Source organism: Pseudophryne corroboree, chromosome 3, assembly GCF_028390025.1.
Source record: "Pseudophryne corroboree isolate aPseCor3 chromosome 3, aPseCor3.hap2, whole genome shotgun sequence".
Taxonomy (NCBI): domain Eukaryota; kingdom Metazoa; phylum Chordata; class Amphibia; order Anura; family Myobatrachidae; genus Pseudophryne; species Pseudophryne corroboree.
The window spans coordinates 625,763,559-625,907,737 of NC_086446.1; the positions used below are offsets into that span (position 1 = coordinate 625,763,559).

General features: G+C 47.1%; 1 protein-coding gene across 1 annotated transcript; it reads right to left on the reverse strand.

Moving 5' to 3' along the window:
- Positions 1–30,284: 30,284 nt before the first annotated feature.
- Positions 30,285–86,222, reverse strand: LOC135056468 (interferon-induced protein with tetratricopeptide repeats 5-like). The gene is made up of 2 exons (XM_063961690.1): positions 86,122–86,222; positions 30,285–36,652 (listed from the first exon to the last, which is right to left on the reverse strand). The coding sequence occupies exons 1-2, from the start codon at positions 86,124–86,126 to the stop codon at positions 35,194–35,196; spliced, it is 1,464 nt and encodes a 487-aa protein (XP_063817760.1). The 5' UTR covers positions 86,127–86,222; the 3' UTR covers positions 30,285–35,193.
- Between the last annotated feature and the right edge of the window lie 57,957 nt (positions 86,223–144,179).

Here is a 144,179-nt window from a genome sequence, read left to right on the forward strand (position 1 = left end):
TTACAGCCTATTCAATTTTCCGGGAAAATTTATCGGTGATCATTTTTTCACTAATTTCACTTCACCTACTCTGAAGCAGGTGAAAAGTTGGAAAAAAATCACTATTTTAAACTTAACTGGCATGGTCAAATTTCATGAAAGTGCGCCGTTCCACCCTGTCCCTCCGTTTTTGATGAGGAGATCCATTCTGCAGATGTGCATAATATAATGTTTAAATATTTAAAAAAATACATTTTCAACTTTATTAAATAAATTGCATTTTAAAAACAATGTTGTTAATGCTTTTGAATGAAAAAATCGTCAGTTAAGTGCTTGGTAAAAATGTTTGGATATGGTCCAGAACTCCTGGGACACCCCCCTTAGTGACTAATTAGGCACGTTGAAGTTTTTAATAATTTTTAATTGGCCAACAATGACATCTGATTTTTGGGGTGAAAAAGTACAAAGTGATGGAAATTGGGGTTCAAGGTATGGGACAGGTATATTGGGGTGCTTTATGAGTGGGACAGATGTTTTTAGGCTTGCAGATGGGAGTAATCGGTCTGTTTCCACTTTTTTTTTAAAGCACCCTAAAATGACCCAAATATATACTTATACCCATTTTCATGTACCCCAAATTTAATGAGATCATTTATTTTGGTCAAGAAAACTTGCTTTCTATCATTTTTTTGCATTTTTAAAAAAAATGCATATAACAGCCATTTCACACAATTTAAGTCCCCAAAAACTCTCTAATATGATATCTAATACACTTCTGTTTTCCTATGTTAGTTTACCATTTTTTTGGGGTACAGGCTGATTTCCCCATTTTCACCTGCACTTTTCACTGCAAGAATTTTCACGTGAAACCCGTTTGGAATTAAATAGGTCGAAAAATGGAGCGTTTTCGCGTCAATTTTCGCCCAATTGGCGTGAAAAATTTTCGGGCTAAAAAGTGCTGCGAATTTGCGGATAATTGAATACCCTAGTATATCTTTTATGAGGATTACCACGTGAACATTGTTATAATTAAGGAGATTTCTATTGTATACTATTTTATATGTGATACTAATCAGATACATTTAAGGGCTCAACTGCACAGATACTTACTTGATGATATTGAAATAGAATGACGTATACTGTTAAAACTAGAGATTTGCGGTGGGGCACTTTTCTTGTTTTGTGTTTCGGTTTTGGATCTGGATCCCCGCTTGTGTTTTGGATCTGGATTGGTTTTGCCAAAACCAACCTTTCTGGTTTTGGTTTTGGATCTGGATGATTTTTTGGGGGAAAACAAAACATAAAAACAGCTAAAATCACAGAATTTGGGAGTAATTTTGATCCTACGGTATTATTAACCACCAATAACATGGTGGGAACTTTGCGGTCAGCGGTGAGGTTACTTTCGGTCAATCGCTGACCGTAAAGTTCCCACCATTGGCTACAATGGAGCGCATAGGTGCTACATTGTATCACAGCCGTGTGCTGCCTGACAGACACTACAGGAGCACACAGCCAATCAGGAGGGTGCCACGACATGGCGCTCCCTGATTGGCTGAAGGGACCCTCTTTGACAGGAGACAGGGGGGGTCCTGGCAGTCGGGGAAAGGGGTCCCATGTGTAAACATGGGACCCCTTTCAGTGCGTGGTCGGGTTTGCGTTTTATTTTTTTGCCAAGTACGTGGATTTTTTAAAGGTCGGATTCTTTACTGGATTATCTGAGTATAATTTTTTTCACAGTCACCCCTAGGATTCTACATGGAGAAGAGGACCGAGCCTCGTGGGAACATAGGTAAGTATGTGTGTATGTTGGTGTGCATGTATGTAATAAAGTTGTACTGTCACCGTGTGTGTGTCCTGTTTTTATTGGGGTATTTTTTTAGTAGTAGTACTACAGGTACCAGCGGGCCCGATTTTCCACCGCATGCTGGTACTTGTGGTTCTCCAAGTACCAGCATGCGGGGGAGGCTTGCTGGGACTTGTAGTACTGCTACTAAAAACAATATTCAAATTTTTTCAAAAGGCTATCAGCCCCCCATTCACCGCCCTTGGATGGGGGGGAGGGGAAGCCTCGGGCTTCAACCCTGGCCCTTGGGTGGCTGGAGGGGGGGACCCCTTGATTGAAGGGGTCCCCACTCCTCCAGGGTACCCCGGCCAGGGGTGACTAGTTGGGGTTTTAATGGCATGGCCGCAGGGACCGATATAAAAGTGTCCCCCGGCTGTGGCATTATCTCCCCAGATAGTGGAGCCCGGTGCAGGTTTCAGAAATACGGGGACCCCTACGCTTTTTGTCCCCCGTATTTTTGGAACCAGGACCAGGCGCAGAGCCCGGTGCTGGTTGATTAAATATGGGGGAACCCCTGTCATTTTTTTGCCCATATTTTTTCAACCAGGACCGGCTCAAAGAGCCCGAGGCTGGTTATGAATAGGAGGGGGGACCCCACACAATTTTTTTCAGAATTTTAAAGACTTTAATGAACTTTTTAAGGTACACAATGAAGCCCTGCATGGATCTCACAGATCCGGCCGGGTTTCCTTGTGTTTTTTCAGGCAGTGTTTTACTCATCACTCCCATAAAACACTGCCTGATATTACAAATCACATCGACATCGGAAAAAATGATTGTGCAAAACTCGGCAGCTTAGTGAATGACCGTATCAGGATTCAAAAAGTTGCAGTAAAATGCACCCGATACCATTCGAGTTCAAACACCCTTCAAATCGGACAAAACACGAATATTAGTAAATAAACCCCATGGACTTTGGTAGAATCTTTTGTGTGCATTCACCTTTCATGACACCTATTACTGCTTGCTACCAATATTGGCTGACTAACTGTATTTCCATTCGAGGAACACATGAGTGGTATTTTTTATGATTCATCGTTTTTTTGTGTGGTATCCATAATTCACTATCCTACCTGCATGGACTTATCCTGTTGTGTTTTTCACTACTACAACATGAGGTGCATATTGTTACCTCTTACATTTGATTTATGATTTATCGCTCATTTGTGAAAACACTTTGCTTTCTCCAAAGTGCCTTTTTTGCTCACAATGGCACAGTGACATGGGCCCTCATTCCGAGTTGTTCGCTCGCTAGCCACTTTTTGCAGCAGTGCACACGCTAAGCCGCCGCCCTCTGGGAGTGAATCTTAGCTTAGCAGAATTGTGAACGAAAGATTTGCAAAATTGCGAATAGAAATTTCTTAGCAGTTTCTGAGTAGCTCGACACTTACTCTGCCACTGCGATCAGTTCAGTCAGTTTCGTTCCTGGTTTGACGTCATAAACACACCCAGCGTTCGCCCATGCACTACCCCGTTTCTCCAGCCACTCCCGCGTTTTTCCCAGAAACGGCAGCGTTTTTCCGCACACTCCCATAAAACGTCCAGTTTCCGCCCAGAAATACCCACTTCCTGTCAATAACACTACGATCACCAGAACGAAGAAAAAACCTCGTAACGCCGTGAGTAAAATACCAAACTTCTTAGCAAATTTACTTGGCGCAGCCGCAGTGCGAACATAGCGCATGCGCAGTTAGCGGAAAATCGCACCGATGCGAAGGAAAATAACGAGCGAACAACTCGGAATGAGGGCCATTGTCTGCTCCCTATTGTTATATTCAGTACTATGACGTGTCATCATTGTTTATCTGTGAATACACGCTGTTCCCTATAAGGGGCTCACTGTCTATCCAAACACAGTGATAAGAGGGGCAAGCGCAGCATTTGTGGACATACCCCACTGGAGATACCCAATCTCATCTGATCTTGGAATACAAGCAGTGGAGCTACCGCACGCAGCACTAGGATTGCCAGAGCTGCAGCTGCGCGGGGCAAGGAAAGGCGGGAGCAATCTTACCACATCAGGGAGTGAGTTCATTAGGCAGAATATAGTGGCACAGGCAGACGTCATCGCAGCCCACAGAGGCCATGTTTCCATGCTTTGGGAGCACGGGGCAATGGAATCATGAAGCAATGGCTTTCGTTAGCACAAACACGACACCACAAAGGAGCTACCCCAGTCGTGAGCAGCAGTACAGTACGCCACGGAAAGATCATTGCGCGAGATGGTCGAGCAGCTGGGATCAGAGACAAGGATGTGAGAGCACAGGCTACGCTTTGTTCGGCAATGCGCCACCACTTCCACTGGTCTGCGCGGAACACAGCCAGGCCTTGGGGTCATCTCCTTGTGCAAGGGTCGGCGCAGGACTCGCAGTACCCAGAGGGATAGTCACCGAGGGCGGCACGAGCATAGAAGGGACGGCACATGGGATCAGTAAGAACAATGTTGACGGTAATGATTTGCATAATATTTGTATTACCCCCAAAAGTTGTCAGAATGTGCAGAATAGATGCAGCGAGGTGTGTAATGCGGCAGGGGTGCTGAGTAATAATAGTTTACATAAAATGTGTGTTATGCCAATAAGCGTGCAGGACGTACAGAGTGGTAGTATTGCTGTCGATAAAACTACAGCGGGAACAAAGCGTTGGTGACGAGGGTCAGCTAGGCTTGGAATTGGGGTTATCTCCAGCGGAGTCCGATGAGGACGACGCATGAGGAGTGTTGAAGGAGCAGTGGCTGGCAGCAGTTGCAAAATGGAAAAGTAAGAAATGTGCAATCCCAGGGGCTGATGCAGCCAGGGAGAAAATGGGTTTGGTACAGCAAGATAAGGCAGCAGCCTTTGAACAGGGAGCCGATGGACTAGTATGTGCGTTCGGATCAGTAGCAGCCCATTTGCCTGCACTGACTAGAAAGGAAATTGAGAAAGGGGCCTTCATAGATATATGTTCACTGATGGAGGCAGGACTGAGGGACAAGGAGAAAGCGAAGCCAAAGGGAGAAAGGCAGTCAGAAATCTATAAGACAATTGAGCATTGGCTGAGCGGTATGTTTGCCTATACTGCTTGTTATACTGAGGCGTACCCTGAGGTAGCCACGGGTATGCTGAAGTAAACAAACTTCATTTACTCTGTGTATAAGGAGCACAGGGGGAACAGTATGGAGAAACTATGATGAGGGTTGTAGGACGAAGGCTGTGGCGGACTTCGGTATTAGGGATGTTCATGAATGGCTCAAAGCGCAGGCTGCAAGGCTATTGGAAAAGGTCTCAGCACTGCAGAAGTCTGGTGCAAGGAGGCCTAGCACACAAAAGCCAGATCATGCATTGCACCCGCGCTCAGTGCAGGTTTAAGCACGTATGCTCAGTCTGCAGCGCAAATCACGCTGCAAGGAGTGCAGCAGACAGAGGGGGACTAACCAGAAAAAGGTGCCTGCAGCACCAGGGCCTAACAAAAGCAATTAGTCCAGTGAACACGAGCAGGATCCTGGTGTGGCTAGCCAGGTATCCCAAGAGGCAGGAAGCCAATTTGCTACCAACAGTGTTCAGGGACGGTTTTAGAATAAGTTACGCCCTCCGGCAGCTCTAGAAATTTAAAGTCTATCAGGGAGCAGCCGGTAGTGGTGCTGGAAAAAATCATCAAGGAGCCAGCTTTAAGAAGAATGTCGAGGCCATTCGTAGCCCCTCCCCCCAGTGGCAGTACTGGTTATATTACCGTTAGGGCTGGTCCCCAAGAAAGCATCTGAAAAATTCAGGCTCAGCACGTGTCCTGTCCAGAAGGGGCATCAGTAAACGACGCTTTGGACAAGGACGAATGCTCAGTGCAGTACTAGTCATTTGACTCGGCTGTCAGGATGATCCAGGCACAGGGAAAGGGGGCTCTGATGGCAAAGTTAGACATCGAGTCTGCCTTCAGGCTGCTACCCCTGCATCCTGAGAGTTTCAGTCTTATGGGGATAAGCTTTGACGGTTTCTTCTTCATAGACAAATGTTTACCAATGGGTTGCGCTATTTCGTGTGCATTTTTTGAGGCTTTCAGCTCTTTCCTGCAATGTAGCTGGGAAGAGCGCACTGGGTCAACAACAATAGCACACTACCTGGACGATTTCTTGGTGGCAGGGACACCAGATTCGCCGCGGTGCGCTTACCTTGTGAGCGAGCTACAGGTCATGCTGGAAGAATTCAGAGCACTTATCACGCTGGAAAAAACTGAAGGGCCCGAGACAGTCCTATCTTACTAGGGAATAGAGATTGACACAGACAGACAATGAGTGCAGGCTCCCTGAGGAGAAAGTTCAGAAGCTAGTAAAGGAAATCGGGTAGTGCGTAAGGGCAAAAAAGGTTACATTGGGGTAGCTTCAATCACTATTGGGAAGACTCGATTATAAAATGCAGGGTGATCCCTACAGGCAGAATATTTAAACGGCGGCTCGAGCAAGCCACCGCAGGTGTCACAAAGAAACACCACTTTGTATGCATCAACAAGGAGTTAAGGGAGGACCTGCGAGTGTGGAAGGAATTCCTCCTTCATTTCTATGGAGGGCGTATGTGGCCCGAGGAAGTACGGTCCAATCACGCAATGCATTTATTTCCGGACAGGCTTTGGGACATACAGGCAGGGCTCACCAGGAACCTGGCAGCCTTGGATTTATTCCCAATAGTCGTAGCAGTGACAGTCTGGGGCGAGAGACTCGCCAACAGGCAGATTCAATTCTGGTGTGACAACATGGGGGTAGTGCAAGCAGTAAATAATCAGTGGGCGTCATCGCCGCAAGTTGTCAGGTTGATCAGGAGATTGGTTCTGGCATGTTTGCAGCATTTTATTATATTTAGGGCTAAACACGTGCCGGGGGGAAAAAATGGGATAGCAGATGCATTGTCCCAGCAGAATTGGGGAGCTTTCAGGGCAGCAGCGCTACTTGCAAGCCTGACTGGCCTAACATGTCCCTCATGTCTCTGTCAGATAGTTATGCCGAATTAGGCAGGCTGGTGGAGCGGTTGCTGGTGCCGAGGACTTGGAAGGCATACAAGGCTGCCATGGGATGTTGGCGAGAGCTTCAGACTATGGTGAGCGCTGAGGGGAAAAACGTACAGCAGCAGCTGCTTGCTTTCTTAGCCAAGTTCAGGCAGAAGTGGGCGTCCAAGGCCAGGGTGAGCACCATGTTAGCAGGCATCGCATTTTTTGATAAGTTGGCAGGGAGAAATGACGAGACATGTAATTTACAGTACGTACAATAAGGAGGGCTGGGCCAGGATTGAGGTGAAGAGGCCAGACGCAAGAGAACCTATCACAATAGATAGATTGGGGTCGCTGCCCTGTTCGGGGCCACATTTGAGATGGCTTTTAGCGGAGCTTTCAGGATCAGCGAGCTGGTAGTAAGATCTAAGCTTGCAAATGGCGATGGTCTACAGTAAAAGAATGTGGCAGTAACCAAGCAGGCTGTGCTATGCAAAATACAAAGGTCAAAGACGGATCAGGAGGGGAAGGGAAAATGGGTTCAGCTGCTCAGGCACGCAGACGTCGCATCATGCCCGTTGGCGCCGGTCAATGCCTTCTTGGGCATCAGGCCGCCAGGTGGGGATAATTTCCTCGTCCACAAGGATGGGTCGCCGCTAAGTAAATATCAGTTTGCGGCAATCCTGAAAAGATGCATAACAGACAGAGATTTAACACTCATTGTATTTGTAACGCCGTTTCGTCTGACAAGTAATTTGGTCCGGAATCCCCAGCGATAGAGAATATCAGCTGTCCTTAGTCCCGTGGTCACCGGATAGAATGAGAGTCGCATAGCTAGAGGTCTCCATATACTTGCAGATTTCCCAAGGCTGAGGCCGGCAGATCCGGTCGCATAGCCACCCATAGGATATGTTCCTTGACATGGAAATAATGCATCCTCATCAAAGTGTCCCTTGGAGCGTCCTTTGGGGCGGTTTTAGCCTTCGGGAGGCGGTGGATGCGATCAATGAGAAAATCATCAATGGAGTTGGTAGGAAGGAGATTCATGAAGAGATCCGTTGCAAGTTGTTTGAGGTCCGAGTTAGGGACCATTTCTGGAATGCCGCAGAGTTTTATGTTGTTACGGCGTGACCTGTCCTCAAGGTCACAGGTCTTCCGACGCAGGTCCGCGACCTCAGCCTGTAACTCTTTTAGTTGGGTGATCACTTCATTGTGGGACCTCACTACCTCCTCACACTTATTCTCGAGGTGATCTGTGAGTTGGCCTATGGCATCGACCGTTTGCTGGCAGCACTGTAGCACCGTCTGGACTTCCATCATTATATCATCCTTGAAAGTAGCCAGAAGTTGCCGCATAGAGCCGAGTGTGAGGGGTGCATCGTCATCCAGTTGTGCGAGTTTTGTTTGACTTACACGGGGGGTCGCTGACATGTTGTCATGCTCTGAGGAGTGCCTGGGGTGGGGATCCGTTATAGCAGATCCTTTCAGGCCCTGGGATGTGGGAGATTGTTTGAAGAAAGCAACCAGGTGGCCCGGGGTCTGGTCTTTCTGGCGTTTAGGTGGCATAATACCCGAAGGTAAACCCACTGCGGTAGTCGTGAACGATATAAATTGGAAACTGGAGGATAAACAAACTTATGCCGGCTAGACAATTGCTAGGCGCGGTATCACAGCATCAGGAGTGAAGGAGAGATCAGAACATCACGCGGGTGATTACATCATCTCGGCCCGGGAAGGGGAGGGTCTCCCTGCGTCCCCCAACTATCGAGTGCAATGAAGAAAAAATAAATAAACAGATATAGATGAAGGGTGAAGACAAGCTCCTAGGGTTTTCAGATAATGATGCCTGACTTCCCCTTTAAAACGGCACAACTGCTACTGAGGTGTGGAGGTATAGAGGATTTGCCTCAAATGCAGAGAGTAACCAGTAGGAGAACAGGGCCGGATTATATAGATTGAGCCTGTAAAGCAGGGCAATTGCACTCCAGCAAGCAGCAGCTCCTTATAGAAGCAGTTTGCCAGTTCACAAAATGGCGCCGCCAGACTCCAGCCCTAGGCCTCAGCAGCACTGGTACCTGTGTTCCCTTCTATATCGTTGGTGGCAGTGGTGGTCTTCCCGGCAGCTACGGGCCCCTCCCCCCGCACCGCGCGGCAGCGGAGAACGGAGGATGGATGTAGCGCCCGCCGCGGCCAGCGCAGAGGGCGCAGCCGCGCACGCACCCGCTGCACGGATCTTCACACCAGGCACTGCGGCTGGTAGTAGGGTTGCCGCACAGGCCGGGCAGACTCTGAGCAGTTGAGGGTCTTCAGAGGGGGCAGAAGGAGGCCCGCCGCCGCCCGCAGTCGCTATCGATGCCCCGCCGCGTCACTTCCGGGTCGGGGCAGGATCCAGCGCGAGTCCCCGGCTCCCACCAGACAGGTAGGCCACAACCCGCACGGGCACAGGGGGTACCCGCCGGCTCTGCAAACCCACCTACCCAGTGCAGGGGAGCCTTGGTGATTGAAGGATGGGTTCCAAGGAGCAGGTAAAAGGCCAGGGGAGGGTTAAATAGCAGGTCTTGTGCAGGAGCCTGGGCCCAGCACTCCTATCTCCTCTCACAGCTAAGCCACACCCCCCATAAAAGTTATATTTTAATGAATTAATGGTCAGCTACCTATCAATATGATGACTTAAAGTAATTTAAGGTGTATTAGTCTGTGTGTGCCCTAGTAAAGGAATACTTTTTTCTTTTTGGTTAATACTATGTGGGTTATATTGTTTCTCTGCAGGGTAAATACTGTCTGCTTTTGCATGTAGCCCACAAATGTTAGACAGCTTTATTTTTACACTCAATTTAGATTTCAGTTTGAACACACAAATGCCGTTGCACCTGCCATCCCATACACAGCAGTTGTGCAAAATGGTGCAAAATATTTCTACAAAGATGCCACTCATTGGTTGATCCTTGACTTATGGTTGCAGAAACAGGACAATCACACACAGAATATAAGGACTAATTCAGACACAATCGTAGAATCATTTTTTTTTTCTAATGGGCAAAACCATGTGCACTGCAGGTGGGGCACATAGAACATATGCAGAGAGAGTTAGATTTGGGTGGGGTGTGTTCAAACTGAAATCTAAATTGCAGTGTAAAAATATATCAGCCAGTATTTACCCTGCACAGAAACAATATAATCCATCCAAATGTAATTCTCTCTGCACAGGTTATATCTGCCCCACCTGCAGTGCATAGTTTTGCCCATTATAGAAAGATTTGGAGAGAGAATTGACTGCATAGGAAAGGAAAGAGTTAAACATCTTGGGAGGGGTGGACCTAGCTGTTAGGAAAGTACAGCCTTTTAGGGGGAGGGTTGGATATATATAGGGAAGGTGAGGCCATCTTAGTTCTCTTGGTGGATTTGCTTTTAGGTGAGTGCTGCAGTGCAAGCAAAATTTTGTTTCTCAATCCACTGTAAATATTACACAGTGTAACACCCCCACCCCCCATCCCCTGCTTTATTGTTAATACTCCTCCTCTCCACCTTATCATTATATTCGCTGCCATGGCTGCCCGCCCCCAGCGCGTTTTACGGGCCCCGGCTCGGTACCGTGGGTCAGACGGTCGAGCGGGGCCTGATGATGTAGTGGGTGGCATGGGGGACGGGGCTCCGTCCCTCGGGGCCTCCGCAAGTGAGGGCGCGGACATCGGGAGCCGGGCCCGGTTGGGCTCGCCGCCGGAAACTGAGCCGGTCACACCGGCCGGGCGAGGGCGGCGTGGGGGACCAGGGGTCCTTGCAGGCCGCCCTAGGAGCGACGGACGGCGGCTGTCCCCTCCGGGAGCCGCTGAGTCCGTGATCGGGTCGGGCTCCCGCGGGCGCGCGAGTGCGCGCCGCGGGGGGCGCCCGGCGGTTGCGAGCCCTCCTCCCTTGCCGCGGCCGAATGCTAGTGCCGGGCGGGGGGAGAGGAAGGGAAGGGGAGCTGGCGGTCGCCGCGCGGGGCATGTGCAGGAGCCTCGCGCGGCGGCCGAGGAGGAGACGCCGGCCGGAAGATCGACGGCGGGTAGAGGTGGGCCGCGCGCACGGGGTGCGTGCGCGCCCACGCTCGCTCCGGGCGGCGCCGGCCGCGCGCGTGTGCGCGCAGCGGCGCCGCTGATGCACCGGCCATCCATTTTAACTCCCCGGATGCCGGAATCCGGCAGGGGGAGAGGACACAGCAGGGGGGTGCAGCGTTTGCCTCTGGTAGGCAACGCTGAGCCGAGAGGGTTGGCGCCACGTGATGGGGCCACAGCAGAGAGTACAAGGGGGGGCTGCGCGCAGCATGCGCGTGCGCACACCGGGAGTCGTGTGGCACGCGGGGGAACGCGCGCGGATACGCAGTGGGTCTCTGTGACTCCTCATACCACTCCTGCAGAAGCAGGGCGCAGCGGGTCCCGCGGCACGGACCGTTGCACACGACAGCGGGTCCTCCCCGGGACCGGGGGATTCTTCTGCTTCTATGGGAAGGGGGGAGGCATGCTCAGAAGTGGAGAGCGAATGGTCTGGTCAGGGGGCTCTCGCTTTCCCGTCGGATCAGGAGGGACCGGGTGCCCGGGTCACGTCGGCCGGTAGGCGGGCGCGGGCTCGCGCCCAGGCAAGGTCCGGAGGTCCTTCGGGGGCCGTTGACGGGGGTCGCGGCACGCGGGATCCTCCCGGGGCCATAGCGTCGGATCTGGCCACGGTGGTAGAGGCTTTGGGGCCGTTAGCTGCAGTGGCCTCCCCTAGGGCGATGACGGATTTCGGCCAGTCTGCAGGAGGCAGGGGGTCTGGCAAGCGGAGGGCCTCAGCAGCGCAGCGGGTGGCACGAGCCTGCCGAGAGCTGGGGGCTGCCGCTGCGGAGCTGGAGCTAGGGACGGACCGGGAACAGCAGGGGCGCGTGCTCACTGCGCATTCCACACGGGGGGCCCGGCGTGCGCCGCAAGCATGGGCCGGGCCCTCTTCTGCTTTGTCTTCCACAGAGGGCCGAGAAGAAGGGGATTTGGCAGATTTCGTGGAGGACGATGATTGGGCTGAGGAAGATGAGGATTCCAGGTCGGAGAGGTCGATGGCATCCGGTGAGTTGGTACAGTCTATATCAATTTCCACCTCGAGCTCGAGTTCGCATAGCTCTTCGTCTTCCTCCTCTTCCTCTTCTTTGGCGTCGCAAGCGTCCGACGTAGACAGTACTTCTAGGGCAAGGAAGAAGGCGGAGAAATTTGCCAAGCGGGCAGCAAAACAGCAGAAGAGGCGTAAGCAGCGCAAGCGAGTTAGTGAGGAGGAGCGTAGGGCAAAAAAGCGGCGCGATCTGCCGGGGCAGTGCGCTGCGAGTACACCGCAGTTATACGGGGGCTGCGAGACAGCTGCCGCAAGAAGATATGTAGGGGTGACTTCGTGGACTTATTCGTTTTGACTAAGGCCATGAAGAAGGATTACAAAGCGGCGGCCGCTAAGAAGGGCATGGGGACAGAGGTTTTCCGGTCTTTTGATAATTGGCTGGCCGGTTTCTGGGTGTTTGCGGCATGCTATTTGGAGGATAGGCCGGAAGAGCACATGAATATTATCCGGTACCTGCATCTCGTGCACGACATGCAGCGCACATCCTCGGGCTCGGAATGGCGCCGGTATGACCAAGAGTTTCGGGAGAAACAGGACGGGCTACGGGTCATGGATTTTGGGTTCAAGGACGTGGAGGTCTGGCTCAAAGTGACCCGGGCATCACAGCAGGAGGAGGAACCCCAGAAACAGGGAGCAGGTGGGCGTCGCGCAGGGTCATCAGCCCAGGGGACGGGCGCAGACGGGGGATTTGCCAGGACAGGCGGATTGGCCATTCGCGTGGGCGGGCGGTCTGCCCCTCGAGGGAAATGCTTCGCTTTTAACAGCGGAGCATGTTCCTTTGGCAAGCAGTGTCGTTTTCGTCACTCCTGCCAGCAGTGTGGAGGAGCCCACCCAGCCTCCTCTTGTTTCAAAGGTGGTCGACAGGGAAATCGGGGAAAACAAGCATACCCTAAGCAGGCCGCGAGCGGGACCGCTCAGCAGAGCCCCAACGCCAGTTAAGCTGGAAACGATGGGCAAGTGGTTGGATCTGTATCCAATAAAAAACAATAATAAACAATAACACTTGTTTATCAGGCGCAAGTTTCCCTTAAGTCTAATTGAACACTTGTAAATAAATAATTGTAGTTGCTGCTCCCAACAGGTGATTTGGATTATCACCTAATTAAAGACAATATTTGGAAATAAATGAGAGCGCAATTGCAATTAAAATTATAGTAAATACTTTAATACATGCACAACATATATTAGACAAAATTAAAAACAAAGTTATTCTAAACGGTTATTCTAAAAAGTCAAATAAATGATTGGTGCTTGACACACCCCCAGAGGGTTCCACAACCTGTATCTGATCCGGTAATTGTCTGTTAATCAATCACTGTCTCAAATGTTGGTAGCTTTTTCTACTATGTTTGAATAGAGTTCCACAGAATGATAGTTTTTTAGAAGTAAATCTGATGCTCACCGCTGCTGGAGTTCAATAGCAATAAACTTCCCATTATCTGGTGCAGCGGAGGGAGAAGGAGCATACACCTCTCTGAATCCAAATGCCGTATGAAGAGAGGAAAGAGTGGCTGTCAGCAGCGCCGCTCACAGTGTCCCTGTCAGCCCGTGCTCCGTACTCCACAATTAGGGGCGAGCTTGATGAGATGTTTCTCAGGGTACACGTGGAAAAGAGCGCGGCTGTAGACTGGCAGTGGAACAGTGGAGACAGAGCCCGGCAGTGTTGTGGTCCTCACGGGGGTAGCCTTTACGCGTTTCTCCGCTGTCAACGTATAGCGGTTTCCTCAGAAGGTATAATTAGGTGTCAAGCTGATCCGATATTTATTGTGCAGTTGGCCAATCCACAGAGGCCATTTAGCAGCAAACAGGTGTACTTAATAGTCTAAAACAAGTGTTCAATATTAGTAGAGTTAATCTCTAACTCCACTTTTTTTTAAAAACAATAATATCATAAGACATCAGCAATATTTATTAATATATACACAGGCTTTCAATATTTTTATATATATAAAACGTTTTTTTTACAAAAACAATTGATGTTTTGTTTGATATAAGAAGGCATCACCGCAATTCATGTTCCAAGGAATAGATTTCAACTAATAGAAAACAACCAATATAAATACCAAAAAGGTCAGTGGCACAGCAGACTAATGCAGGAGTCACGTATGCCACTAGACCTGTGTTCGATTCCCATCCAAACCCAAATCGTATCACCAATATATATTTTTTATTATTATTTATTTATTATTAGTATTATTATTGTTATTTGTTTTTCTCTCCTCTCCTCTATCTCCTTCTTTATTCAGCTTTTTATTAATCAAATTATATATTCTCTCTCTAACGATCTTATATATTATTTTCAAAAATACCTATGTATTGTTAATATATAATCAGATCAGTTGTCTCTAATCATATTTCTCTAAAGAGCGTAATCATATAAACTTATAGATGAGAAGGAGAGAGGAGAAAAACAAAAGCAAAATTTCAATCATCACAAAAGGGTACATATAGTCATAAGAATGGGGAAGGGAATTGGAAGAGGGGAGGGGGGAAGAGAAGTTCCATTTATCAAAGCTTAACTTATTAATATCTTCAAGCTGATTTGATCATGCTTTTTAGAACCAGCCCTCCGATTTACCAATTTCTTATATATATTTCACCAATAATTATAGTTCTGTTTTCTTCACAAGTACATACTTCACAAGTACATACATAGTATATACACATATACTAGTAATCGATTTGTAGCTATAGATAAATCCAAATAACAAAAAATGAGAAATTATATATATATATAGAGAGAGAGCAAGTATTTTTCTGAAGTCAGTGTAACTAATATAACTCCCTAGGGTAGTTATAAGCACACTAAGAGATAGGCAGACAAACCATAATTCACGTTCTCCAGTAGATTACCTTATGCAAAGAGGACCTTAAAGATTATTTAGTTCAACTGACTCATTTAATCCTGCGGGGAACAAAGACCCTAGAGAGAAGATCCAATAAGCCTCTCTTTTACATAGGAGGTTAAAGCGATCTCCACCTCTGGTTGTGTTCCCAATATGTTCGATTCCTTGTACCTGTAATACATTAATATTCCCCTTATGTTTAGTCTGTACATGGCGGGATAGGCTATGTATACATAGCCCTTTCAGGACATTCCGCCTATGTTCCAGGAATCTTGTATTTAAGGAACGAGTTGTTCTTCCTACATATTGTGCTCCACATTGGCATGTTATCAGATATACAACATATGTGGAGTTACAATTAATGTGATGGTTAATATTAAAGATGGTTCCTAGTGCAGTAGAATTAAATGTGGTACTTTTATTAATTATAAAATTACAGGTAATGCAACCTATCCTGCCACATTTATAACATCCCTTAATATTTGATATCTTGCCTAACCAAGTTATAGCAGTATTATCCAATTTCTTCTCAATTTTAAAATGACTAGGGGCTAAGAGACTCTGCAGACTTCGATTTTTTCTATAGACTATTCTAGGTTCTTCCTTCAAGCATGTGGATAGGACTCTATCTGTTTTTAAGAGTCCATAGTTCTTCTTAATAATTCTCTTAATATCTTTCGAACAAGAATTATACTTGGACACAAAGATCAATTCATGATCAAGTCCTTCCATCATAGATTCTTGTGTATCTATACTTGTTTTTCCCAGTAACAATGTTTCTCTCTCTTTAGAGCTCGCTTCTTCGAGTGCAGAGCTAAGTAGATTTACAGGATATCCTTGTTCTAATAGAGCATTAGTAAGATCTTTAGCTTGTGATTCGAATTTCTCATATTCTGAACAGTTTCTCCTTAGTCTAAAGTATTGACTTTTTGGTATGTTATCCAACCATGGCCTATAGTGACAACTAGAATAATTCAAATATTTATTAGAGTCCACTTCTTTCTTATATGTGGAGGTGACAATTCTATCTTTATCTACTTCTAGGGCAATATCCAGGAAGGTGATGTGACTACCGTTAATAGTGCTAGTAAATTTTAACCCAAAAGTGTTATGATTAAGATAAGTGACGAACTGTGAAGCTGAGAGGTGATCCCCATCCCAAATAAAAAATAAATCATCTATGTACCGCCCGTAGAGCACTAGGTTCGCCCCAAATGGGCCGCCCCAAATATATTTTTCTTCGAAGCGGCCCATATATAGATTGGCAAAACTTGGGGCGAACCGAGTGCCCATGGCGGTACCCATAATCTGTAAATAAAAAGCACCATTAAACGTGAAGTAATTATGTGATAAAATAAATTGGACCGCATCTAATATAAATTTCCATCTTACATCAGTTAGACTCGAATTTTGTTCTAAATAGAACTGGAGTGCCAATCCACCTTCCTTGTGTGGGATATTTGTGTATAATGACTCTGCATCACATGTCATAAATATATAGTTTGGGTCCCAAGAGACTCCTTTTATAAGATTAAAAAATTGTGTCGAGTCTTTGATGTAAGATCTAAGTGATGTGACATGTGTTTGCAAAAGGTGATCAACAAAAGCCGACAAATTAGTGGTAAGGGAACCTATACCCGAAATAATAGGACGCCCAGGAGGTGACTGAAGTGTTTTGTGTATTTTCGGTAAGTGGTAGTAAGTGGGGATAACGGGGTAAGGGTTAAATAAATATAAATATTCATTCCTGGATATTGCCCCTTCCTCCAAACCCTTTTCCAAAAACATTTTAAATTTACCCAAATACCTAGTGGTTGGGTCATTTGGTAAGATTGTATAGAATCTCTTATTCTCTAGTTGTCGATAGGCCTCGGAAAGATAATCGTTCTTATCCTGAATCACAGTACCGCCGCCTTTATCGGCGGCTTTAATAATAATTGTATCATCCTTCTTTAGATTAATTAATGCTCTACGTTCATTTGGGTGTAGATTATCACGTCTCTTATTATTTGCAGCTGGTCTATTGCATAGCTCCCTGAAATCTTCTAAAGTAGTTGAATAAAATGCCTCTATACACCCTTTTTTATGTTGTGTTGGGTAAAATTCGGATTTTTTCTTTAATCTAGTGATTTGATTAGTATTAACATCATAAATCTGCTGAGGGATATCATGAGATGTATTCTCTGATTCTAATGCCTCCAAAGTGCCAAGAGCCTCCATGTCATTTTTATCTAGAAGAATCGGTAAGGCCTCTATATCTAGATTTCTAAGTCGCTTAGTAGTGAAATATCGTTGTCTACATAGATCTCTGGTATATCTATTTAGTTCTACATACAACTCAAAGGGATCTGGACCAGTAGACGGTGCAAATTTTAAGCCTTTGGAAATGATGGCTTTTTCATTTTCAGTTAATATTTTTGAAGAAAGATTAAATAGGCCCTGATTCCTTAATCTCTTTTTGCACTTTTTGATTGATTCCTTACGTCCGCCTCTGGATCCTCTATATCGCCTGCTTTTCTTTTGGGTGAATCCTGTCTTAGTGGGCTGTATTTGTCCGATTCTTCCAGATCGGATACAGATCCCTTTCTAAAAAATCATGTGATGGCCGTGAATCATTTTTGGTAGTTTGATTATTTTTTGGTCTAGCTCCCCTCTGGACATAATCAGAGGAGATGTCCTTATCAGTATTCGATCTTTCTGGTTTACGGGGGCTAGCTTTAGTTCTATTTGTGTAGTCTGAACCTAAATCCTTATTGTAGATTTTTCTATTAGAACCTGCTGACTTCTTCCTCTCTCTGTATACTTGATTGAATCGGGGATTTCCCTGAGGTTTCCAAGATGCCTCGGTGTAATCCCTAAATTTTCTGTTATAGGTTCTTACTTGATTAGTATTGTAGTCCTGGTTATCTCTAGATAATTTCTTATTTTTGGATACAATTATTGATTGCTCATATTCCTCTATCTTCTGATTTAATCTATAGTCAAAATCTCTAAAGTCAACTCTAACCTCATAAGGTTTAAGCAGCTCTTGTATTTTTTCAATCTCTAGATTAATCATGGAGACCTTCTGCTCTCTATAGGTTATCAATAATTCAATCAGCGAAAGTGAACATTTATCAAGGGTATCATTCCATTTCTTAATTAGTTCATCATCCTCCTTAAAGGAGCATGTTTTAAATATCCTTAGCCCTCTAGGTATGATCTTATTTTTCAGATAATTGGTCAAGAGCATTTTATCCAGCCAATGTCTGGTTTCAGCCTTTAACAGGACTTCAAGTCTATTAAAAAGTTGATGCATATCTAGAGGGTTAATTTCAGCTGTTTCTGTTTCACCACTGATTGAATCTGCAAACAATACATTACGCCTGGAATTTCTATCATCAATTTTTTGCCGTGATGCCATACTTATATCAACACTTGCAGCCCAAATATTATCCAATAGCTAATAAAAAACAATAATAAACAATAACACTTGTTTATCAGGCGCAAGTTTCCCTTAAGTCTAATTGAACACTTGTAAATAAATAATTGTAGTTGCTGCTCCCAACAGGTGATTTGGATTATCACCTAATTAAAGACAATATTTGGAAATAAATGAGAGCGCAATTGCAATTAAAATTATAGTAAATACTTTAATACATGCACAACATATATTAGACAAAATTAAAAACAAAGTTATTCTAAACGGTTATTCTAAAAAGTCAAATAAATGATTGGTGCTTGACACACCCCCAGAGGGTTCCACAACCTGTATCTGATCCGGTAATTGTCTGTTAATCAATCACTGTCTCAAATGTTGGTAGCTTTTTCTACTATGTTTGAATAGAGTTCCACAGAATGATAGTTTTTTAGAAGTAAATCTGATGCTCACCGCTGCTGGAGTTCAATAGCAATAAACTTCCCATTATCTGGTGCAGCGGAGGGAGAAGGAGCATACACCTCTCTGAATCCAAATGCCGTATGAAGAGAGGAAAGAGTGGCTGTCAGCAGCGCCGCTCACAGTGTCCCTGTCAGCCCGTGCTGTTAGGCGCCGGGGTCCGATCAGCGGTGCGGCCCGGCGCCTAGCAACCAGGGACGCCGGGCGCGTGCAGCCGCCGGCTCCCTGGCAACGCTGACGCCGGGCGCACGCAGCCGCCCGGACCTTAGCAACGGGGACGCCACGTTCGGGCCGCGTTCCCCGTTGCTGGGTCTTCTATAATAAGATCATCATGTGCTGGCCGTGCAGCATGCAAGCTGCACGGCATTACTATTAATTACCCAGTCTGGCTCCTGATTGGGGAGCCCACAGTTATAGGCTCCCTTTGGACTTCCCACAGACGCCGGTGATAGCTTCCTGTTTGCCTGAGCCTGCTGCAGAGAGTTCCCAGTCCCGGTCTATTCGGTTGTTCCTGTCCTCAGAGATCCTGTACTCGGAAGTTACCATCTGTTCCTGGAGTCTGACCGAGCACCTTTAACATCTGGTGGTGTTCGTGAGTCGCGGCGCAGCCGTGTGTTGCGGCTTGTCCGCTACAGTTTATTATTTGGTTTATATTGTGTTCTGGAGCTTTGCGGAGGATTCCGCTTCCACAAGATCCACTCTGGTGTCCAGCGGTGCCGGATAGGAGTGTCGGATCAGTGGATCTTTGGTTGTCCTTTTCCCTGGCGGCTAGTCCGCACATACCTTTTGATTTAGTTAAGTTAGCTTGTAACCCCTGGCTTGGTTGCTTAGTCAGAGGGCCCCTTGTTATCACCCTGTCTCGGACTTCCCCTTGTCTCCCATTAAGACCTGCGGGGGCATCGGGGTTGGGCAGACATAATCCGCCCTTCGAACGCGGCTGCCATGGGCTCAAGCAACCATAGTCTCGCAGGGGATTTCTGATAACACGGGCGAGACAACGGAGTTAGGGCGCCAGGGGTTACTAGGCTCTCCAGCTCCCACTACCAGCATATTGTTCCTGTACTCAGATCCCTGCCATAAGATCTTCTCCGGTCTGGAGTACAGGAATCATAACATTATCACCGGCCAGACAAAAGAAAAGATTTAACTTGCAGTAAAAAAATTTCACTTTTTAGTTGGGAGAATTTGTCGGCCTTATGAATCCCGCCGGTGTTGGGCCAAATCCTGGCCAGCTTCTAGTTAGTCAGATTCAAGAACTTACTCAGATGGTTCAGGATCTGTCCCTCCGGGTGAGGTCACAGGAAGATCTGTTACGGACTTCCCCGAGGGTCATCCCTGAACCAAAAATGCACCTGCCTGACCGTTTTTCTGGGGATAGAAAACAGTTCTTTAATTTTAAAGAATCTTGCAAACGGTATTTTCGTTTAAGGCCAGTCTCCTCAGGTACGGAGGCTCAGCGGGTTGGGATTATAATTTCTCTGCTTCAAGGGGATCCTCAGACCTGGGCTTTTGGTTTAAAGACAGACGATCCGGCCTTATCGTCTGTAGACGCCTTTTTAAAATCTTTAGGGCTATTGTATGACGACCCTGATAGAGAGGCGTCCGCAGAAAGTCACTTGCGTGCTCTTAGACAGGGTAGGAATCCCGCAGAGAATTATTGTACGGAGTTTCGCCGTTGGTCGAACGACTGTGGCTGGAATGACCCAGCCCTGCGCAGTCAGTTTCGCCTCGGCTTATCTGAAGCTATAAAAGACAGTCTCCTCCAGTATCCCGCTCCTGAGACTCTCGATAACCTCATGGAGCTCTCTATTAAAATAGATCGTCGGCTCAGAGAGCGGAGGGTTGAAAAAGGGGCATCTGTCGGGTCTTCTCCATGTGTTCCTTCCATCCCGGTAGACATGGAGGAGCCTATGCAGCTTGGTTTCTCCAAATTGTCTCCGGAAGAAAGAACCAGGAGGCAAGATTCTGGTCTGTGTTTATACTGCGGGGGTAAGGGACATTTTGCCCGTAGTTGTCCAAACAAGTCGGGAAACTTCCTGACCAAGTGAGTTGTGAGGGGGTTCACTTTGGTCTACAGCTCATCTCCTCAAATAATTCACTGTTGGTTCCTGCTAAAGTTTCCTATGGCAGCCTCTGTTCCTCAGTCTCTGCTTTTGTGGACAGTGGAGCTGCAGGAAACTTTATGGATTTAGCATGGGCCAAGGCCTTAGGTATTCCTCAGCTAACCTTGGGTAGGTGTGTCACCATGCATGGTTTAGATGGGAGTCCCTTATCCAATGGGGTTATTTCTCTATGTACACCTCCTGTTTTGCTCTCGGTGGGAGCTCTGCATTCTGAAAAGATTGAGTTTTTCCTTACCCATTGTCCAGCAGTTCCTGTGGTTCTGGGTCACCCTTGGCTGGCCTTTCATAATCCCATCATAGATTGGCAGTCTGGGGAGATCCTACAATGGGGTACCATCTGTGATAAAGAATGTATTACACTTCCTATCCGAGTAGCTGCCGCCAGTTCCGCACATATTCCTGGGGAATACCAGGATTTTGTTGATGTGTTCTCCAAGGGCAATGCGGATATTTTGCCTCCCCATAGGCCTTATGATTGTACCATTGAGTTAATTCCTGGTGCCACGTTGCCGAAAGGAAGGTTATATGCATTGTCTGGTCCTGAAACTGTAGCCATGAATGAGTATGTGAAAGAAAGCCTTGAGAAAGGATTTATCAGGCCATCTAAATCCCCTTTAAGTGCAGGCTTCTTCTTCGTAGAGAAGAAGGATGGTTCACTCAGACCCTGCATTGACTTTAGAGCTTTGAATAAAATCTCAGTAAAGAATACTTACCCTCTGCCGCTGATCTCTGTCCTCTTTGATCAGCTACGTTCGGCTGTTATTTTTTCTAAGATTGACCTGAGAGGAGCATATAACCTCATCAGAATCAGGTCAGGGGATGAGTGGAAAACGGCATTCAGTACTCAGTCAGGCCACGATGAGTATCTGGTCATGCCATTCGGCCTATCTAACGCTCCGGCAGTTTTCCAGGATCTCATTAATGATGTGCTCCGTGAGTTTCTGGGAAGATTCGTTGTGGTCTATTTAGACGATATTTTGATATATTCTGACTCTGTAGAACAACATGTTACCCAGGTGCGTCAGGTGCTAAAGAAATTACGTGAAAATCACTTATATGCCAAGCTGGAAAAGTGTGAGTTTCATGTCACGGAGGTATCCTTTTTAGGGTACATTATTTCCCCTCGGGGATTCCGAATGGAACCAAAAAAGCTCCAAGCCATCCTTAGTTGGGCGCAACCCACCAACTTAAAAGCAATTCAGCGCTTTTTAGGGTTTGCGAACTACTATAGAAGATTTATTCACTCTTTCTCTGACCTAGTTGCTCCCATTGTGGCCCTTACTAAGAAGGGAGCAGATCCTACCAATTGGTCATGTGAAGCTGAGTTATCTTTTCAGGCCTTAAAACAAGCTTTTGTCTCAGCCCCTGTCCTTAGACATCCCAACCCAGAATTACCTTTCATTGTTGAGGTTGATGCCTCGGAGGTCGGAGTAGGGGCTATCCTTTCTCAGAAGGATCCTGATTCTTGTGAGCTACATCCTTGTGCCTTTATGTCCAGGAAATTCTCATCTGCAGAATCCAACTACGATGTTGGTAACCGGGAATTGCTGGCTATTAAATGGGCTTTCGAGGAGTGGAGACATTGGCTTGAAGGAGCGACCCATACCATTTCAGTTTTGACTGATCACAAAAATCTTCAATACATTGAATCGGCTAAACGGCTGAATGCCCGACAGGCTCGTTGGGCTTTATTTTTTACTCGTTTCAAATTCACTATCACCTTCAGACCAGGTTCCAAAAATACCAAGGCAGATGCCCTGTCACGCAGTTTTCTTCCTATGCAAGACAACAGTCCTGTTACTCCCATACTTCCGCCTTCAGTCATTCAGGCAGGTCTCACACAGGATGTATTTTCTCAATTGAAGCTGCTTCAACATCAAGCTCCGGGAAATACTCCTGCTGGTCGTCTTTTTGTCCCTGAGTTTTTGAGAGCAACTGTTTTGGCGGAGTTTCATGATAGCAAAGTTGCCGGGCATCTGGGAATCGCTAAGACTTTGGAATTAGTATCCCGCTCAGTATGGTGGCCTGGTCTTTCCAAAGACATTAAAGAGTTTGTTTTTTCGTGTCAGGTCTGTGCACAGCATAAAGTTCCCCGTTCTTTGCCTATTGGTCAACTTATGCCCTTGAATGTTCCTCTTAGGCCATGGTCGCATATCTCCATGGATTTTGTGGTGGATCTCCCTCTGTCAGCCGGATGCCGAGTCATATGGGTGGTAGTAGACCGTTTTAGCAAGATGGCCCATTTTATCGCTCTTCCCCGATTGCCATCTGCCCAGGGATTGGCAGTCTTGTTCCTCCGTCATGTTTTCAGACTCCATGGGTTACCCACTGATATTGTTTCTGACAGGGGTCCACAATTCATTGCACAATTTTGGAAGTCTTTTTGTGCTTCATTAAAGATGAAATTATCATTAACCTCCGGCTATCATCCACAATCCAATGGACAGACTGAGCGAGTTAACCAATCTCTTAAACAATATTTGCGTTTGTACTCGGCCAAACTCCAAAATGACTGGTCTGAGTTTCTTCCATTGGCGGAGTTTGCTTATAATAATGCCTGTCATTCCTCCACCAATGTGTCTCCATTTTTTGCAGTTTTTGGTTTTCACCCCAGAGCTAATTCATTTTTTCAACATTCCTCTGTCTCCTCTCTGGCCCTGACCTCTCATCTTAAACTTATTTGGAAAAAAGTGCACCTGGCTCTCAGAAAAGCAGCTTTCCGGGAAAAAAAAATTTTCTGACAGGCTCCGGCGGCCGTGCACTTTTAAAGTAGGAGACAGGGTGTGGTTGTCGACTCGCAACATTAAACTTCGACAAACCTCTGCCAGATTGGGTCCTAGATTTATTGGACCATTTCTCATTATCAAAAAAGTCAATCCAGTTGCTTTCCGGTTACGTTTACCAAAAACTTTACGGATCGGAAATACCTTCCATTGCTCATTGCTTAAACCATATGTTTCGTCCAGCAGATTTCCTCGTGGAGGGTCTCAGGGGAGATCACCAGTTAATGTACAGGGTCAGCAGGAGTTCTTGGTGGAGAAGGTTCTCGATTCCAAGTTGTCCCGGGGTCGGCTTTATTTTTTGGTGCATTGGAAAGGTTATGGTCCAGAAGAAAGGTCTTGGGTCCTGGATAAAGATCTCCATGCCCCGAGGCTCAAGAGGGCATTTTTTCGAGAATTTCCTCGGAAACCTGGCTTTAGGGGTTCCTTGACCCCTCCTCAAGGGGGGGGTACTGTTAGGCGCCGGGGTCCGATCAGCGGTGCGGCCCGGCGCCTAGCAACCAGGGACGCCGGGCGCGTGCAGCCGCCGGCTCCCTGGCAACGCTGACGCCGGGCGCACGCAGCCGCCCGGACCTTAGCAACGGGGACGCCACGTTCGGGCCGCGTTCCCCGTTGCTGGGTCTTCTATAATAAGATCATCATGTGCTGGCCGTGCAGCATGCAAGCTGCACGGCATTACTATTAATTACCCAGTCTGGCTCCTGATTGGGGAGCCCACAGTTATAGGCTCCCTTTGGACTTCCCACAGACGCCGGTGATAGCTTCCTGTTTGCCTGAGCCTGCTGCAGAGAGTTCCCAGTCCCGGTCTATTCGGTTGTTCCTGTCCTCAGAGATCCTGTACTCGGAAGTTACCATCTGTTCCTGGAGTCTGACCGAGCACCTTTAACATCTGGTGGTGTTCGTGAGTCGCGGCGCAGCCGTGTGTTGCGGCTTGTCCGCTACAGTTTATTATTTGGTTTATATTGTGTTCTGGAGCTTTGCGGAGGATTCCGCTTCCACAAGATCCACTCTGGTGTCCAGCGGTGCCGGATAGGAGTGTCGGATCAGTGGATCTTTGGTTGTCCTTTTCCCTGGCGGCTAGTCCGCACATACCTTTTGATTTAGTTAAGTTAGCTTGTAACCCCTGGCTTGGTTGCTTAGTCAGAGGGCCCCTTGTTATCACCCTGTCTCGGACTTCCCCTTGTCTCCCATTAAGACCTGCGGGGGCATCGGGGTTGGGCAGACATAATCCGCCCTTCGAACGCGGCTGCCATGGGCTCAAGCAACCATAGTCTCGCAGGGGATTTCTGATAACACGGGCGAGACAACGGAGTTAGGGCGCCAGGGGTTACTAGGCTCTCCAGCTCCCACTACCAGCATATTGTTCCTGTACTCAGATCCCTGCCATAAGATCTTCTCCGGTCTGGAGTACAGGAATCATAACACGTGCTCCGTACTCCACAATTAGGGGCGAGCTTGATGAGATGTTTCTCAGGGTACACGTGGAAAAGAGCGCGGCTGTAGACTGGCAGTGGAACAGTGGAGACAGAGCCCGGCAGTGTTGTGGTCCTCACGGGGGTAGCCTTTACGCGTTTCTCCGCTGTCAACGTATAGCGGTTTCCTCAGAAGGTATAATTAGGTGTCAAGCTGATCCGATATCAAGCACCAATCATTTATTTGACTTTTTAGAATAACCGTTTAGAATAACTTTGTTTTTAATTTTGTCTAATATATGTTGTGCATGTATTAAAGTATTTACTATAATTTTAATTGCAATTGCGCTCTCATTTATTTCCAAATAGGATCTGTATCCAAATAAAAGGGATGCAAAATTTTTGTTAGACGGTTTTAAGTTTGGTTTTCGCTTGCCTGTTGCAAGCGAAGTGTCCGTGTGCGCGCAGAGGAACCTCCAGTCTGCCCGAGCTTTGCCGACTGTGCTGCGGGAGAAAGTGGATAAGGAGGTCAGGTTGGGCAGGATGGAGGGGCCGTTTAGGTCACCCCCGGTGCATGACTTGGTCATCTCCCCGGTCGGGGTGGTACCGAAGAAGACTCCAGGCGCTTTTCGGCTCATCCAGCATCTTTCTTACCCGCCGGGGGCATCGGTCAACGACGCAATACCACCGGCTCATTGCTCGGTGGTGTATCAGTCATTTGACGAGGCGCTAGAGATGGTCCGCAGCTACGGGAGCGGGGCCCTCATGGCTAAGATTGATGTTGAGTCAGCCTTTAGATTACTGCCATTGCATCCGGACTCATTCCGTTTTATGGGTTTCCGGATTGGGACGGAGTATTTAATCGACAAATGTCTGCCGATGGGATGTTCCTTTTCATGCTCATTTTTCGAGCGCTTTAGCACGTTTCTTCATTGGTGCATGGAGTCTGCGTCAGGCGGTCACGGGGTTGCCCATTACCTCGATGATTTCCTGTGTGCGGGTCCGGCTAATGACGCAAGGTGCGGCGACTTGCTGTTTAGCACCCGGGCACTTTTTTACCACTTCGGTGTTCCTGTAGCCAGGGACAAAACGGAGGGTCCGGACTCCTGCCTATCGTTTTTGGGGATTGAAATTGACACGGTGGCGGGAGAGTGTCGCCTGCCCCGGGACAAAGTGTCGAAGCTCCGCGAAACCATTTGCCGGTTCAACGGCTCGCGTAAAGTTACGCTGCGGCAGGCGGAGTCCTTGCTGGGCATGCTGAACTTTGCTTGTCGGGTAATACCGATGGGCAGGGTTTTCTGCCGGAAACTCAAAAGGGCGACGGCGGGGTGTGCCAGGCCTCATCATTTCGTGCGATTGTCCTCTGAATTGGAAAGAGATTTGGCCGTCTGGGTTTCGTTCCTGGAGGATTTCAACGGAGTGAGCATATGGCAAGCGCCAGCCGTAGACAGCGAGCGGTTGCAGCTGTTTACTGATGCTGCAGGTGCCTTTGGATTCGGTTGTTTTTTGGAGGGATCGTGGTGTGCGGCATCCTGGCCGACAAACTGGCATAGCGAGGGTCTTACAAAAGACCTGGTGCTGCTGGAGCTTTTTCCCATTATGGTAGCGTTGGAGGTCTGGGGCGATCGGTTGGCTAACCGCAGCATATTGTTTAGATGCGATAATCTGGGCGTGGTGCATGCGATTAATAACCAGAGGGCGAAATCACTGGTGGTTCTGCGGGTGCTCGGGCAATTGCTTTTGACGTGCTTGCGTAGGAACCTATGGTTCCGGGCACGACACGTGCCCGGTTCGGAGAACGGAATTGCAGACGCTTTGTCGCGTGGGCAGTGGGAGAGATTTTTGGTTTTGGCACCCGAGGCCGAGGAGCAAGGTTTTCACTGTCCCGGTTATGTTTGCCAGGTGATCGGGCCGGACTGGAGGGTCTAGCGTTGCGGTCAGTCGCACCAGCCACGCTCAAGGCTTACGGACAAGCTTGGAGCGAGTGGGAGGAGTTTGTCCAAGGTCGTCGGCATCAAGGTAAGAGCAAGCATCGGCTGATGCTTTCTTTTATTTGGCAACTTTACATTTCCGGTAGGTCCCAAGCGGTGGTATCACGGTACTTGGCTGGCGTCTCATTTTTCTGCAAGCTGCGAGGCGTCCCTGATGTAACAAAAAGCGAGGTTCTGCGGAAGGCAATGAAAGGGTGGGCGCGAGTTGCGCCGACGCCACCAGATAGGAGGCGGCCCATCGATGCAGCCTTGTTGCCGGCCGTCATCGCGCCGGTGGGGCGAGTTGCGTCGTCCAGGTTTGAGACGCTTTTGTTCAGTTTGGCGTTCTCAATGGCTTACCACGGGGCCTTTCGGGTCTCGGAGTTGGTAGCGTCTTCCAAGAGAGCAGATTCGCGCATGCTGGTCGGAGACGTCGTAGTGGGTGAGGGTCCTTGCTGTGCAGATTGCGGAGCTCTAAGACGGACCAAGTGGGGAGAGGGCGCTGGGGCACTATGGTTCCAGCGCTAGATGAGAGCGTTTGCCCAGTGGGTCTGGCTATGCAATATGTGGTGGTGCGACCCGGTAAGGAGGGGTCATGGCTATTGCATTATGACGGGCTGCCAGTCACGAAATACCAGTTCCGTTGGATGCTGGGCCGTTGTTTGGCGGGCTTGGGCCTTCCACCCGCTGCTTTCGGTACCCATTCCTTTCGAATAGGCGCGGCGACGTCGGCTGCTGCGGCGGGTTTTTCCAAAACTGAGATCCAGGCGGTGGGGCGATGGAAGTCGTCAAGTTATAGACGATACATTCGCCCCGTCGCGTGAGAAGTCGGTTGCACCTAGTGCTATGTTTTAGTCGCAAAGTATTATGTTGTTCCAGTTCTGTGATTTTATGGTGTTGTGCGTTTGTTGGTGTTTCCCCCTTTTTTATCCTACTCAGGGATTAGCTACTCGCCGTTGCTGACATGAGTCGGCAGCGGGGGTCTGGAGTTATTTTGCGATTTTTTGCCTGACTTGACGGACTGAATTCTAATCTACAATTCGGCTAATCTGGTCTAATCAGAGTCCCTCAGCAGGTCTTTACGCTTTCACCTCCAGCTGAGTTATTACATGTGTTTCCCATTTTATACCCCCCCCCCCCCCCTGTTTTATTTCGTTTGTTTTATTTGACCTTTCCCCTTTGTGTCTTTAATTGCGCTTTAAATTGGCAACGAAGCATGGTGCAGTTCGGCTAGGCCGTGACTGCTGCAATAGCGAGATCTAAAGTTTTTCTTTTTGGCAGATCCTTCAGTGTAAACAATTAAGAAGCCTCATAGTAATCAATTTTACACCTCTTTTCCCCTTCAGGATGGTTTGACGACAATTTGGCTATTTGGGTGGTTGGCCACTCTTACATTTACTGGGCGGCCAGGTTTGTGGCCTCGGAAGGGGCTCAGGCATTGCTTGGAGCACAGGGTGTCAGATGGCTTGGCTGGCGAGGAATGATGTGGGATGAGCTGAGGAGTAGGTTAGTGAGTCAGGCCAGCAAGCATGGAGTCCCCAGGGTCCTGGTTGTCCATCTAGGTGGCAACGACCTGGGGAAGAGGACATCCTTGGATCTGCGGTGGGCCATGATACATGATCTGGCAAGTGTGGCCGCAACATGGACCAATTGTGTGTTGGTTTTTTCAATGATGGTGCCAAGATTGTGTTGGAGGGGTGTGGCGGATGGGCGCCAGATTGACGAGGCCCGGAAAAAGGTGAACGGGGCGGTGGCAAAGTGGGTGCTGTCCCACGGAGGGAGGGTGGTTCGCCACCCGAGGATTCGGTTCAGAGACAGCCACCTTTTCCGGCATGATGGAGTACATCTATCCAATTAGGGGATGATGTTTTTTCTGGAGGATCTAGGTTTCGCTTTGCAGGAGTTAGGATAGGTTTTATGGTGGCGGTGCGAAAGACTTTGGGGATGAGTCTTTCGCTGTTGGCGGAAAAGAACGGCAGTTTTGTATTGTAGGGAAAACTGTAGTGTTTTACAGTTTGTTGTGGTTTAGGTGCACTCACCTCCATCGACTTATGGCCGCTTGACCACCCGTCCGGGAAGGCAGCGGCAGGGCACCCAGGAGCGGTGGGTAGTCACTGTGGGGGTTGAGTTGTCACCTATTACCGGTTTATGATAAGTTTTAGTAAATTTATAGGGTTAGTTAATTAAGGTTAATTTAGGTTAATTGAGCCGTTCTTTTGGGCCGCCACCATATGCCGGCTGGAGCGGCATATTAAATTAATTTCTTTATTGCAGGTTTCCTAATGGATAGGGACAAATAAATAGCTAGCAATTTTCTGCCAAAATTCAAGTCTCCGTGTCGTTATTTCTGGTTCTAGGTTACGAATGCTTTACTTTCAAAGAAAGGGGTCCACCAAATATCACTAGGATGTTTAGGAGAGAGAATTGACTGCATAGGAAAGGAAAGAGTTAAACATCTTGGGAGGGGTGGACCTAGCTGTTAGGAAAGTACAGCCTTTTAGGGGGAGGGTTGGATATATATAGGGAAGGTGAGGCCATCTTAGTTCTCTTGGTGGATTTGCTTTCCCGCCCTCCCGCCCTGGTACTAAGAGATTCTGGCACGTGGTGCGTTGGCGTTAAGTTGTTGGCTGGTTTATCGTTGGCTATTTATTGGCGGAAAAGAACGGCAGTTTTGTATTGTAGGGAAAACTGTAGTGTTTTACAGTTTGTTGTGGTTTAGGTGCACTCACCTCCATCGACTTATGGCCGCTTGACCACCCGTCCGGGAAGGCAGCGGCAGGGCACCCAGGAGCGGTGGGTAGTCACTGTGGGGGTTGAGTTGTCACCTATTGCCGGTTTATGATAAGTTTTAGTAAATTTATAGGGTTAGTTAATTAAGGTTAATTTAGGTTAATTGAGCCGTTCTTTTGGGCCGCCACCATATGCCGGCTGGAGCGGCATATTAAATTAATTTCTTTATTGCAGGTTTCCTAATGGATAGGGACAAATAAATAGCTAGCAATTTTCTGCCAAAATTCAAGTCTCCGTGTCGTTATTTCTGGTTCTAGGTTACGAATGCTTTACTTTCAAAGAAAGGGGTCCACCAAATATCACTAGGATGTTTATGCTTTTGCGATCTGGTCTGAATTAGGCCCATAGTCATGCTTCATATCATTTTAATAAGCAGAGACTGCTTGTACGTCTTATTTGCATAGCGATGTGAATAACACACATTTTCTCCAAAATAAGACGCCCGATGCTAATGGAGTTGCACAGGACCTGTCGGCTCACACACACCAGGCATCTCCTGCTGCGCGGGGTATTAAGGGTAGATGTATGAGGATGCATCCGTAGTTTGGGAATTGAGAAAAATGTGATATCAGAGACAAAATGTAATCATATTGAATACTTTATTGATTTATAGTAACATAACACATATTAGATAATTATATCAATAGCGCATTATTATTAAAATCTATGCAAATAATTATTTATAAATATGTATTATTGATACAATGGAATTTTGCCAAACTTAACAAGAGAGTAACATAAACATAGGAGGTAATTCCGAGTTGATCGCAGCAGGATCTTTGTTAGCAGTTGGGCAAAACCATGTGCACTGCAGGGGAGGCAGATATAACATGTGCAGAGAGAGTTAGATTTGGGTGTGGTGTGTAAATTGCAGTTTAAAAATAAAGCAGCCAGTATTTACCCTGCACAGAAACAAAATAACTCACCCAAATCTAACTCTCTCTACACATGTTATATCTGCCTCCCCTGCAGTGAACAGGGTTTTGCCCAACTGCTAACAAAGTTCCTGCTGCGATCAACTCGGAATTACCCCCATAGAGAGGATGATTCCGAGTTGCACGTAAGTCAGCAGCAATTACACCTGAATTGTGTGCAGCAACTAAATGCAGATATGTCCATGTGCATCTATGCGACCGCATTGCCTCTATCTGTACCTGATGTCATTATCAGCACATCCTACATCAGATATATCTCTGGTGCAAGAGATGCACCTGAATTAGAGGCTGTCTGCTTACACACACCTCTGCATGGCAAGAGCTGATTAACAGTAGAAGGTCTGCGTGCAGGGCTATGTGCAGACCCTTTCCTCTCTGGCAGCAGCCACAGTGCTGTACACTCTGGCTTTATGCCAGAGTCTACTGTGCATATGAAAATCACCAGGAAAATGGCCACCGCGCCATTTTCCCTCTGATTTATGTCTGCAGCGTAGGCCACTGTGGGACTCCAGAGGTGTAAGTGTAATTATACGGGTGCATGCTGTCGAACCCCCTGGACTCTGGGGCCCATGTGCATTGCACACCCTGCATCCATTATAGATACATCAAAGTTACACAACCTGCAATTCCAACAACACTTTGGGGGGTATTCAATAGATTGAAATGTCAGTTGGGTGTCTGTATTTTCCTATTTAATAGAGAGGGGAAAAAAGACACCCAACCGACTTTTCAAACAATTGAATTTTTGTTAAAATTATTTTTGGATGTTAACACCAAGTTACATTATGAGGGTTGTCCAAAAAGTAATGCCTAAATGCTCATAACTCTGAAATAATATGCAACAATTATTTTAAACTTTGTCAGTTTGTAGTTTAATATGTCTGCTAGCTATTTATATACATTTTTGTTTAAGTAGTTCAAGAAATACCATGGAATCCAAGATGAAACATAGAGCCGTCATTGAATTTCTGGAAAAAGAAGGCTGCAGTGCTATAGAAATCCACAGAAGACTGAAAAAGGTGTATGGTCAGCGTACAATAGACTAAAGCAGTGTCAGAAGGTGGATGAAGCGGTTATAATCGGGAGAATCTTCCTTGTGCGACAAAACCTCGTGGTAGCAGACCACAACTGCAGTGACAGCAGAGTACCGACACAAAGTCGATGCCATGATTCAGAAAGACCATCGTGTAACCATCAGAGATATCAGTGGTGAACTTGAATGTAGTCATGGCACTGTAGAAACACTAATCAATGATTTGGGATATCGTAATGTATGTGCTAAATAAGTTCCAAGGCAATTAACCAGGGATCATAAGGCCCATAGGGTAGAAGTGTGCAATGACTTTTTGACCAACTTTGAAGCCAACCCAGAGATGTTTTTGGAAAATGCCATTACAGGAGATTTCAAATTGTAAAGCGCAACGGAATTTGCTGCGCTACATAAGAAACAGTTAATAAATAATAAATAAATAAATAAATAAATTAGACCTGGGTATTCCTTTACGACCCAGAAACAAAGGCCCAATCAAAGCAATGGAAACACCCAAGTTCACCAAAAAGGTTTAAATCACACCGATCTGTGAACAAAATCATGGCCACATTCTTCTGGGATTGCCGAGGTGTTATTCTCATCGATTACTTGGAACCAAACCAATCAACAGTGATCAATACATTATTACACTTAAGAAGCTGAAAGAAGCCATCCGCAAAAAAGGGTCAACAATTCCACTGTCAAATGTCATCTTACACCACAACAATGCCAGACCTCACACTTTGATGGCATCATCTGCGGCCATTGCCAAAATGGGGTGGGCAATAATGCCACATCCACCATTCAGTCCTGAATTGACTCCTTCTGACTTTCATCTGTTTGGCCCTCTCAAAAACTGTTTCTGTGGTCTACATTTTGATGACATAGAGGTTGTTAAAAATGCCTTACGTTCCTGGGTCAAACACCAACCCCTGGGTTCACAGCTTGGGTTGAGAGGTAGAGAAAATGTTTGAGGGCAGATGGTGTTTTTTTTTTTAGTTGAGTCATTCTGTTACTAAGACTTCAAAGTATTTCACTGCAAATTTTCAAATCTTTATCTATAATAAATTTTGAGTTATGAGCATTTAGGCATTACTTTTTGGATAACCCTCGTACATACATTCAGCTACAAATAGAGATGCATCTGCAATATGTACAACTCGAAATTAACCATAGGTGTGTTTACACAGCTATGTATAATGTAGAAAACAAAATTATGCCAGATCTATCAGCAAAATGGGCTTAAGGGCCCCATATATCAGACATCCATTTTTTTCAGATTTTCCGATCTGACCAGTATCACGAATTGGAAGCCATTGATGATCGGTAATTTGTGAATCGAGGAAATTCTTCATGTTAAAAATCCCGATTTAGTCGATCTCGACCATTTCGTGCCAGGATTGGGGAATCGAGATTTTTCAACACGTTGAAAATCCCTCATTCCCCCGAACCGGCATCAGATTATTGGAGAATTGCGTCACTTAGTCACAGATGTATGGGGGCATTTACATGCAATTCTGATACAGCACCAGATTGTCTGGACCTTGTTCTGAACTGTGTTCTACATTTATTTCTTCCAGCTACAGGTTTTCATACTAAAATGCAAGCGTGCAATGCAGAAATGTCAATAAACAGAAATGTGCAAGTGAGATTCAAAGGGGGGTATCCAATTGGCCGCTGTAAATTACACCATCTACTTGGTTCACCTCAGGCACGTAAAGCATAATCTGCGATAAGTGTCCCCTTGAGCTGCAATAAGTGCCACAAAAATACATAGGTCCGCGGCTTTTCACTTTACTTATGTATAGCCAAGGAACCGAATTGGATAGGGGGATTAAATAAATAAAAGCACTAATTTTTCCCGCCCGCGGCACTATTGCGGGTAATTGGATACCCCCCAAAATATTACTGTAGCTGCATTTTAATTTATTATTTATAAATCCTTTATATATTATATTGCAGTATGTTGGCTCAGTGGACTGTATCTCTGTGAGGGTAATTTATTTTTTACCAAGAATGTCCTTCAGTGGGGTGTAGTATGGTATGCCGGCGGTTGGGCTCCCGGCGACCAGCATACTGGCGCCGGGAGCCTGACCGCCGGCATATCGACAGTGTGGCAAGCACAAATGAGCCCCTTGCAGGTACGGTGGCGCGCTATGCATGCCACGCTATTTTATTCTCCATCCAGGGGGGGCGTGGACCCCCAGGAGGGAGAATAAGTGTCGGTATGCTGGCTGTCGGGATTCCGGCGCCGGTATACAGTGCGCCGGGATCCCAAGAGCTGGCATACTTAAGATCACCCCTTCAGTGACTGTATAAACAAAGTTAGGTAATACTGTTACAAGGTAAGAGCATATTTACATATATAGAAGCTGGTTTACAGTCAGGAGCTGATCTGAGTGCTGCACACAGAAAACTATTCCAAGTTGCAAAGTGAGAAATGTAAACTACATTACCAGACTTATAAACTACAGACCAGACTGAATGAACATTGCCCATCTGAGTAACCCTTAGGACATTCAGGATAGCCAGTGCTTTCACGCTGCTGGGTCAGTACAAGGACGCAGCCACTGGCCTCAGCACTCTTATAAAAAGGGCCCTGCTTTCTGAAATGCTGGCCAACCCAACCCACTTCCCCGCCTAAAATGGCTGCAGCATGTCAATCATGCTGAGGCAATGTGACACTGTCGCTGAAACAGATCTTCATATACAGATCACCTAACATCAGACATGTACAGTATGTAAACCATCAGGTTTGTGCACATTTCTGAATTAGACCCTTAGAATTATGAGAGGGAAAGTGGCCTATCCTGCTTTAAAATGCAGTACAAAAATATAGCATGCAAAGGATGCAGTATTTGCTCCATCCTGTCTACTCTCTCAGAATATCAAAAGGGATTCTGAATTTTGCACAGTAGGTCACTCACCCACATCTTACTTACTTCCTAATGAAATGAGTGTAACTGAGGGGTGTGTTGGGGCAATTCTCATAGAATCTCACACAAAACATCCATCCTCGGTCCCCACAATGATCACATGTATATACCCACCAAGATACTGTTTTTCCCGAATGGAAATTTATAACGTTGGTAAGTATGAATTGTCCTGTACCCAAATGTATGCATTTCCACCCCTTGCAGTTCAACATGGTATGCTGAATTGCTAATTATGTGTAAAATTTGCACCCAACATGAAATCAGCCCCAAATGTAATTTATACTTCTAGAAACTCATTTCAAGTCAGCAATACTTTGAATTGGATGTGCAATTTTTTACTGTGTCAAAACTATGTTGGAAAGCATCAGGATGGCTAACATTAAATATGCAGAAAGACACATGGTTGGGTGGTGGTTGTATTCTAACTCAGCTCTAAATTGTAGGGTACATTAAAGTTGCCCAGTAACTTTGTTTTTTCCATGCAAGCAAAAATATTGCCTGTTCATCTCTTGAATTGGTACACATGTCAATTTGGACCTTGTATCTGACCATGCTCCTAACTCTCAACGACTCCTATAATATTCTTATTATTATCTATCAATTTTTTTTATAACATCAACTTCAGGTCACAGAGATCACTCAGATATTCCTCATTGTAAGGATCATATTTTAAGGCTTTTTCATAACACTCAATTGCCTCTGAGGTTCTCCCATTATTCTTATGGACAAATCCAAGCAAACCAAACCCCAGAGGATCTCTGTGGTCACTCTGAGTCTTCCTTTCCGCTAGTCTTTTTAAAGCTCTCTCACAGCTTTCTCTGTCACGGCTTGGATCAGTTATCTGGAGGCCTATTTTATAATGTTTTATTGCTTCACTTTCAGATTTCTTGAAATATTCCTCAAAACGTCCATAGTTTAAGTGGATCTGCTGTTTCTCTTCATTTATAAGATTAGGGAATGATAAAACCTTTTTAAATATTGTTTCTGCTTTACTGTATTCCTTTGCCTTACTGTACATATTAGCTAGTTGTGTGTGTGCACATACAATTGTATTCTTGTGTTCCAGCGTTTTTTCAAAGTGAAATATGGCTTTTTGGACGAGTTCATCAATTTCTCCTGTGTGAATTTGTCTACTTTGGATGTTCATCTTTCCAAACATCCTTGTTTTATCAATTACCTTGCTTTTATAACATAGTCCTGTTTGGTGATGTAGAAATCCAGAGGAAGGTATAAGATCTAGTGCACTATTTAGGACACGTAGAGCTTCATCCACCAGTCCAGCTCTTCTGTAAAACTTTGCCACATAGCGAAGTACATATGGAAGGTTTGGAGCTTGTTTTAGAGCTTCCTCAACATTTTTTTTCCCCTCACAATCTCTACTTAGGTCTTGTAGCTTCAATGCTAGCAGTACTTTCAGCACAGCATCCTCAGGATTTAGTGATATAGCGCGTTTCAACAGTGGTAGCGATTTGCATTCGGAAGCGCAACTTATTCTGCCATTGAATCCTTCCAATCGATAAACCGCTGTTGCGTAGCCAGAGTTCCACTCAGGATCTTCTGGCTCTAGCTCAAGAGCCTTCTCAAAACATTCTTTAGCTTTTTCATAATATTGCCCACAACATTTTAGCAATGACCAACCTTGTTCCCCATAAATCTCAGCTATGTCTTTACTGTCATTTGGGGAAAGTTTTAATTCTTTATTAATTTGGTCTATCTTGTCTATGTAGTTCCGAGAATCTTCATATCGTTTTAAGTAGTAGTACACCCAGGCGTAGTCCCCAAATGTCACCAGATACATTCTGTCTGTCCCATCTGGATTGTTCTCTTTAATCTTTTCTTCCGCTTCCTTTAGATTGGCAATGGCTTTTGTGTAGTCGCCTTTAAGGTGCATTATGTAGGCCAGCAGATTGTACACCATGTATTTGTTTTTAGTAACCAAAAATGTCAACTGGTTGTGCAATGTCTCTTCTGTCTCAGCAATATCAATGTCTTTTTCCAGAAGCCTCCAAGTAAAATGACATTTTAGCTGTAGTAGGCGCGATTTCAGGGTGATCTCTGGAAGGTTGCTACAGTAAGAAAACAAGAGAAGTGGTTAGTATTAGTAGATTGGTAAACACACACATGCTAGCAAATTTCAATCCTGCACACAAAATTGCTGATTATTTACTCCAATTTCCAAAGCATTCTCCATGCATCAATTTAAAACAATTGGTTTAACTGCTTCAGCTCTCCACACACTGTATATTGCTGATGTAGTTGCCATTTGCACCATCTCTCCAAAGCTATAGTAGTGCAACTGCAAGTGCCTAATGAGTTTACCAAATGAAAATATTTTTTAACTCTAAACATGCAAATTAAATTGATGGAGACAAGGCTCTGAGCTATGTAAGAGGTTTAAATCACTTTTATGTTTAGCTACAAAGGCTCTGCATTAAACCTTTCAGTGGCAAGTTTTCAATTTATAAACACACCCAGGGGGGAGTGTTTTTAAATTGAAGCGGGCACCGGAGAAAAGGTGCAGGCGGGGGGTGGCTGATTGGTTAGGGCGAGGTAACCGTCTGACGATCGCCCCGCGGGAATCGCCAGCCCCAGCGCTGATTCCAACCTGCCTTGCGGTGCATGGGAATCAGCATAAGCCATTTTACTGCTAAGCCCGCCTCTGGCCAATAGGAGGCCGGGGGAGGGCTAAACTCCATTATGGAGTATACTGATTCCCGGGCGCCATGAACGCTGCACGGCTGTCCCTGGGGAATCAGTCAGAAGTATTCCCGGAACTCTTCCGGGGTTGCCAGTGTTGACAGCAAAGATTTCCGGTCAAACCACTGGAGGGGTTAAAGGAGACTATAACCATATAGATGTGCTTAAGAGGAGGGTGGAGAACTTGATGCATGTAAATGGTCCCCTGTGACTACACAAGTAAAGGCCAACACTGAACACTGGAATTTTTGTAAAAATAGTATTGCTTTATGGAATCATATTTATGAATATTAATATTTAATATAACATATATGGTTATTAATATATGGATATATTTAAATTAATATGCGTTATCATATATATCTGCAAATATATTATGTCAGGCTTACAAACTAATTGGCTGATACATATATGCAGTCCTTATACATATGACTTATGAAGTTATTAAGTTAAGATTCCTTAAAGAGAGTTCAAGCTTGAATATTACCGCTCTTTTTATATGATTCTTTATTTACAGGCAGATCAAATCGTACAGAATAAGATATACACAGTAGTGATATATATACTAATTATAATTATATATGCTTCCTTCGTTACATAACATAAAACAACATGACATAAGTTTCACAAACAGTTTCAATTGCTAACATAAAATGTATACTTGCAAGTTAAAGATTGCCATCCCAAGAATCATTCCTTCTGCATGTTCTCCATGACTTCTCCTCCTGACTGACTTCCTTCCTTCTCCTTCTTCTTCTCCCTCTCCCTCTTCCTTCTAACTCCTAACTACAAGTCTGGTCCTTTTATCTCATATTTTACCAATTCAAACTATCATATTCTCATAGTTTCCAATGGAATAGGTAATTATAGGTTTGTCAGATTCCAAGGTGTAATAAAACAAACATTGAACTGGGCTGTCGTGTCCTGTTCACGGAGGCATGGTGTCATAAAAGTGTGGTGTCCACACTGCCTTAAGCAAGTATAGTATTGTAAAATCTGGAATGTCTTTTCATCCAAAGTTCTGTTGTATTGACAAGTTTTCCTGGGGTCGGTTACACAATGTTTTATCAATGGATGTGATCTCTTTTCATAGTAGTTAATTTATACTCCCTAGCTTTTAACCTTCACTGGACAATAGACAAACCAGTAGATTCTGATCTACTGTAAGCACACCTGTGAATTCCAATGACCAACAGAGCTCTGTCACATACCTATTATCATTTATGGCCTAATACCTTTTCTCTACAATGACTCTTGATCTTACTGTAACCTCTCTGGCCTTATTTATGACTAGAGCAGAATAAACCTGTTTCCTACACTATTTTTTACCATCTTGCTGTAAAACACAAATATACAGTTAAATATATAAACACATACACAAACCTAATCTCTTAAATCAGCTAAACATTACCTCATACATTCAAACTTATTTCATATCTATTCCTTACTATATATATCCTCTATACTGTCCACTATGGTAACATCGCCTATTTATAATGAATTATATTTTGATTCAGACAACATCTATTGCCCTAATATTATACTAAGTGCAGACAATTACCTATAAGGCAACAGTCGCCCCCTTGTGGCCATGAGAAATTCTTTTGATTGGCCACACATTAAACTAGCGTAATTGCTTCCAAATACATTTCAAAATATTCCTTCAAACATAACTTTCGTTGTAACCATAATATATACCATAAGTGTAATAATAATAACCATTATGATTTTAAAAATCTCTAAAAATTCTTAGCTTACCTAACCTTATTCTACTTTTTAACTAAAGCAGACAAAACTGAGGTTTTTATTCAGTATTCATGAGGAAAACTAATTTCTACAGACATTTGGAATACCATAGCCCAATTGTAGACCTTTTTTCTGTATCTGGATCAGTACGTTTGGACATTTTTGCTGTTCTTGTATGTAGCAATTTACTGGGATAAGACTGTCATCTGCGTGGTTTGCTTGCAATTGGAGATGCCTTGCGTTTGCATTATGGCCTTGCGTTTGCAACATTTGCACCATTACTAGAAGTAGAATTCTTCGTAGCAGCTGCTCCTTTGCTTGCCATTTCGCTGTTTGAGGCAGAGGGCTGTGTACGTCGAGTGCTGTGTCTTGAACATTCAGTACTTGTGACGACCCTCAGTAATAGTAATAGTCTTTATACAGTCTTTAGCAGTTCTGTTTCCTTTGCGTTTATCCAATGCCGCAGTTGTGACCAGTGTCCATATTGCTTTTGCACAAACAGGTTGTGATTTTGAATAGAACAGGCATATATGAAACAGTCTTTTTTTTTTTTTTTTTTTTTTCTTTCCTTGCTTGTTAATAGTAGGTCTTAATTGTCTTCGGGCAATAGTACCACAAATGGCTGTGAGTAGTACACCTACTCTGTTCTGTATTTCCTCACTGAATAAATTACCATGCAGTCTTAAATCTCCTTATTCTACCTTGTACCTATTTATACATCTCAATCTTACATAAACTTATACCAGTTTAACCCATATAAAGGCGTTTTCTATCCTACCTATATTTTGACTAATAATTATTTAAAATGCTTTTGATGTGTATATAGTAACATCCTATCAATACAATAAATGAATATAATTTTGCTTCAAACAGATATTAAATATCATTTAGGAATGGCTTTAAATATATCTAATTCCATCCAATATTATTTTATATGCAGCCATGTGCATATACAGTGACCCTGTTATGCTACAAATAATTATCTTAGACTTGTGACAGTCTTTATTAAGAGAATTATTCATCCCACTTAATAATCTCGGCCCAATTTGTTATAACGTGGTATACCATCCTGTATTAGATATTTAATTACTTTTGAAGCTTTTACGAAGGAAGCATAGGTAGTATCTATTGTGTAATATATAAAAAAAACATAAAATATTTACAAGGTATATATGCAATGATATAAAATATATCTCAGACAAATGTTTACATATATGTGATTAAGGTATATGAAGGGATGAGACAGTTCTGTATAATCACAGTGATGAGATGTGCTGTACACTGTTGTGGGAGTGTACATGTAGTTTGAAAGACAAGTAATGATTACTTGTGATGAAAGGGTTAATGAAAACCTTCCCCTTTCTTGTGAAACTGGAAAACTCCTTGAGGATTTGTCCATATATCAGTCTTTAGGGATGCTATGTAGATTTTGCTGGATAGCAGCGATGAAAGGGTTAATGAAGACCTTTTCCCTTGTAAATTGGAGTCTTTTTGGAGTCTTGCACCATTCTGTATACAGGTTGCCAGGATTACTATGAATCAAACAAAAATACATACAATGACTATCACAGATATTTATACAGTGATTTAACATAGCTTGCTATGCATTCTGTCCTATCTGCTGCATGTTATCAGGTACAGAATTTACAAATGTGTCTTTTAACGATTGAATAACAAACAAACAATTGTTTCTGGCCTGTGCCAATCTTTCCTGTCACATTGTGTGTCAATGACAGCACAATTGTCGCTGCAGATATGATGCAGGTTTAATTTGGAAACTGTGGCTGTTTGAACATCAAAGCAAACAATGGCTTCATTGGATCTAACAAGTAAAGGAATGATACTACCGTATTCACTTGTGACCATACTCCCTTGTGATGCAGCCTGGTCCCAGACTGTCTTTAACCATAGCGTTTGCTGCTTGGTGTGGCTCCTTAGTTTGGAAGAATCTTGGAGCTTCTGAAAAAACCTACTTTTGTGGGGAGAGAAACTTGTTAAACTTTGCCAAATATGTATTGCAGGTCCCAGGGCTTTCTGTCTTTCCACACCTGTAATAAAATGGTTATGGCACCAGGGCATAAAAACATTTTCATCCTGGTGATCCTTTTTGTCATTGTTAATTGGTGTGTGGTTTGCAGAATGACACTCTGCATGTGGTCTCTCTGAGAGCATGCAAACATTTGCACCATCACTAGAAGTCTCTGAGTGCTCTGTGGGGGTTACATAAGTTTGGGAACTTTGTTTGTAAACATGCATTCCTGAATTAATTTCATGGATTTTCCCTTTAAACATGTTTCCAGGTGAATACATTTCAAGGTTTGCAACTCTGGTTGCCATGGGAGTTTTCACCATGGGGAACTTCCCCACCCCTGTGTGCACTGTACTGCTGCTATCAGTGTTTAAATCTGCTGACAATTCACCTTTGCCTAAGGGCATAACAAATTCTTCATTTACATTGGGAACTCTGAGAGTGTATTCAGCAGAATACTCATAATCTGAGTTACAATGATCTTCCCCCTTACTAGACACAGTATAGGGGACATCTCCTATTGCTGCTACCTCCTTTACATTAATGTGCTGTCTGATGATAGACACATCCGGCACATTGCTACTTTCTTCCTTTACCACAGAGGCTGTTCTGCTGGTGGTCTGTGTGACCATAGCAGACTCCATGCGCTGCACATTGATGCAGTCCTGCAACATGTAACTTTCCTTAATTTTAGGATCTTGACTGATTAAGTCATTTCTGACTCCTGTAGACTCTGTGTACAGAGTTTCACATACCTCAACACTATTCCTGTTTGGTGTTTCTATCTCAGCTTGCTTGCTGGATGTTATCTCTTCATCAGAGATCTTGACAATTTGATTACAAACTGTCAGGCTTTTCGCTTCTGCCCCAAACTTTTTCTGTTTATTTTTCTGTTTAAGGGACTTAAATAACGAATGCATTTTTGCATTAATGGTCAGGCACGCCTTACGAAGACGTGAACCTGATTCTTCTTTACATTTCTGTTTGGCTTCTAGAGCCGCAGTTCTGCGCATTTTTCTAAATGCTACAGAAAACTTTTGCATTTTTAACATTTCAATGCTAAATTTATATATTCTTTGTTTTTAGTACTGAAGGTATCCTCTCCTTAAGATTGACCGGTGTCTTAAGGTTAAACTCTAATACCTGGTACATTTATACATTTATTTGGAAATACTCTTTTCCACTGTGCACATTTTCTATTCTAGGCCTTTAAATTCTTTATTCTCATTTGTAACCTATTCCACTGTGATCTTGTATTTTGCCAGCAGGCTTATAGCCTTTGGTGCTGCTTCCTAATAGATATTATGTTAGTTAAAATAACGTATATTGCACTAACACATTTATCCTAGGTTATACAGAATACAAAATTGACATTACACAATGGTAATAAATTTTCATAGATACATCCCCACCGTGATTCTGCAGATTTGGTAGCCAGCTTATAGCATCTGCTACTCCTCATAAATATTATAGATCAGATAATCAGATTCAGTAATAACAAGTCCAATTCGTGGTCGCCAATATTGCTTTATGGAATCATATTTATGAATATTAATATTTAATATAACATATATGGTTATTAATATATGGATATATTTAAATTAATATGCGTTATCATATATATCTGCAAATATATTATGTCAGGCTTACAAACTAATTGGCTGATACATATATGCAGTCCTTATACATATGACTTATGAAGTTATTAAGTTAAGATTCCTTAAAGAGAGTTCAAGCTTGAATATTACCGCTCTTTTTATATGATTCTTTATTTACAGGCAGATCAAATCGTACAGAATAAGATATACACAGTAGTGATATATATACTAATTATAATTATATATGCTTCCTTCGTTACATAACATAAAACAACATGACATAAGTTTCACAAACAGTTTCAATTGCTAACATAAAATGTATACTTGCAAGTTAAAGATTGCCATCCCAAGAATCATTCCTTCTGCATGTTCTCCATGACTTCTCCTCCTGACTGACTTCCTTCCTTCTCCTTCTTCTTCTCCCTCTCCCTCTTCCTTCTAACTCCTAACTACAAGTCTGGTCCTTTTATCTCATATTTTACCAATTCAAACTATCATATTCTCATAGTTTCCAATGGAATAGGTAATTATAGGTTTGTCAGATTCCAAGGTGTAATAAAACAAACATTGAACTGGGCTGTCGTGTCCTGTTCACGGAGGCATGGTGTCATAAAAGTGTGGTGTCCACACTGCCTTAAGCAAGTATAGTATTGTAAAATCTGGAATGTCTTTTCATCCAAAGTTCTGTTGTATTGACAAGTTTTCCTGGGGTCGGTTACACAATGTTTTATCAATGGATGTGATCTCTTTTCATAGTAGTTAATTTATACTCCCTAGCTTTTAACCTTCACTGGACAATAGACAAACCAGTAGATTCTGATCTACTGTAAGCACACCTGTGAATTCCAATGACCAACAGAGCTCTGTCACATACCTATTATCATTTATGGCCTAATACCTTTTCTCTACAATGACTCTTGATCTTACTGTAACCTCTCTGGCCTTATTTATGACTAGAGCAGAATAAACCTGTTTCCTACACTATTTTTTACCATCTTGCTGTAAAACACAAATATACAGTTAAATATATAAACACATACACAAACCTAATCTCTTAAATCAGCTAAACATTACCTCATACATTCAAACTTATTTCATATCTATTCCTTACTATATATATCCTCTATACTGTCCACTATGGTAACATCGCCTATTTATAATGAATTATATTTTGATTCAGACAACATCTATTGCCCTAATATTATACTAAGTGCAGACAATTACCTATAAGGCAACAATAGGTATTGTGGAAACTCAACAGCTTTTGTACAATAAAATCAGCCAGTGTCCACTAAGCTTCTCGTTACTAGTTGGCAGTACTAGGCCTAAAAATCATTTGTTCACAAAATGTAATGAGATAAATTGTCCTGCATGTTGACTTCAATTTACCGTACCATGGTGGTCATTCCAAGTTTCTTCGCATCGCAGAGATTTTCCGCTAACTGCGCAAGTAAATTTGCTATGAAGTTTGGTATTTTACTCACGGCATTACAAGGTTGTTTCTTCGTTCTGGTGATCGTAATGTGATTGACAGGAAGTGGGTGTGTCTGGGCGGAAACAGGCCGTTTATGGGTGTGTTTGAAAAAACGCTACCGTTTCTGGGAAAAACGCGGGAGTGGCTGGAGAAACGGAGGAGTGTCTGGGCGAACGCTGGGTGTGTATGTGACGTCAAACCAGGAACGACAAGCACTAAACTGATCGCACTGGAAGGGTAAGTCTCGAGCTACTCAGAAACTGCACAGAGAAGTCTTTTCGCAATATTGAGAATCTTTTGTTCGCAATTTTGCTAAGCTAAGATTCACTCCCAGTAGGCGGCGGCTTAGCGTGTGCAAAGCTGCTAAAAGCAGCTTGTGAGCGAACAACTCGGAATGAGGGCCCATGAGGCTAATTCAGACCTGATCGGTGCTGTGCGTGTTCACACAGCAGCGATCATATCTGAACTGCTCATGCGTTGGTGCCAACGGCTGTCTTAGCCTTGCGAGGCGGTGGAGGGGCGAGCTGGCAGCATTTGGCCGCCATTTAGGATCTGCGCTGGCTGGGAGCTACTCCTACAGTACAAAAGCATCGCTGCTGTACTTGTGCGACGGGGCAGGGCCTGACATGCGGGGCGGACTAGCCCTGTGCTGGGCGTCCCCAGCATGTCAGGGAAGCTGATTGTAGATGTGCTAAATTTTTGAATCGCCCCCCATGTATGCTAAGCATAACAGAACAACAATGGGGCACATTTACTAAGATGTGATTCTATTTAAGATGGGATGTTGCCCATAGCAACCAATCAGATTCCAGGTATTATCTTCTAGGAGGTGCTAGATAAGGTTGCTATGGGCAACATCCCATCTTAACTAGAACTCCCATCTTAGTAAATTCATCCCAATATGTCTATTCGTGTCTTTAGTATATTGCATTAGAAGAAGTGGATGTTATCCCTCAGATAGAAGACATTGTAATTTGTGACCATGGAAAAGTTCTTCAAGATTTCTAAGAAGATGGCAAAACCAAGCCTTTTGTGTTGAGAAGATGCTGAGTGAAAAACATCTGGCCTAAATCATACTGATCACCAGAGGATGAGATTCATGAAGATGAATACAAATAATAACAGTAACTTGTTAATGCAAAAGTGTATGAGATCCTATCAAAGCTGGACAAGGGCCTGATTGAGAGGAGGATGCAGACGTGGACGTGACTTTATACAAATATTGCAACAAACCCATTTCCTGGTGTACATCTCTGCACAGGGCCGTAACTAGGTGTGTGCCATTGGTGCCTTGCCCACAGCGTATATGCACTGTGAGCGCACCATCTGGCAGCTCCACCCGCACGGCCGCTCCCTCACTCTGATGTGTTGTACTTTAGGATTGCCGTGTATAGGAGCCAGGCGGAGGCTATTGCGCGCTGCTAATGCAGACACAGTCTGTAAGGTACAGCTGTCAGGGGGTACACAGAAGATCTTGTCTTCTCCGTCTATGCCAACCCATTCTTTACTACTGTAGCACTAGAGGAAGTGGAAGAGCACTGGGGTTGGGGCGGAGACTGATGACTCCTCGGATCTCTCAGCCAGTAATCCGAGGAGTCTGCTTTAAATTTACCTGTCAGTTACTTCAGGCTTCTCAGATTATCAGTGGCTCAGAGATATGAAGGTGTCATCAGGAAGCCCCACCCCCACCCAGTGCTCGGCGTCTGGCTTCAGTCCAGTCGAGCCCAGCAGTAGCCAGCAGGGGATCATCTGTAGCAGTAGCAGCAGCCCGGGGGTGGGGGGCTGGTGGGTACCTTTCTGGCTGGTGGGGTTAGTCAAGAGTACCTGGGGGAGGGGCTTTCCCTGATGATAAGTTAGGAGGAAGAGCAGTGTGGGAAAGTTTGCTGGGGAAAAAGAGACATGTGGAATGGGGAAGTGAGGCATAGAGTGAGACATGTGCAATTGGGAAGTGAGGCACAGAGTGAGGCATGTGCAATGGGGAAGTGAAGCATAGAGTGAGGCATGTGCAATGGGAAAGTGAGGCACAGAGTGAGGCATGTGGAATGGGGAAGTGAGGCACTGAGTGAGTCATGTGAAATGGGGAAGTGAGGCACAGAGTGAGGCATGTGGTATGAGAAGAGGAGCACAGAGTGAGGCATGTGGATAGGGAAACGGGAGCACAATGGGTAAAGGAGAGCACAGTGTAGGATGTGGATGCGCGGAAGGGGAGAACAATGATGAATATACGTGTGTGTGTGTGTGTGTGTGTGTGTTAATATTAGACATTATAGTAATACTATACACACTGCACTGCCACTTGCTAGATTATTTAAGGTGAGAAGAGCTCTGATGCCAAAAATGTGGAATATATAGGGGCCTGAGAGACTGATGCTATAAATTCCAAAAAATGTTTTTTACTTCAAATCTGCCAAATAAAATGCTGGTAAAGTCGTCCCAGCAATTACTGAGAAGTCATGTGATCACATTGCGATCACATTACATCCTTCTTTGTTCCCTCAGCTGTGCTACTGCGCAAGTGCCAGCAGACTTTGGCACATGCACAAGCTGGGGAGGGGGGCAACACTGTCTATTTTGCCTCAGGTGGTGATACACACACTCTCTCATCTCTCGCTGTCATCTCTCTCTTATCTCTTCATTGACACTAGACCTGTGGGAGGAGAGGAATAGGGAGGAATGGGGTGTAGGGGCTCTACCTAGCATCATGTGTATAAGGTGCTCTATTATGGCATAATTGGTATTGAAAAAAGGAGTCTTCTGTGCAACGTAATATGAATTGGTATTCTTTTGTGGCCACGTCCCATCCCCATGAAGCCACGCCCCTTAATTTTTGATGTGTGCACTGGCACTGTTTTGTATATGGGGAGGAGGGCGCTGGTGCTGTTTTTTGCACCTAGCGCTGAAATGTCTAGTTACGGCACTGTCCCTGCATATGACTGTGGATACTGTCGGGATTCCTGCGATGGCATTCTGACCACTGGGATCCTGTACGTTGGGAGGCTCATACATTTCAGTATGTGCTGTAACCATAAACAGGGTGATAACTTCAGTGTAGCTCCTCAGATGTCCCACCATCACTTACTATGCAGCAGTGTCGTGTGTTGTGTATGTATGTATATGTCTATGTAGTAATAGTACCCCCTCCGAATAATTCCGTTTTTATACATTCTTAGTGCTTTACTAATTGTATTGAGTCCATTTTATCTGTATGACATGGGGCGCCATGGGTGAAAAAAAACATTTATCAGCCCTAGACATACAGTGGTATGCATACTGAATGATCTATAAGTAGATTCATGAATAAGTAGTTTTAATGCATTTTGGGAACATGATGACCATCTGGAGGAAGAGAAGCACTCTGGTCATATGGGTAAATGTATGAAGCAGCGATAAGAGAGAAGTGAGCCAGTGGAGAAATTGCCCATGGCAACCAATCAGTTGCTCTGTATAATTTTATAGTAAGCAAATTATAAATGTTATGCCAATTCTGATTGGTTGCCATGGGCAACTTCTCCACTGGCTCACTTCTCCACTCTTATCACTGCTTCATACATTTACACCATAGTGTGATGTAAACCAGACAAATTAGTTCCTCGTATTATGCAGACCAACACACTCCTTTGAATGGGACCCCTTTGAATGTAGCATAAGAATCATGCAGAAGTCCATTTCATTGAGATAGAATTGGAAATATGGGGATGTTGCCTGATGGTTAGCATTCACTGATCTGCTTGTTAGTGTTGGCTGTGACCAATAGAAGATACATGGGTTATACTACAAGCTTTATATGTGACATTCACTGTGCTTACAGTGTAACACAACTCATGCCTGAAGTCTAGGAAAGGTCTTTCAAAAAGACGCAACTCAGAATCAGGCCCTGTGAGAAGGGATCCCTTAGCAAACCCCACTCTCTCAACAGACCCCGCCTCAATTAGGGCTGGTTCGAGACATTTCCTGAGCTGGTTTTCCATCCCAATCCGCCCCTGGGTGAAACCATTGATGGTTCCCATGCAGATGGTTTAACACCATCTATGATACTCCTCAATGGTAAAATTGATGGTGACCATCAATGGGTAACCCACCGATGGCCATCCCGACACTCTGCCATGGACGACAGAGAGAGATAAAGTGGATGGAGATGAAGTACCAACAAACCAGCTACTAATCTTTCAAACACAGCCTGTAACATGGCACAGCTGATTGGCTGTTACTTTATCTCTGTCCACCTTATATCTCTCAATGGCTTAGTACTATAGACCCCTAATTAGTTCTTAAGTTGTCTTTATCAAAACTTTAATCAGCAAGTATTTTTCATATTAAAATATTGGAAACATTCTTAAAATTGAATTTAGTGAGATATTTATTTGGAAATACCCAAATTTGGTAAAGGACTCAGGACCCTATTCAGTAAAGATTGTAAATTCTGCTTTTTAGCAGAATTTGCAATCCTCTTGCTCACATGCTGGGGGCTGCCCATCACAGGGCAAGGCCACCCAGCATGCTGTCCGCCGTACCCCCTCTGAGGCGCACCACAATTTCAACGTGATCGCAGAAAGTAGGTAAGCCTGCTACCGGCGTAGCCTGGCTGCGCTGGCAGGATGGCACCCGCCATCTTTTTGATTGTAGCGGCTGCATGTGACATCACACAGCTGCCCCCATCATGCCCACACAACACCCCCCGGTCAATTGCCGCTGCCCTTGTTTCTCTGACAACGCCCCCACAACGCTCCATCTCTGCCTAGGAAACGGAGCGTTACTGCCCCGCTCCCGCCCGCTAACGCCTCTTCCTGATTGACACGCAGAGGGTTCGCATTTACTGCGGGACTCCCGCAGTAAATGCAGGCACATGCGCCGGACGGGCCCTGCGCATGAGCCCACATCATCAATGTATTTTTTGCAGCTGAATAGGGTCCTCTGTTCATGCAACACAGCTTCTTACAACATGATCGTAACTAGGGGGGGGCTAGTGGGGCATACGCCTTGAGCGCCGTATTTGTATGGGCTCGAGACCCCCATTTAGATCCAGACAGGTGCAGTAAGTCCCCGCTGTGTGAAATCTCTGCTTTCGTCTTTGCCGGCATCAAAGATTTACGGATCCATTATGCTGTCTGCTACAGTCTAGATCTATCGACTGCAGAGCAGCGTATGGCAGCCTGCCAGATCCAGGGGCAGCAGAAGCTATGACAGCCTGCAGGATGTCTATTGAAAGCTCTCTGTAGCAGCACAGCCCACATCCCAGCAGTCTCCTATCCTACAGACATAAACCATGCGGTATATTTACTAAGGTCCCAATTTTGACCGAGATGCTGTTTTTTCTTCAAAGTGTCATCTCGGGAATTTACTAAACTCAAATCACGGCAGTGATGAGGCCATTCGTATTTTTTTGGAAGTCCTGCAAAAAAATACGAATGAATACACCATCGGTCAAATACGCCTGCAAATTGGTAAAACTCGGTAATTTACTAAAAAGTGCAAATCACAAAATAACCAAACACTGCCGTGAAAAATTACAAATCGTAATAAAGTGCTAAAAAAAAACAGACATGCTTTTTTTAACCGTGATTGGATAGGCATGCACGGATCCATGAGATCCGTGCATGTATATCAGTGGGAAGGGGTGGGAAAGTGTTAATTTTAGTAAAAAAAATTGTGTGGGGTCCCCCCTCCTAAGCCTAACCAGCCTCGGGCTCTTTGAGCCGGTCCTGGTTGCAAAAATATGGGGAAAAAAATTACATGGGTTCCCCAATATTTAAATAACCAGCACCGGGCTCTGCGCCTGGTCCTGGTTCCAAAAATATGGGGGACAAAAAGCGTAGGGGTCCCCCGTATTTTTGAAACCAGCACCGGGCTCCACTAGCTGGACAGATAATGCCACAGCCGGGGGTCACTTTTATACAGTGCCCTGCGGCCGTGGCATTAAATACCCAACTAGTCACCCCTGGCCGGGGTACCCTGGGGGAGTGGGGACCCCTTCAATCAAGGGGTCGCCCCCCCCCAGCCACCCAAGGGCCAGGGGTGAAGCCCGCGGCTGCCCCCCCCCCCATCCAAGGGCTGCGGATGGGGGGCTGATAGCCTTTGGTAAAAGTGATTGATATTGTTTTTAGTAGCAGTACTACAAGGCCCAGCAAGCCTCCCCCGCAAGCTGGTACTTGGAGAACCACAAGTACCAGCATGCGGCGGAAAAACAGGCCCACTGGTACCTGTAGTACTACTACTAAAAAAATACCCCAATAAAGACATTACACACACACCTTGAAAGTATAACTTTAATACATACATGCACACCACCATATACACATACTTACCTATGTACCCACGCAGGTCGGTCCTCCTCTCCAGTAGAATTCATGGTGTACCTGTTGAAAAAATTATACTCACAAAATCCAGGGTAGAAGGCTCTTCTGCTTGTAATCCATTTGTAATCCACGTACTTGTTAAAATAAAAAAAGGATACCTGACCACGAACTGAAAAGGGCCCCATGTTTTCACACGGGACCCCTTTCCCCGAATGCCAGAAACCCCCTCTGACTTATGTCTAAGAGGGTTCCATCAGCCAATCAGGGAGCGCCACGTTGTGGCACCCTCCTGATTGGCTGTGTGCTCCTGTACTGTATGACAGGCAGCACCCGGCAGTGTTACAATGTAGCGCCTATGCACTCCATTGTAACCAATGGTGGGAACTTTGTGGTCAGCGGTGAGGTTACTTTCGGTCAACCGCTGACCACAAAGTTCCCACCATTGGGCGCGCGCACTCCTGACAAGGGGGCGTGGCCACGCAAAAGGGGGCATGCCCTTCAGTGTAGTTTACCACACCATATACCCCTTATACACATTATGCACCACAATAGTAGGACCCCTTTCTCATTATAGCTCACAGTATGAGCCGAAATTCACATTTATACCACACAGTATGAGCCACATTCATATTACACCACACAGTATGAGCCAAATTCACATTACACCACACTGTATGAGCCAAATTCACATTACACCACACGTTATGAGCCGAAATTCACATTACACCACACAGTATGAGCCGAAATTCACATTACACCACACAGTATGAGACGAAATTCACATTATAGCACACGGTATGAGCCGAAATTCACATTATAGCACACGGAATGAGCCAAAATTCACATTATAGCACAGAGAATGAGCCGAAATTCACATTATAGAGTGACAGAGTGACAGGGAGAGTGACAGCAGGGACATGGAAAGTGACAGCAGGGACATGGAAAGTGACAGCAGGGGAATACAGTAGGGACTAGGGAGAGATAAAGGCAGCAGGTTAGATTACCTGTTTAGCGGCGGCGGTGGTCTGCGGTGCTGTGGATGAGTAGGCTGTGGTAGGCGTGACGTGGAGGAGGCTGTGGGCCTCGGAGATAGTGCGGAGGAGGAGGCTGTGGGTGCGCAGAGGTCCGAGGGCGGGGCGGCATAAGAGGCTGAGGGCGGCTGCAGTGGATCTAGAACCACGCTGGCTTTATTATCCCTGCCGCCGCATCGAGCTCCTGTGACCACGGCGCTAATATTTCAAAACTGCTGCGGACCGGCAGCCAATCAGCGACAGATTTGAACTAGTAGCGCCGTGGTCACAGGAGCTCGATTCAGCGGCAGGGATAATAAAGCCGGCCTGGTCCCAGATCCGCTGCAGCTGGGAGTCTGGAACCTGGGCTTCCAGTGCGGCGGTGATGGTAGGGGCGGAGCGACGGAGGGCGGACCGGGAACGCAGCTTCTTTGTCGGCCCATATAGTAATGCCCCCAGCAGTAGCACCCCTTATACAATGCCCACAGTAGTAGTGCCCTTTATGCAATGCCCCCAACAGTAGTGCCCCTTATGAAGTGCCCCCTTTACAATGCCCTCATTAGCTGTGCACCCCATCAGTAATGCCCTTAATGGTAATGCCCCTGTGTAGTATTGCCCCTAGCCGTTTAGCCCCTGTAGTTTAGCCCCAGTAGTCATGCCCATACTGGTAATGCCCCTGCAGTTATGACCCCAGCAATTTACTCCCCCCCCCTTTAGTTTAGCCTCTGAGTGGTAATGCCCCCAGTAGTTTTGCCCTCATGTAGTTTGCCCCATGTAGTTTAGCCCCCAGTGGTAATGCCCCCTGCAGTTGTGCCCCCAGTTGTTTAGCCCCTGTAGTTTAGCCCCCATGTAGTTTGCCAAAGTTAGTAATGTTCCCAGTAGTTTGCCCCCTTGTAGTTATACCCCCAGTAGTTTAGCTCCTGTAATTATGCCCCCTTGTAGTTTAGCCCCCAGTAGTAATGCTGCCAGTAGTTTGCCCCCTTGTAGTAATGCCCCCAATAGTTTGCCCCTTGTAGTTTGCCCCAGCAGTAAAGTCCCCCAGTAGTTTGCCCCCAGTACTAGAGCCCCCCAGTAGTTTGCCCCTCTGTAGTTTTCCCCAGTAGTAAAGGCCCCCAGTAGTTTGCCCCCAGTACTAGAGCCCCCCAGTAGTTTGACCGTCTGTAGTTTGCCCCAGTAGTAAAGGCCCCCAGTAGTTTGCCCCCAGTACTAGAGCCCCCCAGTACTTTGCCCCTTGTAGTTTGCCCCAGCTGTAAAGCCCCCAGTAGTTTGCCCCCAGTACTAGAGCTCCCCAGAAGTTTGCCCCTCTGTAGTTTGCCCCAGTAGTAAAGGCCCCAGTAGAAACGCCTGTGGTACACATATAGGAGGGAGGGAGGGGGGGGGGAAGCACTATACTTACCAAGCCCCGCTCCCGCCGCAGCCCTCTCTCGCCGCCCGCTCCTCTGCACTATGAGAGAGACGTCATGACGTCTCTCCCATAGCGCGCACTGACAGAGCCGGAAGCCGGAGCTCAGTACTGAGCTCCTGCCTCCGGCTGCCGCTGCGGAGAGGGAGACGGGCGCCCGCTGGTAACGCGATTTCAGTGGGCGCCCGGCATCTCCCTGCAGCGCCGCCCGGGACATCGGGTTAGGTGAGCCGGGGGAGGCGGAACTGCGTTCCGTCTCCTGGTGTAACTGACGGAACGCAGTTCCGTCCCGTTCCGGCTCACTTTAACTCCTGCTTTTACCAAAGGCTATCAGCCCCCCATCCGCAGCCCTTGGATGGGGGGGACAGCCTCGGGCTTCACCCCGGCCCTTGGGTGGCTGGGAGGGGACCCCTTGATTGATGGGGTCCCCACTCCCCCAGGGTACCCCGGCCAGGGGTGACTAGTTGGGTATTTAATGCCACGGCCGCAAGGCACTGTATAAAAGTGACCCCCGGCTGTGGCATTATCTGTCCAGCTAGTGGAGCCCGGTGCTGGTTTCAAAAATACGGGGGACCCCTATGCTTTTTGTCCCCCGTATTTTTGGAACCAGGACCAGGCGCAGAGCCCGGTGCTGGTTGTTTAAATATGGGGGAACCTATGTCTTTTTTCCCCCTATATTTTTGCAACCAGGACCGGCTCAAAGAGCCCGAGGCTGGTTAGGCTTAGGAGGGGGAACCCCACGCAATTTGTTTTACCATTTTAAACTATTTTATAAAATAAAAAAAGGTGCACAATGAACCCCAGCACGGATCTCACAGATCTGGCCGTGATTCATTGTGTTAAAGTTGACAGTGTTTTGCGGATCACTACCGTAAAACACTGAAAAAAAATACGAATGACATCGACATCGGAAAACACGAAAATGCAGAATACGGCAGCTTAGTAAATTAGTCGTAAAAAATTCAAAAAGTTGCAGTTTTACACTTTCGATGTCATTCGTGATTAATCTCCCACCAAATCGGGAGAATTACGAACTTTAGTAAATATACCCCCATGTATGTATTGTAAAGTGCTATTATATGGGCCCTCTATCTGCATACCTGTATATACAGTACCTGTAGCTGCAAATGTCTCTAGTGCTTATTAGTGTCATTAGATAGCTCAATGAAGTGGGAATTTTTTTAATTCACTAATTTTCATTCTTTCTCTTACGTCATAGAGGATGCTGGGGTAACACATTAGTACCATGGGGTATAGACGGGTCCACCAGGAGCCATTAGCACTTTAAGAGTTTGAGAGTGTGGGCTGGCTCCTCCCTCTATGCCCCTCCTACCAGACTCAGTTTAGAAAATGTGCCCGGAGGAGCCGGTCACAGCTAGGGGAGCTCTCCAGAGTTTTTCTAGTGAAAAGTTTGTTAGAGTTTTTTATTTTACATGGAGGCTGCTGGCAACAGCCTCCCTGCAGCAAGGGACTACGGGGATGTAGGAGTGTCCATCCTACGGGGTCTAAGCCACTGTCTCCGCTGACTGGACACTGAGCACCAGAGGTGTCGGATCGCTCCCCACTACGGGATCGATCGCCCCAGCAGCATGCCGCCACCTCCTTACAGAGTTGAAGAAGTGGCAAGTAAGACACCGAGCCTCCTAGCAAGCGGGAAGCCGGTGTGAAGATGGCGGCAGTGGGGAGGGAGCGCAGTATTAACTGCGCTCCTGTGAAGGCTCAGCGGTACATGGTGCGGCGCTGTGAGGGGCGCCCTGGGCCAGTGCTTAACCCCTACACTGGTCCAGAAGCCTGTCGGGGTCCTCGGATCTCAGCCAGCACTAATTCCTCAGGAAAGTATAATCCATGAAGAGCGAGAAGACCGCGCCATTAAGGGGGCAGAGCTTCTCAGAGCGGACCCAGCAGCGTTTCAGCACCATTTTCCTGCCTGCACAGCACTGAGAAGGAGAATCAGGTCCCTCCACAGCAACTTCAGCTATCTGTAAACAGTACCAGGGGGTTGTAGAAGGGGGGGTGGGGGGGAGGCTGTAATATGACTGTGTGTCCTATTAAGGTGCACAGTCAGCGCTGATAAGGTAAAAGTTGTCTTCCCAGGATGATCCCATTCCATGTAATCAGGATAGCACTGGTTTAGCCCAGATACCAGCAAGGGAGCCTGAGTGGTTTTCCTCTATCAAATCGTGGATTTCTCAGATTTCTGACGGGGTTTCAAGTAATGAATCTGCAACCCAGGTATTACAGAACTCTATGGCAGTGTGGCTGGTTTCGGGTACCTCAGGACGCTCCGCTATATACCCCCATAAGCGTGCGCTTGTGCATGTCACACAAGACGACACGGATACCGACACTGACACCACAGACGGTGATGGGGATGTGTCGCGGGGTTCAGCATCTCTTGCAAAAGGGGTGCAAAAGGGGTGCAATTGATGATAGAGGCTATCAGGGATGTGTTGAATATTAATGATACCACACCTGACAAGGTTGAGGAGGCCTTTTTCACTGAAAATAAAAACACCTTCCCTGTGTCAAAGGAATTGAATGCTATATTTGAGAAAGCATGGGAAAACCCTGAGAAAAAATTCCAGATCCCTAAACGGGTACAGATGGCATTTCCTTTCCCTGAGGAGGATAGAAAAAAATGGGAAAACCCGACGATTGTTGACGCATCTGTGTCCAGACTCTTAAAGAAGGTGGTTTTACCTGTTCCAGGATCTACCGCCTTAAAGAAGCCGGCTGATCAGAAAATTGATAACACACTTAAATCAATGTACACTGCTTCAGGGGCCATATTACGTCCCACTATTGCTAATGCATGGATTGCAAAGGCTATAGTAAAGTGGTCGGCTACCTTACTTGAGGATTTGGATACGATGGATAAGGATGATGTTGCATTATTTTTATGCAACATACATGATTCAGCAGGTTTTATGGTAGAATCCATGAAAGACCTGGGTTCCATGGCTGCGGGAATATCTTCCATGTCTGTTATAGCTCGTCGGGGACTGTGGCTGCACCAGTGGTCGGTCGACGCGAAATCCAGAAAAAAAGTGTGGAGTTCCTACCCTATATAGGTCAGGCTCTCTTTGGGGAAGCTCTAGACGCGTGGATGTCCACGGCTACAGTGGGTAAATCTCCGTCTCTTCCCTCAGCAGCACCTGCTCCGAAGAAATCCTTCTCTTCATCTGCAACACAGTACTTTCGGCCTAACAGGCCTAGAAAGTCCCGACCGTCCAATACCTTCTTTAGGGGAGGTCGAGTTAAGTACAAGAAACCTGCCGCTGCAGGTTCCCAGGAACAAAAGCCTGCTTCAGGTACACCAAAGTCCTCCGCATGACGGTGGACCACACGGCCTGGAGGAGGGGCCAGTGGAAGTGAGACTCAGACAATTCAGTCACGTCTGGGTATCGTCCGGCCTGGATCCCTGGGTGATAGTTATTGTATCTCAGGGATACAGGCTGGAATTTCAAAGTGTCCCTCCTCCTCGTTTTTTCAAATCAGGCTTACCAGCACTGTTGGTAGACAGCACTGTATTACAATTAGCTGTCTGAAAGCTGGTGGAGGCACAGGTCATTGTGCCAGTTCCTCCTCCTGCGCAGGCCACAGGTTACTATTCAAACCTTTTCGTGGTACCGAAACTGGATGGTTCGGTCAGGCCCATTCTGATCCTAAAATCATTGAACCCCTTTCTAAAGGAGTTCAAGTTCAAGATGGAGTCTCTCAGGGCGGTGATATCAGGTCTGGAAGAAGGGGAATTCCTGGTATCCCTCCACATTCCAATATGGCTGCCGTATCAGGCTTATCTCCGTTTCGCATCGCTGGACAGTCATTTCCAGTTCCAGGCCCTGCCATTTGGCCTCTCCACAGCACCGATGGTGTTTACCAAGGTGATGGCAGAGATGATGGTTCTCCTTCGTAAACAAGGGGTGAACATCATTCCATATCTGGACGATCTTCTGATAAAGGCATCGTCCAAGGAGAAGCTGCTGCATTCCATAGTTTTCACAACATGCCTCCTCAAGAGTCTTGTTTGAATTCTGAACCTTCCAAAGTCACATTTGGAACCAACCCAGAGGTTGTCCTTTCTGGGAATGATCCTGGACATGGAAGTGCAGAAGGTGTTTCTTCTGCAGGAAAAGGCATTGATAATACAGACTATGGTCCGGGATGTCCTGAAGCCAGCCCGGGTGTTGGTTCATCAATGCATTTGCCTGTTTGGGAAGATGGTGGCCTCTTACGAGGCTCTCCAGTACGGGAGGTTCCATGCTTGGACCTTCCAACTGGATCTTCTGGACAAGTGGTCGGGATCTCATCTCCACATGCACTAAAGAATTCGTCTGACACCGAACCCGAACGCCAGGATTTTGCTCCTCTGGTAGTTACAATTACCTCACCTTCTGGAGGGCCACAGGTTCGGTATTCAGGATTGGGTCCTTCTAACCACGGATGCAAGCCTTCGGGGCTGGGGAGCAGTCACTCAAGGAGTAACTTTCCAAGGACAGTGATCAAGCCTGGAAGCTGGCCTGCCCATCAACATCCTGAAACTAAGAGCCGTCTACAACGGCCTTCTTCAGGCGGGCCCTTTTCTAAGAAATCGGGGCATTCAAGTGCAGTCGAACAACTTAACAACAGTTGCTTACATAAACCGACAGAGCGGAACAAAGAGCAGAGCAGCAATGTCAGAGGTGACACGAATACTCCTCTGGACAGAAAGACACGCGTTGGCACTGTCAGCCATCTTCATTCCGGGAGTAGACAACTGGGAAGCAGACTTCCTCAGCAGACACGATCTCCATCCAGGGCAGTGGGGTCTCCATCCGGAGGTATTCAAGGAAATAACAGACCTTTGGGGATTACCCCAAATAGACATGATGGCCTCTTGTCTCAACAAGAAGCTTCGGCATTATTGTTCCAGATCGAGGGACCCACAAGCAGTGGCAGTGGACGCCCTGGTGTCTCCGTGGGTGTTGCAGTCAGTGTACGTGTTTCAAACACACAATATAGTGACCACACCCGGCGCTACTAAGAAGATTGGTTCTTTTGGGTGAAATTAGTAGCGCCGGGTGTGGTCACTATATTGTGTGTTTGGTTCTTGTTTGGGGTCTTGGTGAAGGCTCATTTGTACCACATAGGCTGCCACTATATAATTGTAGCGCAGATCAAACTACACCATTCTTTTTAGTGTACGTGTTTCCACCAATCTCACTCATCCCAAGAATCCTAAAGCTCATAAAGAGAACAAGGGTTCGAGCGATCCTCATTGCTCCAAACTGGCCAAGAAGGGCTTGGTATGTGAACCTTCTGAATCTACTGCAAGAAGATACGAGGCCTCTTCCTCTTTGGGAGGACCTGCAGCAGCAGCAGGGGCCATTCGCCCATCAAGATTTACCGCGGCTACGTTTGATGGCATGGAAATTGAGCGCCTCATTCTTGCTCGGAAGGGCATTCCGAAGAAGGTCATACCTACCCTGATACAGGCTAGTAAAGGGGTAACGTCTAAAACTCTGACGTTTTCTCCTCTTCCTGCAGGCAGCTGTGGATATGGGCCTGAGATTGGGATCTGTGAAGGTCCAGATTTCGGCCCTCTCAATCTTTTTCCAGAAACAATTGGCTGCCCTCCCTGAGGTTCAGACTTTTTTGAAGGGAGTTCTGCACATCCAACCTCCCTTTGTACCGCCTACAGCGCCATGGAACCTTAATGTGGTACTGAAGTTCCTCCAGTCGGATTGGTTTGAGCCTCTACAGGAGGTTGAGGTCAAATTTCTTACATGGCAGGCGGTCACGTTGTTGGCCTTAGCTTCTGCTAGACGTGTTTCGGAGTTGGGGGCTTTGTCCTGTAAAAGCCCATACTTGATCTTCTACGAAGATAGAGCTGAGCTCCGGACATGTCAGCAGTTTATTACGAAAGTTGTGTCGGCTTTTCATATCAACCAACCTACTGTGGTGCCAGTGGCTACTGACTCCTCAATAACATCAAAGTCCTTGGATGTTGTAAGGGCTCTGAAGATATATGTGAAGAGAACTTCTCGTCACAGAAAGTCGGACTCTCTGTTTGTCCTCTATGATCCCAAGAATTTTGGGTTTCCTGCTTCTAAGCAGACAATCTCTCGCTGGATTCGGTTCAGTATCCAATATGCTTATTCTACGGCAGGACTGCCGTGTACAAGATCTGTTAAGGCCCACTCTACTCGTAAGGTGGGGCCGTCCTGGGTGGCTTCCCGGGGTGTCTCGGCAGTGCAACTTTGCCGAGCTGCAACTTGGTCTGGGTCGAACACGTTTGCAAAGCTTTACAAGTTCAATACTTTGGCCTCTGATGATCTGAAATTCAGTCAATCAGTTCTGCAGGAGCCTCTGCGCTCTCCCTCCCGTTCTGGGAGCTTTGGTACATCCCCATGGTACTAATGTGGACCCCAGCATCCTCTAAGACGTAATAGAAAATAGGATTTTGGTAACCTACCGGTAAATCCTTTTCTCGTAGTCCGTAGAGGATGCTGGGCGCCTGCCCAGCGCTTTGTTTTCCTGCAACCGTTATCTGTTTCTGGTTCAGTACAACTTTGTTTAGTTATGTACTGCATTGTTACTTGGTAAGTACTGTTACAGCAGTTGCTAAGTTTTTCTCGCCACTATCTGTGTTAAATCCTTCTCTCAAAGAAGTCCGTCTCCTCGGGCACAGTTTCTAGACTGAGTCTGGTAGGAGGGGCATAGAGGGAGGAGCCAGCCCACACTCTCAAACTCTTAAAGTGCCAATGGCTCCTGGTGGTCCCATCTTTACCCCATGGTACTAATGTGGACCCCAGCATCCTCTACGGACTACGAGAAAATAAGATTTTACTTACCGGTAAATATATTTCTCGTAGTCCGTAGTGGATGCTGGGGACTCCCTAAGGACCATGGGGAATAGACGGGCTCCGCAGGAGACATGGGCACTTAAGAAAGAATTTAGATTCTGGTGTGTTCTGGCTCCTCCCTCTATGTCCCTCCTCCAGACCTCGGTTAGAGAAACTGTGCCCGGAAGAGCTGACAGTACAAGGAAAGGATTTTGAAAATCCAGGGCAAGACTCATACCAGCCACACCAATCACTCCGTATAACTTGTGATAAACTTACCCAGTCAACAGTATGAACAACAACAGAGCATCAGTTCAATTCTGATGCAACAATAACATAGCCCTCATTGCAGCAATAACTATATACAAGCATTGCAGAAGAAGTCCGCACTTGAGACGGGCGCCCAGCATCCACTACGGACTACGAGAAATAGATTTACCAGTAAGTAAAATCTTATTTTCTCTAGTGTCCTAGTGGATGCTGGGGACTCCGTAAGGACCATGGGGATAGACGGGCTCCGCAGGAGACATGGACACTTTAAGAAAGAATTTAGATTCTGGTGTGTTCTGGCTCCTCCCTCTATGTCCCTCCTCCTGACCTCAGTTTGAATCTGTGCCCGTACGAGCTGGATGCTGTTTGGTGAGCTCTCCTGAGCTTGCTATAAGAAGGTATTTTGTTAGGTTTTTTTATTTTCAGGGAGCTCGGCTGGCAACAGACTCCCTGCATCGTGGGACTGAGGGGAGAGAAGCAGCCATACTCTCTGCAGATAGGTCCTGCTTCTTAGGCTACTGGACACCATTAGCTCCAGAGGGATCGTACACAGGATCCGACCCTCGACGTCCGATCCCGGAGCCGCGCCGCCGTCCCCCTCGCAGAGCCGGAAGACAGAAGCCGGGTGAAAGAAACAAGAAGACTTCGAAATCGGCGGCAGAAGACTCCAGTCTTCACTGAGGTAGCGCACAGCACTGCAGCTGTGCGCCATTGCTCCCACACTACACTCACATACTCCGGTCACTGTAAGGGTGCAGGGCGCAGGGGTAGGGGGGGGGGAGGGCGCCCCGGGCAGCAATTAGAGACCTCTTTGACAAAAGTTTGCATATATACAGTTGGGCACTGTATATATGTATGAGCCCCCGCCAAAAAATTGTACATGAAAGCGGGACAGAAGCCCGCCGTTGAGGGGGCGGGGCTTCTTCCTCAGCACTCACCAGCGCCATGTTTTTTCCCCACAGCACCGCTGAGAGGAAGCTCCACAGCCTCTCCACTCCAGTTACACGGTAGAAGAGGGTAAAAAGAGAGGGGGGGGGGGGGGCACATAATTAGGCGCAAAAATCAATATAAACAGCAGCTACTGGGTTAACATTAAGTTATTGTGTTATTCCTGGTTTAATAGCGCTGGGGTGTGTGCTGGCATACTCTCTCTCTGTCTCTCCAAAGGGCCTTATGGAGGAATTGTCTTCAGATGAGCCTTCCCTGAGTGTGTGGAGTGTCGGTACGTGTGTGTCGACATGTCTGAGGTAAAAGGCTCCCCTAAGGAGGAGATGGAGCAAATATGTGCGTGAGAGGGTGTCTCCGTCGACAACGCCGACACCTGTTTTGATATGTGTAATTAAGTGCTAAGATGAATTTATTGCACAAAAGATTAGAGAACAGACGGGGAATCTACCCATGTCTGTCCCTATGTCGCAGAGACCTTCTGAGTCTCTCAATGATCACTATCCAAAATAATAGACACTGATATCGACACGGAGTCTGACTCCAGTGTCGACTACGATAATGCAAAGTTACAGCCAAAATGGCAGAAAAGTATTCAATATATGATTATTGTACTAAAACATGATTTGCATATCACTGATGACTCATCTGTCCCTGACATAAGGGTACGCATGTTTAAGGGGAAGAAAGCTGAGGTAAATTTCCCTCCTCTCATGAGGAAAAAGAGCGGGAATCTCCAGACAAGAGACTGCAGTTTCCCACAAAGATTTCTCAGATAGCCCTGACATAACAGCTATTCTCAGGGATCCTGCAGATAGCGTGCATATTCTGGTGCACTACTTAGACCAGCGATTGTGTCGGTATGGGTTTATAGCGCTGTGGCAGCGTGGACAGGTACCTTATCAGCAGAGATTGAGACCCTAGTATGTATATATATATATATATATATATAGATATACATATATAGATATATATATAGATATATATATATATATATATATATTAAAGATGCTGTCTTAAGAGATATATATATATATATATATATAAAACATGCCCAAAGAGACATGAGTCTACTGGGTCCTAGAGACAAAGCTATGTCGATTTCTGCTTGACGTGTCCTGTAGAATATGCAGTGGACAGATGATGCCGATTTAAGAGGCATATGGAAGGCTGAGGATTGTGTGGAGAAGGGTTCTCGGACCTGGTCTCCACAGCTATAGCTGGTAATTCTGATATTTTGCCTTATATTCCTGCACAGCCTAGGAAAGCACGACATTATCAAATGCAGCCTTTCGAACAAAGAAACAAGAAAGTCTGAGGTGCATCCTTTCTTGCCAGAGGCGGGGGCAGAGGAAAGAAGCTGCACAACACAGCTAGTTCCCAGGAACAGAAGTCCTCCCCGGCCTCTACAAAATCCACCGCATGTCGCTGGGGCTCCACAGGCGGAGCTAGGCCCAGTGGGGGCACGCCTTCGTAAGTTCAGTGACAAGTGGGCTCACTCACTGTTAGATCCCTGGGCAATAGATATTGTCAGGGCCGTCTTTCCGTATGGGCTCAATGGGCTCTTGCCCAAGGGCCCCAGGAGTATAAGGGCCCTAGACTGATAGCTGAGGGTCCCCTCTTTCCAGGGGTACCAGATTTTTGAAAATTGGGCCAGGGGAACCAGAGATATCCGACTTCAAAGCAATGGTCCCCATCCAAGCCTGTTAATTGCTCTACCCAGCCAGATATCTCAGATTCTGTTTGACTTACAGTTTTTCTGATGGTATACTCCAAAATCTGGGACTCTCCCCTTTTGGTGAACACTGGCAGCTTGTCTCTACTATGCCCGGAACCAGAGATATCAGCCTTCCAGCAGCTGGTCCCTGCTCCAGCTCCACATGCCTTGTATACAGTTTTATATTTTCGTTGGTGGATTGCTCTGTCTCCTGAACTCTGATCCCCAAGTCCTCATACCTCCTGAAAGGTGGGACTCTCTAGTGTTTTTATCCCATTGAAAGCTAAGAAATCTATTTCCAGGTACTGGAGATATCTGCAGTCAAGCAAGCTGTCCTCCCACCGGAAAATGATAAATATTAAGCCAACTCCACTATCCACTCCTCCCCTGCACATTAAAAACCCCCTACCATCCTGGAAGTTATGTACCAGGGCCCCTTCATTCAGCCCAATACACCCTTCTACAGTTTAGTGTTCTCACTTCCGCCCCATCTGTGCAGTAAAGGATTAATTAACAGAAATCACTGCTCCAGGTCCTACAGTACATGCTGAGCGACAGATAGAACACCCCCTGCCGCCCACGAGACATCAAAGCTGCCACTGATAGCACCCCCAACCCCTACCGCTGGAGGATACGTAGGGGCCCAGTGCATTGTTGAGCCCAGGGGCCCACACTGCTGTTAAAACAGCTCTGAATATTGTGTCTCAGGAATACAAGCTGGACTTTGAGGAGCTGCCCCCTCACGACGGCCCTGCCGGCTTCCCCCCACGAGAGGGAAACAGTGTTAACTGCAATTCACAAATTGTATCTTCAACAGGTGGTGGTCAAGGTTCCTCTCCTTCAACAAGGAGGGGGTTATTATTCGACCATGTTGTAGTCCCGAAACCAGACGCTTCGGTCAGAGCCATATTGAATTTAAAATCCCTGAACATATACCTGAAAAGGTTCAAGATGGAATCGCTAAAAGCGGACATTGCAAGCCTGAAAGGGGAAGATTTTATGGTGACTCTGGACATAAAGGATGCATACCTTCATGTCCCCATTTATCCACCTCATCAGGCGTACCTCAGAATTGCGGTACGGAATTGTCATTACCAATTGCAGACGTTGCCGTTTGGTCTCTCCACGGCCCCGAGAATATTCACCAAGGTAATGGCGGAAATGATTGTGCTCCTGCGGAAGCAAGGTGTCACTATTATCACGTACTTGAACGATCTCATAAAAGCGAGATCAAGAGAGCAGTTGCTGAACAGCGTATCTGTTACGCACACCAGTGCTAACAGGAGTATACCGGTGTATAAACAGAGAGGGATGCGAAGCAAACGAACTTACAGACAGTAAAACATAACATACACAGGAGGTGATGGAATAACTAATAAACACAAAGTGAACGGAGAAGCCCAAAGGCTCAGGAACTGGGTGTCTCCCTAGTGTCAGGTATGCTCAGATGGAATAGAGCGGACAATGAAGCGAGATGTAGTGATTTAACATGTGGAGCACCCGAAATGATGTTGCTAGGAGCAACAGAAAAAAACCCAAAGGGTTACCAACGGGTGTGGGAATGAACTCCTTGGTCAGAGATAGTAATATAGACACAAAGAGAGTATCCACAATCCTAACCCCCACTTGCAGGGCACAGGTTCAGCTTACTGCCACTAAACTGGCACCTGGACGCCCTGCACAGTGAGGGAGGATTAAGCAAGCAGGTCTGAGAGTACAGCCGCAAACCTACTGGGTTCACAGAATAGCAAAAGAACCCCAGCAGGTTAAACAACTGACTCCAGTCTTACTGCTAGGTCCGGATTGACAGAATGAAGTACCGAATCCAAAGGCCTATTTGCAGTAAGCAACAAATAAATACAAAAGTCACACAGTACTAGCTAACTCTCTGGAACTGACTAACAAACAAAGATTCAGCAGCATTTGCCTAGCCTGAGAGGATGGTTTATATAGCAGGTGCTGGCCACGCCCCACTCAGACCTCACAGACTGTGAGCACAAAACCAGCGCCGGATTCCCTGCCGTGCACAGAGCCTGTAACCACTGCACAGTAAAAACCCGGACCGGAGTACAAGCTGCGCTCAGGTTACTTCGCTAACACTTGCCTCCCGGTTGCCATGGCGATGTGGCAGCACAGAGCAGGAGATCCTAACAGTACCCCCCCTCTGACGAGGGGTCAAAGAACCCCTACCACCGGGTTTATCGGGGAACTGCGAGAAGAAAGAGCGTATCAGTCTGGGGGCATGAAGATCACAACTCCCTCTGATCCTGTGTCAGAAGAGGAGAAGGTCTTCCACTGGAAGAAGGATTACTAACCGCCAGTTTTAAAAGGGAACAATGAAATGTTTTATTGATACCCAATGAACGGGGCAGATCTAACTGAAATGCCACCGGATTGATAACCCTGGTGATCTTATAAGGGCCGATGAACCGGTTGCCTAACTTATGAGATGGCTGTCTCAACTTCAAATTCTTGGTGGACAACCAGACGAAGTCTCCTAATTTGAAGCTGCAGGGTCTTCTCCGCTTATCAAAAACCCTTTTGGTCACTAATGACACAGACACAAGGGCTTTCTTCACTTTCCTCCAAATACCCCTAAGGGCCGAAACCAAAGAGGAACCACCAGGCGTGGAATCCAGGGGGTCAAAAGAATTGGCCTTAGGATGATGCCCATACACACAAAGGAAGGGAGAGATCCCTGTAGCAGAGTGAGCCGTGTTGTTATAGGCAAACTCCGCCATGGACAGATGAGTAACCCAGTCAGTATGACACTTGGAGACATAACACCTGAGGAACTGCTCCAAGGACTGGTTCACCCTCTCAGTCTGCCCATTAGACTGTGGATGGTAGCCTGACGACAAGCTCACAGAAATCTGGAGATCAGAACAAAATGCCCTCCAGAATTTGGCCACAAACTGGGATCCACGGTCAGAGACCACATCAAGTGGCAACCCGTGGAGGTGCACAACATGCTGCATAAATAACTCAGACAGGCATCTGGCCGATGGCAACCCAACCAGTGGAACGAAATGCGCCATCTTCGACAACCTGTCAACGACAACCCAAATGGCTGTCATCCCCGAGGATTTGGGCAAGTCCACCACAAAATCCATGGAAATGTGGGTCCATGGCTTAGATGGAATAAAGAGTGGATGTAATGGGCCGACAGGAACCCCTCTAGGAGTTTTATTTCGGGCACAAACGTCACATGCCCGAACCCACTGATCCACATCCCTAGCCACCGAGGGCCACCACACCGCCCTAGACAGCAACTCCCGAGTTCTGGCAATACCCGGATGCCCTGCCGACCTCTTGGCATGGAATTCCAGGAACACTCGCTGTCTTAACCTAGGAGGCACAAACAAGAGACCCACCGGAAGGTCTGGAGGAGCCTGCTCCTGTGCTCTAAGGACTAATGACAAGAGGTCCTGGGTAATACCCACTTTAATACATGATGGGGACACAATGGGCAATGGCTCCTCGGTAGTCTCTTGGACTGGAGCAAAACTCCGTGAGAGCGCATCAGCCTGGATGTTTTTTGACCCAGGGCGATATGTTATCAAAAAGTTAAAGCGAGCAAAAAACAAAGCCCATCGTGCCTGCCTGGCATTGAGCCGCTTTGCTGACTCTAAATATGCCAGATTCTTATGGTCGGTGAGAATTGAGACCACAAACTTAGCCCCCTCAAGCCAGTGTCTCCACTCCCCAAGTGCATCCTTTATAGCCAACAATTCCCGGTTACCCACATCATAATTCATCTCGGCAGACGAAAATTTACGGGAAAAGTAAGCACAGGGATGAAGGCGATTATCAGACACCCCCATCTGAGAGAGCACTGCCCCAATACCTATCTCAGAGGCATCCACTTCTACCACAAAAGGACGCTCTGGATCTGGGTGTCGCAGCACCTTGGCCGAGACAAATGCCCTTTTGAGACGGGCAAAGGCCGCTTTGGCCTCACAAGACCAGTGAGCAACATCCGCCCCTTTCTTAGTGAGTGCCACCAAGGGGGCCACTATAGACGAAAATCCAGCGATAAATCGTCTATAAAAATTTGCAAAGCCCAGAAAACGCTGAAGCGCCTTCAAACTAGTGGGCTGCACCCAATCCAGGACTGCCTGTACCTTAGAACCCTCCATTTGGAAACCTTCTGAGGAGATAATATACCCTAGAAATGCGATTTGCTGGACTTCAAATTCGCACTTCTCCAGCTTTGCCCCAAGCTGGTGGTCTCTGAGTTTCTGGAGGACTAAGCGTACATGCTTCCGATGTTCCTCCAGGGAATGGGAGAAGATTAGGATGTCATCTAGATAAACAACTAAGAATCTATCCAAATATTCCCTGAGCACATCGTTCATGAATTCCTGGAAGACTGCCGGGGCATTAGGGAGCCCAAAAGGCATCACCAAATATTCATAATGCCCTGAGTGGGTATTAAAAGCAGTCTTCCATTCATCCCCCTCTCTTATTCGGATTAGATTATAAGCACCGCGTAGGTCAATCTTAGAAAAAATGGTGGCAGTACGAAGCTGGTCAAACAAAACCGAAATGAGAGGCAGTGGGTACGAGTTTTTAATCGTGATACGGTTCAATTCCCTGACTGACTAACAAACAAAGATTCAGCAGCATTTGCCTAGCCTGAGAGGATGGTTTATATAGCAGGTGCTGTCCACGCCCCACTCAGACCTCACAGACTGTGAGCACAAAACCAGCGCCGGAATCCCTGCCGTGCACAGAGCCTGTAACCACTGCACAGTAAAAACCCGGACCGGAGTACAAGCTGCGCTCAGGTTACTTCGCTAACACTTGCCTCCCGGTTGCCATGGCGACGTGGCAGCACAGAGCAGGAGATCCTAACAGTATCACTTTATCTGGAAGTGTAATGGCAACACGGCTGGATTCTATATATTCCAAAGTCGCAGTTGGTTCCTACAGCTCATCTGCTTCTCCTAGGCATGATCCTAGACACAGACCAGAAAAGGGTTTATCTCCCGATAGAGAGAGCTCAGGAGCTCATGACACTGGTCAGGAATCTATTAAAACCAAAACAGGTGTCAGTGCATCACTGCACTCGAGTCCTGGGAAGGATGGTGGCATCATACAAGGCCATTCCCTTCGGCAGGTTCCATGCGAGGACCTTCTAATGGGACTTACTGGACAAGTGGTCCGGATTACATCTTCAGATGCATCAGTTAATCACCCTATCCCCCAGGGCCAGGGTGTCTCTCCTGTGGTGGCTGCAGAGTGCTCACCTCCTCGAAGGTCGCATTCGGCATTCAGGACTGGGTCCTGGTGACCACGGATGCAAGCCTCCAAGGGTGGGGGGCAGTCACACAGGGAAGAAATTTCCAAGGGCTGTGGTCAAGTCAGGAGACTTGCCTTCACATCAACATCCTGGAACTAAAGGCCATATACAACGCCCTACATCAAGCGGAGTCCCTGCTTCGCGACCAACCGGTTCTGATTCAGTCAGACAACATCACCTCAGTGGCTCATGTAAACCGCCAAGGCGGCACAAGGAGCAGCTGGGCCGGAGAATCACGTAAGCACACTGTCAGCAGTGTTCATTCCGGGAGTGGACAACTGGGAAGCAGACTTCCTCAGCAGGCACGACCTCCACCCCGGAGAGTGGGGACTTCATCAAGAAGTCTTCACGCAGATTGCAAGTCGGTGGGAACTGCCACAGGTGGACATGATGGGATCCCGCCTCAACAATAAGCTGCAGAGATATTGCACCAGGTCAAGAGATCCTCAGGCGATAGCTGTGGACGCACTGGTGACACCGTGGGTGTTCCAGTCGGTCTATGTATTTCCTCCTCTTCCTCTCATACCCAAGGTGCCGAGAATCTTAAGGAAAACTCATTGTTCCGGATTGGCCACGAAGGACTTGGTATCCAGATCTGCAAGAAATGCTCACAGAGGACCCGTGGCCTCTGCCTCTAGGACAGGACTTGTGCAACAGGGGCCCTGTCTGTTCCAAGACTTACTGCGGCTGCATTTGACGGCATGGCGGTTGAACGCCGCATCCTAGCAGAAAAAGGCATTCCGGAGGAGGTCATTCCTACGCTGATAGAGGCTAGGAAGGAGGTGACGGCTCAACATTATCACCGTATATGGCGAAAATATGTGGCTTGGTGTGAGGCCAGGAATGCCCCTACGGAGGAATTCCAGCTGGGCGGTTTCCTTCACTTCTTACAGTCGGGAGTGACTTTGGGCCTTAAATTGGGTTCCATTAAGGTTCAGATTTCGGCCTTATCCATTTTCTTTCAAAAAAGACTGGCTTCTCTGCCTGAAGTTCAGACGTTTGTAAAGGGAGTGCTGCATATTCATCCCCCTTTTGTGCCTCCAGTGGCACCTTGGGATTTTAACGTGGTGTTGGGTATCCTGAAATCACACTGGTTTGAACCACTCAAAACGGTGGAAGTAAAATCTCTCACGTGGAAGGTGGTCATGCTATTAGCCTTGGCTGCGGCTAGGCGTGTGTCAGAATTGGCAGCTTTGTCACATAAAAAGCCCTTATCTGGTTTTCCATGCGGATAGAGCAGAAGTGCGGACCCGCCCACAATTTCTGCCAAAAGTAGTTTCATCCTTTCATATAAATCAACCTGTGGCTACTACTGACTTGGAGGATTCCGAGTCACTGGATGTGGTCAGGGTTTTGAAGGTTTATGTAGCCAGAACGGCTAAAGTCAGAAAAACAGAATCTTGGTTTATCTTGTATGCTTCCAACAAACTTGGGGCACCTGCTTCAAAGCAAACTATTGCTCGCTGGATCTGTAACACGATTCAGCAGGCTCATTCTGCGGCTGGGTTGCCGCTGCCTAAATCAGTTAAGGCCCATTCCACAAGGAAGGTGGGCTCTTCTTGGGCGGCTGCCCGAGGGGTCTCGGCATTAGAGCTTTGCCGAGAGGCTACTTGGTCAGGTTCAAACACCTTTGCAAAGTTCTGCATGTTTGATACCCTGGCTGAGGAGGACCTTGTGTTTGCTCATTCGGTGCTGCAGAGTCATCCGCACTCTCCCGCCCGTTTGGGAGCTTTGGTATAATCCCCATGGTCCTTATGGAGTCCCCAGCATCCACTAGGACGTTAGAGAAAATAAGATTTTACTTACCGGTAAATCTATTTCTCGTAGTCCGTAGTGGATGCTGGGTGCCCGTCCCAAGTGCGGACTTCTTCTGCAATGCTTGTATATAATTATTGCTTAAATAAGAGTTATGTTATAGTTGCATCAGGGTTTATCTGATGCTCTGTGATTGTTCATACTGTTAACTGGGTAAAGTTATCATGAGTTATACGTTGTGATTGGTGCGTACTTGCCTACCCTCCCGGAATGGCCGGGAGGCTCCCGAAAAACGGGTGACCCTCCCGGCCCCCCAGAAAAGAGCAGGCAAGTCTCCCGATTTACGGGGTCACCCACTGCCCGCCGCCCACTTAACGAGTAAAGTGGGCGGTCTGGGCAGGCGATAATGCGATTCTTGTTGAATCGCATCATCGTAACCACGCCCCCTGCTGTATAATGCTGGTAATCGCGGCATTACACAGCGGGGGGCGTGGCTTAAATGATGCGTTCCAGAAGCCATGCCCCATTCCGCCTCTGGCACGCCCCCCTTGCGCGTCACCTGACTGCCAGCCCCCCCTGCTGAGCCAACGGGCTGCTCTCTCCCGGAGAGAGCAGCCCAGAAGTCGGCAAGTATGGATTGGTGTGGCTGGTATGAGTCTTACCCTGGATTCCCAAAATCCTTTCCTTGTACTGTCAGCTCTTCCGGGCAGTTTCTCTAACTGAGGTCCGGAGGAGGGACATAGAGGGAGGAGCCAGAGCACACCAGAATCTAAATTCTTTCTTAAAGTGCCCATGTCTCCTGCGGAGCCCGTCTATCCCCATGGTCCTTATGGAGTCCCCAGCATCCACTATGGACTACGAAAAATAGACTTACCGGTAAGTAAAATCTTATTTTCTCTAACGTCCATCTTGAACTTGAACCTTTTTAGGTATATGTTTAGGGATTTTAATTCAATATGGGTCTGACTGAACCGTCCGGTTTCGGAAATAAGGAGGGGAACCTTGACCACCACCTGTTGAAGATACAATTTGTGAATTGCAGTTAACACTATTTCCCTCTCATGGGGGGAAGCGGGGAAGCCGGCAGGGCCGTCGGTGAGGGGGCATCTCCTCAAAGTCCAGCTTGTATCCCTGAGACACAATATCAATTGCCCAGGGATCCAACAGGGAGTGAACCCACTTGTGGCTGAAATTACGAAGACGTGCCCCCCTCCCCCCTTCCCGAGCCTAGCTCCGCCTGTGGAGCTCCAGCGACATGCAGTGGATTTTGTAGAGGCAGGGGAGGACTTCTGTTCCTGGGAGCTAACTGTGTTGTGCAGCTTTCCTCTGCTCCTGCCTCTAGCAAGAAAGGACGCACCTCTGACTTTCTTGTTTCTTTGTGATCGAAAGGCTGCATTTGATAATGTCGTGCTTTCCTAGGCTGTGCAGGAATATAAGGCAAAATATCAGAATTACCAGCTATAGCTGTGGAGACCAGGTCCGAGATCCCTTCTCCACACAATCCTCAGCCTTCCATATGCCTCTTAAATCGGCATCACCTCTCTATTGCATATTCAACAGGACACATCAAGCAGAAATCGACATAGCGTTGACTCTAGAAACCAGTAGACTAATGTCTCTTAGGGCATGTTTTATATATATCTTAAGACAGCATCTTTAATATATATATATATCTATATATATATATATATATATATATATTAGTGATGAGCGGGTTCAGTTCCTCGGAATCCGAACCCGCCCGAACTTCACCTTTTTTTTTACACGGGTCCGAGTGACTCGGATCCTCCCGCCTTGCTCGGTTATCCCGAGCGCGCCCGAACTTCATCATCCCGCTGTCGGATTCTCGCGAGACTCGGATTCTATATAAGGAGCCGCGCGTCGCCGCCATTTTCACACATGCATTGAGATTGATAGGGAGAGGACGTGGCTGGCGTCCTCTCCGTTGTATTAGAAAAAAAGAAAAACGGAGTGACTTGTGGGGAGGATTGGGGAAGGGGAGCAGCTGTTAGGGAGTACAGTGCAGGGTTTTGAGTTTAATCCGTTGTTTCTCTGCCTGAAAAAAAACGCTCCACCATATCTGTGCTCACTCAGTGTGCTGCACTGCTGCATGATATATCTGAGCTGAGTGCACTGCTCTGCTCACAGTGCCTAATTGTGGGGACTGGGGAGCAGTTATAGCAGGAGTACAGTGCATAGTTTTGCTGACAGTGACCACCAGTCCAGTATACGTTTGTCTGCCTGAAAAACACTGTGGTGTTTTTTTTTTCTTTCTTCATGCTAGTTTGTTCAGCAGTCTGCTGACAGTGTCCACCAGGTCCGTTATACAGTATATTATATATATAATTAAGCACTAAGCAGCAGTACGGTAGGCCACGGCTGTACCTACCTCTGTGTCGTCAGTGCATTCGTCGTCCATAAGTATAAGTAATACTATACTATCCATCCATCTACATTGTATACCTGTGGTGTTTTTTTTTTCTTTCTTTATACTAGTTTGTTTAGCAGTCTGCTGAGTGCTGACACTGTCCACCAGGTCCGTTATACAGTATATTATATTTATATATAAGCACTAAGCAGCAGTACGGTAGGCCACGGCTGTACCTACCTCTGTGTCGTCAGTGCACTCGTCGTCTATAAGTATAAGTAATACTATACTATCCATCCATCTACATTGTATACCTGTGGTGTTTTTTTTTTTCTTTCTTCATACTAGTTTGTTTAGCAGTCTGCTGACACTGTCCACCAGGTCCGTTATAAAGTATATTATATTTATATATAAGCACTAAGCAGCAGTACGGTAGGCCACGGCTGTACCTATACTATACTATCCATCCATCTACATTGTATACCTGTGGTGTTTTTTTTTTCTTTCTTCATACTAGTTTGTTTAGCAGTCTGCTGACACTGTCCACCAGGTCCGTTATACAGTATATTATATATATAAGCACTAAGCAGCAGTACGGTAGGCCACGGCTGTACCTACCTCTGTGTCGTCAGTGCACTCGTCGTCCATAAGTATAACTAATTCTATACTATCCATCCATCTACATTGTATACCTGTGGTGTTTTTTTTTCTTTCTTCATACTAGTTTGTTTAGCAGTCTGCTGACACTGTCCACGAGGTCCGTTATACAGTATATTATATTTATATATAAGCACTAAGCAGCAGTACGGTAGGCCATGGCTGTACCTACCTCTGTGTCGTCAGTGCACTCGTCGTCCATAAGTATAAGTAATACTATACTATCCATCCATCTACATTGTATACCTGTGGTGTTTTTTTTTCTTTCTTCATACTAGTTTAGCAGTCTGCTGACACTGTCCACCAGGTCCGTTATACAGTATATTATATATATAAGCACTAAGCAGCAGTACAGTAGGCCACGGCTGTACCTACCTCTGTGTCGTCAGTGCACTCGTCGTCCATAAGTATAAGTAATACTATACTATCCATCCATCTACATTGTATACCTGTGGTGTTTTTTTTTCTTTCTTCATACTAGTTTAGCAGTCTGCTGACAGTGTCCACCAGGTCCGTTATACAGTATATTCAGGGCCGGCTCCAGGCACGTTCGAATTGAGCGGCTGCGTGGGGCGCCACCCCTAATGGGCGCCGCACGCTGGCGCCGCCATTTTCGTTCCTGGAGCTGGCCCTGTGCTGCGCTGCCCGGCCTATTGTGTCCTTGTGCGGCGCCGGCATCTGACGTCAGACGCCAGCGCAGCGCACATAGCGCACACCACCCGCACCGCCGCCACACCGCCCGCGGCCCTGCTCCCTCAGACAGCAGCACTCCTCCCCCTCCCAGAGCAGCAGGTATTGGGGGCATTATGGATGGCATTATGTGGGGGCTGCACTGTGGGGTCATATCTGCACTGTTGGGGCATTCATTTATCAGGCACTGTGCGGGCATTTATTTATCAGGCACTGTGGGCCTGGGGTCATATCTGCACTGTGGGGGCATTCATTTATCAGGCACTGTGCAGGCATTTATTTATCAGGCACTGTGGGGTCATATCTGCACTGTGGGGGCATTCATTTATCAGGCACTGTGCGGGCATTTATTTATCAGGCACTGTGGGGTCATATCTGCACTGTGGGGGCATTCATTTATCAGGCACTGTGGGGGCATTTATTTATCAGGCGCTGTGGGGGCATTTATTTATCTGGCACTGTAGGAGCATATCTGGCACTGGGGGCATTTATTTATCTGGCACTGGGGGCGTTTATGTATCTGGCACTGTGGGGGCATTTATGTATCTGGCACTGTGGGGGCATATCTGCACTGTGGGGGATTTAATGTATCTGGCACTGTGAGGGCATATCTGGCACTGGGGGCATTAATGTATCTGGCACTGTGGGGGAGTATCTGGCACTGGGGGCATTAATGTATCTATCACTGTGGGGGCATATCTGGCACTGGGGGCATTAATGTATCTGGCTCTGTGGGGGCATATCTGGCACTGGGGGCATTAATGTATCTGGCACTGTGGGGGCATATCTGGCACTGGGGGCATTAATGTATCTGGCACTGTGGGGGCATATCTGGCACTGGGGGCATTAATGTATCTGGCACTATGGGGGCATATCTGGCACTGGGAGCATTAATGTTTCTGGCACTGTGGGGGGCATTAGTGTATCTGACACTGGGGGGCAATAATGTATCTGGCACTGTGTGGGCACTTATGCATCTGGCACTGGGGGCATTTATGCATCTGGCACTGGGGGCATTTATGTATCTGGAACTGGGGGCATTTATGTATCTGGCCCTGTGAGGGCATATCTGGCACTGTGTGGGCACTTATGTATCTGGCACTGTGGGGGCATTTATGTATCTGGCACTGTGGGGGCATTTATGTATCTGGCACTGTGGGGGGCATATCTGCACTGTGGGGGCATTTATGTATCTGGCACTTTGGGGGCATTTTTGTATCTGAACTGTGGGTGCATATCTGGCACTGTGTGGCCATTTATGTAGCTGGCACTGCTGGGGGGGCATGTCACGTGTAGCTGGCACTGCTGGGGGGCATGTCACGTGTAGCTGGCACTGCTGGGGGGCATGTCACGTGTAGCTGGCACTGCTGGGGGGCATGTCATGTAGTGTTCCCGCTAGGCGTCTGTGGCTAGGCAATGTGTCTCAGTGCTCTCCCTGGTGCAATGTGTCTCAGTGCTGTAACTGGCGCAAAGTGTATAGGAGGTTCTACCTGGTGCAGTGTGTATTAGCTGCACTACTGTGTGGTGTAATGCAAATTGCCACTATTATGTGGCCACGTACCTTCCCACGAAGTAACTCCCCTTAATTTTAGCTGCGCGCCTTCGGCGCGCACTGTCCATGCTTTGGCGTATAGGTATGGGAACAACAAGCAGTATGTACATCATTTTGCCCCCCTAACTTAAAAATGTGCCCTCCTTGTGATCAGCACCATGCCCTAAAAGTGAACACTATCATGTGTAGCTGGCACTGCTGCGGGGCATGTCATGTGTAGCTGGCACTGATGCGGGGCATGTCATGTCTAGCTGGCACTACTGCGGGGCATGTCATGTGTAGCTGGCACTGCTGGGGGGCATGTCATGTCTATCTGGCACTGCACATTATGTGTATCTGGCACTATACTGGAGACATTGTGTGTAAGGAACACTACTGTGGCTATGTGTAAGGCTGCTAATTGTGTGAAAATATATTTATAGTTTGATATGAAGGTACGAGACCACGCCCACTTTTCCAGAGGCCCGCCCACTTTTACGGGAGCGCGCGCGCCGAAGGCGCGCGCATGGGGGGGGGGGGGGGCGCTTTTAAATTTTCTCGCTCAGGGTGCTAGTAGGCCTGGAGCCGGCCCTGAGTATATTATATATATAAGCACTAAGCAGCAGTACGGTAGGCCACGGCTGTACCTACCTCTGTGTCGTCAGTGCACTCGTCGTCCATAAGTATAACTAATACTATACTATCCATCCATCTACATTGTATACCTGTGGTGGCTTTTAGTTGTGCGTAAAATATGGAGAACAAAAATGTGGAGGTTAAAAAAATAGGGAAAGATCAAGATCCAATTCCACCTCGTGCTGAAGTTGCTGCACTAGTCATGGCCGAGATGATGAAATGCCATCAACGTCATCTGCCAAGGCCGATGCCCAATGTCATAGTACAGAGCATGTAAAATCCAAAACACAAAAGATCAGTTAAAAAATGACCCAAAAATCAAAATTAAAAGCGTCTGAGGAGAAGTGTAAACTTGCCAATATGCCATTTACGACACGGAGTGGCAATGAACGGCTGAGGCCCTGGCCTATGTTCATGGCTAGTGGTTCAGCTTCACATGAGGATGGAAGCACTCATCCTCTCGCTAGAAAAAAGAAAAGACTTGCGGCAAAAGCACAGCAAAGAACTGTGCGTTCTTCGAAATCACAAATCCCAAAGGAGAGTCCAATTGTGTCGGTTGCGATGCCTGACCTTCCCAACACTGGTAGGGAAGAGCTTGCGCCTTCCACCATTTGCACGCCCCCTGCAAGTGTTGAAAGGAGCAACCGCAGTCCAGTTCCTGATAGTGAAATTGAAGATGTCAGTGTTGAAGTACACCAGGATGAGGATATGGGTGTTGCTTGGGCTGGGGAGGAAATTGACAAGGAGGATTCTGATGGTGAGGTGGTTTGTTTAAGTCAGGCACCCGGGGAGACACCTGTTGTCCGTGGGAGGAATATGGCCATTGACATGCCTGGTGAAAATACAAAAAAAATCAGCTCTTCAGTGTGGAAGTATTTCAACAGAAATGCAGACAACAGGTGTCAAGCCGTGTGTTGCCTTTGTCAAGCTGTAATAAGTAGGGGTAAGGACGTTAACCACCTCGGAACATCCTCCCTTATACGTCACCTGCAGCGCATTCACAATAAGTCAGTGACAAGTTCAAAAACTTTGGGCGACAGCGGAAGCAGTCTACTGAACAGTAAATCCCTTCCTCTTGTAACCAAGCTCGCGCAAACCACACCACCAACTCCCTCAGTGTCAATTTCCTCCTTACCCAGGAAAGCCAATAGTCCTGCAGGCCATGTCACTGGCAAGTCTGACGAGTCCTCTCCTGCCTGGGATTCCTCCGATGCATCCTTGAGTGTAATGCCTACTGCTGCTGGCGCTGCTGTTGTTGCTGCTGGGAGTCGATCGTCATCCCAGAGGAGAAGTCGGAAGACCACTTGTACTACTTCCAGTAAGCAATTGACTGTCCAACAGTCCTTTGCGAGGAAGATGAAATATCACAGCAGTCATCCTGCTGCAAAGCGGATAACTGAGGCCTTGACAACTATGTTGGTGTTAGACGTGCGTCCGGTATCCGCCGTTAGTTCACAGGGAACTAGACAATTTATTGAGGTAGTGTGCCCCCGTTACCAAATACCATCTAGGTTCCACTTCTCTAGGCAGGCGATACCAAGAATGTACACGGACGTCAGAAAAAGACTCACCAGTGTCCTAAAAAATGCAGTTGTACCCAATGTCCACTTAGCCATGGACATGTGGACAAGTGGAGCAGGGCAGACTCAGGATACATGACTGTGACAGCCCACTGGGTAGATGTATTGCCTCCCGCTGCAAGAACAGCAGCGGCGGCACCAGTAGCAGGATCTCGCAAACGCCAACTCGTTCCTAGGCAGGTTACGCTTTGTATCACCGCTTTCCAGAATACGCACACAGCTGTAAACCTCTTACGGCAACTGAAGAAGATCATCGCAGAATGGTTTACCCCAATTGGACTCTCCTGGGGATTTGTGACATCGGACAACGCCAGTAATATTGTGCGCGCATTACATCTGGGCAAATTCCAGCACGTCCCATGTTTTGCACATACCTTGAATTTGGTGGTGCAGAATTATTTAAAAAACGACAGGGGCGTGCAAGAGATGCTGTCGGTGGCCAGAAGAATTGCGGGCCACTTTCGGCGTGCAGCACCGCGTACAAAAGACTGGAGCACCACCAAAAAAACCTGAACCTGCCCTGCCATCATCTGAAGCAAGAGGTGGTAACGAGGTGGATTTCAACCCTCTATATGCTTCAGAGGATGGAGGAGCAGCAAAAGGCCATTCAAGCCTATACATCTGCCCACGATATAGGCAAAGGAGGTGGAATGCACCTGTCTCAAGCGCAGTGGAGAATGATTTCAACGTTGTGCAAGGTTCTGCTGCCCTTTGAACTTGCCACACGTGAAGTCAGTTCAGACACTGCCAGCCTGAGTCAGGTCATTCCCCTCATCAGGCTTTTGCAGAAGAAGCTGGAGGCATTGAATGAGTAGCTAAAACAGAGCGATTCCGCTAGGCATGTGGGACTTGTGGATGGAGCCCTTCATTCGCTTAACCAGGATTCACGTGTAGTCAATCTGGTGAAATCAGAGCACTACATTTTGCTCGATCCTAGATTTAAAACCTACGTTGGATCTCTCTTTCCGGCAGACACAAGTCTGCAGGGGTTCAAAGAACTGCTGGTGAGAAAATTGTCAAGTCAAGCGGAACGCGACCTGTCAACATCTCCTCCTTCACATTCTCCCGCAACTGGGGGTGCGAGGAAAAGGCTACGAATTCCGAGCCCACCCGCTGGCGGTGATGCAGGGCAGTCTGGAGCGACTGCTGATGCTGACATCTGGTCCGGACTGAAGGACCTGCCAACGATTACTGACATGTCATCTACTGTCACTGCATATGATTCTCTCACCATTGAAAGAATGGTGGAGGATTATATGAGTGACCGCATCCAAGTAGGCATGTCACACAGTCCGTACGTATACTGGCAGGGAAAAGAGGCAATTTGGAGGCCCTTGCACAAACTGGCTTCATTCTACCTAAGTTGCCCTCCCTCCAGTGTGTACTCCGAAAGAGTGTTTAGTGCCGCCGCTCACCTTGTCAGCAATCGGCGTACGAGGTTACTTCCAGAAAATGTGGAGAAGATGATGTTCATTAAAATGAATTATAATCAATTACTCCATGGAGACATTCACCAGCAGCAATTGCCTCCAGAAAGTACACGGGGATCTGAGATGGTGGATTCCAGTGGGGACGAATTAATAATCTGTGAGGAGGGGGATGTACACAGTGAAAGGGGTGATGAATCGGACGATGATGATGAGGTGGACATCTTGCCTCTGTAGAGCCAGTTTGTGCAAGGAGAGATTGATTGCTTCTTTCTTGGTGGGGGCCCAAACCAACCAGTCATTTCAGTCACAGTCGTGTGGCAGACCCTGTCGCTGAAATGATGGGTTGGTTAAAGTGTGCATGTCCTGTTTATACAACATAAGGGTGGGTGGGAGGGCCCAAGGACAATTCCATCTTGCACCTCTTTTTTCTTTCATTTTTCTTTGCGTCATGTGCTGTTTGGGGAGTATTTTTTGGAAGGGCCATCCTACGTGATACTGCAGTGCCACTCCTAGATGGGCCAGGTGTTTGTGTCGGCCACTTGGGTCGCTTATCTTACTCACACAGCTACCTCATTGCGCCTCTTTTTTTTCTTCTTTGCGTCATGTGCTGTTTGGGGAGTAGTTTTTGGAAGGGCCATCCTGCCTGACACTGCAGTGCCACTCCTAGATGGGCCAGGTGTTTGTGTCGGCCACTAGGGTCGCTTAGCTTACTCACACAGCTACCTCATTGCGCCTCTTTTTTTTCTTATTTGCGTCATGTGCTGTTTGGGGAGTATTTTTTGGAAGCACCATCCTGCGTGACACTGCAGTGCCACTCCTAGATGGGCCAGGTGTTTTTGTCGGCCACTTGGGTCGCTTATCTTACTCACACAGCTACCTCATTGCGCCTCTTTTTTTTCTTCTTTGCGTCATGTGCTGTTTGGGGAGTAGTTTTTGGAAGGGCCATCCTGCCTGACACTGCAGTGCCACTCCTAGATGGGCCAGGTGTTTGTATCGGCCACTAGGGTCGCTTAGCTTACTCACACAGCTACCTCATTGCGCCTCTTTTTTTTCTTCTTTGCGTCATGTGCTGTTTGGGGAGTAGTTTTTGGAAGGGCCATCCTGCCTGACACTGCAGTGCCACTCCTAGATGGGCCAGGTGTTTTTGTCGGCCACTAGGGTCGCTTAGCTTAGCCATCCAGCGACCTCGGTGCAAATTTTAGGACTAAAAATAATATTGTGAGGTGTGAGGTGTTCAGAATAGACTGTAAATGAGTGTAAATTATGGTTATTGAGGTTAATAATACTATGGGATCAAAATGACCCCCAAATTCAATGATTTAAGCTGTTTTTTAGGTTTTTTTTGAAAAAAACACCCGAATCCAAAACACACCCGAATCCGACAAAAAAAATTCAGTGAGGTTTTTCCAAAACGCGTTCGAACCCAAAACACGGCCGCGGAACCGAACCCAAAATTAAAACACAAAACCCGAAACATTTCCGGTACACATCACTAATATATATACATACTAGGGTCTCAATCTCTGCTGATAAGGTACCTGTCCATGCTGCTACAGCGCTATAAACCCATGCCGACACAATCGCCGCTCTGAGTAGTGTACCAGAATGTGCACGTTATCTGCAGGATCCCTGAGGATAGCTGTTAAGTCATGGCTACCTTTTGGGCAAACGTGACACCCTAGGGGAAGATTCCCATCGTATCCTGGCCCTAGTTGGGAAAGGATACTCCCTGAGAAATCTTTGTGGGAAACTGCAGTCTCTTGTCTGGAGATTGACGCTCTTTTTCATCATGAGAGGAGGGAAAATTACCTCAGCTTTCTTCCCCTTAAACATGTGTACCCTTGTGTCAGGGACAGATGAGTCATCACAGTGATATGTAAATCATCTTTTATTACAATAATCATATACTGAATACTTTCCTGCCATTTTGGCTGTAACTTTGCATTATCGTAGTCGACACTGGAGTCAGACTCCGTGTCGATATCAGTGTCTATTATTTTGGATAGTGATCATTGAGAGACTCTGAAGGTCTTTGCGACATAGGGACAGACATGGGTAGATTCTCTGTCTGTTCTCTAATCTTTTGTGCAATAAATTCACCTTAGCACTTAATTACACATATCCAAATAGGTGTCTGCGTTGTCGACGGAGACACCCTTCACACACACATTTGCTCCATCTCCTCCTTAGCGGAACCTTTTACCTCAGACATGTCGGCACACACGTACCGACACACCACACACTCAGGGAATGCTCATCTGAAGACAATTGCCCCACAAGGCCCTTTGGAGAGACAGAGATAGAGTATGCCAGCACACACCACAGCGCCATTAACCCAGGAATAACACAGTAACTTAGTGTTAACCCAGTAGCTGCCGTCTATATTGATTTTTTTGCCTAATTATGTGCCCCCCCACCCCCTCTCTTTTTACCCTCTTCTACCGTGTATCTGCAGGGGAGAGGCTGGGGAGCTTCCTCTCAGCGGTGCTGTGGAGAAAAAACATGGCGCTGGTGAGTGCTGAGGAAGAAGCCCCGCCCCCTCGACCGCAGGCTTCTGTCCCGCTTAAATATACATTTTCTTGGCGGGGGCTCATACGTATATACAGTGCCCAACTGTATATATGTGTACTTTTGCCAAAAGAGGTCCAACTGCTGCCCAGGGCGCCCCCCCGAGCGCCCTGCACCCTTACAGTGACCGGAGTATGTGAGGTGTGTTTGGAGCAATGGTGCACAGCTGCAGAGCTGTGCGTTACCTCATGTGAAGAACGGAGTCTTCTGCCGCCGATTTCGAAGTTTTCTTGCTTCTCATACTCACCCGGCTTCTGTCTTCCGGCTCTGCGAGGGGGACGGCGGCGCGGCTCTGGGATCGGACGATAAGGGTAAGATCCTGTGTACGATCCCTCTGGAGCTAATGGTGTCCAGTAGCCTAAGAAGCAGGACCTAGCTTCAGAGAGTAGGGCTGCTTCTCTCCCCTCAGTCCCACGATGTAGGGAGTCTTTTGCCAGCAGAGCTCCCTGAAAATAAAAAACCTAACAAAATACCTTCTTACAGCAAGCTCAGGAGAGCTCACTGAACAGCACCCAGCTCGTTCGGGCACAGATTCAAACTGAGGTCTGGAGGAGGGACATAGAGGGAGGAGCCAGAGCACACCAGAATCTAAATTCTTTCTTAAAGTGCCCATGTCTTCTGCGGAGCCCGTCTATTCCCCATGTTCCTTACGGAGTCCCCAGCATCCACTAGGACAGTAAAGAAAAGGATCACCAAAATCCAAGTTTTAAAGCTACCGGCTCCATATCTTACTAAATACTCAAAGTAGTCAAAATATTATAACTACTATAAATAATCAGAACATTTCTGTTTAGGCTATAGGGGGTAATTCTGAGTTGATTTCAGCAGGAATTTTGTTAGCAGTTGGGCAAAACCATGGGGGTCATTCCGAGTTGTTCGCTCGTTGACGATTTTCGCAACGGAGCGATTAAGGCTACAATGCGCATGCGCATGGTACGCAGTGCGCATGCGCATGGTACGCAGTGTGCATGCGCTAAGTATTTTAACACAAAACATAGTAGATTTACTCACGTCCGACCGAAGAATTTTCATCGTTGTAGTGATCGGAGTGTGATTGACAGAAAGTGGGTGTTTCTGGGCAGAAACTGGGCATTTTCTGGGAGTGTGCAGAAAAACGCAGGCGTGTCAGGGAAAAACGCGGGAGTGTCTGGAGAAACGGGGGAGTGGCTGGCCGAACGCAGGGCGTGTTTGTGACGTCAAACCAGGAACGAAACGTCCTGAGCTGATTGCAATCTGTGAGTAGGTCTGGAGCTACTCAGAGGGGTAATTCCAAGTTGATCGCAGCAGGGATTCTTTTAGCAATTGGGCAAAACCATGTGCACTGCAGGGGAGGCATATATAACATGTGCAGAGAGAGTTAGATTTGGGTGTGGTGTGTTCAATCTGCAATCTTATTTGCAGTGTAAAAATAAAGCAGCCAGTATTTACCCTGCACAGAAATAAAATAACCCACCCAAATCTAACTCTCTCTGCAAATGTTATATCTGCCACACCTGCAGTGCACATGGGCCCTCATTCCGAGTTGTTCGCTCGCAACCTGCTTTTAGCAGCTTTGCACACACTAAGCCGCCGCCTACTGGGAGTGAATCTTAGCTTCTTAAAAATGCGAACGAAAGATTCTCAAAATTGCGATTACACACCTCTTAGCAGTTTCAGAGTAGCTCCAGACTTACTCGGCATCTGCGATCAGTTCAGTGCTTGTCGTTCCTGGTTTGACGTCATAAACACACCCAGCGTTCGCCCAGACACTCCTCCGTTTCTCCAGCCACTCCCGCGTTTTTCCCAGAAACTGTAGCGTTTTTCCCCACACGCCCATAAAACGGCCTGTTTCTGCCCAGAAACACCCACTTCCTGTCAATCACACTCCGATCGCCTGAACGAAGAAAAAGCCGTGAGTAAAATACCTAACTGCATAGCAAATTTACTTGGCGCAGTCGCAGTGCGAACATTGCGCATGCGCACTAAGCGGAAAATCGCTGCAATGCGAAAATTTTTTACGAGCGAACAACTCGGAATGACCACCATGGTTTTGCCCAATTGCTAACTTTCTTGCTGCTGCGATCAACTCAGAATTCCCCCCAGAAACTGCTAAGAATTTTCTATTCGCAATTCTGCTAATCTTTCGTTCGCTATTCTGCTAAGCTAAGATACACTCCCAGAGGGCGGCGGCCTAGCGTGTGCAATGCTGCTAAAATCTGCTAGCGAGCGAACAACTCGGAATGACCACCCATGTGCACTGCAGGGGAGAAAGATATAACATTTGCAGAGAGAGTTAGGGGGTGTACACATGGTGAGATTCGGGCTATGCCCGATTCTCACTATGCGACAGGGGCCGGGTCGGCACATAGTCAGTGTCGCAAGCACATAATGAGTGCGCTTGCGATACTGGCTATCTGCGATTTTGGCTAAGTGTCAATTTTGACTATCTCTTCTATAGAGATAGCCAAAATTGACTTGCCTGCACAGTCTATCTTTTCTTTCGATGCCGACCGCTCGGGACCGCGCATCGGTATCAAATCGGGATCGCAAGGTGACTGTCACCTTGCGATCTGCACTAACTTTTCTTCCGATTCTGACTATATAGTCAGAATCGATAGAAAAAAACTCACCGTGTGTACACACCCTTAGATTTGGGTGTGGTGTGTTCAATCTGCAATCTAAATTGCAGTGTCAAAATAAAGCAGTCAGTATTTACCCTGCACAGAAACAAAATAACCCACCCAAATCTAACTCTCTCTGCACGTTATATCTGCCTCCCCTGCAGTGCACATGGTTTTGCCCAACTGCTAACAAAATTCCTGCTGCGATCAACTCAGTATTACCCCCATAATACATAGCACAACCATGTTTTAATTTTCCTGTTGAATTATTGTTACTACCTGCACAATGGTGTATTCTATGTATAAAAAACATTGCTAGATGGATTATTAATATATTCTGTATGCAGTGTCTGTGTGTGTGTGTCTCTCTCTCTCTCTAGGGGGTAAATTTACTAAGATGGGAGTTCTATTTAAGATGGGATGTTGCCCATAGCAACCAATCAGATTCCAGGTATTATTTTCCAGAAGGTGCTCGATAAATGAGAAATGGAATCTGATTGGTTGCTATGGGCAACATCCCATCTTAAATAGAACTCCCATCTTAGTAAATTTACCCCTAGCTCTGTTATACCGTCACTCACATGCTCACACATAGAATACCTAGCCAGGTGTCCTCCAGTTTTGCTGCCCTCAGGCAGTGCGTCTAATAGCGGTTCCAAAGGTGGAGTGCCGCCTTTGGAACAGATATATATATATATATACACACACACACCCCTTTCTTAAACCACCACTGCTCAATTAGTTGCTGCGCCGATCGCACTGACTGGATTCATTGTTCAGCCACCCCAAAACAATAATCTAGCCCCGCCCCTGCCTGCAAGCATTACTACTGTGTAGCACAAAATGTATATGGGATACTAATGTGTGGTAATATGTGCTATAAAGGGCATTACTGCTGTGTGGCATATTGTGAATAAGGGGCTCTATTGTGTGATATAATGTGTGGCGTAATTTTAATTTTTTGGGCGTATTGGGGAAGGGCGGGGGGTTGCCAAATTACTGCCTTGCCCCGGGTGCTGAAAATCCTAGTTTTGTCCCTGCTTACAACATCTGTGTTCCAGTCCATTCACTAACTGCATATTAAGCTGAATAATAATAATACAGTTATGTCCTCTTTAAGCCACATAACTAAATAACAGCATCAAATCTGAGACAGAATTGGTGCAAGTGATTTTTTTAAAGTGTCATTAATCACAACAGTTCTACATTGCTTCTAGATCACTGTTATCATATATGCATTTAAAAACACTAAATTAAAAATTATAAAATATTACATAAAAAATTTCTTAGAGGGTGGTATTCAATTAGCTGGTTTACCACAGCTAATTGATTCGCCGGGGGCTATTCAATTAGCCCCGATACCTAGCTCTAATCAGCTATAACATAAGCAGCCCTCCGACCTGGCGATAACGTATAGGTCCCACAAGGGGCATTTTAAGAGAGGAGGGGACCCGCATACAGCCTCCGTTGCAGTCCCCCTCCTCTCTTGCAGCAGTAGACACTGGTATAATGCCAGAGTCTACTGCTCATGCGCAGGTCTCCGGGAACATGGCGTCCACGCCTCGCTCCCAGGGACATTTCCAGTGTGCATGCGCAAATCACTCGGAAATGGCCGCGGCAGACATTTTCTGAGAAATTTCTGTCTGCAGTGCAGGGCCGCCGTCGTGGGACTCCGGAGGGTTAAGTATAATACAGGTTGAGTATCCCATATCCAAATATCCGAAATACGGAATATTCCGAAATACGGACTTTTTTGAGCGAGAGTGAGATAGTGAATCTTTTGTTTTTTGATGGCTCAATGTACACAAACTTTGTTTAATACACAGTTATTAAAAATATTGTATTAAATGACCTTCAGGCTGTGTGTATAAGGTGTATATGAAACATAAATGAATTGTGTGAATGTACACACACTTTGTTTAATGCACAAAGTTATTACAAATATTTGCTAAAATGACCTTCAGGCTGTGTGTATAAGGGATATATGAAACATAAATGAATTCTGTGCTTAGACTTAGGTCCCATCACCATGATATCTCATTATGGTATGCAATTATTCCTAAATACGGAAAAATCCCATATCCAAAATACCTCTGGTCCCAAGCATTTTGGATAAGGGATACTCAACCTGTATATGGGTGCAGTGTGTGCTGTGGTGGCATCCCACACACACATAGCACTCATTATAGAAATGCCTATGGGTCCCACATCCCATGTGTTATTGCATGAAAAAAACAGGACTTGTTTCTTCCGAAAAAATAAATAAAAATCTTTAAATGAATAGCCCAATAATTGGTCAATAATGACCATCGATCAGCCCAGTTTATTGAGAGAAAAATTATCGGGGCTAAACTGAATAACAGCCAGAATGTGGGAAAATCATAAAGGAAACTTGTTATTTTTACCATACCTCATTCTGTCATGTGCTGTGTCTCCACACTCAGCTCTGCAGTAAGATAACAGGATAACTTGTCAGTGATGTGGGAATGCACTGCAGTGCTTACTATGACACTAGCTGCTTATATAGTCTGTTGGATAGTATTGGGAGGAGGAGTACAGTAGACAATAGATGGAGAAATGAAAGTGAAGGAATATAAAGAGGAGAAATCAAAACTATGGAGGAGGAGTCAAGGCAGAATGAAAACTCATGTAATGTGGATAGAGAAACAGAAAGTGTGAGCAAGCTGTAAAGAATGCTGACAGAATCTTAAGCAAAGTTCTTACATCCATCTACTTAGAAAACTCAAAAGCCAGGGCCTGATCAACAAATAGGCTGATCAGGCTGCAGCCTGGAGTGCTGGATCCTGAAGTGGGCTGCAGCGGGTGTGGACGTCATGTGCATCATGATGTCACGCACCGATGCCGTACCCGCCCGCACTCCCAGAGCCGCTACAGGCAGCCTGCGCAGTTCCCACCCGTGCTCCCAGAGCCGCTGCCGCCCATGCTCCCAGAGCCGCAGGCCCGCAAGCCATTGCAGCCCACAACTGTTGGCTGTCCAGGAGAGGATCTTCCGCGGGCACGGGACTCCCCAACCACAAGCACGGCGCCGCGGACCCTGGTTTGACCATTGCAGCCAGCCCAGCACTTTTTTAGTAAGTTGAAGACTTCAGCTTACTTGAAGTTCTCATGGTCAGGCCGGTGCAAGGTCTCTCGGCACCCTAGGCAAAGTTTCAGCCTAGCACCCCTTAATCTGCAAATTCCCCCTGAGATGACACTCAAGAACTTTTAAAATGAAAAGATATATATATTGTAATATGTATAAATATTAGCGCTGCCGCTGGCATGTCAGGACTCGAATAAGACACTGTGGCTAGTTTCACTTTTATGCTGAGTGATATCTCATCTGGTGGGTATATTTAATTGTATGTGTATACTATACATACATATATATGCACATACATATGTCATACCCTCCAACTGTACCTTTTTAATAGGTACAGTACCTTTTTTTCATGGTCTGTACCGATTTTTGCCTCTCCAAACTTCCATTGAAAGTATAGGAAAAGGGATGTGACCACGCCCCCTTTACACGCGGCCACGCCCCTTTTTCGGATTTGTACCGATTTTTCTGTGTAAAATGTTGGAGGGTATGATATGTTTACTCTAATGTGCTGTTCAAACCCCCCCCCCCCCCCCCCCTCATTGGGCTGTATCTGTACTGTCTGTGGTCCCGCAGAAACCCCCACGGGTTACATACCTTATGTTGTTTTCCCTCATCATAGGCATGGTTCCTCTTACAGGCAGCAGCATTACAGTGACACTGCTTGCTGCTGTATAGCTGGAATCCAGGGGCCTAGTGGAGGTTCATCACAGTGGCGTGCGGTGAGCTCAGAGGTTGGTGAGGCACTGCAGCCATAATGTCTGCTGTGTCCCGCCGATGCCCGCCACCGCACCCAAGCCAATGCCTGCTACCACTGCTGTCCCTGGGTCAGTGGGAGACAAAGAAAGGCAGTGGGCGATTCCAGGAAGAAGCAGTGGGTGACAGCAGTGGGTGATGCTAGGGAGAGGGTGACAGGGAAAGGGTGTTGCCAGTGAGAGGGTGATAGCAGTGGGTGACTCCAGGGAAAGGATGACAGCAGTTTGTAACAGGGAGAGGGTGATAGCAGTGGGTAACGCCAGGGAGAGGATGATGCTAGGGAGCTGGTGACAGCAATAGGGTCACAGGGAGAGGGTGACAGCAGTCTGTGCCAGCTGTGGGTCACAGGGAGAGGGTGACAGGAAGAGGTTGATGCCAGGGAGTTGGTGACAGGAATAGGGGGAGATGGTGACTGCAGTTGGTGCCAGCTGTGGGTGACGGAGAGAGGGTGACGCAGGGTAGAGGTTGACAGCAGTCGGTGCCAGCTGTGGGCAACGGGGAGAGGGTGACGAGGAGAGGTTGACAGGGAGAGGTTGACACCAGGTAGGTGGTGACAGTGAGAGGGTAGAGCAGTCTGTGCCAGCTGTGGGTAACGAAGAGAGGGTGATGACGGGGAGAGGGTGGCAGGGAGAGAGTGACAGCAGTCGGGGCCAGCTGTGGCTGACGGGGAGAGGGTGACAGCAGTCAGTGCCAGCTGTGGGTGATGTCGAGAGGGTGACATCAGGGAGAGGGTGACAGTGATGTGGAGCAGGGGGGCAGGATGGGAGTAACGGTGCTGAGTTGGGGGGGGGGGGTTGGGTAGGATGGGAGTAGTGGTGCGTAGCCGGGGGTAGGATGGGAGTAATGGTGCATAGCAGCGGGGCAGGATGGGAGTAGTGGTGCGTAGCAGGGGGGTAGGATGGGAGTAGTGGTGCATAGCAGGGGGGTAGGATGGGAGTAGTGGTGCGTAGCAGGGGGGCAGGATGGGCGTAGTGGTGCGTAGCAGGGGGGTAGGATGGGAGCAGTGGTGCGTAGCAGGGGGGGCAGGATGGGAGTAGTGGTGCATAGCAGGGGGTAGGATGGGAGTAGTGGTGCATAGCAGGGGGACAGGATGGGAGTAGTGATGCATAGCAGGGGGGGTAGGATGGGAGTAGTGGTGCGTAGCCGGGGGGTAGGATGGGAGTAATGGTGCATAGCAGCGGGGCAGGATGGGAGTAGTGGTGCGTAGCAGGGGGGTAGGATGGGAGTAGTGGTGCATAGCAGGGGGGTAGGATGGGAGTAGTGGTGCGTAGCAGGGGGGCAGGATGGGCGTAGTGGTGCATAGCAGGGGGGTAGGATGGGAGCAGTGGTGCGTAGCAGGGGGGGCAGGATGGGAGTAGTGGTGCATTGCAAGGGGGTAGGATGGGAGTAGTGGTGCATAGCAGGGTGGCAGGATGGGAGTAGTGATGCATAGCAGGGGGGGCAGGATGGGAGTAGTGGTGCGTAGCAGGGGGGTAGGATGGGAGTAGTGGTGCATAGCAGGGGGGCAGGATGGGAGTAGTGGTGCGTAGCAGGGGGGGTAGGATGGGAGTAGTGGTGCATAGCAGGGGGGACAGGATGGGAGTAGTGGTGCGTAGCAGGGGGGTAGGATGGGAGTAGTGGTGCGTAGCAGGGGGGCAGGATGGTAGTAGTGGTATGTAGCAGGGGGGTACGATGGGAGTAGTGGTGCGTAGCAGGGGGGTAGGATGGGAGTAGTGGTGCGTAGCAGGGGGGGCAGGATGGGAGTAGTGGTATGTAGCAGGGTGGTACGATGGGAGTAGTGGTGCGTAGCAGGGGGGTAGGATGGGAGTAGTGGTGCGTAGCAGGGGCGGCAGGATGGGAGTAGTGGTGCGTAGCAGGGGGGTAGAATGGGAGTAGTGGTGCGTAGCAGGGGGGGCAGGATGGGAGTAGTGGTGCGTAGCAGGGGGGTAGGATGGGAGTAGTGGTGCATAGCAGGGGGGACAGGATGGGAGTAGTGGTGCGTAGCAGGGGGGTAGGATGGGAGTAGTGATGTGGAGCAGGGGGGCAGGATGGGAGTAACGGTGCTGAGTTGGGGGGGGGGGCTGGGCAGGATGGGAGCAGTGCTGGGAAGGAGCGCGCAGTTCAGCGGGAATGACATCTCACCTGTAGCTCCCGGCCCCGGCCGCGATCTCTCCCTCCTGTTTAAAAGCAACTCTCCTTTGCACTTGCTGCCTCACACCAGGCAGACGAGCAGTCCGTGCGCCCACCTCACATGTAGCTCCCGGTCCTGGCCGCGATCTCGTGTCTCTCCTCTGCTCTTGCTGCCTCACACCAGGCAGACGAGGAGTCCGTGTGCCGTCCGGGTAGGGGAAGTGGGGTAGCCGAGTGGAAAGGGTATTGCGGTGGCGGCTCCTATCTCCCCTCTGCCTCTGGCTGGACTTCATTACCGGGGGATGGGAGGACGGGGAGCTAATAGGCGGCCGCACATGTAGATGATGTGTATGAAAAACTACACGCTTTGTGTCTTGTCCCCCCTTCCCCCGGCCCCTTAATTCGCGACTGGCCAATGACATCGGTGGTAGTGACAGGGGCGTGCTTTCATTTAGGCTGAAAGCACGCCACCTGTCAAAGAGGCACGTATAGTAAGTGCCGCTTCTGCTGATTTTTTTTAATGTTCTTTCACTGCCCAAAGCTTAGCCCCGCCCACCGCTTCCGGCCCTTTCATATTGATAGCGGGAGGCACTGACAGCAGTGCCTCCGAAACACTATTACAGACAGTTTTTTCGCACGTAAAAAATATTAAAATAATGTAAAGGCTAAAGCAGATAGTTATGACACAGAATATGTGTCATAAATATCTTCTTTACATTATTTTATTCATTATTGACAGGGGAGGCACTGCCTCCCCTGCCTCCCCTGACTGCACGTCCCTGGTTCATCAGGGCTATGCGGAGCGACCGTGGGGGCGCCCTTCAGGAGCTATAGTTACATCTGCCTCCTGTGTGCCTTCGCATGACTTGATGTTACACGTGTCAGCACGGAGGAAGCGCTGAGACATTGGGGATCATTCCGAGTTGTTCGCTCGCTAGCAGATTTTAGCAGCATTGCACACGTTAGGCCGCCGCCCTCTGGGAGTGTATCTTAGCTTAGCAGAATAGCGAACGAAAGATTAGCAGAATTGCGAATAGAAAATTCTTAGCAGTTTCTGAGTAGCTCCAGACCTACTCACAGATTGCGATCAGCTCAGGCCGTTTCGTTCCTGGTTTGACGTCACACACACGCCCAGCGTTCGGCCAGCCACTCCCCCATTTCTCCAGACAGTCCTGCGTTTTTCCCTGGCACGCCTGCGTTTTTCCGCACACTCCCAGTAAACGGCCAGTTTCCGCCCAGAAACACCCACTTCCTGTCAATCACACTCCGATCACTTCAACGATGAAAATTCATCGTTCGGACGTGAGTAAATCTACTAAGTTTTGTGCTAAAACACTTAGCGCATGCGCACTGCGTACCATGCGCATGTGCATTTTTGCCTTAATCGCTCGTTGCGAAAATCGTCAACGAGCGAACAACTCGGAATGACCCCCATTATGTGGTACAGCCTGATAGCAGCAGCTGCACCTGACTAGACCTGCAGCCGCCACCAGCGAAGTGTAAAAGGAGGATGCCTCGTACAGACACATTTTTCAATTTATTGCTTGATGAATCCAGGGCTGGCTCCTCTAGGCAGCCGCCTAAAGCTGCCTAATGGAAGAGCCGGCCCTGCTCATGGTGTTGTAGAAGGAATACTGTACCTAAGACTTTTGTGGTTTGATCTGAAATAGAGGATCTCTTTTGTCGACTTGCAAATAGCTAAGTTTTTTAGTCTGCAATTTAATGGAAATATATAATTACCACAATAGAATAGAATGTTTTTACCACTAAAGTCATCTAACTACTATAGATATTGACTGCCCATCCCTTGAACTTAGTGTCACCTCTGAATGTATTTAGTCAAACAGCTCTATCCATGGTGTTGGCACACAATAGATAAATGTCTAGTTAGTCAAGCAGAAACTTACAATGCAATTACACTTTTAATAAGTACAGGAGAAAATGTTGTATCTGCACACTCACAATTAGTAAGATGAAAGTGTAGTGAGACCAAAACACTTGTTTTGGAATAAAACCCCTATCACAGTAGAGTTAACTCAGACCTGATCGTTGCTCTGCATGTTCGCACAGCAGCGATCAGGTCTGAACTGCGTATGCGCCGGCGCCGCAGTGTACCAGACGAGTAGCTCCCTGCCAGCGCGCAGTAGCAGCTGTGCTGGTTGGGAGCTACTCTTCAAGTACAAAAGCATCGTCGCTGTGCAATGCTTTTGTACTTGTGCGGCGGGGCAGGGACTGACATGCGGGGTGGACTGGCCCTGTGCTGGGCATCCCCCCGCATGTCAGGGAAGCTGATTGTAGATGTGCTAAATTTATCACATCTACGATCAGGTCTGAAGCACCACAAATATTTTGTAATTACCATCAACATCGGGGATGCTACCAATAATAGCAATAGCATGTACAGAATGAAGAAACGGCTACATTGTCGGTGCACAAAGAAAGACTATATATGTGTTCCTATTCCTTTAAAATTTTACTTTTTTCTCTTACGTCCTAGAGGATGCTTGGGTCCACATTAGTACCATGGGGTATAGACGGGTCCACTAGGAGCCATGGGCACTTTAAGAGTCTAAATGCCCCTCCTACCAGACTCAGTTTAGAAAATGTGCCGGTCACAGCTAGGAGAGCTCCTATAAGTTTTCTTAGTTTTTTTTTATTTTAAAAGAGTTTTTAGGTGGGACTTAGGGGGGGTGAGTAGGAACCTATGGGTCTCTATCTCCGCTGACAGGACACTAAGCTCCTGAGGGTGCTAATCGCAATCCCACGAGGCGACCGCTCACTCCCACAGCACGGCCGCCACCCCCTAACCCCCCTAACAGTGCCAGAAGAAAGAAGAGTGGTGAGTACAGCGCCGGCGGCCCGATAAGCGGGTCACCGGCGGGAAAGGCAGCACAAGGGTGAGAGCGCAGCTCTGACAAGGTGCTCTCCAATGCAGGCTCAGTAACACTTGGTGTGTCCGCTTGAGGGGCGTCCTGAGCCAGCGCTGTGTCCCTACACTGGTCAGATCAACTGATCCCACTGTTAGCAGCAACACCTCAGGCCAGTATAATATAACAAGTGCGGGAAGCAGTGCGCCATTACAGGGGGTGGGGATTCTTCTCAGAGCAGATCCAGCACTCATCAGCACCATTTTCTCGCTGCAGATCAGAGGATCAAAACGCTCACAGGTAGCGCTGCCCTCTACATAACTCCAGCTATCCTCGGCGGTACCAGGGTGTTATAGACACGGGTGAAGTGAGTTGGTAGTGTTAAGTTAACCTATTAAGGTTAGATGACCGGCGCTGGGCTTTTATCATAATAATTGCCTGCAGTGGTGCTGTGTGGCTGGCTCCTTATACTCTGTGGCTCTCTGAAGTATACACCTGCATGATCTCCAGGCTGGGAGGTCCACCGTCATGCAGAGGAAGCAGTACCTGGTTTCTGTTTCTGAGATCTTGTTGATGCCGGTTTTCTGTATTTCCCGCAAATTTTCTCCTCTAAAGAAGGTGGAGGGGGCTTTGGATTTTTTAACTTTTGTGGTCCGAAAGGACTGCAGTGTTGATGTAGGATAAGATTTCCTAGCCGGTGGTGCTGCTGAGGAAAGAAAGGTTTACTTACCCGCAGTTGCCGCAGAAAGCCACGCATCCAAAGCGTCCCCAAACAGAGCTTGACCTGTGAAGGGTAGGTTCTCCTCACTTTTCTTGGATTCTGCATCCGCAGTCCATTGGCGTAGCCAGAGTCCTCTGCTTGCCGAGACCGCCATGGAAGTAGCCCTCGCATTCAGCATGCCAATGTCCTTCATGGCCTTCACCATGAAACCAGCAGAATCCTCTATGTGATGCAAAAACAATTCAATGTCACACCTATACATAGTATCTAAGTCCTCAAGAAATGTGTCTGACCACTTTACTATGGATTTAGAAATCCACGCATAAGCAATGGTGGGCCTTACAGTTACACCAGTAGCTGTGTATAGTGATTTGAGCGTAGGCTCAATCTTGAGGTCAGCCGATTCTTTTAAAGCGATTGAACCAGTAACAGGTAAAATCCCCTTTTTGACAACCTAGACACAGAAGTGTCTACTATAGGGGGGTTTTCCCACTTTTTCCTGTCCTCTTTAGGGAAAAGGAAAGCAATGAGAACCCTTTTTGGGATCTGGAATTTTTTCTCTGGGTTTCCCCAGGATTTTTCATATAAGGAGTTTAACTCCTTGGAAGGCGGCAAGGTAAGCGAGGGCTTCTTACTTTCTGTAAAATAAGAGTCCTCTTCCTGGTCAGGTACCTTCTCAGTTATATATAAAACGTCCCTAATGGCTTCAATCATTAGTTGCACCCCTTTAGCAAATGCATACCCCCCCCCCCTGCATAACCCCATCACCGTCCTATCTGAGTCGGTATCAGTGTCGACTTGCATTATTTGGGCAAGTGTAAGTTTTTGTGGTTATGTAGGTGGGTCTTAGACGAAGCAGTGAGGACTGAGTATGTCAAATGCTCCACTAATTTTTTCAAAAACTGTGTATCTTTCTCATTATGTGACAAACTTGTTGAAATTTTGGATTTCATTCCCCTTAAAGAATCCACCCATGCTGGCTCGAATTCAGAAGGCTGAGAAAGCATATATACATGGAAGAGACTCTTCAGGAGAAGATACACACTCTGCAGCACAGGATACAGAGTCCTTGGACATGGTAATGTGAGATAACACACACACACACAGGAAAATGTCAGACACAGTTTCCCCCAAAGTACCTTGAGAGGGGTGGTCTGCAGGTTGCCGGCGGTCAGGGTCCCGGCGACCAGCATACTGGAGCCGGAATCCCAACCGCCGACATACCGACATCTTTTCTCCCTCTTGGGGGTCCACGACTCCCCTGGAGGGAGAATAGATAGCGTGGCGCACGTAGTGCGCCACCGTGCCCACAGCGTGGCGAGTGCAGTGAGCCCGCAAGGGGCCCATTTGTGCTCGCCCACCTGTTGGTATGTCGGGATTCCGGTGCCGGTATGCTGGTCGCCGGGACCCCGACCGCCGGCAAACCATACTACCCTGGACTTATACGGCAGTATCGCTGGACTTATATGGCTGTAACGCTGGACTTATGCAGTAGTAAACCTGGACTTATATGGCAGTACCCATGGACTAATATGGCCGTACCGCTGGACTTATATGGCAGCACCACTGGACTGAACTTCTACAGCAGTACCCCTGGACTTATACGGCAGTACCCATGGACTAATATAGCAGTATCGCTGGACTTATGTGGCAGCACCACTGGACTGAACTTTTACAGCAGTACCCCTGTACTTATACGGCAGTACCTATGGACTAATATGGCAGTACCACTGGACTTATATGGCAGCACCACTAGACTGAACTTCTACAGCAGTACCCCTGGACTTTTATGACAGTACCAATAGATTTATACGGCAGTTCCTCTGGACATTTACGGCAGTACCCCATGACTTATACGGCAGTACCCAATGACTTATATGGCAGTACCGCTGGACATATACGGCAGTACCCCAGGGCTGGACTTATACGCCAGCACCACTGGACTTATGGCAGCACAGGACACCACCAATGGAGTGACAGGACTGATGCAGCACAAGACAGAACCATTGGACTGGACTTGTACGGCAGTACTGCTGGACTTATATGGCAGTACCCCTGGACTTATACGGCAGTATCGGTGGACTTATATGGCTGTTCCGCTGGACTTTTACAGCAGTAACCCTGGACTTATATGGCAGCACCACTGGTTTTATGGCAGAAAAGGACACCACAATTGGAGTGACTGGACTGATGCAGCAAAAACAGCACCACTGGATTGGACTTACACAGCACCACTGGACTTATACAGCAGTACCGCTGGACTTATACGGCAGTACCTTTAGCCTTATACGACAGTTACACTGGACTTATATGGCAGCACCACTGTACTGGACTTATATGGCAGCACCACTGGTCTGGACTTATACGGCAGTAACCCTGGCCTTATACGGCAGAAACGCTGGACTTATACGGTAGTACCCCTGGACTTGTATAGCAGTACCCCTGGAATGGACTTATACAGTAGCACCACTGGGCTTATGGCAGCACAGGACACCACCACTGGAGTGACTGGACTGATGCAGCAAAATACAGCACCACTGGACTGGACTTACACAGCAGCACTGGACTTATACAGCAGCACCCTTGGCCTTATACGGCAGAAATACCGGACTTATACGGTAGTACCCCTGGACTTGTATGGCAGTACCCCTGTACTTATATGGCAGTACCGCGGGACTTATATGGCAGTACCGCTGGACTTATACGGCAGTACCCCATGACTTATACGGCAGTTCCGCTGGACTTACATGCAGTACCCCTGGACTTATACGCAGTACCGCTGGACTTATATGGCAGTACCCCTGGACTTATATGGCAGTACCCCTGGAATGGACTTATACAGTAGCACCACTGGGCTTATGGCAGCACAGGACACCACCACTGGAGTGACTGGACTGATGCAGCAAAATACAGCACCACTGGACTGGACTTACACAGCAGCACTGGACTTATACGGCAGTACCACTGGACTTATACGGCAGTACCCCTGGACTTATACGGCAGTACCTTTAGACTTATACGACAGTACCGCTGGACTTATATGGCAGCACCACTGGACTGGACTTATATGGCAGCACCACTGGTCTGGACTTATACGGCAGCACCCTTGGACTTATACGGCAGAAATACCGGACTTATACGGCAGTACCCCTGGACTTGTATGGCAGTACCCCTGGACTTATATTGGAGTTCCGCTGGACTTATATAGCAGTACCCCTGGACTTATACGGCAGTATCGGTGGACTTATATGGCTGTTCCGCTGGACTTTTACAGCAGTAACCCTGGACTTATATGGCAGCACCACTGGTTTTATTGCAGAAAAGGACACCACAATTGGAGTGACTGGACTGATGCAGCAAAAACAGCACCACTGGACTGGACTTACACAGCACCACTGGACTTATACAGCAGTACCGCTGGACTTATACGGCAGTACCTTTAGCCTTATACGACAGTACCACTGGACTTATATGGCAGCACCACTGTACTGGACTTATATGGCAGCACCACTGGTCTGGACTTATACGGCAGTAACCCTGGCCTTATACGGCAGAAACGCTGGACTTATACGGTAGTACCCCATGACTTGTATAGCAGTACCCCTGGAATGGACTTATACAGTAGCACCACTGGGCTTATGGCAGCACATGACCCCACCACTGGAGTGACTGGACTGATGCAGCAAAATACAGCACCACTGGACTGGACTTACACAGCAGCACTGGACTTATACGGCAGTACCACTGGACTTATACGGCAGTACCCCTGGACTTATACGGCAGTACCTTTAGACTTATACGACAGTACCGCTGGACTTATATGGCAGCACCACTGGACTGGACTTATATGGCAGCACCACTGGTCTGGACTTATACGGCAGTACCCCTGGCCTTATATGGCAGAAATGCTGGACTTATACGGTATTACCCCTGGACTTGTATGGCAGTACCCCATGACTTATATTGGAGTTCCGCTGGACTTATATGGCAGTACCGCTGGACTTATACGGCAGTACCCCATGACTTATACAGCAGTTCCGCTGGACTTACATGCAGTACCCCTGGACTTATACGCAGTACCGCTGGACTTATATGGCAGTACCCCTGGACTTATATGGCAGTACCCCTGGAATGGACTTATACAGTTGCACCACTGGGCTTATGGCAGCACAGGACACCACCACTGGAGTGACTGGACTGATGCAGCAAAATACAGCACCACTGGACTGGACTTACACAGCAGCACTGGACTTATACGGCAGTACCACTGGACTTATACGGCAGTACCCCTGGACTTATACGGCAGTACCTTTAGACTTATACGACAGTACCGCTGGACTTATATGGCAGCACCACTGGACTGGACTTATATGGCAGCACCACTGGTCTGGACTTATATGGCAGTACCCCTGGCATTATATGGCAGAAATGCTGGACTTATACGGTATTACCCCTGGACTTGTATGGCAGTACCCCATGACTTATATTGGAGTTCCGCTGGACTTATATGGCAGTACCGCTGGATTTATACGGCAGTACCCCATGACTTATACAGCAGTTCCGCTGGACTTACATGCAGTACCCCTGGACTTATACGCAGTACCGCTGGACTTATATGGCAGTACCCCTGGACTTATATGGCAGTACCCCTGGAATGGACTTATACAGTAGCACCACTGGGCTTATGGCAGCACAGGACACCACCACTGGAGTGACTGGACTGATGCAGCAAAATACAGCACCACTGGACTGGACTTACACAGCAGCACTGGACTTATACGGCAGTACCACTGGACTTATACGGCAGTACCCCTGGACTTATACGGCAGTACCTTAAGACTTATACGACAGTACCGCTGGACTTATATGGCAGCACCACTGGACTGGACTTATATGGCAGCACCACTGGTCTGGACTTATATGGCAGTACCCCTGGCCTTATATGGCAGAAATGCTGGACTTATACGGTATTACCCCTGGACTTGTATGGCAGTACCCCATGACTTATATTGGAGTTCCGCTGGACTTATATGGCAGTACCGCTGGACTTATACGGCAGTACCCCATGACTTATACAGCAGTTCCGCTGGACTTACATGCAGTACCCCTGGACTTATACGCAGTACCGCTGGACTTATATGGCTGTTCCACTGGACTTTTACAGCAGTAACCCTGGACTTATATGGCAGCACCACTGGTTTTATGGCAGAAAAGGACACCACAATTGGAGTGACTGGACTGATGCAGCAAAAACAGCACCACTGGACTGGACTTACACAGCACCACTGGACTTATACAGCAGTACCGCTGGACTTATACGGCAGTACCTTTAGCCTTATACGACAGTACCACTGGACTTATATGGCAGCACCACTGGTCTGGACTTATACGGCAGTAACCCTGGCCTTATACGGCAGAAACGCTGGACTTATACAGTAGTACCCCTGGACTTGTATAGCAGTACCCCTGGAATGGACTTATACAGTAGCACCACTGGGCTTATGGCAGCACAGGACACCACCACTGGAGTGACTGGACTGATGCAGCAAAATACAGCACCACTGGACTGGACTTACACAGCAGCACTGGACTTATACGGCAGTACCATTGGACTTATACGGCAGTACCCCTGGACTTATACGGCAGTACCTTTAGACTTATACGACAGTACCGCTGGACTTATATGGCAGCACCACTGGACTGGACTTATATGGCAGCACCACTGGTCTGGACTTATACGGCAGTACCCCTGGCCTTATATGGCAGAAATGCTGGACTTATACGGTATTACCCCTGGACTTGTATGGCAGTACCCCATGACTTATATTGGGGTTCCGCTGGACTTATATGGCAGTACCGCTGGACTTATACGGCAGTACCCCTTGACTTATACAGCAGTTCCGCTGGACTTACATGCAGTACCCCTGGACTTATATGGCAGTACCCCATGACTTATATGGCAGTACCCCTGGAATGGACTTATACAGTAGCACCACTGGGCTTATGGCAGCACAGGACACCACCACTGGAGTGACTGGACTGATGCAGCAAAATACAGCACCACTGGACTGGACTTACACAGCAGCACTGGACTTATACGGCAGTACCATTGGACTTATACGGCAGTACCCCTGGACTTATACGGCAGTACCTTTAGACTTATACGACAGTACCGCTGGACTTATATGGCAGCACCACTGGACTGGACTTATATGGCAGCACCACTGGTCTGGACTTATACGGCAGTACCCCTGGCCTTATATGCAGAAATGCTGGACTTATACGGTATTACCCCTGGACTTGTATGGCAGTACCCCATGACTTATATTGGAGTTCCGCTGGACTTATATGGCAGTACCGCTGGACTTATACGGCAGTACCCCATGACTTATACAGCAGTTCCGCTGGACTTACATGCAGTACCCCTGGACTTATACGCAGTACCGCTGGACTTATATGGCAGTACCCCTGGACTTATATGGCAGTACCCCTGGAATGGACTTATACAGTAGCACCACTGGGCTTATAGCAGCACAGGACACCACCACTGGAGTGACTGGACTGATGCAGCAAAATACAGCACCACTGGACTGGACTTACACAGCAGCACTGGACTTATACGGCAGTACCACTGGACTTATACGGCAGTACCCCTGGACTTATACGGCAGTACCTTTAGACTTATACCACAGTACCACTGGACTTATATGGCAGCACCACTGGACTGGACTTATATGGCAGCACCACTGGTCTGGACTTATACGGCAGTACCCCTGGCCTTATATGGCAGAAATGCTGGACTTCTACGGTATTACCCCTGGACTTGTATGGCAGTACCCCATGACTTATATTGGAGTTCCGCTGGAATTATATGGCAGTACCGCTGGACTTATACGGCAGTACCCCATGACTTATACGGCAGTTCCGCTGGACTTACATGCAGTACCCCTGGACTTATACGCAGTACCGCTGGACTTATATGGCAGTACCCCTGGAATGGACTTATACAGTAGCACCACTGGGCTTATGGCAGCACAGGACAACACCATTGGAGTGATTGGACTGATGCAGCACAAGACAGCACCACTGGACTGGACTTATACAGCACCACTGGACTTATACGGCAGTACCCCTGGACTTATACGGCAGTACCTTTAGACTTATACGACAGTACAGCTGGACTTATATGGCAGCACCACTTGACTGGACTTATACGGCAGCACAACTGGTCTGGACTTATACGGCAGCTCCCTTGGCCTTATACGGCAGAAATACCGGACTTATACGGCAGTACCCCTGGACTTGTATGGCAGTACCCCTGGACTTATATGGCAGTACCGCTGGACTTATATGGCAGTACCGCTGGACTTATATGGCAGTACCGCTGGACTTATACGGCAGTACCCCAGGACTTATACGGCAGTACCCCAGGACTTATACGGCAGTTCCGCTGGACTTATACGCAGTACCACTGGACTTATACGGCAGTACTCCTGGACTTATACGGCAGTACCTTTAGACTTATACGACAGTACCGCTGGATTTATATGGCAGCACTACTGGACTGGACTCATACGGCAGCACAACTGGTCTGGACTTATACGGCAGCACCCTTGGCCTTATACGGCAGAAATACCGGACTTATACGGTAGTACCCCTGGACTTGTATGGCAGTACCCCTGTACTTATATGGCAGTACCGCGGGACTTATATGGCAGTACCGCTGGACTTATACGGCAGTACCCCTGGACTTATACGGCAGTTCCGCTGGACTTACACGCAGTACCCCTGGACTTACACGCAGTACCCCTGGACTTATACGGCAGTACCCCTGGACTTATACGGCAGTACCCCTGGAATGGACTTATACAGTAGTACCACTGGGCTTATGACAGCACAGGACACCACCACTGGAGTGATTGGACTGATGCAGCACAAGACAGCACAACTGGACTGGATTTATACAGCACCACTGGACTTATACGGCAGTACCGCTGGACTTATACGGCAGTACCGCTGGACTTATACGGCAGCACCACTGGACTGCACTTTTGCGGCAGAACCTTTAGACTTATACGACAGTACCGCTGGACTTATACGGCAGCACCACTGGACTGAACTTATACGGCAGCACCACTAGGCTGAACTTATGTGGCAGAAACCCTGGACTTATACGGCAGTTCCGCTGGACTTATACGGCAGTACCCCTGGAATTCACTTATACAGCAGCACCACTGGACTTATGGCAGCACAGGACACCACCACTGGAGTGACTGGACTGATGCAGCACAAGACAGCACCACTGGACTGGACTTATACAGCACCACTGGACTTATACGGCAGTACCGCTGGACATACATTGCAATAATGCTGGTACCCCTGGACCTAATGAGCAGTACCGCTGGACTTATATGGTTGTACCACTGAACTTATACAGCAGTTTCCCTGGACTTATACAGCAGCACCACTGGACTGGACTTATACGACAGCACAACTGGACTGGACTTATACAGTGAAATGAGATGCAGTCAACATACCGACTGATGGGATCCCGGTGTTCAGGAGACTAACACCAGAATCCTGACAGCCAGCATCTTACCGACGGAGGGAATCCCGACACCTGCTCGGTATTCCCACTCGGTTGGTGTATCCACACCGCCAGTCGAGCGGGAATAGAACCTGTAGCGAGTGAAGCAAGTCACCGGGCCTGATTCCTTACTGCCGTGATTCTGGCAGTCTGGATGCTGCTGTCAGTATAGTGACAGCCAGCATCCCTCTGCCGATTTAGCTTATGTACCAGCACATTTTGTGGATCTGCACTACTCTTTACCATTTCTACCATTTAAATAAAGTATCCAAGAATTTAGAAAGTGTTGGATATATCTTGCTTGATTATATTTTCCAATTAATTGAAGAGTCTGCACTCAAGAATTTTAATACAAATAAATAATATTTATTGGTACATTAAAACCAACCTCCCACGACACATTGAATATTTTTAAAACTATGAAGTTGAACGTTTGCCGCATTCTCTGTCAGTAGAATGTTGCTTTTCCCTGCTGCTGCATTTCATCCACAAGATGGCATGTGAGTACCAAAAATACTTACACGTACAACATACAATACTTGGCCATGAATGTTTTGTAAGAAAAAAACATTCTAAATAAAACTTGATCGCTGAATAGTCCTCTGGGTGAAAATACAGTTCAAATCCTAAACACATTTCACTGCAAACAGCTTCTGGGAAAGGTCACTTCTCTCGTCGGAAGGATTATTTGTTCAATCGGCATTTAAAGGCCGTCATCAATTATCTTAGCTCAAAATTATTGTTTTATTCTCTGTAGAACAGGGGTGGCCAACCAGTCAGAGACAAAGAGCCCAAAAAAATGTGTTAGGTACGTCAAAGAGCCGACATCGAGCCGAAGGCGCACATGCAAAAATGGGGTGTGGCCTTGTGCCTGCTAGACCACACCCTTGGTATAAAATACATTGAAAAATCCAGATTCACATAATACACTTCAGCTTCCCCATGTGTTCCTCCAACCAGCACCCTCTTGTCATTCCAACCAGCACCCTCCTTTCACTCCAGCCAGCACCCTCCTGTCACTTCAGCCAGCATCCTCCTGTCACTCCAACCAGCACCCTCTTGTCACTCCAACCAGCACCCTCTTGTCACTCCAGCCAGCACCCTCCTGTCACTTCAGCCAGCACCCTCCTGTCACTTCAGCCAGCACCCTCCTGTCACTTCAGCCTGCACCCTCTTGTCACTTCAGCCAGCATCCTCCTGTCACTTCAGCCAGCTCCCTCCTGTCACTTCAGCCTGCACCCTCCTGTCACTTCAGCCAGCTCCCTCCTGTCACTTCAGCCAGCACCCTCCTGTCCCTTCAGCCAGCACCCTCCTGTCACTTCGGCCAGCACCCTCTTGTCACTTCAGCCAGCTCCCTCCTGTCACTTCAGCCAGCTCCCTCCTGTCACTTCAGCCTGCACCCTCCTGTCACTTCGGCCAGCACCCTCTTGTCACTTCAGCCAGCATCCTCCTGTCACTTCAGCCAGCTCCCTCCTGTCACTTCAGCCTGCACCCTCCTGTCACTTCAGCCAGCACCCTCCTGTCACTCCAGCCAGCACCCTCCTGTCACTTCAGCCAGCATCCTCCTGTCACTTCAGCCAGCTATCTCCTGTCACTTCAGCCTGCACCCTCCTGTCACTTCAGCCAGCACCCTCCTGTCACTTCAGCCAGCACCCTCCTGTCACTTCAGCCAGCACCTTCCTGTCACTTCAGCCAGCATCCTCCTGTCACTTCAGCCAGCTCCCTCCTGTCACTTCAGCCTGCACCCTCATGTGTCACTTCAGCTTCCCCCGATTCATGCCACTGCAGCAACCCCTTATGTGTCCTCTGTTTGTTTGTTGGTGGGTGTCTCATCTCTAGTATCTGGCTCCCTCAGTTCTAAGTCCCTGTAGTGCTGCTGCATGTTTTTCTGGAGAGCAGTGGTTAGCAGATCTGTAGTGGTCATGTGACTTTGTGTGTCAGAAACCACAACTCACTTCAGCCAGCACCCTCTTGTCACTTCAGCCAGCATCCTCCTGTCACTCCAACCAGCACCCTCTTGTCACTCCAACCAGCACCCTCCTGTCACTCCAGCCAGCACCCTCCTGTCACTTCAGCCAGCACCCTCTTGTCACTTCATCCAGCATCCTCCTGTCACTTCAGCCAGCACCCTCCTGTCACTTCAGCCAGCACCCTCTTGTCACTTCATCCAGCATCCTCCTGTCACTTCAGCCAGCACCCTCCTGTCACTTCAGCCTGCACCCTCATGTGTCACTTCAGCTTCCCCCGATTCATGCCACTGCAGCAGCCCCTTATGTGTCCTCTGTTTGTTGGTGGGTGTCTCATCTCTAGTATCTGGCTCCCTCAGTTCTAAGTCCCTGTAGTGCTGCTGCATGTTTTTCTGGAGAGCAGGGGTTAGCAGATCTGTAGTGGTCATGTGACTTTGTGTGTTAGGAACCACATTTGAAGAAAGAAAGAGCCGCATGTGGCTCAAGAGCCACAGGTTGGCCACCGCTGGTGCAGAATCTATGTAAATCAGGCCACATGAACATTTTGTTTAATAGACTGTGTACCAGTGTTGAATTTTGCCTAGGATGTGCAGGGCTGTAGCCCCTAAATAAAATTTGATACCTGCAGTGAATACCTGGCATTAGCGGAGGTTTCACATTGGAAGTGCTTCCAGCCATTCACATGCCAGACAGGCAGTCCTAGCGGGAGGTGTTCTCTTCTCCTGTGATTGCGAGCCGGGAATGTGATAGCAGAGGGTGTTTCCCATAGAAGGTTTAGTATGAAATACCTACAATCAAAATCCCGATGGTCAAAATCCCGACAACAATTGACCAACAGTTAAAATACAGACAAGTTCAAAATCCTGACATTTAAAATACCGACAAGGTCAAAATACAGACATTTAAAACGTTGACAGGTCAAAAAACATTGACAAACGTTTTTCATTGTTTTTTGCTGTGTATGTCAACTTAGGTCGACATGGACACCATATAAGTGTACCGCGTCACCTCGCATGGCTCGATGCGCTGACCATGCTGCGCTCGGCATACTACTATATTCCCCCTTTAGGTCCACTGGGATGGTAAAATATGAACAAGTCAGTTTCAATGAACAAAAGTCATGAAAACTCGGGTCGACTTTTTGACCTGTCGACATTTTAAATGTCGGCATTTTGATCTTCTCTGTATATTAAACGTTGGGATTTTGACTATGTCGGGATTTTGACTTTGTCAGAATTTTGACCGTAGGTCAATGGTTGTCAGGATTTTGACTGTCAGGATTTTGATTGTAGGTAAATTGACAGCATCCCCCCATGGGAAGTTACACCCTCGCTACCACGGTAGCCCTACCTGAGTCAACACATTTATTTACCACTTAACTGACAATTTTTCCCTTCAAACCCATTCATATAATTGTTTTTTAAAACGTTTTTTTTAACATAGTTGTAACACTGTAGGGGTGCAAGGCGCCTCTTCCTGGGGAATATGGCGGCACGCAGCAGCTGAGGAATAACACAAGTCCAGTTTCTGGTACAACTGACCCCGGCCAGTTTTATTGAAACAGAAAATAAAACAAACCCCAAAATAAAATACCTTGCCTGTCCGGCACTAACTAAACATAAGATATTCCTAACTGTCACTAAACAAAACACAGAGTTCTTCAGTACATACTGTATAGCTCACTTGCATCAGAAAGCGTGTCTCACACACAGATCCTGCAGCCTTCCCAGGCAGTCTGCCCATACTAATCAGGTTAGAAGCCCTATAACACTCTTACACAGCTGAAACCCTGATTAGCCCTCTGTGAGGCCAAAGACCCGAACTGGGCCCAATGTCTAGAACTCGCCTTATCTCTCTCTCAGAGCCTTTACCCAGCTTTTACAGCAAACTGAAAAGGTTCAGACAAAACAAAAAGCATTTTTCCTAGAAGTTAACATTTTCTAAAACATGTAAGACAAGAACCTGGGACAAATATACCTGCCCTCAAACACTATCCCAGTGTTCTTGTCACATATCCCCCTCCCCTGTTTCGACCTAGGGGCCGGAACACTTGTAGCCCCCAAACAGAAGATGCGAGACAATGCATCTGCGTTGGCCAATTGTGTTCCCGGTCTATGTTCGACAGTAAACTTAAAGTCCTGCAACGCTAGAAACCATCTAGTTACACGAGCATTCTTGCCTCTATTTACATACATCCATTTTAAAGGGGCATGGTCTGTCACTAGTCTGAATTGTCTACCCAAGAGGTAATATCTCAAGGTATCTAGTGCCCACTTAATGGCCAAAGCCTCCTTTTCCACAATGGCATACCTTTTTTCATGCTCATTGAGTTTCCTACTCAAATAAATGATAGGGTGTTCGTCCCCATCTCTGGTTTGGGACAGCACAGCCCCTATCCCTAACTCTGAGGCATCTGTCTGTACCACAAATTCTTTTGAAAAATCCGGTGTTATCAATACTGGTTGTGAACACAAAGCCACTTTTAACGCTTGGAACGCTTTTTCTGCATCAGGGTTCCATTTCACCATATTTGACTGCTTCCCTTTGGTAAGGTCTGACAACGGCACCGCCGTGGTCGCAAAATTGGGAATAAACCGTCTATAGTACCCAGTTATTCCCAAAAAAGCCCTTACCTGTTTTTTATTCACTGGACGAGGCCAGTTTTGAATAGCATCAATTTTATTCAATTGGGGCCTAATCAGACCTCTGCCTATGGTGAAGCCCAAGTATTTGACCTCCTCCATTGCGAGGCAGCACTTCTTTGGGTTAGCAGTTAACCCTGCCTCTCTAATTGAGTCCAGTACTGCTTGTACTTTAACCAAATGGGACCCCCAGTCTGTACTGTGAATTACCACATCATCCAAATAGGCAGCTGCATATTTTCTATGGGGCCTCAAAATTTTATCCATTGCCCGTTGAAAGGTTGCTGGGGCCCCATGCAACCCAAAGGGTAACATCTTGTACTGGTACAGCCCCTCCGGACCCGAAAAGGCTGTTTTTTCTTTTGCGCCCTCAGATAAAGGTATTTGCCAGTAACCTTTGGTCAGGTCCAACGTGGTGAGAAACCTGGCTGTTCCCATCCTTTCTATAAGCTCGTCCACACGGGGCATGGGGTATGCGTCAAACTTGGACACCTCATTTAACTTACAAAAGTCATTACAGAAGCGTAAGCTACCGTCGGGCTTCGGGATGAGAACTATGGGACTGGACCACTCACTGTTAGATTCCTCTATGACTCCAAGTTCTAACATGGTTTTAACTTCTTTAGAAACAGCTTCTCGCTGAGCTTCCGGAATCCTATATGGCTTTAAATGGACCCTGACCCCTGGTTCTGTGACAATGTCATGTTTTATTATGGTCGTTCGGCCAGGCAGCTCTGAAAATATTTCCCTATTTTGGATGAGAAATTCTTTAACCTGATTTTTCTGACCAGCTGATAATGTCTCTGACACCTTCACTGCGGGGAGCAACCGAGGTGAAGACACCGAAGGGCAAGGCTCCGCTGACAGAGACAACCTATCTTTCCAGGGTTTAATTAAGTTAACATGATAAATTTGTTCAGGTTTTCTCTTTCCCGGCTGGTATACTTTGTAATTAACCTCATTCACTTTTTCCCTAATCTCAAACGGACCCTGCCATTTAGCTAGGAACTTGCTTTCCACAGTGGGTACCAAAACAAGAACTCTATCTCCAGGAGCAAATTCCCATACCTTGGCACTCCGGTTGTATACCCTCTGTTGAGCACTTTGGGCCTGTTCCATGTGCTCTCTGACAATAGGTACCACGGCTGCAATCCTATCCTGCATTTGTGATACATGTTCAATAACGCTTCTATAAGGAGTGGGCTGTCCTTCCCACGTCTCTTTGGCAACGTCCAACAGCCCTCTGGGGTGTCTACCTGTTAGGCGCCGGGGTCCGCTCGTCGGTGCGGCCCGGCGCCTAGCAACCAGGGACGCCGTGCGCGTACAGCCGCCGGCTCCCTGGCAACACTAGACGCCGGGCGCACGGAGCCGCACGGACCCTAGCAACGGGGACGCCACTTACGGACTGCGTTTCCCCGTTGCTGGGTTCAATTAAATTAATGAGATCTGTTTTCCTGGCCATGCAGCTTGGCAGCTGTATGGCATCTAATCCAATCAGCCTCCAAACAGCTGATTGGAGGACTCCCTGTTAAATACACTTCCTGGGCTTCTCACAGACGCCGGTAATAGCTTCCTGCATGCTGAATCTGTTTGCTGAGAGTGTTTCCAGTTCTGCTGTATCCGGTCGTTCCTGTTCTCAGTTGTCCTGTACTCGGAAGTCGTCATCTGTTCCTGGAGTCCTGACTGAGCACCTTTGAACATCCAGTGGTGTTTGTGAGTCACGGCGTAGCCGTGTGTTGCGGCTTGGGCCGCTTTATTATTAATCATTTATTATTTGTGTTTCGGAGCTTTTGCGGAGGATTCCGCTCCCACAGATCCACTCTGGTATCCAGCGGTGCTGGGTAGGAGTACGGACTAGTGGATTTTGGTTGTCCTTTTCCCTGGCGGGTTACCGCACATACCTCAGGTTTAGTCAGTTAGCTTGTAGCCCCTGGCCTGGTTGTTTAGTCAGAGGGCCCCTTGTTATCACCCTGTCTCGGATTTCCCTTTGTCTCCCATTAAGACCTGAGGGGGCATCGGAGTTGGGCAGACATAATCCGCCCTTCAAACGCGGCTGCCATGGGCTCAAGCAACCATAGTCTCGCAGGGGATTTCTGACAACACGGGCGAGACAACGGAGTTAGGGCGCCAGGGGCTACTTTCTATTCCCGCTCCCTTCCCCAGCATTCCGTTCCAGTGCTCCGGTCCTTGCAATAGGACCACCTCAGACCAGAGTGCTGGAATCATAACATTATTACCGGCCAAACCAAAACTTAAAATTAAACAGGGTTTGATTTTTTCCCTTATTCAGTTTTGTAAGATTTATCGGCCTCATGAATCCCACTGGTTTAGGGCCAAATCCTGGCCAGCTCCTAGTTAGCCAGATTCAAGAACTTACTCAGATGGTTCAGGATCTTTCCCTTCGGGTGAAGTCGCAGGAAGATCTTTTACGAACTTCCCCGAGGGTAGTCCCTGAACCAAAAATGCACTTGCCTGACCGTTTTTCTGGTGATAGGAAGCAGTTTTTTAATTTTAAAGAGTCCTGTAAACTTTATTTTCGTTTAAGACCAATCTCCTCAGGTACCGAATCTCAGCGGGTCGGAATTATTATTTCTTTGCTACAGGGGGATCCCCAGACCTGGGCTTTTGGTTTAAAAGCAGAGGATCCGGCATTGTTGTCAGTAGACGCCTTTCTGGGGTCTTTAGGGCTTTTGTATGATGACCCTGATAGAGAGGCATCCGCCGAGAGTCAGTTACGCGCTCTCAGACAGGGTAGAAATCCTGCAGAGATTTATTGTACAGAGTTTCGCCATTGGTCGAACGACAGTGGCTGGAATGACCCAGCCCTGCGCAGTCAGTTTCGCCTCGGCTTATCTGAGTCTATAAAAGACAGTCTCCTTCAGTATCCCGCTCCTGAGACTCTCGATAAACTCATGGAGCTTTCTATTAAGATTGATCGTCGTCTCAGAGAGCGGAGGGCTGAAAAAGGAGCACCTGTCAGGTCTACTCCATGTGTATTTTCCATTCCTGAGGACATAGAGGAGCCCATGCAGATGGGTCTCTCCAGGCTGTCTCCAGAAGAAAGAGCCAGAAGGCAAAACTCTGGTCTTTGTTTGTACTGTGGGGGTAAGGGACATTTTGCCCGTAATTGTCCGAACAAGTCGGGAAACGCCTCGACCAAGTGAATTGTGAGGGGGTTCACTTTGGTCTGCAGCTTATCTCCTCGAATAACTCCCTGTTAGTCCCAGCTAAAGTTTCCTTTGGCAGCCTCAGTTCTTCGGTGTCGGCTTTTGTTGACAGTGGAGCTGCAGGGAACTTTATGGACTTAACATGGGCCAAGGCCTTAGGTATTCCTCAGTTAACCTTGGGTAGGTGTATCACCATGCATGGTTTAGATGGGAGTCCCTTGTCCAATGGGGTTATTTCCCTCTGTACACCCCCTGTACTACTTACGGTAGGAGCTCTTCATTCCGAAAAGATTGAGTTTTTCCTTACCCATTGCCCAGCAGTTCCAGTGGTTCTGGGTCACCCTTGGCTGGCCTTTCATAATCCCATCATTGATTGGCAGTCGGGGGAGATCTCACAATGGGGTACCATCTGTAATAAGGAATGTATTACGTTTCCCGTCAGAATAGCTGCTGCCATTCCCGAACCCATTCCCGTGGAATACCAGGACTTTGTTGATGTATTTTCCAAGGGCAATGCGGACATTCTGCCTCCCCATCGGCCTTATGATTGTGCTATTGAGCTAATTCCTGGTGCCACTTTGCCAAAGGGAAGGTTATATGCATTGTCCGGACCAGAAACTGCGGCCATGAATGAGTATGTTAAGGAGAGCCTAGGGAAAGGATTTATCAGGCCATCTAAATCCCCTTTAAGTGCAGGCTTCTTCTTTGTGGAGAAGAAAGATGGATCACTCAGACCTTGCATTGACTTTAGAGCCCTGAATAAGATCGCAGTTAAAAATACTTACCCTCTGCCGCTGATTTCTGTCCTCTTTGATCAGCTGCGTTCGGCTGTGATTTTTTCTAAGTTTGACCTGAGGGGAGCGTATAACCTCATCCGAATCAAGTCGGGAGATGAGTGGAAGACGGCGTTCAGTACTCAGTCGGGTCACTACGAGTATCTGGTGATGCCGTTCGGCTTGTCTAACGCTCCGGCAGTTTTCCAGGATCTCATTAACGATGTGCTCCGTGATTTTCTAGGAAGATTCGTGGTCGTTTACTTAGACGATATCCTGATCTATTCTGACTCTATTGAACAACATGTTACCCAGGTGCGTCAGGTTCTTCAAAAATTACGTGAAAATCACCTATATGCCAAGCTGGAGAAGTGTGAGTTTCATGTCACGGAGGTATCCTTTTTAGGGTACATTATTTCCCCTCGGGGATTCTGTATGGAACCAAAGAAGCTCCAAGCCATCCTTAGTTGGGCGCAACCCACCAACTTAAAAGCAATTCAGCGCTTTTTAGGGTTTGCGAATTATTATAGAAGATTTATTCATTCTTTTTCCGACCTGGTTGCTCCCATTGTGGCACTGACTAAGAAGGGAGCGGATCCTACTAACTGGTCACGTGAAGCGGAGTTATCCTTTCAGGCCTTGAAACAAGCTTTCGTCTCAGCCCCAGTCCTCAGGCATCCCAACCCAGAATTGCCCTTCATTGTTGAGGTTGATGCCTCGGAGGTTGGAGTGGGGGCTATCCTATCTCAGAAGGATCCGGACTCTCTAGAATTACATCCTTGTGCCTTTATGTCCAGGAAATTCTCATCCGCTGAATCCAACTACGATGTTGGTAACCGGGAGTTACTGGCTATTAAATGGGCTTTCGAGGAGTGGAGGCATTGGCTTGAGGGAGCAACACATACCATTTCAGTATTGACTGACCACAAAAATCTTCAGTACATCGAATCAGCTAAACGGCTGAATGCCCGGCAGGCTCGTTGGGCTTTATTTTTTACTCGTTTCAAGTTTATTATCACCTTTAGGCCAGGTTCCAAGAATACCAAGGCGGATTACCCTGTCACGCAGTTTTCTTCCAGTTCATAATAACAGTCCTGTTACTCCCATACTTCCATCTTCAGTCATTTGGGCAGGCCTCACACAAGATTTATTTACCCAGTTAAAGCAGCTTCAACATCAAGCTCCTGGAAATACTCCTGCTGGTCGTCTTTACGTCCCTGAGTTTTTGAGAACTACTGTTTTGACTGAGTTTCATGATAGCAAAGTTGCCGGGCATCCGGGGATCTCTAAGACTTTGGAATTAGTCTCCCGCTCAGTATGGTGGCCTGGTCTTTCTAAAGACATTAAGGAGTTTGTTTTTTCTTGTCAGGTCTGTGCACAGCATAAGGTTCCCCGTTCCTTGCCTATCGGGCAACTTATGCCCTTAAATGTTCCTCTCAGGCCATGGTCTCATATTTCCATGGATTTTGTGGTAGACCTCCCTCTGTCAGCCGGATTCCGAGTCATATGGGTGGTAGTGGACCGTTTTAGCAAGATGGCCCATTTCATTGCTCTTCCCCGACTGCCATCTGCCCAGGGATTGGCAGTTTTGTTTCTCCGCCATGTTTTCAGACTTCATGGGTTACCCACTGATATTGTTTCTGATCGGGGTCCACAATTCATTGCACAATTTTGGAAGTCTTTTTGTGCCTCATTAAAGATGAAATTGTCTTTAACGTCCAGCTACCATCCCCAATCCAATGGGCAGACCGAGCGAGTTAATCAATCATTAAAACAGTATTTGCGTTTGTACTCAGCCAAACTCCAGAATGATTGGTCCGAGTTTCTTCCTTTGGCGGAGTTTGCTTACAACAATTCTTGTCATTCCTCCACTAATGTGTCTCCATTCTTTTCAGTTTTTGGTTTTCACCCCAGAGCTAATTCTTTTTTTCAACATTCCTCAGTTTCCTCGCTAACCTTAACCTCCCATCTCAGAGCCATTTGGAAAAAAGTGCACCTTGCTCTCAGAAAAGCGGCATTTCGAGAGAAAAAAATTTCTGACAGGCTCCGGCGTCCTTGCACTTTTAAGGTGGGAGATAGGGTATGGTTGTCGACTCGTAACATTAAACTTCGACAAACCTCAGCTAGATTGGGCCCCAAATTTATTGGACCATTTCATATTATTAAAAGAATCAATCCAGTTGCTTTCCGGTTACGTTTACCAAGAGCTCTCCGGATCGGAAATACGTTCCATTGCTCCTTGTTGAAACCATACGTTTCTTCCAGTAGATTTCCTCGGAAGATCTCTCAGGGGAAATCACCAGTAGATGTACAGGGTCATCAGGAGTTCTTGGTGGAGAAGGTTCTCGATTCCAAATTGTCCCGGGTCGGCTTTATTTTCTGGTGCACTGGAGAGGCTATGGTCCAGAGGAAAGGTCTTGGGTCCTGGATAAGGATCTCCATGCCCCGAGGCTCAAGAGGGCATTTTTTCGGGAATTTCCTCAGAAACCTGGCTTTAGGGGTTCCTTGACCCCTCCTCAAGGGGGGGGTACTGTTAGGCGCCGGGGTCCGCTCGTCGGTGCGGCCCGGCGCCTAGCAACCAGGGACACCGTGCGCGTACAGCCGCCGGCTCCCTGGCAACGCTAGACGCCGGGTGCACGGAGCCGCACGGACCCTAGCAACGGGGACGCCACTTACGGACTGCGTTTCCCCGTTGCTGGGTTCAATTAAATTAATGAGATCTGTTTTCCTGGCCATGCAGCTTGGCAGCTGTATGGCATCTAATCCAATCAGCCTCCAAACAGCTGATTGGAGGACTCCCTGTTAAATACACTTCCTGGGCTTCTCACAGACGCCGGTAATAGCTTCCTGCATGCTGAATCTGTTTGCTGAGAGTGTTTCCAGTTCTGCTGTATCCGGTATTTCCTGTTCTCAGTTGTCCTGTACTCGGAAGTCGTCATCTGTTCCTGGAGTCCTGACTGAGCACCTTTGAACATCCAGTGGTGTTCGTGAGTCACGGCGTAGCCGTGTGTTGCGGCTTGGGCCGCTTTATTATTTATCATTTATTATTTGTGTTTCGGAGCTTTTGCGGAGGATTCCGCTCCCACAGATCCACTCTGGTATCCAGCGGTGCTGGGTAGGAGTACGGACTAGTGGATTTTGGTTGTCCTTTTCCCTGGCGGGTTACCGCACATACCTCAGGTTTAGTCAGTTAGCTTGTAGCCCCTGGCCTGGTTGTTTAGTCAGAGGGCCCCTTGTTATCACCCTGTCTCGGATTTCCCTTTGTCTCCCATTAAGACCTGAGGGGGCATCGGAGTTGGGCAGACATAATCCGCCCTTCAAACGCGGCTGCCATGGGCTCAAGCAACCATAGTCTCGCAGGGGATTTCTGACAACACGGGCGAGACAACGGAGTTAGGGCGCCAGGGGCTACTTTCTATTCCCGCTCCCTTCCCCAGCATTCCGTTCCAGTGCTCCGGTCCTTGCAATAGGACCACCTCAGACCAGAGTGCTGGAATCATAACATTATTACCGGCCAAACCAAAACTTAAAATTAAACAGGGTTTGATTTTTTCCCTTATTCAGTTTTGTAAGATTTATCGGCCTCATGAATCCCACTGGTTTAGGGCCAAATCCTGGCCAGCTCCTAGTTAGCCAGATTCAAGAACTTACTCAGATGGTTCATGATCTTTCCGTTCGGGTGAAGTCGCAGGAAGATCTTTTACGAACTTCCCCGAGGGTAGTCCCTGAACCAAAAATGCACTTGCCTGACCGTTTTTCTGGTGATAGGAAGCAGTTTTTTAATTTTAAAGAGTCCTGTAAACTTTATTTTCGTTTAAGACCAATCTCCTCAGGTACCGAATCTCAGCGGGTCGGAATTATTATTTCTTTGCTACAGGGGGATCCCCAGACCTGGGCTTTTGGTTTAAAAGCAGAGGATCCGGCATTGTTGTCAGTAGACGCCTTTCTGGGGTCTTTAGGGCTTTTGTATGATGACCCTGATAGAGAGGCATCCGCCGAGAGTCAGTTACGCGCTCTCAGACAGGGTAGAAATCCTGCAGAGATTTATTGTACAGAGTTTCGCCGTTGGTCGAACGACTGTGGCTGGAATGACCCAGCCCTGCGCAGTCAGTTTCGCCTCGGCTTATCTGAGTCTATAAAAGACAGTCTCCTTCAGTATCCCGCTCCTGAGACTCTCGATAAACTCATGGAGCTTTCTATTAAGCAACCATAGTCTCGCAGGGGATTTCTGACAACACGGGCGAGACAACGGAGTTAGGGCGCCAGGGGCTACTTTCTATTCCCGCTCCCTTCCCCAGCATTCCGTTCCAGTGCTCCGGTCCTTGCAATAGGACCACCGCAGACCAGAGTGCTGGAATCATAACATTATTACCGGCCAAACCAAAACTTAAAATTAAACAGGGTTTGATTTTTTCCCTTATTCAGTTTTGTAAGATTTATCGGCCTCATGAATCCCACTGGTTTAGGGCCAAATCCTGGCCAGCTCCTAGTTAGCCAGATTCAAGAACTTACTCAGATGGTTCAGGATCTTTCCCTTCGGGTGAAGTCGCAGGAAGATCTTTTACGAACTTCCCCGAGGGTAGTCCCTGAACCAAAAATGCACTTGCCTGACCGTTTTTCTGGTGATAGGAAGCAGTTTTTTAATTTTAAAGAGTCCTGTAAACTTTATTTTCGTTTAAGACCAATCTCCTCAGGTACCGAATCTCAGCGGGTCGGAATTATTATTTCTTTGCTACAGGGGGATCCCCAGACCTGGGCTTTTGGTTTAAAAGCAGAGGATCCGGCATTGTTGTCAGTAGACGCCTTTCTGGGGTCTTTAGGGCTTTTGTATGATGACCCTGATAGAGAGGCATCCGCCGAGAGTCAGTTACGCGCTCTCAGACAGGGTAGAAATCCTGCAGAGATTTATTGTACAGAGTTTCGCCGTTGGTCGAACGACTGTGGCTGGAATGACCCAGCCCTGCGCAGTCAGTTTCGCCTCGGCTTATCTGAGTCTATAAAAGACAGTCTCCTTCAGTATCCCGCTCCTGAGACTCTCGATAAACTCATGGAGCTTTCTATTAAGATTGATCGTCGTCTCAGAGAGCGGAGGGCTGAAAAAGGAGCACCTGTCAGGTCTACTCCATGTGTATTTTCCATTCCTGAGGACATAGAGGAGCCCATGCAGATGGGTCTCTCCAGGCTGTCTCCAGAAGAAAGAGCCAGAAGGCAAAACTCTGGTCTTTGTTTGTACTGTGGGGGTAAGGGACATTTTGCCCGTAATTGTCCGAACAAGTCGGGAAACGCCTCGACCAAGTGAATTGTGAGGGGGTTCACTTTGGTCTGCAGCTTATCTCCTCGAATAACTCCCTGTTAGTCCCAGCTAAAGTTTCCTTTGGCAGCCTCAGTTCTTCGGTGTCGGCTTTTGTTGACAGTGGAGCTGCAGGGAACTTTATGGACTTAACGTGGGCCAAGGCCTTAGGTATTCCTCAGTTAACCTTGGGTAGGTGTATCACCATGCATGGTTTAGATGGGAGTCCCTTGTCCAATGGGGTTATTTCCCTCTGTACACCCCCTGTACTACTTACGGTAGGAGCTCTTCATTCCGAAAAGATTGAGTTTTTCCTTACCCATTGCCCAGCAGTTCCAGTGGTTCTGGGTCACCCTTGGCTGGCCTTTCATAATCCCATCATTGATTGGCAGTCGGGGGAGATCTCACAATGGGGTACCATCTGTAATAAGGAATGTATTACGTTTCCCGTCAGAATAGCTGCTGCCATTCCCGAACCCATTCCCGTGGAATACCAGGACTTTGTTGATGTATTTTCCAAGGGCAATGCGGACATTCTGCCTCCCCATCGGCCTTATGATTGTGCTATTGAGCTAATTCCTGGTGCCACTTTGCCAAAGGGAAGGTTATATGCATTGTCCGGACCAGAAACTGCGGCCATGAATGAGTATGTTAAGGAGAGCCTAGGGAAAGGATTTATCAGGCCATCTAAATCCCCTTTAAGTGCAGGCTTCTTCTTTGTGGAGAAGAAAGATGGATCACTCAGACCTTGCATTGACTTTAGAGCCCTGAATAAGATCTCAGTTAAAAATACTTACCCTCTGCCGCTGATTTCTGTCCTCTTTGATCAGCTGCGTTCGGCTGTGATTTTTTTCTAAGATTGACCTGAGGGGAGCGTATAACCTCATCCGAATCAAGTCGGGAGATGAGTGGAAGACGGCGTTCAGTACTCAGTCGGGTCACTACGAGTATCTGGTGATGCCGTTCGGCTTGTCTAACGCTCCGGCAGTTTTCCAGGATCTCATTAACGATGTGCTCCGTGATTTTCTAGGAAGATTCGTGGTCGTTTACTTAGACGATATCCTGATCTATTCTGACTCTATTGAACAACATGTTACCCAGGTGCGTCAGGTTCTTCAAAAATTACGTGAAAATCACCTATATGCCAAGCTGGAGAAGTGTGAGTTTCATGTCACGGAGGTATCCTTTTTAGGGTACATTATTTCCCCTCGGGGATTCTGTATGGAACCAAAGAAGCTCCAAGCCATCCTTAGTTGGGCGCAACCCACCAACTTAAAAGCAATTCAGCGCTTTTTAGGGTTTGCGAATTATTATAGAAGATTTATTCATTCTTTTTCCGACCTGGTTGCTCCCATTGTGGCACTGACTAAGAAGGGAGCGGATCCTACTAACTGGTCACGTGAAGCGGAGTTATCCTTTCAGGCCTTGAAACAAGCTTTCGTCTCAGCCCCAGTCCTCAGGCATCCCAACCCAGAATTGCCCTTCATTGTTGAGGTTGATGCCTCGGAGGTTGGAGTGGGGGCTATCCTATCTCAGAAGGATCCGGACTCTCTAGAATTACATCCTTGTGCCTTTATGTCCAGGAAATTCTCATCCGCTGAATCCAACTACGATGTTGGTAACCGGGAGTTACTGGCTATTAAATGGGCTTTCGAGGAGTGGAGGCATTGGCTTGAGGGAGCAACACATACCATTTCAGTATTGACTGACCACAAAAATCTTCAGTACATCGAATCAGCTAAACGGCTGAATGCCCGGCAGGCTCGTTGGGCTTTATTTTTTACTCGTTTCAAGTTTATTATCACCTTTAGGCCAGGTTCCAAGAATACCAAGGCGGATGCCCTGTCACGCAGTTTTCTTCCAGTTCATAATAACAGTCCTGTTACTCCCATACTTCCATCTTCAGTCATTTGGGCAGGCCTCACACAAGATTTATTTACCCAGTTAAAGCAGCTTCAACATCAAGCTCCTGGAAATACTCCTGCTGGTCGTCTTTACGTCCCTGAGTTTTTGAGAACTACTGTTTTGACTGAGTTTCATGATAGCAAAGTTGCCGGGCATCCGGGGATCTCTAAGACTTTGGAATCAGTCTCCCGCTCAGTATGGTGGCCTGGTCTTTCTAAAGACATTAAGGAGTTTGTTTTTTCTTGTCAGGTCTGTGCACAGCATAAGGTTCCCCGTTCCTTGCCTATCGGGCAACTTATGCCCTTAAATGTTCCTCTCAGGCCATGGTCTCATATTTCCATGGATTTTGTGGTAGACCTCCCTCTGTCAGCCGGATTCCGAGTCATATGGGTGGTAGTGGACCGTTTTAGCAAGATGGCCCATTTCATTGCTCTTCCCCGACTGCCATCTGCCCAGGGATTGGCAGTTTTGTTTCTCCGCCATGTTTTCAGACTTCATGGGTTACCCACTGATATTGTTTCTGATCGGGGTCCACAATTCATTGCACAATTTTGGAAGTCTTTTTGTGCCTCATTAAAGATGAAATTGTCTTTAACGTCCGGCTACCATCCCCAATCCAATGGGCAGACCGAGCGAGTTAATCAATCATTAAAACAGTATTTGCGTTTGTACTCAGCCAAACTCCAGAATGATTGGTCCGAGTTTCTTCCTTTGGCGGAGTTTGCTTACAACAATTCTTGTCATTCCTCCACTAATGTGTCTCCATTCTTTTCAGTTTTTGGTTTTCACCCCAGAGCTAATTCTTTTTTTCAACATTCCTCAGTTTCCTCGCTAACCTTAACCTCCCATCTCAGAGCCATTTGGAAAAAAGTGCACCTTGCTCTCAGAAAAGCGGCATTTCGAGAGAAAAAAATTTCTGACCGGCTCCGGCGTCCTTGCACTTTTAAGGTGGGAGATAGGGTATGGTTGTCGACTCGTAACATTAAACTTCGACAAACCTCAGCTAGATTGGGCCCCAAATTTATTGGACCATTTCATATTATTAAAAGAATCAATCCAGTTGCTTTCCGGTTACGTTTACCAAGAGCTCTCCGGATCGGAAATACGTTCCATTGCTCCTTGTTGAAACCATACGTTTCTTCCAGTAGATTTCCTCGGAAGATCTCTCAGGGGAAATCACCAGTAGATGTACAGGGTCATCAGGAGTTCTTGGTGGAGAAGGTTCTCGATTCCAAATTGTCCCGGGGTCGGCTTTATTTTCTGGTGCACTGGAGAGGCTATGGTCCAGAGGAAAGGTCTTGGGTCCTGGATAAGGATCTCCATGCCCCGAGGCTCAAGAGGGCATTTTTTCGGGAATTTCCTCAGAAACCTGGCTTTAGGGGTTCCTTGACCCCTCCTCAAGGGGGGGTACTGTTAGGCGCCGGGGTCCGCTCGTCGGTGCGGCCCGGCGCCTAGCAACCAGGGACACCGTGCGCGTACAGCCGCCGGCTCCCTGGCAACGCTAGACGCCGGGTGCACGGAGCCGCACGGACCCTAGCAACGGGGACGCCACTTACGGACTGCGTTTCCCCGTTGCTGGGTTCAATTAAATTAATGAGATCTGTTTTCCTGGCCATGCAGCTTGGCAGCTGTATGGCATCTAATCCAATCAGCCTCCAAACAGCTGATTGGAGGACTCCCTGTTAAATACACTTCCTGGGCTTCTCACAGACGCCGGTAATAGCTTCCTGCATGCTGAATCTGTTTGCTGAGAGTGTTTCCAGTTCTGCTGTATCCGGTCGTTCCTGTTCTCAGTTGTCCTGTACTCGGAAGTCGTCATCTGTTCCTGGAGTCCTGACTGAGCACCTTTGAACATCCAGTGGTGTTCGTGAGTCACGGCGTAGCCGTGTGTTGCGGCTTGGGCCGCTTTATTATTTATCATTTATTATTTGTGTTTCGGAGCTTTTGCGGAGGATTACGCTCCCACAGATCCACTCTGGTATCCAGCGGTGCTGGGTAGGAGTACGGACTAGTGGATTTTGGTTGTCCTTTTCCCTGGCGGGTTACCGCACATACCTCAGGTTTAGTCAGTTAGCTTGTAGCCCCTGGCCTGGTTGTTTAGTCAGAGGGCCCCTTGTTATCACCCTGTCTCGGATTTCCCTTTGTCTCCCATTAAGACCTGAGGGGGCATCGGAGTTGGGCAGACATAATCCGCCCTTCAAACGCGGCTGCCATGGGCTCAAGCAACCATAGTCTCGCAGGGGATTTCTGACAACACGGGCGAGACAACGGAGTTAGGGCGCCAGGGGCTACTTTCTATTCCCGCTCCCTTCCCCAGCATTCCGTTCCAGTGCTCCGGTCCTTGCAATAGGACCACCTCAGACCAGAGTGCTGGAATCATAACACTACCATACAACAAATCAAATGGAGAAAACCCCGTAGAGGACTGAGGAACTTCTTTGATGGCCATTAACAAGTAGGGCAACAAACAATCCCAATTTTTCCCATCTTTATCAACCACCTTTTTTAACATACTTTTTAATGTTTTATTAAACCTTTCCACCAACCCATCAGTTTGGGGATGGTAAATGGACGTCCGGAGGTGAGCGACCTTAAATAATTTGCACAATTCTTTCATGACCTTTGACATAAATGGAGTACCTTGGTCAGTCAAAATTTCTTTTGGTATTCCCACTCTACTAAAAACCTGCACCAGCTCCCTAGCTATCGCCTTGGTTGTGATAGTGCGTAAAGGGACAGCCTCAGGATATCGAGTGGCATAGTCCATTATTACCAGGATATACTGATGGCCCCGAGCAGACTTTAACCAGGGCCCCACGAGATCCATGGCTATTCTGTTGAACGGGACCTCTATAATAGGCATGGGACCTAGTGGGCTCCTGAAATGGGGTCCAGGGGCATGATACTGGCATTCAGGACAGGAAGAACAATATTCAGACACTACTTTATAAACCCCTGGCCAAAAGAACCTTTGTAAAACTCTTTCAGTGTTTTTTTCTGCCCCTAAATGTCCTGCTGTAACGTGACTATGAGCTAAATCTAGTACCGTTCTCCGATAAGGCTGGGGTACTACCAGCTGTTCTACCACATCCTCACCCTTTTTGACAATGTGGTACAAGAGCTCATTACAGATGGCCATGTGGGGATACGTAACCCTGTCACCTGGTACCACAGGCTCCCCATTAACAATCTTAACATTCTCTCTAGCCTTTATCAAGGTAAGATCCTTTAACTGTTCAGATGCAAACAGATCCTTTTTTACCTCCAGGTCAGGCACGCTTTCGTTTCCAACCACTATGTCTGCAAAGGGTCAATAAGTGCTGAAGACACACGTACATCCATACAATCACCGGCATTATCAACTGGCTCTTCACTTCTCACATCTGTTGATAAACGTGATTCCCACAGTTTCCAAAAATGAGGAAAATCCCTCCCTATTATGGCCTTATGCACCAAGGTGGGGACCAGTCCTACTTTAACCATTGCTGACCCACAACAAGTTTCTATATTCACTTCAGCAGTGACATAATACTGGGTATCCCCATGTATGCAAGTTACCCCAATAGGTATTTGCTGGACCTTTAAGGGGTTCACTAACCCAGCTTTCACGAGGGTAACTAAACTTCCTGAATCTAGCAAGGCCTCTACCCGGTTACCCTCTAAGAACACATCACACATTTGTTTTTCCAGCACAGGTGAAGGTACCACAGTACAGGCTAACCTAGCAAAGAAAGACATTCTGCGACATTCAAAGGCAGCATCACATTGCATGGGTTCTTGCATGACTGGGCAATTGGCAATAACATGACCTGGCATACCACATCTAAAACATTTAACCACACGATTATCAACCCGTTTGGGCAACATAGACCGTTCTAGCCCCATTGGCTTGTCTCCAGGGCCAGTGTTTACAGTCTCTCCAGCCTTACGTTCTCTTAACCGCCCAGCAACGTTTTCCCATGGAACAGTCTTATCAGTCTTTACTGAAGGGCGCTGTCGAGGATCTGTGGGTGGCTGGGTAGTAATCAGTAGTTCCTCTGCTGCCAAATACCGCTCTACCATGTCCACTAATTGGTCAGCAGTACCCGGGTTTCCATGGCTCACCCACTTGCGCAGGACCATGGGCAAAGATCTCAAGTAGCGGTCCATGACGACTCTTTCAACCATCTGGGGACCAGTTAATGTCTCTGGCTGTAGCCATTTTTTTGTTAGCTGAATAAGGTCGTGCATCTGGGAGCGCGGAGGCTTCTCCATGGCGTACACCCAACGGTGCACCCGTTGTGCTCATACTGACAGCGTGACTCCCAGGCGGGTCAGGATCTCAGTCTTTAGTTTATCATAGTCCCGAGCCTCAGCAGGGCTTAAATCAAAGTAAGCTTTTTGGGGCTCACCTGACAGAAAAGGCGCCAGCAGACTGGCCCACTGCGCTTTTGGCCAGTTCTCACGCTCTGCAGTCCTTTCAAACGTGGTCAAGTAGGCCTCCACATCATCATCAGCCTCTGTCATTTTCTGCAGGAAGTGACTGGCCCGTATAGAACTAGAGCTGGTCGGAGCACTGACGGCCACATCTCCAATCCGGGCTGCAAGGCTCTGCACCACTTCTGTTAAGGCCTCTCTATCCTGACGCTGTTGCCTGTAAAGTTCGTCAACAGCTGCCTGCTGTTGTCTCCTATTTTCCTCCATTGCCACCTGCTGCTGTCTGTTGACCTCCTGCTGTAGTCTCCAATTTTCCTCCATTGCCACCTGCTGCTGTCTGTTGGCCTCCCGCTGAGCCGCTGTAGCTTGCAGCAAGGCTTTAAGCAGATCCTCCATGTCGACAGATTTTTCAGGCGGCCTTGTAGCTGCTTTCACCCAGGACATATATCAAACCCTCAGGGGTGAGTCTCAGTAACTTCACACTGGGCTGTATCTGCATAAACCACCGTTTTCTGCAGGCCTCACAAAGCTGCTGCTTTCACTTATGCGCAGAACGGCATGCTCGCATTCTCCACCAAGTTGTAACACTGTAGGGGTGCAAGGCGCCTCTTCCTGGGGAATATGGCGGCACGCAGCAGCTGAGGAATAACACAAGTCCAGTTTCTGGTACAACTGACCCCGGCCAGTTTTATTGAAACAGAAAATAAAACAAACCCCAAAATAAAATACCTTGCCTGTCCGTCACTAACTAAACATAAGATATTTCTAACTGTCACTAAACAAAACACAGAGTTCTTCAGTACATACTGTATAGCTCACTTGCATCAGAAAGCGTGTCTCACACACAGATCCTGCAGCCTTCCCAGGCAGTCTGCCCATACTAATCAGGTTAGAAGCCCTATAACACTCTTACACAGCTGAAACCCTGATTAGCCGTCTGTGAGGCCAAAGACCCGAACTGGGCCCAATGTCTAGAACTCGCCTTATCTCTCTCTCAGAGCCTTTACCCAGCTTTTACAGCAAACTGAAAAGGTTCAGACAAAACAAAAAGCATTTTTCCTAGAAGTTAACATTTTCTAAAACATGTAAGACAAGAACCTGGGACAAATATACCTGCCCTCAAACACTATCCCAGTGTTCTTGTCACAATAGTTTAAAAACTATTTATTTGAATATTGTGGGTCATTCCGAGTTGATCGCTCGCTGACGATTTTCGCAGCACAGCGATCAGGGCAAAAAATGGCATTTCTGCGCATGCATATGCCCCGCAATGCGCTTGCATGATGTACGGGTACAACGAACGATGTGATTTTGCACAGGCTCTAGTGAAGAATTAAGTCACACTGACGGCCGCAGAGTGATTGACAGGAAGAGGGCGTTTCTGGGTGTCAACTGACCGTTTTCAGGGAGTGTTTGGAAAAACGCTGGCGTGGCTGGGCTAACGCTGGGTGGGTTTGTGATGTCAAATCCAGACATGAATAGGCTGAAGTGATCACAAGTGCTGAGTAGGTTCAGAGCTACTCTGAAACTGCACAAACTGTTTTGGCAGAGTGCTGCTGTACAAGCGTCCGCACTTCTGCTAAGCTAAAATACACTCCCCAGTGGGTGGCGGCATAGCATTTGCACAGCTGCTAAAAACTGATAGCGAGCGATCAACTCGGAATGAGGGCCATTATACAGTGTTATGCACATCTGCAGAAACGATCTCGTAAAAAACTAGGGGACACAGTGGGGTGGCGCGGTCACATGGGATCTGACCATGTCAGTTAAGTGGTTAATGAGCAGTTAAAGTTGGGTGGAAAGGGGTAAGGGAATAGAAAGAATTGGTGGTAGCCACAATACACTGAGGGGTCTATTTATTAAGCCTTGCGTGGAGATAAAGTGCACGGAGCTAAAGGGGGTAATTCAGACTTGATCGTTAGGCTGTGTTTTCTCACAGCCTGCGATCAGGTCAGAGCTGTGCATGTGTATGCATCGCAATCCTCAGGCGCGTCGGACGACTGCACCAGGCATCTGTGCATAGCGACGGGATGGTGCGAAAAAAGCGATCTCATGGCCGATCGCAAGGAGATTGACAGGAAGGGGGTGTTTGTGGGTGGCAACTGACCGTTTTCTGGGAGTGTCTGGAAAAACGCAGGCGTGTCCAAGCGTTTTCAGGAAGGGTGTCAGACATCAAATCCTGTCCCGGACAGGCTGAAGTGATCGCAGCGGCTGAGTAAGTCCTGGGCTGCACAGAGACTGCACAAAATCAGTTTGTACAGCTCTGCTACACATGCGTTCGCACACTTGCACTGCTCAAATACACTCTCCCTGTAGGCGGCGACTATCTGATTGCACGACTGCAAAAATCACTGCCCAGCGATCAGGTGTGAATTAGGCCCAAAGTACCAAACAACCAGCTCCTAACTGTCATTTTTCAGACCCAGCCTGTGCCATGGCAGTTAGGAGGTGATTGGCTGGTACATTATCTCTGTGCACTATATTTTTCCATCCAAGGCTTAGTAAATAGACTCCACTATGAGCATAGTGAAAATACTGACATACAGAACAGTGGGGTAAATTTACTACGGTGGGAGTTGTTTTTAGAACTGGTGATGTTGCCCATAGCAACCAATCAATCAGCGTCTTTCTATTTTCTCTTACGTCCTAGAGGATGCTGGGGTTCCATTTACTACCATGGGGTATAGATAGATCCCTTGGGAGCCATGGGCACTTTCAGAGTTTAATAGTGTGGGCTGGCTCCTCCCACTATGCCCCTTCTACCAGACTCAGTTTAGAAAATGTGCCCGGAGGAGACGGTCACAGCTAGGGGAGCTCCTAGGAGTTTTTCTGGTTTTATTGTTTTTCTAAGAGTGTTAGGTACATGAAGTCTGCTGGCAACAGCCTCCCTGCTTCGTGGGACTTAGGGGGCAGTAGGAACCAACTCTACAAGTTAATGGTTCTCAATCTCCGCTGACAGGACACTGAGCTCCTGAGAGTGCTGATCGCAAGCCCACGAGGCGGCTGCTCACTCCCGCAGCATGGCCGCCACTCCCTAACAGAGGCAGAAGAAAGAAGAGTGGTGAGTATAATGCCTGCGGCCCGGAAAGCGGGTCGCCGGTGGGAATGGTGGCACAAGGGTGGGAGCGCAGCTCTGACAGGCTACGCTCCGGAGGGCTCAGAGGCACACTGTGTACAGCGCTGTGAGGGGCGTCCTGAGCCAGCGCAATCATCCTACACTGGTCACAGAAGGCTACCAGGGACTTATCCAACTGTTAGCTGCAAATTACCTCAGGCCAGTATAATACAATACGTGTGGGAAGACGCGCCATCACAGGGGACAGGGCTTCTCCTCAGAGTGCATCCAGCACTCACCAGCGCCATTTTCTCCATGCAGACACATGCTGACAGGGAGCACTGTCCTCCACATAACTACACTGCGGGAACAAGGGGGCAGAGTGAATTATGTACTAGCTAGCTACCCTGTTAAGGTTATGCTAGTCGGCAGGTTTTCTTTATCATAATAAAAGCCTATAAGGGCGCGCTGTGGCTGGCTTCTTGTACTCTGTGACTCTCTGAAGATATTCTGGGGGGGCGAACTGTGTTGACATTTTCCTGTGTGTGTGTAATCCACTTTACCATGTTTAAGGGACTTTGTCCTGTCCTGCAGAATGTACAATATATCTTCTCCTGGGGAGTCTATACCATGCCCAAAACTGTATAAATTCTCAGGCTTCTGTGGCAGATCCCCCTGGGCTGGCTTCCATAGAGTGTACTTTAAAGTATATTGCTTTGAATATATCCCATACTGGGAAGAAGTCACAGTTTTGAGTAGTCTGGGGATTAACATCCCACAGCTGTGCCTCTCACCCCTATTACGTACCCATACAAGCGTACACTTGCCCATATGATGCATGACATAAGAGGGGGGCAACATATACTAACAACTTTAAACATTAACGTCATTAAATCTTAATAAATAAATGCATACAATTAAAAATACTAAATGTTGCAGAGTATATGCAGTGTGTAGGTGGGAGGAGGCCACAAAAACGTTTGCGAACAACACTGCTATTTTATATAAGATCTTTGCAAATTCCAATAACATCATTATTTGATTTGTGTCTGCAGTATATACTGTTCCGCCAAGGAGGCGCCGCCCAAACAAAACGGAGCAAGCTCCAAGAATTATGACCACTGTCCTGGTGGAGAAATTAGAGCAGATGGACGCTGCCATGGCTGATCAAGAAGATGCACGTCTCGAGCGATTTTTTGCTGGCAGAGCAAGACATGAACAACACATTTATGACGCAGCTGATCTCTATGCAGGAAACCTATAATAGGGATGCAAGAGAACGTCAGAGGGAAATGCAGGGATTTCAAATGTCCACATTTGACCGAATGTTCCAATGCATTGAAGGGCTGCACACAGTGCCACCAAACTACCCTCAACCGTATACCCAATATTACCCTGGCCACCCCTACTATGAACATACCCGACCTCAACCAATGCCACACCATACCCATCCTCGACATAACCAACCTCAACAAACCCCACCTCCACTAACTCCAACTCACTATACCCATCCTCGACATGCACAACCTCAACACACCCAATCACCTTCTGAAACGGAGACAACTACAGAGTCTCTTGTTTACCGTAATTTATCTTAAACGGTTATTGTTTTTTAAAAAAAAGTTGGTTTTAAAATCATAGGAGTGTTTTTAATACACTATTACTGGTTTGACTTTTATTACTGTAAAGATTTCACTACTTTATTTACCAAAGTTTTATACATATTAAAATTCTAAGGTCTCTGACCTTTTGTTAATCTTTGGACTTGTCCTATTTTTACTTACAAACAAAATGCTTGATACATCCATTTCAAATTGGATATTGATGTTGTACATTTGTTATCGACACAGTAGCAGAATGTCAACTAAACAGGTTTATTTTTTTGTAGCAACAACAATTAACAGAATATACAAACTGAAAAAACTTAACGGAGTAATGAGGGAAGGTTGGCCATTATAGCAGACCTCATCTGTTCTGCACTTCCAGAATGGTCGCCCAGATAGGCCTCACAATCAAGTGCAGGGTACGCAGCAGAGGCCTGCACTGTCCACTCTGGTAGGAATTCCTCCCTCTGAAACTCACATAGGTTATGCAGAATACAACATGCTGCAATAATGTTAGGCATGATATTAATGTCTACATCATTGCGCTTCATAAGACAGCGCCAACGTCCTTTTAATCGTCCAAAGGCATTTTCGACCACCGTTCTTGCCGAGCTCAGGGTGTGCGTATATGTAATTTGATTGGGGCTCAGCTGGACATGTTGGGTGAACCCCTTCATGAGCCATCCCCGTAACGGGTAGGCTGCATCACCAATTATGTGTACCAGGATCTCCACTCCGTCCACACATTTAGATTTCTAGTAGGAATATAGGTAAAAAAATGTACATTAGCAACAAGAAATTGGTATACAAATATGAGCAGACTCCTCCGTGATGGGCAGGCTGGTGGGCACATAGGAAGCATGTTTGAAGGTAACGACAACTAATTGGTCCCAATGTAAATTAAATTGCATTCATCTATTACCTGCTTGATTCATGAACATTGCGTCATTTTAACACATCTTTTCTTGGGCATGTTTTCAAAAATATTAAAATAATTATTAAACAAAATCACCTCTCTTGGAAAAGGGTAGCCCCCGTGCTTGTCCTCTGCTAGGAGGTACAGATCAGAGTTAGCAAGCACTCGAGCGTCATGTGACCGTCCCGGCCAACCGATGATTACGTCTGTAAAGCTAATATAAAAATATATATGAAGTTGTAAATTAGTTATAAACAATTAGCATTAAGAAAACACACTGACAAGAACATTACCAATACTTATGATCCACCACAGCTTGCAAAACAATGGAATGCCATCCCTTTCTGTTGTAATAGTCGGCAGGATTATCATAAGGTGCGATTATAGGGATGTGGGTATCATCGAGTGCACCTGCACACTGCGGATATCCAGACTCCACAAATCCCTTAATTGTTTTATCCAAACACTGGCCATGCGGAAGAGAAATAAATCTGTGGTATAGGTTGTCCACCAATACTCTGGTCACCTCATGTACAATGGTGCAAACGGTAGATATCCCCACACCAAGCAATTGTGCAATATTCACCTGGAGTGGCGTACCACCCCAATGCTATAGCTGGCCTCCTGCTTGGCTCTATTGGTGACCTGAAGTTTGTGGTCTGTCTAGAGCAGTGTTTCCCAACCGCGGTCCTCAAGGCACACTAACAGTCCTGGTTTTAGTGATATCCAGGCTTGAACACAGGTGACTTAATTAGTACCTCAGTTATTTTGATTTAACCATCTGTGCTGAAGCCTGGATATCACTAAAACCTGCACTGTTGGTGTGCCTTGAGGACCGCGGTTGGGAATGCCTGGTCTAGAGAGTGCTGGGGACATTCAATCCAAAAGGTGGTGGAATGTGTGACGCGACATTCTAAAGTGAAACTTCCACTGAACATCCTGAAAGTTCAGCACACTTTGCATAAAAACTTGCCAATGCTGCCGTTCTCTAGCCCACAATCTTTGTTGTTTAGAGAGGTTAAGGTTGAGTATGATGGTCACAGAAGCTGATATAAATGATCTCCTCCTGCGCAGGTATTGTCGGCGATGAATGACGGTGTCTCTCAAATACTGCAGCCTCCTCCTCCTCATAACATAGCTGCTGAACAAGCTACAGAATGTGAGAAGCTCAAATATCCTCTCACAGGCTGAATCCAAGAGCAGTACAGCTGAGACTATCATAAAGTCTATAGAGAAATGTGCTGTGTCGGCCATGATTGCTGCACTACTGAGCACTCCCCAGCCCCTCCTAGTAATACCTTTCAAACTAGAGATGTGCACTTGAAATTTTTCGGGTTTTGTGTTTTGGTTTTGGGTTCGATTCCGCGGCCGTGTTTTGGGTTCGACCGCATTTTGGCAAAACCTCACCGAATTTTTTTTGTCGGATTCGGGTGTGTTTTGGATTCGGGTGTTTTTTTCAAAAAACACTAAAAAACAGCTTAAATCATAGAATTTGGGGGTCATTTTGATCCCAAAGTATTATTAACCTCAAAAACCATAATTTCCACTCATTTTCAGTCTATTCTGAATACCTCACACCTCACAATATTATTTTTAGTCCTAAAATTTGCACCAAGGTCGCTGGATGACTAAGCTAAGCGACCCTAGTGGCCGACACAAACACCTGGCCCATCTAGGAGTGGCACTGCAGTGTCACGCAGGATGGCCCTTCCAAAAAACACTCCCCAAACAGCACATGACGCAAAGAAAAAAAAGAGGCGCAATGAGGTAGCTGTGTGAGTAAGCTAAGCGATCCTAGTGGCCGACACAAACACCTGGCCCATCTAGGAGTGTCACTGCAGTGTCACGCAGGATGGCCCTTCCAAAAAACACTCCCCAAACAGCACATGACGCAAAGAAAAAAAGAGGCGCAATGAGGTAGCTGTGTGAGTAAGATAAGCAACCCTAGTGGCCGACACAAACACCTGGCCCATCTAGGAGTGGCACTGCAGTGTTACGCAGGATGGCCCTTCCAAAAAACACTCTCCAAACAGCACATGACGCAAAGAAAAAAAGAGGCGCAATGAGGTAGCTGTGTGAGTAAGATAAGCGACCCTAGTGGCCGACACAGAGGTAGCTACAGCCGTGGACTACCGTACTGTGTCTGCTGCTAATATAGACTGGATGATAATGAGATAAAATTAAAATATATATATATATATCACACTAGTACTGCAGCCGGACAGGTATATATTATGTAATGACGGACCTGCTGGACACTGTCTGTCAGCACTGCAGACTCCTAAAGTAAGCTACTAGTATCAAGAAGATAGAAAAAAAAAATAAAACCACGGGTAGGTGGTATACAATTATGGATGGACGAGTGACTGCCGACACAGAGGTAGCTACAGCCGTGGACTACCGTACTGTGTCTGCTGCTAATATAGACTGGATGATAATGAGATAAAATTAAAATATATATATATATATCACACTAGTACTGCAGCCGGACAGGTATATATTATGTAATGACGGACCTGCTGGACACTGTCTGTCAGCACTGCAGACTCCTAAAGTAAGCTACTAGTATCAAGAAGATAGAAAAAAAAAATAAACCACGGGTAGGTGGTATACAATTATGGATGGACGAGCGACTGCCGACACAGAGGTAGCTACAGCCGTGGACTACCGTACTGTGTCTGCTGCTAATATAGACTGGATGATAATGAGATAAAATTAAAATATATATATATATATCACACTAGTACTGCAGCCGGACAGGTATATATTATGTAATGACGGACCTGCTGGACACTGTCTGTCAGCACTGCAGACTCCTAAAGTAAGCTACTAGTATAAAGAAGATAGAAAAAAAAAAAACCACGGGTAGGTGGTATACAATTATGGATGGACGAGCGACTGCCGACACAGAGGTAGCTACAGCCGTGGACTACCGTACTGTGTCTGCTGCTAATATAGACTGGATGATAATGAGATAAAATTAAAATATATATATATATATATATATATATCACACTAGTACTGCAGCCGGACAGGTATATATTATGTAATGACGGACCTGCTGGACACTGTCTGTCAGCACTGCAGACTCCTAAAGTAAGCTACTAGTATCAAGAAGATAGAAAAAAAAATAAACCACGGGTAGGTGGTATACAATTATGGATGGACGAGCGACTGCCGACACAGAGGTAGCTACAGCCGTGGACTACCGTACTGTGTCTGCTGCTAATATAGACTGGATGATAATGAGATAAAATTAAAATATATATATATATCACACTAGTACTGCAGCCGGACAGGTATATATTATGTAATGACGGACCTGCTGGACACTGTCTGCAGAATGCGTTTATAAAAACACCACACGACGAGTGTTTAACTTTTTCAGGCAGACAATCACAATATACTGGTGGTCAGCAGACAATCACAATACTGGTGGTCAGTGGTCACTGGTCAGTCACACTGGCAGTAGCACTCTGGCAGCAAAAGTGTGCACTGTACTTAAAATATGTACTCCTGCTATAACTGCTCCCCAGTCTCCCCCACAATTAAGCTGTGTGAGCAGTGAGCACTCAGCAGTCAGATAATGATATACAGTATATGATGCAGCACACTGGGCTGAGCACAGATATGGTATGTGTGACTGTGTCACACTGTGTATCGTTTTTTTTCAGGCAGAGAACGGATTCATTAAACTGGTGGCACTGGTCACTGCCACTGGTCACACTATCAGCAGCAAGTAGTACTCCTACTATATTATGCTCCCCAAAATTTGTGTCTCTCTCTCTCTAGTACTATTAGTCACTCTAAACGGACAGGACGCCAGCCACGTCCTCTCCCTATCAATCTCAATGCACGTGTGAAAATGGCGGTGACGCGCGGCTCCTTATATAGAATACGAGTCTCGCGATAGAATCCGAGCCTCGCGAGAATCCGACAGCGGGATGATGACGTTCGGGCGCGCTCGGGTTAACCGAGCAAGGCGGGAGGATCCGAGTCGCTCGGACCCGTGTAAAAAAAACTGAAGTTCGGGTGGGTTCGGATTCAGAGAAACCGAACCCGCTCATCTCTATTTCAAACCTCATCAATAGGAGACAGAAAAGTCCATTTAAAATGACAGCACAATGTTTTCAAAGGGTGAACCGGGTTCAGTGTGAAAGGCACCAACCCGGCAATAACACGGCTCCAAACTGTAATGTGAAAGGGGTATAGCCTGTTCAGACCCGGGTCGGAAGCGTGTTCAAAAGCCGGTTCTTTACCGGATAAGCGATGTGAAAGCGGTATTACTGTAGCTAAATAACCAGAATACTATCCTCACTAGCCTAATGAATCATACAAAAAATCATAACAAAAAAGAAAATGTGATTCATCAGAGGAGGCTACCTTCTTCCATTGCTCCATGGTCCAGCTTTGTTGCTCACATGCCCATTGTAGGCACTTTCAGCGGTGGACAGGGGTCAGCATGGTCACTCTGCCTGGTTTGTAGCTATACAGCCCCATATGCAGCAAGCGGCCAAGAACTGTGTTCTGACACATATGTATCATAGGAAAAACTAATTTGCACAAAAAAAACCCCTATTTGGAGCAATCTTATATAACTCAGAAAAGAGAAATAAAAAATGAAAACTTAATATTTAATGATTTTACGTGGGTACGCATAGCTGCAATGATGAGGGGGGCTACATCTGTAGCTTGTAAAATAATTGCATCATTAACTACTGCATATACTGATAAACTAGGTATAAGATTCTTTACGCATTATTACAGTATATTCTCTAAAAATAAAATCATTAAAAATTAAGCTTTAATTGTTTATTTCTATTTCTTGATTTATATAAGCGTGTTGAAAAAGGTTTTTCGTTTTCGTCTCTTGCAATTTAGTATTTCCAGTAATTATATTTTAGGTTGATGATGCTCCTTAGATAGGAGCACCATCAACCCAGTGCAATGTAAAAATGATTAAATTAATATGCCCCCGCTTTGGTTTACTCATTATTTTTTTTACATTTGTCTCACTAATGGTGTGTACACACGGTGAGATTTTTTTCTTACGATTTTGACTATATAGTCAAAATCGTAAGAAAAGTTAGTGCAGATTGCAGGGTGAAAGTCACCTTGCGATTCCGATTCGATGCCGATGCGCGGTCCCGCGCGGTCGGCATCGCAAGAATAGACAGACTGTGCAGGCAAGTACATTTTGACTATCTCTTTAGAAGAGATAGTCAAAATTGACACTTAACCAAAATCGAACATAGTCAGTATCGCAAGCACATAATGAGTGTGCTTGCAATACTGACTAGGTGCCGACCTAGACCCTGTCGCATAGTGAGAATCGGGCATAGCCCGAATCTCACCACGTGTATGGGCCTTAATGCAGATTCATAGGGGTCTATTTACAAAGCCTTGGATATAGAAAAACCCATAAGCTCCTGTCATTTTTCAACCCATAAGTTCCTGTCATTTTTCAAACATTGGGCCTAATTCGGGGTGATTCAGATCTGATCACTGCTGCGTTTTTGCACAGCGGGCAATCATGTCCTAACTGCGCATGCGTATGCATCACAATGCACACACCTGTCAGTCAACGACAATGGGCATCGCCGGTCAGCAATGGGATGGTGCAAAAAATCCATTCACATGGGCGTTCGCAAGGTGATTGACAGAAGGAGGCCTTTTGTGGGTGGTAACTGACGATTTACAAGGAATATCCGTAAAAACACAGGTGTTACCAAGCGTTTTCAGGGAGGGTGTGTGACGTCAGCTCCGGCCCCGATCAGCCTGTTTTCATCGCACTGGAGGAGTAAGTCCTGGGCTGCGCAGAGACTGCACACACTGGATTTTTGCAGCTCTGTATACACATGCGATCGCACACTTGCACAGTGAATTTACAGTCCCCCTGGGGTGGCGTCTATCTGATCGCAGGACAGCAAAATTGGCAGCCCAGCAATCAGATCTGAATTACCCCCTCAGACCTGATCGCAGCAGCAAAATTGTTCTCTAATGGGCAAAACCATGTGCACTGCATGGGGGCAGATATAACATGCATAGAAATGTAGATTTGGATGGGTTATTTAGTTTCTGTGCAGGGTAAATACTGGCTGCTTTATGTTTAGATTGCAGTTTAAACAAACCCCACCCAAATCTAACACTCTCTGCACATGTTACATCTGCCCCACCAGCAGTGCACATGGTTTTGCCCATTACAGAACAATTTTGCTGCTGCAATCAGGTCTGAATTAGGCATACAACCTGTAGCATGGCAGTTAGGAGCTAATTATCTGGCAATTTATCTCTCTCCACTGTATCTCTCTTCAAGGCTTAGTAAATACACCCCCTAGGCAGAGGCATAACATGTCTTTGGGCGCCCAGGGCACCCAACACAACCCCCCACCCCCTCCGAAAACAATATGCATGCATGATAAAATAGGCGTGGCCACATTCCGGCCACATCTCCCTCCTGTGTCTCCCAGCACACCATCTCCCCCCTACATCTCTCAGCACACCATCAACTCTCCACTTGCGTCTCCCAGCACACTATAATCTCTAACTGCTGCGTCGTCTCTCAGCACACCATCTCCCCCTGCATCTCTCTCAGCAAATCATCCTCTCCCTTCGCTCCCGTAGCCTCTTTGCTTATATATCAGCAGTACACGCATACACTAATACCTCTTACCACATACAGGTTGAGTATCCCATATCCAAAATGCTTGGGACCAGAAGCATTTTGGATATCGGATTTTTCCGTATTTTGGAATAATTGCATACCATAATGAGATATAATGGCGATGGGACCCTAGTATAAGCACAGAATGCATTTATGTTTCATATACACCTTATACACACAGCCTGAAGGTCATTTTTGCGAATATTTTTAATAACTTGTGCATTAAACAAAGTTTGTGTACATACACACAATTCATTTATGTTTCATATATACCTTATACACACAGCCTGAAGGTCACTTAATACAATATTTTTAATAACTTTGTGTTAATCAAAGTTTGTGTACATTGAGCCATCAGAAAACAAAGGTTTCACTATCTCAGTCTCACTCAAAAAATTCTGTATTTCGGAATATTCCGTAGCTCCTATATAATAGCCCAGATCTGTGACTTTGTGCTTCATTTGTCAAAACACTGGGCGGAGTTAGTCAAATGAGTCACAGATCTGGGCAAATCTATAGGAGACTTGGAGCAGGAGCAGATGGTATGGGCATGGCACAGGCAGGGGTGCATACCTCCCAGCTTTCTTCAGGCAGGAGGGACACACGCACAGCAAAAAGGGGGCGTGGCTTCACGGGCGGACTCGCGAGCCACGCCCCTGTTTTCGTCAGTGAGGGGGCATGCCCAGCGCTCGGTGAGCTGCTGGCATACCCCCAGCGGCGGATTATGAGTCCGGGGGGCCCAGGGCACTTGAGACAGGAACCCTATCTCATTGCAGTGCCTGCTGTGCGTTTGGGGGCGTGGCCTAATTACGCCCTCGTGGCCATGCCCCCTTATGCAAATTCCGGGATGATTTTTTTTTTTTATGGGATTTTGGCCCCTCAGCTAGGGGTAAATCCAGAGGGGGTGGTCGCTCCCCCTTACACAACCGCACCGGCAGAAGAAAGCAGGGAGACTGCTGCCTCCCTGCAACACCACAGACCTGCCGACACGCAGCAGCGCTTGCTGACTGTAGCACAATGCTGCTGCTGTTACTCGCAGGACGGGGGAGCTTCAGAGCTGGAACAGAGCTACTCCAGCTGGGGGCCCCCCTAAAACTGTGAGGCCCGGGGTACGTACCCCCTGGGCCCACCCTTAATCCGTGCCCCCTGATGCCCCCTCTCCCTCTGTCTCCACTAAATAGAAGCTGTGTGCATGCTAAGCAGAATAGCGAGTACAGGAGCTTCCCAACTGCCCCACCACCACCACGGGACACTGCGGCCCGCGGGTGGGACAGTGGGACAGACCCAAAAAAATGGGACTGTCTCGCGAAAATCGGGACAGTTGGGAGGTATGGGGGTGTGTGAGGGGGTATGCCATACAGACAGATGGGCATCGGCTCACTGTGTGCTTGACCCCCACATCAGCATACTCAGCAGGGGCTCTCTGGCGTGGAGGAGCGTCACTTTCTGGCACACTCCACGCTTCTTAGCTGCAGTTTTGTGGGGCACCTGCTGCTGTGCAGGTTCTGTACTGCCTCTGTTATCTCCAGCCCCAGCAACCCCACCGCTAGCTGCAGCGCTGCCGCCCGCAGTGAGGTGCACCCAGCTCCTCCACACACTTTAGCCGGCGGGTAGCGCTGCAGAAGTCCGCGCTGCTTGCAGGCTCCGACCCCCTCCTCCCTCCAGCCTCAGCGTCTCCTGGGGGCTGACCAGTCACTCCCAGTCTACCCTTACAACAGTGCCCGGCAGCCGCGAGGTCCACGCCACGTGCATGCTATGACCCCCTCCTCCCTCCAGCCGCAGCATCTCCTGGGGGCTAACCAGTCACTCCCAGTCTTCCCTTACCACAGTGCCCGGTAGCCGCGCGAGGTCCGCGGTGTGTGACTGAGGAGTGGGGGGGAGGGATGCGGACGGGCAGAGGAAGCAGGACTCCAGCCTGAGAGAGTCAGCCATGCCAAGTCTCCACCAGCAGCAGATCCCAACAGGTTGGAGTGGAACAGCAGCAGCCAGCAGCAGTGACTCCGGTAACACACATCTGTCTGTCACCACTGTTCTGTCCCTAATACCAATCTCTTCCGTGCCCTGTGTTCTGTCATGTCCCTGTCACCCCTGCCCTTGCCCTGTCACCCTTATCCTGGCCCTGTCACCCCTTTCCTGGCCATGTCAACCAAATCCTGACCCTGTCAACCAAATCCTGGTCCTGCCGCCCCTACCCTGGCCCAGTCTCCCCTGTCCTGGCCCCGTCACCCCTATCCTGGCCCCGTCACCCCTGTCCTGGCCCCGTCACCCCTGTCCTGATCCCGTCACCCCTGTCCTGACCCCGTCACCCCTGTCCTGACCCCATCACTGCATACCCTCCAACTACCTTTTTGGCAGGTACAGTACCCGCAGCGCCTCCAGACCCCTCTCCAATGCACCACACCTCCGCACCTTCCCCTCCACCACATGCGACACTCCACCCCTCACCCACACGCTGTGCCTCCAGACCCTCTACACCACCAGCGGCTCCCACTCCCCCACCACCCACAGCACCTCCAGACCCTCTCCACCATCCACCCCCCATATCTGTCTACCCCCATACCTGCCCCCCCTCCACCCACAGCATCTGCAGACACCCTCCTCCATTCGCGGTCCCCCCCTCACCCACCCACGACACCTCCGCACCTGCCACTCCACCACCTGCAGCGCCTCCGGACCCCCTTCCCCATCCACCGCACCTGCCTCTCCCCCACTGCGGTGCCTCCGGACCCCCTACCCCACCCCCGGCACCCCCGCCCCTTCCCATCCCACAGCACCTCTGGAACCCTTCACCCATCCGCAACATCCCTGCACCTGCCCCTCCCCCACCTGCAGTGCCTCCGGACCCCTCCCCATCTATAGCCCCCACTCTTCTGTCTCTCTCCCACCCGCAGCACGCCCCAACCCTTCCCCATCCGGGCCCTCCTGCATCTGCCCCCCCTCCACCTGCAGCATCTACAGACATCCTCCCCCATCCACAGTCCTCCCCGCACCCGCTACATTCTGAACATCGTGCCCTGCAGGTGCTGTTCACGCCGTCGCAAGGGGCTGCGCCTCCTTCACCATCGCACGCCCTTTCATTGTGCAATATTTAACCACTAACAAAGGAATGCAGGTAATACTCCATATAATACAAATATTGAACCCCATATAGGCATGCAAGGGTTAAAGGGGCGTAGCCCCTTGCGACGGTGTGAAGAGCGCCCGTAGGGTGCGATGAAGCACCTAGTTTCAGAATATTTGGATATGGGATACTCAACCTGTATAGCAATATCATCTCTATGCTGATGATACTCAAATCTACCTTTCCTTCCTGACCTCTCCCCCACTCTCAAGGGCATAGACAGAACTTTGTGGGCCACATAGCAACATTTTGAAGGGGCCCCCATGCCAATGATTCTAGAGAGACACTTCTCTGCAGCAGTTATTAATTTTATGCCCTATAATAGTGCCCTAGTTCATTTTCTGAACCATAGTAGAGCCTTATCTAATGTTATGCCCCATAGTAGTGCCCTGGTTTCCATTTTTGAATTGCAGTAGTGCTTATGTTCACCCTATGGCATATTTCAGAGCTGCCAGTACACATTATGCCGCACAGTTCCCACTAATGCACTTTATGATATAGTGCTCCCCATTCATATTGTGCCTGATTACAGTGCCCTAGTTCATATTATATAACATTAAAAATGTAAAATGCCCTACAGTTCATTTTATACCACACTACAATTAGCAGGTCCAGGAGCATAACTAGATATATTGCAGGCCCCAAGGAAAAAGTTTGAAAAGAAAACTATGTATCACCAAATAGCGAAAATGTATACATGCAGCTTTGACAGGGAAGATGGGCCCCTCTCAGCTCTGGGCCCCATAGCAGTTGCATTGCCTGCACCTATAGTAGCTACACCCTTGCCCACTCTTCTCACTCATGTATCCAACTGTCTCTCTGCTATCTCTTCTTGGATGTTCCAGTGTTTTCTTAAACTTAACATGTCTAAGACTGAGCTGATCATCTTCCCACCCTCTTGCACTACCTCACCTCCCAGTTTATTTCTCTATTGATGACACTACTATCTCCTCTAGCCCCCAAGTGTGCTGTCTTCAAGTAATCCTTGACTCCTTCCTCTCTTTCAAACCACACATTCAGAACCTCTCTCAAACCTATCATTTTCATCTCAAAAAGCAGTGATACACAGAGTAGCCTGCCTGTGAATGAGCTGGCATAGTTTATTAGATACTGCTGCTGCTGCTGCTGAAGGTGATTCACCCACCCAGTGGGTTGTGACACTCATGTAATCTTTAGTTTGCCCACTTTAGTTTGCCCGCTTCTCCACATACCTGGTACGGATGAGGTATTGCTTGTCTAGTAAAATAGAACCGAGCTGGAATGTGGTACCTTTGACACAGGACCGCAATGAACTCTCTAAACCCCACTGCATTAATGGCCACAGATCTAATGCTAGCATAGCCATCATGGCATCAGTGATCTGCTGGGCAACTAGGAGACAGATGTCATTCTTGCTTCCCCTTGCAAAGGATTATTTAACAGTGAATTGTGTTTTTAAAATGCTAGTCTTCTAGGTCCCCTTCTGAGATGAAGATCCATTCCCAGCACGTCTAGCGCTTAAGGATTTTTGAAGAATCCTTGATAGGGTAGGAGTCACCCAGCATTATCAAATTTGATGCAGAACTACCTCTTATCATTATTGAGGATGAAGGTGTTGGTGGTGAAGATTTCAGGTGCTGGAATCTATGTGAGAGAAGGGAGCTAGCTGATGCTGGACTGCTTGCTGTAATTTTTTAATTTTAACACAAGTTTCTGATGTTGACAAAAACTTGCAAATAACGAAACAGGGAGGAAGTTCCTAGATGATTAACATCCCTACCTCTATTTACTGTGGTTTTACAAATATTACAGAAAGATTCAAAATTGTTGTCAGGATTTGGGTCAAAATAATCATACACATAAGAGATGGATTTTGTCCTATGCCCAGATGTGACAATGGCCTTCTTATCATGTCCAAGAGCTGCTTCCAATGGTGCCTGACATACACAAACAACATTCTCATTAGTACAGACGAGAGCTACACAAATATCACTTTCATGGTGGCATCCTCAGCTTCTGTCATCAACTGTACTTATGCTGCTCATCCCCACATTTGCAGAGGGAGCATAATTGGTCATAGTAACATAGTATCTGAGGTTGAAAAAAGACAATTGTCCATCGAGTTCAACCTATTTGTGGTCTCCTATGCATGAAGATTTGACTAACATTTCTGACTGATGCTGCTGTCAGCCGTTGCATTTTATCCCTATTTATAGTAACTATAATGCATGACTATGCACCATACCCCTGGATATCCTTATCCATAAGGAATTTATCTAACCCATTCTTAAAGGTGTTGGCAGATTCCGCCATTACAACTCCCTCGGGCAGGGAATTCCAAACACGTATTGTCCTTACCGTGAAAAAGCCTTTACGCCGTATTGTGCGGAATCTCCTCTCCTCTAACCTGAGCGAGTGTCCACGAGTCCTCTGTGTTGATCTAACCAAAAACAGGTCCCGCGCAAGCTCTTTGTATTGTCCCCTTATATATTTGTAGATGTTGATCATATCCCCTCTTAGTCTCCGCTTTTCCAATGTAAACATGCCTAGTCTTTCAAGCCTTTCCTTGTATTCCATCGTCTCCATGCCCTTAATTAGTTTGGAAGGTTGCTTCTCTGTGAGGACAGTATCAGAAAGGTCAGGCCCACACATAGCACTCATGGACACACTAAGACTCTCCGCAGGGATTTGTGACATTTCTGTTTCTGAATGCAGTTTGTTGTACTGCCTCCGTGGTTTTCATTTTTTTATACCCCTTCTAGACTACTAGTGAAAAGGTCTTGCATCATCATGAGAGGCAAGAGAAGATGCCTCACTGACAGTTGCAGAACTAAATAAAGGCCAAGGCCTGAGTGTTTCCTTGTAATTGCATGTGATGAATGGCATGTTCATAATTTTATGTTTTTCTGCACAAAACTTTCCCTTTAATAGAGATATTGTTTTTTTTTTTATTTCAGATGCCCTTACTTAAACCCTCTATGCCCTTGAATATCAACTTTAGTAGATGACATTCAAGGACTGGTATCGTCATAACTGCTGGCAGCAGCTGCAGGGATAGTATGAGGGGTGATTGAAAAGTTCATGGCCTAAGGTATAATGATTAATTTGAAGTCAGTTTAACTGTATTTTTCAACATAATCCCCTTGTAGATGTACACACTTAGACCAGTGGTCATGGAGCATTCATATCCCTGTCTTGTAGAAGTCAGCATCTTGTACCCGCAAAAACTGATCAACAGCTTCAATGATGTCATCGTCCATGGCAAAATCATGGCCACTGAGCTTTTTCTTCAGTTTTGGGAAGAGGTTATAGTCAGAGGGTGCCAAATCATGTAAATAAGGTGGGTGTTCAAGCAGTTGAAATCCACAATTCTGGATGTCATTGCCACCAGTGACTTGTGAGCTGGAGCATTGTCTTGGTGGAAGAGGACCCCTCTTGTCAACTTCCCACATCAATTCTTCTTGATTGTTTGTTGTAGCTGCTTCAAAAGATCAGCTTAGCATACTATGTGATATGTGATAGTTTTACCTTTTTCAAGGTAGTCCACCAGTAGTACTCCTAAAAGATAGAGGCCATCTCCTTTCCAGTAGAGAACACTGACTTTGCCTTCTATGGAGAGAAAATCTCTGATGCTTTCATTGTTTTGATTGTTCTTTAGTCTTAGGTTGGAAGCAGGGATGGACTGGAGGCTGTCATGTGCATGCATGCGCATGCCAAAGGGGGCACATGACAGGGGTGCGTTGACACTAAAGATGGGGGCGTGCCGTGAGTCAGGGTGCGTGGACTCATGGCACACCCCCATTTCCACTGAGATGGGCAGGGGGCAGGGGCATGCAACACACACATGGGGCATGCCGCGAGTCAGGGGGAGGTAACGGTGATGGTCCTCCCTGGACGAGGATCATCTTCAAGGCTCTCCCTTCCTTGTTTGATTTCTGCTGCCTATTTCTTTACTAGCCTGCAAGAAGGAGCAGCCTGCCCTAGTGTCATAACCATATCCTCATGGATCTCTGTGGGTGTTAAACCCTTTATGATGAGGTAGCGGATGACTGAGTAATGAGTGGGCCCCAGATATTTAGGATCTAAAAAACTAAAATTAGATTTTTTTCAAAACATGTTTATAGGTTTTTAAAATCTCAGTTTAGGAATTTATACATTGTATGAAAATAAAGCATAACCACAAAATATGCCATTACAGATGGGTCCACGTTTATCTTGACCTTTAATAGGATTAACTGAGACTGGCCAGTCGGACTTAATCCCCTGCTGTAATGACTTAGGTGTTCATTCCGAGTTATTCGCTCGCTAGCAGTTTTTAGCAGCTGTGCAAACGCTATGCCACCTCCCACTGGGAGTGTATTTTAGCTTAGCAGAAGTGCGAACGAAGGGATCGCAGAGCGGCTACAAAATAATTTTGTACAGTTTCAGAGTAGCTTCAGACCTACTCAGCGCTTGCGATCACTTCAGACTATTCAGTTCCTGTTTTGACGTCACGAACACGCCCTGCGTTCGCCCAGCCATGCCTGCATTTATCCTGGCACGCCTGCGTTTTTTTAAACACTCCCTGAAAACGGCCAGTTGACACCCAGAAACGCCCACTTCATGTCAATCACTCTGCGGCCAGCAGTGCGACTGAAAAGCTTCACTAGACCTTGTGTGAAACGACATCGTTCGTTGTAATAGTACGACGCGCATGCGCATCTGTGCCGCATACGCAGAAGTGCTGTTTTTTTTGCCTGATCACTGTGCAGAGAACGAGAGCAGCTAGCGATCAACTCGGAATGACCACCTTAATACCCTGCTGTATTGTTCTATGTAGTATATTGCAGCTGAGAACAATAGATGAAGGGTTTATGCTAAAAAGTCATGTTGTGTCTAGGCGCAGAAAACTAGTCAAGATAACCGTGGACCCATCTGTATGTTTGAAACATTGTGCCTTTATTACAGATATGTCGTTACTTCCTTGCAGTGTTTGCACCCAAAATGCACTATGCCACAGGAGACAGCAATCTATTTGCTGCCGCAGCTTTGCCATAGAAGCGAATTAATCGCTGGTTTGCACACGTAAATCTCGGGAGCCAGCAGTTGTGCTGCATATGATACACAGCATGGCACATCTGTTTATTACATATGAAAATTACTAATTCCACATATTTTCACAGTGAATTTATACAGTTTCAAGTTAAGTAACAAAATTAGGGGGGTCATTCCGAGTTGTTCGCTCGCAAGCTGCTTTTAGCAGCTTTGCACACGCTAAGCCGCCGCCTACTGGGAGTGAATCTTAGCTTCTTAAAATTGAGAACGAAAGATTTGCATTATTCCGAAAATACATCTCTGTGCAGTTTCTGAGTAGCTCGAGACTTACTCGGCATCTGCGATCAGTTCAGTGCTTGTCGTTCCTGGTTTGACGTCACAAACACACCCAGCGTTCGCCCAGACACTCCTCCGTTTCTCCAGCCACTCCCGCGTTTTTCCAAGAAACGGTAGCGTTTTTACCCACACACCCATAAAACGTCCGGTTTCCGCCCAGAAACACCCACTTCCTGTCAATCACATTACGATCACCATAACGAAGAAAAAACCGTGAGTAAAATTCCTAACTGCATAGCAAATTTACTTGGCGCAGTCGCAGTGCGGACATTGCACATGCGCACTAAGCGGAAAATCGCTGCGATGCGAAAAATTTTACCGAGCGAACAACTCGGAATGACCCCCTAGGTCTTTTTAGGTTCTAATAGTCAAACAAAATAGGTCATTTTAGGTACTAATACTCAGATTAAGTCATTTTAGGTCCTGTAGGATTTAAGTATGTTATATCATGGTACATAAAATATAAAAGGAAACTGAAATTTTGAGTGTAATGAGAAGGAATTAGAACAGGTTAGAACTGAGAATCCTGGGCACAGTGATAAGCAATTCCGTCCATTTAAAAAAAAAAGTATTTCATCCTGTCCATTTCAAATGACTATAAAAGAAAAACAACAGTTATTAACTTGACACTTGTTATGTAACCCTAGAAGAAATTACATTTTATGTGAAAATATAAAGAACTGTTTAGCACATTTCATTGTAACTTAGGCCACCTTTTCAATCACCCCTCGTATTTGGTTGCTCTTCTCAAAACTTATCATAATCCATTTTTCAATATGCAGCTCAATGAAAGGGAATCAAGCTTTATATGTACGTGAACAAAAATGCACTGTCTGGGATACAGCACCCAGAACAGTATAGAACTATATATATATATATATATATATATATATACACTGCTCAAAAAAAATAAAGGGAACACCAAAATAACACATCCTAGATCTGAATGAATGAAATATTCTTATTAAATACTTTGTTCTTTACATAGTTGAATGTGCTGACGACAAAATCACACAAAAATTATCAATGGAAATCAAATTTATTAACCCATGGATGTCTGGATTTGGAGTCACCCTCAAAATTAAAGTGGAAAAACACACTACAGGCTGATCCAACTTTGATGTAATGTCCTTAAAACAAGTCGAAATGAGGCTCAGTAGTGTGTGTGGCCTCCACGTGCCTGTATGTATATATATATATAAAACATGTTCAACTTGCCCTGTGCCCTCCTCAGCTTATGTAGCAATATAGACCCGATATCAGGTGGCACTCACGGACTTGAAAGTAATAAGAATGGAGATCACTCCATGCTCAGGCTTAACGTTTCAGTTTTATTCAAACCTTTGTCAAAAGCAACAATGAACAAGTAGAAAATCTCACCTTTATACATACAAGAAAACACCACCTGTGCAGGTCCACGGAGCCCCGGGGACGAACATCCAGAAACGTCATCACCAAT